Here is a 144,179-nt window from a genome sequence, read left to right as displayed (position 1 = left end):
CTCGAGACCCAAGACATGACGGCAGCAAAAGGCACAGCTATCGCCTTGGCTCTCACTCAACCAGGGGTTCGTAAGGTAGTCACGGATTCCCAAAAAGCATACCGGAATTACAAGTCGGGTTTGCTGTCCCGAACTGCACTGCGTGTGCTAAAATCCACTACCGAAATTTTTCCATTCAGCTCATTTGTTCAACCGCTCACGCTTCCATGGAGGGAAACGAATACGACCACCAAGCCTCCGCTTTTACCAGCCGTGCTATGATGCTGCACGAGTACAGCCACCCGCTTGTCTCGTTCACGGACATAACCCAGCATTATCGCCTTCTGAGACAAACTCTACTTTCACCTTACCCAGACTATTCCACAGAACAACAAACTACCCTACGGCTCATACAATTCGGCTCCTTCCCACACTCGACGCTTCTTCACTTAATGCACCAGAATCGCTACGACGACTAATGTAAATTTTGCTCAGAAGTAGGAACACTCTGCCACATGCGACTTTAGCCCTGAGCACCCTCCTCTCTTTCCGTCAAATAACGAACAAGACCAATGGGAGATGCTGCTGTCCAGCCCCTCTCTGCCTACCCAGCTTCAGCTTGTGGACACAGCACATGAGACACTATGAGCCGTTCAGAAATCTGAATAGAAGTATTTTCTTCTCCTGCTCCTGCTGCGCCTCCTCCGGTTCCGCCCGCGTCTCTGTCACCAATCCCATCGCCTCCGTCCGCGACGACAGAGACGGTGAAGTGAGATTGTCTAGTACGGGTTTAAGCTTATTTTGTTAAAAAACGAGTTTCTACTTATGCGCTAGACCAATACATCTCAAGCAAGCAGCGTTAATGCATTATGGTATAATTTAACCTTCCCAAGAATATCTCTTTAAGTAATAGAGGGTGTGGTTAAGAGCATTTCACTTCTGTCTGGTTTCACTATTTTTAGAGCGATGTGAGTAAATTGAAGTGATGTCGCATGGGCAATCGTTGTGGGTGCCGTTTACAGCTTTTCTTTCCAACCACATTCACAGGGTGGATTGGCGCTAACTTTTTTGCCTTCTTGATGACCAGGTAATGTAACTGGAGCAGTACATCGTCGGTGCTCAGATCTCTTCATAAACCTTACATAGTCGAAGCGTTATCTTGACGGCTTTGGATTCTCTTGTATATGATGCGCGCCGCCACCTTCCCTGCACATGACGTAAGGGAGACGGGCTTCAGGTTGTCCATTTGTGGTGGTTTCTCTGGCTTGGGAATGAATCGGACATTTGCCTCCTTCAACTCTTGTGGTAGCCCGCCTTCCTTCATGCCTCATCACCTAGCATCAATTGTTTAATTCAGTCTTTCTGGTTGAGGCTTCTCAGAACCTTGGCTAAGATGTCTTCTCCCGACGCGCTGCTTTGATTGCTTTCATCGATGGCAGCAGGTGCATAATCTTTGGGAGTAGGTACAGCAACCAATCATGGGCTGAACGTTATGACGGTTGGTCGTGTTTTTGTGAAGTTACGATTGCCGTCAAAATTTCTACTTAAAAATTGGTTTGACTACATTTTTTGGGAGGAGTTAAGCAAATATGCGAACTATATGCAGCGCTAATCTTAACCTGGTGTGTACGGATACGGCAGGTAGTGCCACTTGTCGCGGCTATGCTCAAGGGTAGAATAGTCCTCCGCGCCTAGTGCGTACAACAAACTGTCGACTAGTCAAATAAAAAATTCTACGTCAATTTACAGTAATGTTCGTATGTGTAAGTGAATGAGCTACTCCGTTCTGTGAAGGCAAAAGACCAGTGAAGCAGAAAGCCCTAGCGTACTTATCGTCCCAGTTATGGCGACAGAAGAGAAGTGACATAACAATAAAAAACGGAAGCTTCTGCACATCTGAACCGCCAATACGAGGAGCCGGGAGTAACTAGACAGATGACTACTTAAATGATTGACGAGGAGTGTGACGGGCAAGAACGTAGACATGGTTGTCGTTGGCGGCATACTTTCATCCTGACCCCTTGTTTAAGGCATGCAGCGACCGTGAAACACACACAGAAACGACCATTTCCCCCTCGGGCCTCGGATGAAGTTAGTGATTCTCTCGCCCGCCAGCCTTTATGTGTGTAGAAACGAGTACTTTTGCTATTACCACACGGTCGAAACTTCTTCGCCTGCATAAAAAATACTCGTAAGATTACCTATACCCACGCTTTATATATATATATATATATATGTATATATATATGTATATATATATATATATATATATATATATATATATATATATATATATATATATATATATATATGTATATATATATGTATATATATATGTATATATATATATATCAAGGTTGCAGTCGTCATTGCCAGTGCTATTCGGCTGTTTTCGAAATATTTAATAGGGTCGAATGACGTGTGCTTGTCACGTTTCTTTGATACATTGATAAATAAGCGAAAATATAGGTCGACAAAAAATCCGCCGTTTTTCCGGGAGCGGGACACGAACCCACACCTCCGCATAACCGGTGCGGTGCGTTCGCCATTACGCTATCCCGCAGCGGCTTCTCTCTCGACTTTAAAGCGGGGGTTTATATTTACAAGAGCTCTGAGGCCGGTCGACTAGCGCCGCCCCTCGACTACCGCGGGAGACGTAGAACGCCTTCTTTCCCAGCGGCCGCCACGTAGACCGTGGTCGGAGGTCGGGGTTAGCAATTGGCATATCCCAACTGCTGGAGCCAGTGCCTCGTAATGCATGTAGCAGAACAGAAAGGTACGGGACGAGGGACTCGGTAAAGATACATATCAAGGTTGCAGTCGTCATTGCCAGTGCTATTCGGCTTTTTTTGAAATATTTAACAGGGCCGAATGACGTGTGCTTGTCACGTTTCTTTGATACATTGATAAATAAGCGAAAATATAAGTCGAGAAAAAATCCGCCGTTTTTCCGGGAGCGGGAAAAACGGCGGATTTTTTCTCGACTGGGTTCGGATCCCACCTGGCGGGCATTTTTTCTCCACTGTCTTATTTTCCAAATTCTTTATCTTGAGGTACTACATCCTCACCTTTGCTTTCCGAGGTTGTCTTGACTGCCAATTCCTATTTTCTGCCTTATTTGAACAAGCCCTTCATTTCCTATTCTGATTCGCTACATGAATAGCGAGGGCCTCTGTTCTGGCAGTCTTGGTGCCATAGGGAGCTTAAGAGGGTTCAACGCTGGTCGACCACTCTCGACATGTCGTAGACACTCGAGTCACGGCCCGTGGTTAAAAAGAAGGTCCCCTTCACCCCGAGTAGTCAGAGTGGCACTGGCTACCACCCCAGAACGCAGGAAACAAAAACACCTGAACATAAATACCCCAGAAAGTGGAGGCTAAAGTAGCCCCGCCAGTAGCGTAGTGGTTATCGCACCAGACCGGTATTCTGGAGGTCGTGGGTTCGGATTCCACCTGGCAGGCATTTTTTCTCGACTTTCTTATTTTCCAAATTCTTTTCCAAATTCCAATTCCTATTTTCTGCCTTATTTCAACGAGCCCCTCATTTTCTATTCTGATTCGATATATATATATATATATATATATATATTGTAGCGAAGAACCTGAACATTAGCAGATGGACACTTTTCCAGTGGCTATGTCCTGTCATGTCCTGTTGGTGGACAATCTTCCGATAAGGTTATGTGCATGCAGCGCTTTTGGAAGGAGACGAAGTGTGTCCTCGCACAGCTCGAACCTCAGCCCCGAGTTCCTACGTCCGCTCGAACTCTGCCTGACTTGACGACGTGACCGTTCCCAGGTGTCAATAAACTTCACCACATTTTTGGTGGAGCTTGCCGCATCGCGATCCCCGCAAGGCCTGACAGCCTGGAATTGCGAAGTAGAAGACGCCCGGTCAGCGACGACATGCCGCCTATACCCCAGCAGCCCATCGTCTGCTCCGGTACGCTCCGGCAACGAGACCCGCCTTTCTTTAACGGCACCGATGACCGTGATGCGGAAGACTGGCTTTCAATCTTCGAATGGGTGAGCACCTATAATAAATGGGATGACACGATAAAGCTCAATAACGTCGGATTTTATTTTACGGTGCTGGCTGAGACGTGGTTTAACAACAACGGATCTACCTTCACTACTTGGCCAGAGTTCAAAGCTGAATTTACGAAAGTTTTCGGCCGACCGGCACTTCGCAAACTCCAGGCCGAGCAGCAGCTGCGTGAGCGAGCGCAACAGGCCGGTGAAACATTTACGAGCTACATAGGGGACGTCGTCGACCTCTGCAGGCGTGCAAATCCAGCTATGGCCGAAAGCGATAAGATCAAACACATTCTTAAGGGCATTGAGGACGATGCGTTTTAAATGCTGCTGAACAAAAACCCGCAGACTATTAGCGACGTCGTGAACTGGTGTCAGAGCTATGACGAGCTCCGCAAGCAGCGCATTTTCACCCGCCAACGCCCTTCGCGGGAAGAACCGCAACGTGGGTCGCTGTCGGCATTGGCTGCTTCTCCTGACCTCTCGGCTCTTCTACCTCATATCGAGCAGTTCGTGCGAGAGGAGGTTTCGCGTCAGCTGTCCCTGCTGCCCTGCGCTCCACAGCCCTCTTCCACGTTGCCTCACTCGGTCCAACGGGTGATCCGAGAGCGTGTTGCCGAGACGATCCCTTCCGTACGCCAGCCGTCACTTGCGCCGGCATCCACCCTTTCACCAGTGGCCGCGTCGGTCGCACCTCCTGTTGTGTCGTCTATTGAACAATACGTCGAAGCACCGCTCACCTACGCTTCCGTCACCACAAGACCGCCGCTGGCACCATTCCCTTCCTTTGTATGTCCCGCGGAGCAGTCAGCAGCGCCGTATCCTCGAATGGTGCCTCGGGCCCCGAATCCTTGGCTCACCCCCGACAACCGCCCAATCTGTTTCGCTTGTCGACTTCCGGGACATGTGGCACGTTTATGTCGCCGTCGACCCCAATCTCCCGTTGACGCCTACCAGTTCCCAGCCTATGGATTTCCTCCACTTTTCGGTCCCGCTACTTCTAGCGCAACTTCACCTTCGTACTCAGTTGACCAGTCGACCTCGACGCCTTCAAGCCGCCGTTCCTTTTCTCCGCGTCGCCGCTCCGTTTCCCCGATGCGCCCACGTGCCAACCCCACAGCTGAGGGAAACTAGCGGCCGCAGTTCCGGAGGAAACAACTTCGCCCACGTCGAACTACTCAAGTCCTCCGTTTTCGCCTAACAATGTGATTGACGTTACCGTAGAAGGTGTTTTCGCTTGCGCTCTTATCGATACTGGTGCCGCTGTGTTGTAATACGTGAAAGTCTTTGTCGTTCCTTGAGGAAAGTCACCACTCCGCTTTCTGGCCTCACCCTCCGGACCGCGAATGCTCAAGATGTGAAACCATTGGCCACGTGCACCGCCCGAGTTACAATCCAGCAAAATATCTTTATCATTCAGTTCATCGTTTTGGCCTCCTGTTCGCACGATATCATCCTCGGTTGGGACTTTTTGTCACAGCATCACGCGATCATTCGGCGTGCTCGCGCTGAGGTTGAACTTTTCCCGTTTGACGACATCGCTATCCCCGAACGTCCCGCCAAATTGATTGCCGCCGATGATATCGATATTCCTCCCGGCACCTCAGTGCTTGTTTCCGTGTCTTGTGACTGTCTGTCGGACACCACCGTTTTCTTTACGCCTTCGCCACTCTTCAGCGCCCGGAAATGTTTGCCGCTACCTTTCGCGGTCCTTGAAATTCGCTCTGGTCTCGGTACAATCCTCGTTTCAAACCCGTCGTCATGCCCCGCCACATTGGTTCGCAGTGAATGTCTTGGCCACGTCGAGCCAGTTGACGATCATCTCATCGTCGACGCATCCGAGAACGCTGCATCACTGCACCTCGCCGCGCTTGGGCCCAGTGTGAACTGTGACTCCGATGTCTTTTTACGTTCCCTCGACGACGCTTTATCTCCGGTGCAACGAGACGAGCTTCTGGCCCTTCTGCATCGTTTCCGAGACTGTTTCGATGCCCAACGCGTCGAATTGGGCCGGGCATCCAGTGTTTCGCACCATATTGACACCGGTTCCCACGCACCCCTCAGACAGCGGCCATACCGTGTGTCGCCCAATGAGCGCCGAGTCATTGATGAGCACGTCGCGGACATGCTCAAGCGCGACGTTGTACGCCCTTCGATAAGCCCCTGGGCCTCTCCCGTAGTACTTGTGACGAAAAAAGATGGCTCAATTCGCTTCTGCGTGGACTACCGGCGCCTAAACAAGATCACGCGGAAAGACGTCTATCCGCTTCCTCGCATAGATGACGCCCTCGATTGCTTGCGAGGAGCCGAGTTCTTCTCTTCTCTGGATTTACGGTCCGGCTATTGGCAAGTTCCTATGGCAGAAGCGGATCGTCTCAAAACAGCCTTTGTCACACCTGACGGGCTGTACGAATTCAACGTCATGCCCTTCGGGCTTTGCGATGCGCCAGCCACCTTTGAAAGGATGATGGACAACATATTGCGCGGCCTGAAGTGGAAAACATGCTTGTGTTACTTAGATGACATAGTCGTGTTTTCCCCTGATTTTGCGACGCATCTTACCCGCCTCGAACAAGTGTTAACATGCCTTGCCACAGCCGGCCTGCAGTTAAACTTGAAGAAATGCCGCTTTGCAGCTCGAAAACTTACTATTATAGGCCACGTGGTGTCAAAAGATGGTGTCCTTCCTGACCCAGCAAAACTTCGCGCCGTGGCGAAATTTCCCAAACCGACGACAATGAAACAACTTCGCAGCTTTATAGGACTTTGCTCATACTTCCGGCGCTTTGTTCGCAATTTCGCCACCATCATTGCGCCTTTGACGAAGCTCCTTGGTGGTAACAACGAGATCGGCGATTGGTCACCCGCCTGCGAGGACGCCTTCAATATGTTGCGCCGCCTTCTTGTTTCCCCACCGGTACTTCGACATTTTGATCCCAGCGCTCCCACGGAAATCCATACCGATGCCAGCGGTGTGGGCCTGGGCGCAGTACTCGCACAACGCAAGACCGGATTCGAGGAGTACGTCGTCGCTTACGCCAGCCGTACCCTTACAAAAGCCGAAGTCAACTACTCCGTGACCGAAAAGGAATGCTTAGCGATCGTTTGGGCTATTACGAAATTTCGCCCGTACCTCTACGGGCGCCCATTCGACGTGGTGACGGACCACCACGCCCTTTGTTGGCTCTCGTCGCTAAAGGATCTGTCTGGCCGCATCGGTCGATGGGCCCTCCGGCTGCAAGAGCATGACATACGAGTGGTATACCGGTCCGGCCGCAAGCACACAGACGCAGATGCCCTTTCTAGGTCTCCTCTACCATCCGGCGCTGAAGATTTATCTTCTGTGGAGTGCACTCTGGCCCCCCTTGATATCACCGACATGGCTGCTGAACAGCGAAAGGATCCGTGGTTCGCTTCCATTGTGGAATTTTTGTCCCGTCCATCGTCAGCAGCCGCACCCCGCTCTCTCCGTCGCCAAGCTGCCCATTTTTCTGTGCGTGACCAACTCCTTTACCGCCGAAACTATTCGTCCGAAGGTCGCAAATGGTTCCTGGTCATCCCTCGTCATTTACGCGTGCACATCTGTTCTTCGTTCCACGGTGACGCGCAGTGTGCCCACGGAGGTGTCCTGAAGACATACCGAAGACTTCGCCTTCGCTTTTACTGGCGAGGCATGTACACCTTCGTCACAAAATATGTTCGTTCCTGCACAGACTGCCAGCGCCGTAAGTCTCCCCCGCGATCAAGAAGGAGCGAACTCCAGCCTCTGCCGTGCCCTGCCCGTCCCTTCGATAGAGTGGGCATCGACCTCTACGGGCCGTTGCCGTGCACCTCCAGAGAGCACCGCTGGATTATCGTTGCGGTAGATCATCTCACGCGATACGCTGACACAGCAGCCCTTCCAGCAGCCACAGCCCGGGACGTGGCGTCCTTCCTCCTCTGTCGCCTCATCCTTCGACACGGAGCGCCCCGAGAGTTGCGAAGTGACAGAGGTCGGGTATTTTTATCGGACGTTATCAAAGCACTCTTGGCCGAGTGTAACATCGTTCACCGCACTACCACAGCGTACCATCCGCAAACCAACGGCCTAACCGAACGATTCAACCGCACTCTGGGAGACATGCTGTCTATGTATATTTCATCAGACCATTCAAACTGGCATCAGGTCCTTCCGTTCATCACGTACGCGTACAATACCGCGACGCAGTCGACTACCGGATTTTCACCATTCTTCCTCCTCTACGGACGGGAGCCGACCTGCACGCTGGACACGGTACTTCCATACCGCCCTGATCACTCCGAGTGTACACCGATTTCCCAGATTTCGCAGTTTGCTGAAGAATGCCGCCAGCTCGCTCGTTCATTCACTTCTGAACACCAGCAGGTACAGAAGCCATGACGCGTCCAGTGCACCACGGGATTTCTCTCCCGGCTCCCTTGTTTGGCTTTGGGTGCCATGTTCCACTCCAGGTCTCTCTCCGAAGCTTACATCGAAATACCACGGTCCTTACCGTGTTATCACAAGCACTTCGCCAGTGAATTATATCGTCGAACCAGTTATGCCCTCATCGGATCTTCGGCGGCGCGGCCGTGAGACTGTGCATGTTCAGCGACTCAAGCCCTACTATGATCCGCTGGTTCCGTCGTCACCATGAGTCGCCAGGATGGCTCCCTCTTCTCGCCGGGGGTGATTGTAGCGAAGAACCTGAACATTAGCAGATGGACACTTTTCCAGTGGCTATGTCTTGTCATGTCCTGTTGGTGGACAATCTTCCGATAAGGTTATGTGCCATGCAGCGCTTTTGGAAGGAGACGAAGTGTGTCCTCGCACAGCTCGAACCTCAGCCCCGGTTTCCTACGTCCGCTCGAACTCTGCCTGACTTGACGACGTGACCATTCCCAGGTGTCAATAAACTTCATCACAATATATATATATATATATATATATATATATATATATATATATATATATATATATATATATATATATATATATATATATATATATATATATATATATATATATATACATATATATATATATATATGCGTGTGTGTGTGCAATGCAGGACGCAGGAGACATAGCATGCGTTGGACCAACACTTGCATTGTCTACTTCTTCCTCGTCCATCAGTATCGCACCGCACGTCTCTTGGTGGCTAATGTCCCACACTAGCCAACTCCACTGCACCATTTCTCTGCGGGCCGTCACACGCTTCTCTCCCCCCGAGATACGTGTCAGTTTAGAGGCGGATGTTCTTAGTCTTCCCACATGAACAATGTCAGTCTGAGGAGTGAGTGAAGCCACGCTGCTGCTGATCTGGTAGTTTAGTGGAAAGATCTTGCGTTGGGCAGTATACAGCCCTTTCATTATAGCACAGAGTTTGCCGTGGTTGGGTTCCTAGAGCTTCGTATATAACAGACAGGTTCCCACTTGGCGGTCTCACGGCAGAAACGTCTTGCTGTATTTAAGCTTATTGTTCTCGTGGTACGCCCAGGAATTGCCGACTCCGTTTGTGCGAGCTGCTTACAGGGTTTCGGTAGTGTTGGAGAGGAGGCAGAGGTATGGTGGCATGTCGTACATTAAAAACATGGTGGGTAGCTGGTGACCTCATTAGGTGTCTTGTTGCACTCGTCGATAACTTCAGGAAGGGGGCCTTTTCATGACTTTCGCGGTTCCCATTCATTTTGCAGGGGAGGCGAACAACTAAGGACTGATTAGTTCTCTCGTTCAGCCAATTACGTTGGGGACGTTGTGAACTTGTGAAAAGCAGATAAATGGTGTTGTTCTTAACGAACTGCTTGAATTTGCCTGCGGTAAATTCTGTGCCGTAGTCGGACGGAGCATTCCAAGGCTTTGCAGCAGTGCAGGTGCTATTCAGGCTGTAAATGGACGCATCGTAGGTCTCATTTCGGTGCGCCAAAGCCAACACATAACGAGTGGCCTGATCAACAACCAAGTAAATGAATATTTTTGGAGAACCGTAGTCCGAAAACCCTCCAATGGTGTCTATGGCCAGAAGATTCAATGGTTGTTCCGCTGCTGGCAGGGAACTCCAAAGAACTGAAACAATTGGTCTTCGTCTTCTTGCAGCGCTGGAAAGTGTCACAGAGTGGTGAATGTGTTTAGAAACGTTCGTGATGTCAGGCCAATATTATTATGGAGACAGAAGTCGCAATGTCTTCTTGACTCCTACGTGACCAAAAGCATCATGACCCTTCCGAAGAAGAGAAGATTACAGAGCACGAGGAACGTAGACTTTTTGAATCCCTCTGCGCGTCACTGTTGCCATTCCGTTCTTAATGATGTGCTTGTAAGGCGGTTTGTCGTTGGGATATTCTTGCAGTTTCTCAGCTGATAGAAGCTTAATAGTCGGGTTTCACGTTAGTGCATCGGCTTCGATGTTGTCAGTCCCCTTTTGGTGCTTGATATTGACGTCGTACATAGAAAGCTTCAAGGACGATTGAAACAGACGGCCTGGAGGTTTTTTTATGTTTTTAATCCACTGCAGCGCATCGTGGTCAGTGACCACCGCAAGACGTTTTCCATTTAGATAGCAATGCCATTTGTCGATAGCGTCAATAATTGCCAAGCATTCCAGCGCAATGATGGCGTAAGTGACTTCATGCTTGAGGAGCTTTTGTGAGGCGAACGCCACTGGGTACTCTTGCGCTTCATCATCGAATTGATACAAAGCGGCACCGACACCTTTGTTGGACGCATCACAGTATAGCACTCAAGGCTTAGAGGCATCGTAGATGAAAAAAAACAGGCTCTTGTACTGTTAAATCTCCCGCTAGGTATACACAAGTCACTATCATCATCGCGTCGAAATTAACTGGGTAATTTATTCTTTCTTAAAAGCGATCGCTTCAACATGACCCCGATACCTTTGCTGTATGGGGGACAAGGCGAGTGAATGAGATGCAGTCGCATCTAAAAAACATTGGGGCCTTAGGACCAGCATTTAATGCCATAAATGCCATACTTGAACCGGAAGGCTGAAACAACGGGGAGTTACGGGATTCTCTACTGCAGCCATCGAGTGATCGTCCCTAAGAGTGCCCGAGCAGTAATGTTACGTGTGCTGCATGATACATGTCAAGGAATTCGCTCAATGAAGCGGCTAGGGCACTCCTTGATGTGGTATCCCCGATCGATAATGACATTGAGCACATGGTTAAGTCCTGCCCCAGTTGCATCCAAGCTGCCGTCCTTTAGATCAGCTAGGCATTCCAGACACACTTGGTAATCGTAATGCACCTAGAGGTTGGCTAGATTGCAAGCGACAGTGAATAAACTGACGGAATGGATCCGCGATGAAGCTTGCGAAGCATTCGGTTATGCATGCAACAAGGTCCTACCATAATGCGCCAGTGACGAACACCTCGGCAAGGTGCCAGCAGAAGGTCTCATCTTCAAGATAATCGGAGAAATGGCAGAGGTTATCTCGCTTGGTCCATGCAGCGGCCACAGTCTTCACCTCGAAGAGTCGGAACGACTTGTCAAAAGGAATATCGGTGCTTGCACGCGAGTACTTCGGGATGATGATAGCTTTCTTAGGTGTTGTCATGATGAGAGGTTGCACGGTACATCGTGTCGGCTAGTAGAACGCAGCAGACATGGCGGGCCTCTTACCAACACCTTTATTGGCTAAGTCTTCTTCCTTGTCCACCACTATCGCACCGCCCGTCACACACACACACACACACACACACACACACACACACACACACACACACACACACACACACACACACACACACGCGCGCGCGCGCGCGTGCACGTACGCACGCACACACAGACACACGCACACACACACACACACACGCGCGCGCGCGCGCACGTACGCGCGCACACACAGACACACGCACACACACACACACACACGCACGCAAGCGCGCACGCAAACACACACACATACACGCACACAAGCATATCTGTATACAGGGGGGAGTGGAAGGAATTAGAGAGTTAAATTAGGATCTCTTTGAAAGGAGCAAATTGGCGATAGAGACACAGGGATGTACTTCTGGATAAGTGACGGCTGGCGGCAAAAGGGCAGGGGCTGAACGAGACTATTTAAAGATCTTAGGGAAGACGAGGAATAGGTTCTGCATCTTTCGCGGTGGCGGTAGAGGGTGCTTCGTTACGGTAAATTTGCAACTCGGACCGTTTCAGTACTCCGACGTTTGTGTAAAAGAGCGTTAATGCACAAAATTTAGTTTAGCCTCGAGTTTAGACAGGGACATGTGTGCGTAGCCTACATGACACTTCCATTCACTAAAATTGTATTTCTTCATTACTAATGTTCTCGCTCGTAATTCTGTGGTGTGTTGAATGTGATACAGCATTACGAAAAAATGGGCTGTTAATTTCCGGAATATTACCCTGAATAAGTGTAAATTTCAGTTAAAGTTATAGTGAATTATCTCGTGTTGTTCTAGCGACATATTATCACCTTTGTTTGCGCGTTTAATGAATATGCAAGTTCTACCTGCTGGACCATTGACACCAACTTCGTCTGAGGGAACGCTTTTTGCCCTCGTTTACGTGGTTGCTTAGCTGTCGTAACATATTTCTGTGGTACTGATTTTGTATATGAGTATAACAGATATTTGAATAGGATTTAAATTTATCTTTACAGCAACCAGTCATAGGCCACTGTTGCCGTCACAGTATGTCACACTTGCTACATTGGCAGGCGAACTTAGTTGTTAATAGCATAGCTAGCAAATTCGTGCACAAAATATATTCACCCTTCACGGGCACTTGTTGAAACAATGGCTGTAGGCTTCATTGCTGGTTTTGTCCCAAGCAATATATCGGAGGGAAAAGCCAGCCTATCAGCTTAAGTCTAAGTGGGTATCACAAAGATACTCTGAAGTGCACAAGAATAGCAGTCGCGAAGAGGTTTAACAGTCGAGCAACTATTTTAATCAACTCAACCTGTACGTACTGCAGTCACACTTTGAGGCTCGAAGGTGCCCATAGCCATAGCATATTGCTTTTAAGTTGAATCAGCTGGATACTGCTGAATAATTCTTCGAAAGGTAGCTAGATGTTTTGCCCCATTCCCGTAGGCCAGAATAAGACCTTTAGGTGCCGTTCTCATCTCGCTTGTCATAAACATTGCCCACCAGACTCTAAGGTTGTTACTTGGATGGCATTTACTTTCCTTTTACTCACTTTTCTCCACTACGCATGCCTAGTCACCTTTTTCAGCCTTCTCCCTCTCTTGTTCATTACTGCTTTGCACTCAAAACCTTTTATTGCCTCCAGTGTTTCTCCTGGCTTTTTGTACCTGCCTTTAACTTCACTTTTCTTTTCTTTGGAAAATGAGTCGCCCCACTACCCGCGAATTTTTTGCTTTTTTTATGTGCAAATACTGTGTTGTTTTGTCTTACTCGCAGTTTTAGTTACCTTGCAAGAACGCGAAGGCCTCTCCCTTACAACCCGCCTCCCAGATGGCTTTCCCGGAGGCCTCGCTTGAGGTCACGTGGCGTCGCTACAGAACGTCTACTCACCCCTCTACTGCCGTTTATCTTAAAAGTATGTCTTGTTTGAATGGGATGAAATCATGCTCGTAATACACAAAATCGATACAACGAACCATTTGTTGCATCTAAGTTCACTGCAACAATCAGCTTCTGTGTTTCGTGTAGCTGCGCAGTCATGTGCGCTGAGCTGTTGCTCAAAAAAATAAATTAACCGCGGTCTACCCCCGTAAAGTTTACGGCCAGGGTTTCTTGTGTGAACCATGACCCAGGCGCAAACGAACGCAAAAGACGGCCGCCGACTCTCCAGATAAATATAATTTGCTTATACCCATCCCCAAAATTCGGCGCCACCGCTTTGCCGGCATTTACAGTGTGGAATGGCTCCTAACTCTGTACTTACATCTCGAAAATACGTATGTTGAAAATTCTTCTTACCAAAAGAAATAACAGAGGAAAAAGGCCAGGTTGCTTCATTTTCTGTTCTGAAAGCTGCAAAGAACAATATATCACCTAAACTCATCAAATCAAGGTATGTTTATAGTAAAGTTTACAGAGATGGGTCTTGTGCGAGAGGATGCAGTACATAGCAGCTGTACAAAGCGACGGCACGTACATTTTACAGCAACTAGCGACACACGTTTTTGGTGCTAACACAATGTATTTTAAAAGAGCGTTTACAGAAACAAATGTAGAATGCAACTCTGAAGAACGATGGTAATATTTCCCGATGAATAATGTTTCATCATACCTTGCAAACACATGTGAACATATATCAAACGCAAACATTTTAGGCCAAGAATGGAGCACCTCAATATATAGGCTTGCGGGTATATTAAAAAAATAAGATGTTATGTAAAGAAAACGAGAATTACACACAGAATAATTGGCGTTTGTGTAATACAACATAAGAAGTGAGGTTCACTAATTGAATACGGCAATAAAATCAACCAATAAAGCAATTTCCCAAGTTTTGCCTACGCAGGCACCACACATATGCTTAGGCTATATATTGGCCTCGAGGACATACCGTGGCGCCACCTACGAGTGACGTCACTTGTAGGACGCCGAATCGTGTTGTCGTCTGCTACAACACATTTCCCCTGCGTATGCGGAAGCGTGTTTTTTTGTTGCGGCCACCGTCTCGTCCGCTCCTAGTGGATTTGATGCAAATTACCAAAAAAGTTGTCTGTAAACCAAATAATTCGGACAAGCAATCAGCGACTCGCTTGTTCCCGGCGACACCGCCGCGTTTAGGTACTAGTTGCTACCAACGCGACCCACAGCTCTTACATACGCAGCTAGCTAAAGCCAAGGACGATGCAACTGATGTCGAGAAAAGTACGCTGTAAATTCATTACGAAATACTTTTGACGGGACATGTGTGTGCAAGCAAACACCTTGTAACAGCGACGGAAACGCGTCGCTCACTTATGATCTCACCGCGCGAACTGCTCGAATCGCCTCGTAAATGAATGACGCGAGAACGGTGATCAGATTGCTTCGCCGCACATGCTTAAAAGTATTGTTATGGTCTGCAGTTTGGCTTAATCAGTGCCTATTTCCCCTACGATGTTTTTATAGTCATGCTCGGATTTGATTAACGATCACTGCCGTAGCCTGTACTCTGCACGGCTGATGTTTACTTTTCGCGACTTGTCCGCAATGTATGAACGGTATGAACGCGAGTTTTTAACGCCTTCGAGCGGGTTCGGACAAGGTTATATTTAGTTTTCATTAGGTGCTCGGCGTGGTAATTTATAATTGCAGCGTGTTGTGTATGATTACAGTAAGCCGGCATTTCTCAAACATCAATTTCGAAACTCACGACTTCTCACAGAAGGCGAGGCTGCGTACGAGGCGAAACACGTCGTTAATGATCTCGGGTAATGGGGATATTTAGAATAGGAGAACCGAGCGTTGGGGGCCCACAAGAAGTTAGAGGAACCCAAACGCAACACGCGCGTGCGTGACGGGAGGGCCTTCGCCAAGAACTCGCAGCCGGCTTCGGATGCACGTAATCGGATGTTGGGAACTTTTGGCTTGGCGTCGCAGCAGATATTTCATTGCCGTTAGAGTTGCGAGTGACAGTCCCTAACAGAACGTTTCACCGCGCTCGGAACTCTGTAAGCGCGGTGATTTCTGTTGAAGCGATCGACGATCAAGATACCTGCACGGCCTCGGCCGATTCTTGCGCGCAAGCATAGCCATCTTTCGGCCGCTCGCCGCACCGTGCGTGAACGGGCCGGCGCTGCCGGGACCGACCTCCGCGGCCGGTCGGCGTAAATCGCGGCAGATATTTGAGCATCGCTTTGAAAACCACAGCTGATGACACTGCCTATCAGAATTTTTATCACACTAACATCCACTTTCACCAATCTGGAACTTCTTTTCTACGACTTGTGTGATTTTAAAAAGCGGCGACAAGTTGTTGCTGCCGCGACCTGCGTCGGTTCGAGCCGCACCGTCGGCTGTGCGGGCAGGCACGGCGGGTGCGTATGCTTGTGCGAGCAGTTAACGCTTCACGATTTCCTGCTTTATACATTTCTTGCAAACAGGGGAAATCTAGAAACTTCACTCGGCGATCGTCGTAGTCCACATTGTTGATCGGGGAAACAGGCCGCTGCTTACGCTTCGGTCGCATGCGTAATACACCACCACGCTCATGGTGTTTGCGGATAATCTACCACAGTTGATACGGTTATACAGTCACTATTAGGTCGAACTGCGCTTGACGCACTGAGAATTAACTTCAAACGAAGGCAAATAACATGAAAATACTTTTAGAACGCGCTTCCTAAGCGAAGTGTCCCGCGCTGCAAGCCAACTACGCAGCAAGATAGGAACGGTGATCCTACGAGTGACGTCAAAACGATCGCAGCGCCGGCCTCTCCAGTGGTGGGCCTCGCGGCCAATAGTATTTTTGAAAAAGTTGGAAAGGTTCATCGTCCCTCTGGAAACCTCATTTTCTTTACAAGTAGGAGTGCATTAAGGAAATGGGTCCTCTATAGGCTGGTGTTTTTTCTTAATTACGATTGCTCAGAATTATATCGGTTAATGCTTTTTACCCCGTTTTTATATGTTTCTGGGAAGCTAAATTCGCAAAAGTGATTACTCTCAATTACTGTGGTCAAGCACCTGTTTTGTGAAGAGAAAACAAGGAAATTATGACATATCTTTCGGGTTTATTTTGCACATAAGAAGTTTCGTTGAAAAGGTTTTCCCATTGTATAGAAAACTACTTCAGAAAACGTTGCATGGGGAAGACTGGGAGTAATAAGCTTTTATAGAGCATTCGAAGTTGCATGATTGACAGCAAGGCGTGAACTTAGTCCCGCAAGGCCTTGGTCTCGGTGGCCTCTCTCGTGGTCCACTAGAGGCAAGCGATCCGGCTTAGATCTGGTCATCAAAACGTCTCACTCTTCAAATGAAAGGTTTAGATTTTGGGCAAGTGTCTGTGTCCGATGGTGCTCCCACACCATGTGGTAGGAAGTGCATGGTTCCATACATAATCTACAATTGGTTATGTATAATGTCGACTCTAACGAGCGCAGTAATGTATTATGTGGATAGGTGTTTGTGTGGAGTTGTCGGCAGATGACCATGTCTTTGCGGGAGATGGTGGGATGTGAAGGTGTGGAGGATAAAAATAAATAAATGTTAACCGCTTTTACCCTGAGGTAACATAGGGTGGTTTATATACACTAGAAATTTTTCTGTACAGTTCTTTGGTAAGTACGTTGATATGCACGTCTTTGGTTAGGTTACTAAAAAACTGGACTCCTACCACTTACATATTCTCAGCTGTACCACTCGGTTCTTTGTCAGGTATTATTGCGAGTTTACGTGAACATAATTTTTATGCCGGCAACGCATGCCTTTTGCGTTGTTAGCATTCGTAAAATACAATTGTTATTCGTCCAATTTTTGTTCAATAAAAAAATAGTATCAGTTCTTGACACATTCTCTTAATAAGGCTGTGCTACTTCCTGACATTTAAAAGTAGTATGAGCAGCCTAGTATAACAAGAAAGCTCCCGAACACATAGAAATGCGGCCAAATATTTCACAGTAAAGTAACTCACTAGGTGGACTAATATGCTCCCTCGGGGCATCCCCTAATTAGCGCGTCTTATGTTCGGATACAAGTTACCAAAGGATGTGTATCATATCCGGATCATTGTACTGAAAAGTTTACGTTTACAAAATTAGAAAATAGCATACTTGGAATACTTGTTCTCCCGAAATATCCACGAACGGAAGTCATGCTAGGAAGGTTCGAAAAAATTCGGACATTGGAATTATGGCAGATTTTTCGAAATACAACCAGAAGCATACAAATAGCTTCTGCATAGTGAGGTGGTCGTAGCTCAAGCTTCTCTTCTGCGGTGACGTACAGGGATACGTTTGGCCGGTGTTTCGGTGAACAGAACAATTTTGCGCTGGTATAAAGCACGTCTTTTGGCACCGCTTCTAAAATTGTCCGAACTCAGCAGGAAACTTAGCTAATTTAGAAAGAGAGACTACGATACCAAGATTCTTTTGTAAGTGATTATCACTTGCAGTGTTTCTGCATGGCATCGACTTATACACGTGATTTTAAGAACATCAATGCAGTTTGTAAGCTATCTGATTAGTAAGTTACCATCATCTTATTAGTGCGACGTGCATTGTTATACAAAGCGCAGAACACGACCTCGAGGAATGCAATATTTCACAAGTAGCACAGTGCGCCTGGTTAAGGTGAAATACTGCCGACAGTACATAAAATTCGCCACTTTTTTAGAGAATATAGGAATAACAAATTCACAAAGGCGTTTCAAAAGGGACGTTTTATAAGTGACGAACGAAATCGCCACTCCTAATAATACCTTGATTATTGTTTGTTCTTGGTGCACAATGTACTGTTATATAGTAAAGATGACTAAAACTCCATCAATTTGATTCTCTGGTTTTTACAATGGCTGTATGCTACGGCATTATATTATATTTTAAACTAATGTCACGTACAGTAAAGGCGAACTTGTTACAAAGGTCTCCACCGATTCATAATCTTATCCTGACTGCTGAGACTCCTATTTTGAATTGCAGAACAGCGAGAAAAACTTTAGATGGCACAGTGATATTTCTGAACTATATTACTCTTTGTGTGTTGAAAAAAATATCAGAACATTTTCGGTTGCTTCTGGCCGCAGAGCTAGCGGCACACAGGGTTTACTTTTGACGCCAACGGGCTCGGCCATGTCGGGGTGACCTCCCTTGCCACCTCATCCACATAACTTTCAAAACTTGTATCTAATTACGTTTATAACCAAATTTTTATTAAGAATATTTATTACACATTTGACACAAATAATCAGGTTTTCGCCGGATGCATTTTATTAAACATTGCATAAAAATGCAAGTCTTGGTATGTAAAGCAATCTAGAAGCTGCACTGCATTTTGCATGCCCAAAGTGTATATTTGCTCCCCTTGGAATTTACGTTTATGTTTTTACGTATATAGTGCTGCAAACCAATATAAACAGTGTAAGCATCACCTTTTTTGCATGTTCCATATCTTATCTGGCAGCAATATAAATTTTAGAAACCGCATGCATTAAAACTAGCAGTAGATACTCACATTGCCGGTGATTCCAAGTAAGCATTTACAGGTGTGCTGCGAGTAGTTGAGAAGATTGACGTCCCAGCTTTTTTTATACAAAATGTCGACCTCATAGAATCGTGGACGGCATTTTGACTTTCAAACACGCACGTTTTATAAATAATAAAATAAATTTACCGGCGCGAAAAAATGTTATGCTTGTTGTCCTCTTTTGTTCTGTAAACTTTGATATTAAACCCTATCTCTAACAGCTTGATTCCACTGTTTTCGGCATTTGCAGTTTACTATCATAATGATCTACATGGAAACATTTGGGCGAGCTAGTAGCATGGGCACTTATATATGAAAACAGAAATAACACTACTGCGACAAATTGCTCTGTGACTCCTTTGTATTTTGGAAAGTGTAGAATGCAGTCACAGTCTAGACTTTGACTGGCTCAACCGAAAATCATTGTCCCCAAAATTCCTGTAGGAGCGCGTGTCACCTACCTTTATCCGTAGATATATTGTGGGCTACAACTCTGCGCGTCCACAAGATAGGCCGACCACTAAGCTCTATGCGTAGGCTAAACCTGTAAATACACCGTAACATTATTTCGGGAAGGCTTAAAAGCAATAGCAGTAAAATGTTGTTACAAGGCATTTTATTGCACTTACCAAATTAGGATTTATTCGGATTGTCAGTTCTTTGCATGCGTCCAGAAGTGCTAACCGAAATACATGAATTTTACACCGTCTTTGTCGAGCGTGTCGGTAGCTTCTTTCACTGAGAACGAAGCAGGACGATGCCGAGGAGCATTCATGGGGGCGCTCAGAGCAGGATGGCGACCATCCGCCCCACTAAATGAGTGCCTCCGCTCTTTGTTCCATACACGCGACGCCTTTGGCCCATACCAACATTTTCCACACTAACAGAGCCACGGTCATTTCGCCATTCACTACCAGAAACGACCCCCAGTTCGCCGGCCCTTCTACGGATGCTAAAATAGTATGCTTATTCCTGGGGAACCCCGCAGACGAGGAATTGATATACAAAACAGCGTCTTGAAATACACTGGGTGGCAGAAATGCCGCAGAGACTACGTCTGTTTCACAACAAAGTCGAGTGCATGGATGGGCACACCGGCGTTATGTTGGGCCTGCACGAATCTGAGCAAACACTACTTGCGCTCGCACCCGCACCCGCCCCACACATGCTCCACTGCCGCTTTCGTACTTAAAAAAAATCTCTGCAGAAATTCAGAGAATTAGCCACTAATGCGTAGCATTCTTACGCCGCCCGTCTTCAGTATGAGTTTTTTTCAGCCAAACTTCATGTTTTTTTCTAAATCTTGCCCCAATTTTTATCTGCAATTACGCTATCATAACGTATATAGCGGCAACTTCCGCAATATCTACATTTTTGTGGAAAGGGGTGGCGTTATGCGGTTCACGATTTTCCGTAATTCTTTTATTTTTTACTGATTTTTTATTGTTTCACAATTTTGTTTCACCAATCATGTCCATTTACCTATTACCTATTTACCTGACAGCGTCAAGGAATTCAGTAACTCGCGCAGCAATACGTTGGAAGCTAACTAATCAGATATCCCATCAGATGGCCGCACGTGGCAGGTTCCTAAGCATTCCACCTCATGTAACACGCGTCCCCGGCCCATAACATTTGTAGATATGAACATCGCATTTACGAACGGACGAAGCCTAATACCGAAGCGCGACGAAATTCACAGTGTTATAACTGATGTCAGTGCTGACATAGTCGTACTAACCGAAACATGGTTGCATGAAGGCATTAGAGATACAGAGGTGTTCCCTGATATCTCGAATTTCACAATTTTCCGCCGCGACCGCCAACGCAAGAGAGGCGGTGGTGTGCTTATAACCATTAGAAATACCTTATCATCCTCACTCGTTCTGATTGACAACAACATATAATTAATCTGGACATGCATATCTACCGGAGCCCTTACATTCGTTTTTGGCGCCCGTTATAGACCACCCGATAGCCAGCCAGATTTCTGGGACCTACTCCATCTATCCCTCACTGCAGTAACAAATAAATATCCCAAGGCGCCCATATTCCTATTCGGAGACTTCGATTATCAATTATTCAGCTGGCCGTTGCTCTCCGTATCCAGTGGGTCCTCATCTAACGAACAAAATATTTGAACACTTTACCCGACTGTGATCTTCACCAGACCATAATGTGCCCTACCAGGGGCAACAATACCCTTGACCTTCTACTAACCTCGTGCCCGGAGAACATAAAAACCCTTAATATCCTTCTAGGTAATAGTAATCATAACCTAATCCATATTTGCATAGCCTCTCCACTGAAAAAAAATCACCTACACAGACGATAATCACGGACTACAAGAGAGGAAATTTCGATGCCCTTAATGCCGACCTAACCAATTTCCTAGATAACTTTAGAAACCCGTACCTACATCGCAGTGTCAACGCTAACAGGGAACTCCTTAAAACAACGATGCTGAACCTTAAAAACAGATACATCCCTACTATTCTTATCAAATCAGATACTAACTGCCAATGATTTAACAAACAACTAAAATTACTCGGTAATCGAAAAAAACGCTCCTACAAAAAGGCTCACCTAAGCCAATACCCCGCTGCGTGGGAACGCTACCGTTCATGCGCTAAACATTACTTAAATGAACTTAAAGCAGCTAAAACCAAATTATTTTTCAATGACCTGCTATCAGTTCTTCAAACTAATGCTAACAAATTCTGGCGCATGCTCTCCCCTACACATCGATCTAATCAAAAAGATCTTGTTAACACCCATGGAGACCCAATCGATTCCTCCCACTGTGCTTCTACTTTAAATAATCACTTTTCGGCTGTATTTTCCGCTGCTAACAACAATGACACCGAATCATTGCCCAATCATACCTCTGTAACAATGCCAGAAATTGAAATCAGGGCAGACATGGTATATAAAACTATCAATGACCTCAAATTTTCATCGTAAGGCGGCTGCGAAAAAATAATTAGTAAATTGCTAAAGAAGACCGCATTAGTCTCAGGCCGAATATTGCACTTGATCTTTACCCAATCACTACAAACAGGAGACGTCCCTGACGACTGGAAGAAGGCTCAGATAATACCAATTTTCAAATCAGGCAATCGCGCTTCGCCAGCAAACTACAGCCCTATTTCCTTAACCTGCATCGCATCGAAACTGCTCGAACACATCATTGCGTCAAGTGTAATGACCCATCTGGAATCCATCAATTTTTTCTATCATCACCAACACGGCTTCCGGAAACTACTGTCGTGCGAAACGCAGCTGGCTGAATTCACGAACGATATACAAAACTTCATGGAAGAAAACATTCAACCAGATGCCATATTTTTAGATTTTTCAGAAGCATTCGACCGTGTCCCCCATAACCAATTAATTCTTAAGTTGTATAACCTTGGAATCCCTCTCAACATTCTTTCTTGGATCAAAAACTTCTTAAAAAACTGCAAGCAATACACTAGCGCAAATAACTGCGACTCTCCTCTCTCTGATGTAACGTCGGGCGTCCCCCAGGGTGCCTGTCTCTTCCCTCTGCTGTTTGTAATTTACATGAATGAAATGATTTGCCTACTAACATATCATCAAGGTTAAGACTTTTTGCAGATGACTGCGTGCCATACTCCCCCATCCGTAATCCAGACGACATCGCTGCTCTTCATAAAGATCTCCAAATGATTGCAACCTGGTGTAACAAATCACTCATGCCGTTAAGCCTAACAAAATGTAAAGCAATGTCGTTAGCCCGCAAACACAGCACACCTCATTACGCCTACAGCATTGATTCAGTTCCGATTAGCTCTACATCTTCGTACAAATACCTCGGATTCCAATTGTCATCGTCACTTTCATGGGCAATTCATATACAAACTGTATGTTCCGAAGTCTCACTGCAAACTAGGATACTTGCGCCCTAACCTGAAATTAGCCTCGCCAGATATTAAAATGTTAGCTTACCAAACTTTTGTGAGACCGAAACTCGAGTATGCCTGTTGAATGTGGCACCCCTGGCAATCATATCTTACTAACGATCTAGAAAGAATCCAAAACCGCGCCGCCCGTTTTATTTGATCGCAGTATTCTAACAATATCAGCGTGACCGCATTAAAAGAATCATTGAACCTGCCATCACTTGAACCTCGTCGAATTGTTTGTCGGCTCAGCCTGATCCACGCTTTCTTCTATCGCCCACAATCACGGCACGCCCTCTTGCAACCATCACACAGAACTTCATCCCGCATTAACCACAGCCAAGCTATAGCACCGATCAACGGCCGCACCTTAGCCATAAACAACTCCTTTTTCCCCAATGGAATTACCCTATGGAACAACCTGCCTGATAACATTGGCACGTGTAGCAACCAGCAAACCTTCCGAAATAAACTTAACAGTCACATGTCACAATCTGAGTGAATGCAGCTAACATATGCCCTGGTAGATTACTTTTTGGAGCCATGCGTTTTGCCTTTATATCTATTGGAACACTTTTTGTGCCACTCTGTTTTTCGTTTTTCTTTTTCCTGCTGTTTGTGTTCATGGTTGAGCAGAAAATCCTACCTTGTCGCCCCCCGTTATGTAATACCTTCGGGCCTTTAAGGTGGAAATAAATGAAATGAAATGAAATAACGATTAGAGGTGAGACTTCGGCGAAATCTGCATTTTTGTGGAAATCGCATGCGGTATCCGTTTTGACATTTTTCAAAATTTGTTAATATTTGTCTTAATTTTTCGTTTTTCAAAATTTTGACCGACCAATAATGTCCATTTACGTTACTCTTACGACATTTGGAACTTACGCAAAATATGCATTTTCTTACAATGATGGGCGTTTTACTGTTCGACATTTTCGTAACTATTTTACACTTTGCTTACTTTTTTCATGTTTCAAAATTGCTTGCAGCCAGTTATACCCGTTTACGTCATTATAGCGATCCCGGATGAAACTTCCGCGATATCTGCATTTTTGCTGAAATACAGGCCGATACACGGTCCTGTTTGTGGGGGTACTCGGCAAAGAATGCGACGCCTAAAAGGGTTTTGTAACTTACTGTACTCTACAATTCCCAAAGCTCACTTCCGGTGACCTTACTGAGCTTATAAGAGGCAATTGTGTATACTAAATACCCGCTTGCTGCAGGTTTTTTGCCATAGCGTGTACTTCGTTACAACTAGGGGTAACTGTATTTAAGGTGGCAATTCATGCCCACGCTAAAGTTATTGTAGTATATAAAGAAAATTGCGCGCCGTGCACTGGCGGGGCAAGGTTGGAGAAGCCTAATAGCTGGCTGCCACTCTCCCGTTGTCGAAGACCCGGTTTTCGCAGCACACATGGATCTCCGAACATTCCCTTGGAATTTATTTACAGCTCCAGGCCTCGATCGATATGTACGCAGGCTTCTCCCGAAGTGGACAGCGTTCTCAATCGCTACAACCAACGGCAACCGGCTTCGCGTATTCGCCGTCTGCAGGGCGACCTGTTCTGTCCTTTGTGCTTCCACTTCTGCAAACTCACGTGACCTGCCGAGACGAAGATGACGCCACGAACGCTGGGTTGAGTGTTCTTGCAGATCTATCTGGACGACGCCGAGCGCTCGTGACAGGGCGCGCGCTCCTGTGTGCTCGGGGTTTTTTTTGGCGAGCTCCTCATGTAGCGAAAGCATACGCGTAAACCTGGAAGATGAGCGGCGCTCCTTACAAGGCGCACGCTCTGCTGCGCTGGGAATTTCGCTTGGTATTTTTTGCAAAGGCGACGGGACCAAGCTCACGCTTAAACAGCTCGGCCGATAAAACACACACACGCACTCACTCACACACACACACACACGCACACACACACACACACACACACACACACACACACACACACACACACACACACACACACACACACACACACACACACACACACACACACACACACAGAAGTACGCACGCACGCACACACCACATACACGCTCGCACACAGACACACACACACACACGCGCCCACACGCACACATACGCACACACGCACACGCACGCGCACGCACACAAACACGCACACACACGCACGCACGCACACGCACGCACTCACACACACAGTTCAACACACGCACGCACGCGCACACGCACGCAAACACAGACACACACGTTTAATAGGGGGTATCAAGTCAGTATGGTCCCGGACCAAATAGTCCAGGACACTGGGGTCCCGGAACATGTGGTCCCTTTCAAAATGGTCCAGAACAATATGGCCGAATTTGAAACCCGGGACTGAATTTTCTAAAACGACGGGGCGTCGCTTTGAAGCGACGGGTTAGCGCCATTGTAGTGCGTGGGTTGGGGCCGTCGCTTTGCGGTGCTCCTCATGAGGAGTGACCCTGACAAAAGTACTGTGTCAAGGGCGCGGAGTGACAAGTGAAACGATGGGGGGCAGTGGGTGTCGCTTCGCGCCCTTGCCACACTACTTTTCTCAGGGTCACTCCTCATGAGGAGCAACGCAAAGCGACGGCCCTAAACCATGCACTACAACGGCGATAACCCGTCGCTTCAAAGCGACACCCCGCCATTTTAGAGAATTCGGCCCCCGGATGAAATAATCGTGAGCCTTCTCCGATCAAGGCATTTGGTGCAAAGTATCGTGGGGAGTAATTTCTCCCAAGTTAGTTGTAAAGTCACGGCAAATTACCTTGTATCTACTTTATATATATATGGTTTTTTTAAATCGGAGCCCCACTATCCGGATACAGCCCCTCCACCACATGGTGTTTTGGCAAAGACTAATTGTGTACAGGCCGGTTTGTTCTCGGAAAACATTCGTCATTAAATAACTTGTCACCGGCGCGTTCGTCGCAAAGACACCAGGTGGTTTGATCTCTTGTGTTCGTTGCAGTGGAAATCGGTTGGGATTCTTAGCTTCATTTGAAGGGAAGAACAAATCTGTATTTACCAAGAGAGGGAAGCCGAGATGGTGCTCTTGGATCCAAGATAGTGCTTGGGTAGAAGAGGGGTGCGGTTAACTACCCCGGTCTCTTAATCTGATGGTTACCGGTCGGCTGGGCTGTCCATTAAAAATATTGCCGCAAACCATGTAGGGTTTGTTTATTTATTGTTTGTTTTTGCTGTCCGACCCCGCCCGGCTCTGCTATCTGCGTCCCAAGAGAAGCGCGTGTTTCATTCTTTATTTTTATGTTGCACGGCTACCTCCTTCAGATACGGAGACTGTTTCGCCCTAACTTTTTATGTTGCACGGCTACCTCCTTCATATACGGAGACTGTTTCGCCCTAACTTTACTAACCGGGAATAATATCCTTTGATCTAAAATTTTCTGGATGTAAATCGACGGTTCGAGAACCACGCGCGGCGAAAGATAAAAAGCCCTCAGAGCAGACGCCGCGGTATTCGACTCGCCGACGCTCTCTCGCGCAAGTCACTTTGTTAACTGCTCCTTCGCCTCCTTTATATTTTTTGAGTTGTTAGGGCATCACAAGTTCCCTCCAGTTAACTTGTTTTGCTTCAAGACAACTGCGTCGTCTTTGACTTCGTCACATCTGGTAGAGGTGCGGGGTACATGCACCCAAAACCCTCTGAAAGTCGCCAAGCCAGCCCCACACGTAGCAGCCGCCGACAGCAAGGCCCCCCACCAAATCTCGGTCTACTACTGGAGAAAGTTAGGAAGGAAGACGTTGCAACAAGCACCCTGCTCAACGCAGCCTATCCTTCCGTTGTTCTGCAGCACCCTCGGGAGCCCCCATCATTGCGGGGATCCCCTGGGGCATACCCGAAAGAGTGTCTACAGAAGATGGAGCGCGTCCGAAGTTTCAACCGATGGGATGATGAAGAAACCCTCAGGCAAGTGTTTTTCTACCTTGAAGACTCGGCCCAGGTCAGGTTGGACAATCACGAGAGCTCGCTAACATCATGGAGCATGTTCAAAGGGGAAGTTTTTTTAAAACGTTCACAACTATCGTGCGGAAACAACAAGCTGAGCTGTTGTTTCAGACGCAAATCCAACACCCCAAAAAAGGTGTTGTAGTGTTCGTTGAGAGATGAAGATGCTGTTCCGACGAACGGACCCCGAAATGGCAGAAGAGAAGGAGGTGCAAGTTCGCATGTGGGAAGTTAAACAAGAGCTCTTTGCTTGACTCCACAAGTGAACTGAGACGGGGTAGTTGGTGCATGATGCCACTTAGAAAAAACAGCACCACAAAAACGATACGACAGGGAGTAAAGACAAACACTGTGCTAAACTGCCAACTGAGGTTTATTTAGCAGAACAATGAATCTATACTAGAATCAAATACAAGGAGGAGAGAAGGAAATCCTTAATACAAACACACAAAAATGGCAGTTGATTGTGGAAATCTTATCAGCCACGTGTAATGCGTTGATCATGATCCTGGGTATCTTATCTCCCTGTCGTACAACTCGACAGACGGTGTGCTCACGCACCTATCTCCCAATGTGTAGATGACGAAAGCCTCGTGAATCTCCCTCTAGCGTTGCTCGGATTACCGCTTTAGGATGACGGTGCGGTCAAATGCTGGTGGGGACATCTTGCATTGCTGGCACGTTGCACAGTGCGCAGCTAGATTGCTGCCAGTGCCTGTCCATATCGTGTTTGCGTGCTCCATGAGCCGGTCATTATTGCAGCGGCCAGTTTTCCCGACATAGCTTTTGCCACACGAGAGCTCAATCTTGTACACCACACCTTCTATACACTCCCTGAAGCGATTGGCGTGTTTACACCCTGTCGTATCGTTTTTTTTGGGGGGGGGGGGGGCTGTTCGTTCTAAGTAGCTTGACTCGTTCGAAATCCCCCCAAAACCGTCGCTCAGTTCGTGACCGTGGCTTCGACGATCGAGAGGACCATGGACATGCGTTAGAGGACATGAGCCATGACGTTCCCTCAGCCCGACGACCCGATTTATTTCTGACGTGACTCCCGAACAGAGCGACAGCAAAACGGCGCGGTGCGTACACGACCTGACCGAACCTGCCGCTGAGAGTACGAGAAAGACGATGACGCCAAGTGCGCGACCGTCAACACGTACAATCAGATATACGGCGCCACGACACACCCAGAACTCGAGCAAGGCGGCGTCCGACGTTCAGCTGTCCATCGACGGTTTTGATGTCCTCGTCCACGTGGTTCGCCTCAAACCTTACTGCGCAAGATGACGGACTTTCTATGTTATTGTTTTGTTGTTGCTATTTGTTCAGACTGTCGTTTTATTTTAGCATCGGGTCGATGCACTCCTAGAGGGGGTGTAATGCCATGAACCATGCATGGATTTGCTTATTTATTGTTTGTTTTTACTGCCCGGCCATGCTCAGGTCTGTTATGTGTTTCCAAAGCGAAGCCCGTGTTCTATTCTTTATATTTATGCCGAATGGGCTATCTCATTCAGGTAAGGAGACTGTTTCGCCCTAACGTCACTAGTCTAGAATAATCTTTGCTGATCTAAAACGTTATGTGTGTAAATCGACGGTTCGAGAACCACGCGCGCTGAAAGATAAAAAAAACCTGTAGAGAAGATGCGCAGAGTTTGACTCGCCGAAGCTCGCTTGCGCACTCTGTGTATTCTTTGAGTTCATAATAAAATTGCGGTCCCTCACCAAGTCAAAAGAATAAAATTGACGTTTCGTATCCCCTACGGAATCCTTGTTCACAGTGAACAAGGATGGATTCCCTAGGGGATCCGAAACGTCAATTTTATTCTTTTGACTTGGTCAGTGACCACAATTTTATTATGAACTTATCACCTGACCAGACGGACTTCCGTCGAACCGTACACTACGTATTCGTTGAGTTGTTAGGGGAGCGCAAGTTCGCCCCAATAAACGTGTTTTTCTTGAAGATAACTGCGTCGTCTTTGACTTCGTGACAATATGGTTAAAGCCAGTCAACACTTTCTGCTAATCTTCTGTTTGGCGCTCTTTGCCCGTGTCGGCCTTGCGCCAATAAAATCAAACCATCATCATCATCACTTTCTGCTAATCAGAAAAACAAGAGGGTTACGTTTTTCTAGCTTAAATCATTTCCCTTTTTTACTTTGGGCTGTGCATACAAGGCATTTAGCAGTGAATGTTAATCAGCAGGAACAAAGATGCAAGGATTGAAGCTTCAAATTCTTTCTTGGTTGCCAAGACGAAGGAATAGACCTTTCTACAGCAGCGATCATGGCATGCGCGCGCTGTCATTCTACTGTTCCCGGAAGTCGCCTCGGGCAACATAAACGAACGGGCGCATCGTGGCGGCACCCTCAGCTTGTTGCTGGAGAGAGATTACGCGTTATAGCGCTGCATGTTTATATTCCGTGCGTTTATTTCCTGTTAGGACAGCATAGCTAGTGTAATCGACAGCGGAATATTGTGTCTCTCAGACCATGTTCTGTCTCCTCAAAACAAAAAGTAATCAAAGGTTTGTTAGGAACCCTATGGCGAAGTGTTCTTTGTGACGCACTGTCCTGTGACAAATGATCTGAATAAACGACCTATTAAAACCTGCTGTATGTCATTTTAAAACGTACAAACAATGAAAACATGCTGTATGTGCATTTATTCCTTGTCCTATTGCTGCTGCTTCATTTAAACTCTTGAAGCTTCAAAGCTTAAGTAAATATTTCGAGAGATTTTTTATTTGCATCGCTCACCTAAAAGAAATAGCTACATATATCGACAACTTTTTATAGGGTAGAGTGAATGACTTAGGACCACTTTGCCCGCGGTATATCTTGGAACCTTTTTGTGTGAGGCGGTTTTGCCCAAGACAATGTTGTGTAGAACACACACCTAAAACAGTTTTGTTAAGGAGACAGGCTTAACCCTCCAATGTGTTCACAAGAGGGGTCTCTTCATAAAAATAGCAACGCTCTTCCTTAGCATGAATTACATAATGTATAGGACCAGTTGGAGAGAGAAAGGGATGTTCGCGAGAGTGAAGCAAAGTCTTTAAGGGGTATTTGGACACTGGAGATTTTCTAGACCGCGCACTTCTGGTACAGGACGCTGGTTGTAAAATGAAGCTTCCGGAAAACAGGAAAAGTTTAGAGGATGTTTTTTTACATCGAGCGAACAGGGCACGTTATTGGCATGTGCAGGGTTCTGAATGACCTGTGATACGGCTTAACGAATGTCATAACAACTGTATGTGCAAGGGGGTTATGCAACGATTTTACGCAGTGCCCAGCTACTGCGAAAAAACCTCCAAAAAAAGGACTGAGGTTAGGCGTCGAACTTGCGGAAAATGGCCTTTCTCGCATTTCGCTCGCTTACCCGGCCATTCGTCGTTTGCGTTCTGTCTCAGAGCAGTGGTTACGTTTCCTCCCTTTAGCATCAACATAGCCCCCCTGTAAATTTTTCTGTCTTCATAAGTATAAGCACTTCCTCGGCATTATTTCTATTTCTCGCCAGCCTTCACCAATGCACCACGCTGTTCACTCGCTGCTCACTAGATTTTATAGTGCCACAATACGATGACGGACGTGTCGGGAAACGTGACGGCAGGCACGTCAAGCGGAAGGTACAGGTGGGAGCCCGAGTCCCCTTGATGTTCCCTGAGCAACCTGTTTGGCAATGGGGAGAGCGCGGTGCCCCCGTAGCCAGTGTCATTGCCGGCTGGATTGCGATGGCCCATCTCCGCACGCTCTCCTTCTTTCATGGTACTGCTGCTGCTCTCTGTGCAGGGATTTGCCGACACATATTTTTGTTGAAACGACCCACCTAGTTCTCACGAAAGAAAAAAAAAAACAGATCACGCAATCTCAGTTGCAAATGCGAAAACGTTTTCGGGAGGACCATTGCGAGCAGTTGGTGGGGTTCCTCTATCTCCACCCCAACAGGGCACCCCCAATTCACTGGAGAACCGAAGCAAAAATGCTAGGGAATATTCGACGCACTCGCGGCAGCCTGCCACCACTAAACTGGTTCATCTCCACCTAGAAAACTACACGTTTGTGGTTACATTAAACGTTTGACCCCTCTTTAAACTTCCTTCGCCTCATCTTCCGCCCCCCCCCCCCTCCCCCAACTCTAATTTTCTGGGTGTGTACCGCTCCCCGCACGGATTGCCATACCATATGGTTTGGGCTTCCCTGTGCATACTAGAATGTCCCTTTCCTCGAACCCATCATTTCATAAGTGGAGACCTGGCCACCCCGGACCCGGATACCCAGATGACCCTTTTTACCCGATTAAAGACAGCCAGTCGAAGCAAAGGAATCCCGGTCACGTTATGACTTCCTTGGCATAAGACCCAAGACAACAGCCTCACCTAGAAATATTTTTGTAAGCGCTTTTTCTATGCGCCAATAGTAGAAGACTATCTTCGGGGACAACTGGGTCGCTGCATTCTCATTTGTAATCGCAGCTCCTCAAAATATTAAAGTTATGAAGACACAGCATTCTCTCTTCTTAGTCAAGGAGATCGACCATATCTTCGAGAAATTGTTCCTGCTACTGTTAAGAGGGAAGTTGGTTACGCGCAGCACATCCAAAACAGGTGCCTTAGTGCAGCGAGTGGCCACAGAGTTATATTGTCATGAATGAAGAGGATACAGATGAATGCAGCAGACCTAAATAACTGTGTTAATTAGGCAAACTTGTGCTGACAGAACTAGAGACGCGAAACGGGAACCGGCGTCTAGGCAGCACTGTGCTGCACTAAGAACGCGTTGCTCGTCGAGTCCGCCCTCGTGCCTCCATGTTATTTGCACTGGTCGCCACACGGCACACTTGCACGTGCTACCTATGCGTAGAAGCTGCTCGAAGGTGATCGAATGACACGGTGCTGTTCTGGTGACCGCTAGCACTCCCAGGTCTCAATAACATGGAATGCTGCATCTGAACTTGTGGCAATACCGGCGAAGGCGGGCACCCTCCCGTCTCACTAAAATGTAACGCTGTGTGGGAGCGTGTGGCATCTTTCCCTCCCCTCTCATAAAAGGTGCATCATCAAAACACTGCGGCGAAAAAAATGTAACAAAAGGTTCAATTCATCCAGTAAACTTGCAATAGTCGTACGGATTCAGCCGCACAACGTGCACCACCCCTGCATGCAGCGAGCGCTGCATGTTCAACGCTTCAATCTCATCGGGTAATATGTCGTAGGTCAAATCACCGTCGCGACGGGTTATGTTGTTCGACAAAAGTAGCATTTCAAAAATTTTTGGATGTTGCCATGACGTCGTACTGGTGTTCACATCCATACTTTGTCAGAAGGAATGAACTGCACCTCTCGACGGCGGAGATTATTTGGAAGGGTGTCGGTGCGCTTCTAGTCGTGTTTACGAGTTCTGGATAGCTGACGGGCCTCTCCGGGGCGCTGCCACACAACTTTGGAATCAATGTCGGAGGTCTCACCCGCTTGGGGATGCGGCATGCCATCGAGCATGGTAGTTACCTTCCTCGGTGCAGGAGTTCAAATGGCGACGCCGCGGTATTTTATTCATGGGCGCGGGGTATGGGTAGGTAACATAGGAAATTATCTCATTCCACCTTTTCTGTTTCACGACTACGCACGTAGCGACCATGTTGGAAATTGCCTTATATATCCGGTAGGGTAGCCCACTTGTTTGCGAGTGGCACGCCGTTGTTTTTTCCTGGAAAGTGCATCGTGACCGTTATTACATATATTCTTTGTTCATATAAAGAAATGTCAGTTGGTTGTTCAGCACAGTGTTTCTCTTTAATTCCGATCGTGAAATTCTTGGCGCTGTTTTTGTAAGCATCATGCACCAACTAGCCGTCTCAGGTCATCGTTCCGTCTGACCGTGAGATTTCTTGCCCGAGTACTGCCGTGAATGTGCATCCTCTGTCAGTAGAGTGTACCCCGGCAGCGCGATGCCGTAATACAATAAATTCGAGAAAGACCTTCGCCACTTTCGTCGCTGTTCTTGCCCGTAGTGCTTTCGCTCGCCGCAGGGACCGAGGTAATCAGTCGCAACAATGATCCCCCGATTTCCCCACGCTGACTTAGGAAATGGGCTTAATAAGTTCATTCCAATTTATTGGAACGGTTCCTTCCGCGGGGTAATCGGGGGCAGAAAGCCTGCATGGCCTCAGAGAGTTGTTTTTCGTCTTTTACACACAAGGCAAGCCTTATTGTAATGACGTATAGTATTCGCGAGTCGCGGCTAGTAGTACCTCACGCTTACTTTCCAAGGTGGGCGAGTATTGCCGAGTTTTTCCGTGATGGGGTCGTCATGGCAGGCTTTCATTTTTTTCTCGCAGTTCATCAGGCGCCAGAAGAAGCCATGATCTTCCACCAGGTTAGACGTTTTCTTCATTTGACGCCGTGCTGAATGCTTAGGGAGTTTAAACCGTGAATTAAATCAAATGTGGGCCACGCTTTCATTTCCTTCAAAGTCTTACATCACGCGCCGTAGCTTCCTCGCAGCGAGTGACAGTTTCATTTGGATCTTGGACTGTTTTCTGAAGGCATGCTGTCGTCGTTAAGGGTTTGCGAACACCAGATTTAGGTCATCCGAAGATTTGTCATGGTGAAAGCGAAGCCTCACGGTTTTCCTACCAATAATGCGCAGTCCCTTCTACTAACAAGTAGAGCTTTTGCAGGCAAGAGTCGGAATTCGGGTGGTTGACTAGGAAGACGTCGGCTTACACGTGACTTGCCCTCATCCAGCAAGGCACAACACCCGGGGGTAAGTATTGGGCTTGCTGTACAGTAAGTCGGAGGGGTACGCTGCACGGGATGCTTAAGCCCATCCCATTTGCACCAACAGTTGCACCAATGACACTGAAACAACTGTTAATTAAGCAACAGTGTGCCCACACAACTGAAGATACGAGAATAGTGGAACCAGCGTCGACATGAGAGAGAGAGAGAGAGAGAGAGAGAGAGAGAAAGAGAGCTGTGCTGCACTGCCAATCTGTTTCTCGCCGAGTCCGCTACCGTTCCTCCGCATGCTGTACGCTGGTCGCCACACGATACACTTGCGTGAGCTACTCCCGCGCAGAATCTTCTGGAAGGCGATCGGATGACGTGGCGGTGTTCCAGCTGTCACTGGTACTCCCAGGCCTAAAAAAAGTGGGCGGCTGTATGCTTTGATCATTTTCTACCGCGAGATACCTAGCTGAACTTGAGTCAATGCAGGAACTGTCGTCTGGTGCCTGGTACTAGGCAGGCCAGCAGCAAAAACTTTGATTAGTAGGCAATCCAAAATCAGCACTGTATGTTTTACCTGTAGGTCACTTTAAATTTGTCTTTGTAAGAAGCCGTAACTTCCCTATTATTAAAATAAACTTCCTCTATTTTTCTTACGTTTGCCTACCTGACGAGGTAAACTATGCAGCGAACTTGTTTTTTTATGTTACTATTATACCATCGCTTACCATGCCTACGATATGCGATATGCGTTCCGTTAAATATTGCTCTACGTCTAATACGGCGCAGGTCAGAATAATATTTGTTACTGGCGAATTAGTTTTTTGGAAAGGCTGAAACTACCTAGGAACACCTTGGAACGATATGAAAGGAATTGAGCCGCGTTAACACCATTAGCCATGTATCTATTCCAAGTAGCATTTCATTCACCATGTTTTCTGGCCAGAGCTCTTACTTTGTGTAAAAACTTATAGTTGCGTGCTAAGTCATGGTCCCGAAGCATTCTCCATTTTTCATCCTATATACATACCAAAAACAGCTGGTGGAATCCCAGCCTTGCAGAGCAACACGCCCAGCAAGAGTGGTGGCATCGTTAGGTAATATGAATACAGAGTGATATGTTTAGGGAACCCCGAAGTACATCATAGAAGAGAATTCCACGAGTTCTATATGAAACGCAACTTCACTATGTTAGACCTGTATTGCTGCCGAGGGTTGCTAATGTTACAATTTCTCTTCAAGGGTTGATTTGACTCGTTAAAACTGCAAATAGCCTTTCTTCACGCCCAGGTGTTCCACAAAGAGCCATACCACCGGCAGCATATACATATATATATATATATATATATATATATATATATATATATATATATATATATATATATATATATATATATATATATATGATAGAGCCCTAAGTATTTTATTTATTTACTTATCTATTTACAATGTTTTCAGGACCGAGAGGTACTACAGAAAGGAGGGGGGCGTACCGAGCTATGACAGCCAACAGGCGTAGAACATAAGTGGGAGCACATCGTATTACTACGCCCTTTAATATATGAGGCTTTGTAGGGCACTGGAAGTGTTCTGAGATGGGAGCCGTTCAGACGGGAATGTAGTTCCAGTCAGCTCTGCTTATTGGAATGAAATATACATTATATAGGTTAGTTCTACAAGAAGGAACACCAACACTGTTTCTAAGGCCTGTGCGGGAAGGAATATATGTAGGCGGAAGCATCACCTGTTGATTCAGGAGAGTGATGTGGAAAAAAATCTGGAAATGGCCAAAACGCTGATATTTGCAAAGAGCCGACAAGACAGGTATGCCAAGAAAAGCTTTAATTGAGGCGACGCTTGCATTACGGCTATAGTTCGATAAGATGAAACAACTGGCGTGAGTCTGGATGGCTTTAATGAACTGGGCGAGAGTGGTATTTCCGGGGTCCCAGATGGTGCAGGCGTGGAGTAATTTTGAACGAACAAGTAACTTACAATCTGTTAATTTAACAGGCGATTGCACGAAGTAGATCTTCTGTTGCTAATATCAAAGAAAGCCGTTGGAACTGTTAGTTTTGTCTGCTACACACATGTTCCAAGACAGATGGATTGTGATATCAAGCCCGAGGTATGTGTACGATTTAACGGAAGAGGGTATATTATTCATATCATATGAAGGCGGGTTATTATGTCGCCTAGATAACCGCATGGTTTGGAATTTATGATATATAATTTTACAAGGCATTTCTCGCACCAACTAAAAACGCTGCTAAGGTGACGCTGAAGTTTATGCAAATCATTGTGGCAATTAATTGTTAATATAAAACACGATTACCTTCAAAGCTTTAATTAAATGAGTGAGCGACGCAGCTGGGAAGGTCCTTAATGTAAACGACAATGAGACAGAGAATTGGCACCAGGACTGACCCTTGTGGCACACCGGAAAAGGCCGGAGATGATGCGGCTGAAAAACCATTAGCAATTATAGCAGTGAAATATTCCGTGTGGTTAGGAAGGAAACTTCTGATCAAAAAAATACATTGTCATCTATGTTTAGCAAGCTCACTTTGAGAGTAGGTAAATCATGCCAGACAGAGTCACATGCCTTCGCGAAGTCGAGGAAGCCACAGCCAGTATCACAAACATTATCTATATAATGAATGATCACTAAGTTTTACTACCTAAAGGTAAAAAAAACATGCGAACCAGCATTACAAACATAGAGGAGTCATTTTTGTCTTGAAATAATGAGCTAAATAGGTTCTGACTCCAGCGCTGCATTCCAATCATGGCTGAACTTTTTAAATGCCGGCACACTCGGTGTCATTAGCTTGAAGCAACGGCCATATCCCAGGAAAAACACCTCGGTGGCTGCTGGCAGAATTTCGTAGAGGGTGCAAATTCGTGCGTTCTTTTTGTGAAAGCGGCAAAGTATGCGGCGTGTTCAGAGGAAACATCGTAATGGGTGCTGCAGAAAAAGCCAGGCTGTCATGTTGCCAACGAAAGGTTAAGAAAACAGTGTACGGTGAGGCGGTGAAACATGAAAGATGTTTTTAGGGGCGAGGATCAGGGGCTCGGGTTCACGGTGTCTCATGCGGTCAAGGTATTAAAGCACCGGTACATTCCTGCTCCAACGCCTCCCGCTGGAACGTTTCATCTCCACAGGCCTAAACGCCACTAAAACACTCCGGGGAACTCGTTTTCATTCCCCTCGCGGTAGCACGCTTCATGATTCAGTAAAACGATTCTTTTGCAGCAAATCTGTATACGTCATCCTCCAACGGTTTCATCTCGGCAGCAAAAACGCCAAGGCACCAAGGCCTAAGACGCCGCTCTCACATACGTATTACCCTTTTTCGCTCTTTGCCTTTTTCGCTATTATCTTTTTTCGCTATTACCTTATTACTTTTTTCGCTATTACCTTTTTCGCTCTCAACATACTTATTACATCAGTTTTTTGGACATAAGGAAAAAGTCATCTTCCGTCAGTCCGAAAGATCCAGAATCCATCCCTTATAATTATCTGATTGAGTCTGTACCTTGCCCAGAGAAAGCCGCTACTAGAAACTTACTACGTTTTGACTTTTGCGGATCTCGTCAGTTATAATCTTTGTATCTTCCTCTATCGTGCTATATAATAACTTACTTCTTCTGGTTGATTTTTTGGCTGCATTCATTCTGGCTGCATCCCAACCTCACAGGAGTTTCGGCAAATGTAATTTCATTCCCCATTAACATCGAAATAATTACGGGAATCAAACGGTGAGTTTCTTGCATTTACCATTTGGAATGGACTTCCTAAGAAAAATAAAGAACTGGATGCAGTGCACTCTTTCAAAACTGCTTTTAAATCCCCTCTGCAGAAACAGAATTCATAGCCTTTTGTAATGTTTATTGTATTGGTAGGCATATATACAGCACTGAGGGCAAAAATAGTTTTTTTTATTTATACATTATGCTCAATGGTCATTTTTAATGCAAATTTATAATATAATTAGTACTAATCGATACTTGTTGTTTTATTGTTTATTTTTCTAGATATTTGTAGTTGCGGGTTTTTTAGTTACATTTCCGCAACATTCTCATTTTATGGAACAAAACATCTACAATATTACTAATACGAGTGCAAAAATTACGTATTTATGCAAAAAACACATTTTTCATTGAATCTCCTGTTTGCTGCATTTTGTGAAATTATGTATATCAATTTTTTCAGGGAAGGTCCCGTTTTTTGTACTGAACCTTTTTTTACAATAAAATTTATGACTTCACTACACTTGGTGTGCATAAGATCGAATGTGCTCAAAGAATGGCATGATAGCGTGTGTGTCCGAGGATTGATGGCCGATATTGAAACGGAGTGGCTAGCAATCAGCTGAGCTGTGGCGCCGACTTCAACCGTATTTGGCGATAGGTAGGCCGAAGGGAGCTGCGCGAAACACCATTTGGCATAGAAATAATACTAATAATTCAAGGGTAGGGGGCACAGCTCGGGACGTCATGCCCGTCTCTTGCCGCTGGCGTACGCAGTACCGCATGACAGCAATGCTATGCCGACCACGCTCCAGTATTAGTGTCACAACAAACTCTCGTTTTTTTGTAGATGTGTTTAAAGACTGGGCTTGAATTTCAGATAGGGTTGTCACACTCATGAACGGTTCCAACCAGGTTTATTGTGCAGCTATGAACACCCAAATATAAGGTCTGCTGCTCTACCAACGTCCTCCCCCGTTGTACTGGATGTACCCTGTTTACGCCGAGTCATTTACTTCACGTTTGAAATAATATCCAACGCTGCACAACCCCACAGGACCACCCTTGCTTGCAGTAGAAAGTTCTTAGAGAGCTTCTCTACACACCTAATTATAGTACAAAAACGAAATATTTGAGCTTCCACTGTACGTACGCCAATGAAATGAAACCTTTGAACAATGCCGTCAACGACTGAAAATAAACGCACTCGGATATCACTGAGGACCCATGTCGACGTCCACCGAGGACGCTCTAGAGGGAAGTGGCTGTAGGTCTTCGTCGGGCGCAGAATCTGCAGCGTTTCCCACTAGAACGGTTTCCATCGTTAACCCTAACTTATACGATACCCTACACTTCCCATCATGCGGTGCAGGAGTCACGACTTAACATATCCTGCAAAGTTGCCATTCTTTTAAACCGGTCTGGGAAAGAGTACTTCAGTCTGGCCTAGAGATGTGAGCAGTTGAAAAAAACAAAAAAGCATTAGGAAAAAAACATGTTTTTTTCGTTTTTTTCAACTAAGGTAAAATTGAAAAAAACACAGTACCCCCCCCCCCCTCCTCCTAGCTCCTTCACTGAAGACGAAAAGTCTCACATATTGCGTGGGCTCAGGGGGCGTGAAGAGTTTTGTTTGCGACCCATTCACATTCTGCTAATTTCCTGGATCCAAGGTATCGCGGCAAGAACCTAGCTGACGCGCAAATTGTGGTCACGTTTGACTGGATTTCCCAACATGCAAAAAAGCTCTCGCTAGACGTCGGGAAAATTTGATCTAACGTCGCACAATACCGGACTCTCAAAGGAATTTGGTCCAGTGAAGGAGTTTGGGAGTCTGCGAAACATCTAGACCCATCCACGTGGTGGGAAGGACGTTGCTTTAATGAACCCTTAAATCCCATCGCCGGTCAAATACTGCAAATTCCCCCTTCTTCTGCGGCTTGCGAAAGGAACTGGCGGAATTCGGAAACGTGCACACCAAGCTATGCAACCGGCGTTCAGGCGATCGCGTGCAGAAGCTCGTGTACGTGCACTCGAACCTGAATGTCCGGAAGGCTTCGTCGGCTTCACAGCAAAGAATCGACGTGGCAAGCGGAACCGAATCAGACACGGATTGACGACTGTTCGCACTTTTTGATCGGAACTTTAGGAATTGACGTGAAATCACTCCATTGATTTTGAAACTGAAAGCTCTGCTGGAATTTTTGTGTGCATTAATGAAACAATTATATTCTGGAAAGTGCTACTAAATAAATGTGTCGGGTTTTTAAAACAGTGTGCGCACAAGTCTTTTTTTCCAAGTTTTCGTAATTTTCTGAAAAAAACTAGAAAAAAACCTGTTTTTTTCAAGCACCTCAAATTTTCATGAAAACTTGCAGCTCTAGTCTGGCCTCGTACCTTGAAAAGGTGAATCGATGCGCAATCGCACACCGGGCCAACGGCCGTCGCTTTGCCGTGCTTTTCATCTGCACATTAAGGAAGAACTACCTGTCCGTTTATTCGCAGAGGGAGTACCTTATCCCGAAGAAGTCGAAATCGGATCCCTTTTCTTACCGAGACAAAGAACCCAGAATATGCCGAAATTGTTGCAATCTGGTACATGCACAAACAAAGAAGCAAAAAACGGGAAAAAAATCTGCGAATAGGGTCCCTCGCAAAATGCAGACCTTTATTTTATGATTCAAGGCTCTCAGCCATGCCCTCCACGTATACATACTTCTTGTGTATATATTCCTTTAATAGTGTAGCCCAAAGTACTTTCACCTTTTTGAACCAACCCGTCCTGTTGGCCTCCAAGATTTCCGACCCCTATGGGTGTGTATGTTGAATTTTCATCTCCGGCATAGTGAACCACAAACCAGCCTTCATAGGATACCGTGGCAGTAAAGTTGCACGACTGAAAAAGAAAATAATTTATTGCATATATCACAAAAACAAATAAATGAAAAGCTAGTGCACTTCAGTAAATATGATCTGGCATATTTTTTTCGCTTTCGTATATCATCCAAGAAATACGCACTTTATAAGGCGAATTTTTCACCAGCAGGCTATACCTTTCTTTTCAAATGGGCTTTTTTGTTCGACAGTTCGATACACATTAAAGTTAGGGGCGTTTCTATGCGCTTAAGGGCGATTGCGTGCGTGAAAACCAAGGTTCGTGGATTGCTCTTTTCTTCGAGTAGCTTTGTACGATCCCTGGAATCGCAGTCATGGCTCGCTCTTTATTAGCAATACACCTTTCATTCCTTCAGCAGAAATCAATTTTCCAAAACAGCAAACATTCCTGTGCCTTCCTGATAGTACGCTGCAGTCTTAATCACCTTCATTGCTGCTCGACCTCGTATAAAATAAAGGAAACTGTAAACCTGCTCCACAACTTGCCATTACATTGGTGAAATCTTGGAAAAGACATGGTATAAAATTTTGTTAGACTAATTAAATAGGCGTATTTACACTTTGTGATTCAAAATATAATTCATTCTCATCACTTGTTTCTTAGCGAAAATTACCCCAATGTATAGGCATTATTATTATGTTTATTTTTTAAGTTGTGTGCACATCTTCACGGTCTTTTAAGCAGCAATAAGAACACCCAAAGAACGACACCGCTTTCCCAGCAGCACAGAATCATAAGTCTGTCACCGTCAATGCTCAGGATGAACAACAGGTGTATAAGAAGCGTTAGAACAATGTTGCATACACTGCTACCTGGCGACAATGCCAAAAATTCAGATTAACCAGAACCTCAGAACATCACTTCGGTGTAGAAAAATTACCAATAAACAGAAATTTCATTGTTACTCCAGAGTCAGAATTGTTAGATTAGGAGTTTCCATTGATTTCACAGGCGCATTCTTGTATATAGACTATCTCCCGAGAGTGACGCGTTTACTTTACTTGTGGTGTTACTCCTCGCCTGTGCCATACCTTAACCTAAGAGGCAGCACACAACTGGGCAGTTTAGCACAAACTGCACCCCTACGTCGAACAAGCTTTTCTTCACCGTTCTATGGCTGAGCCTGATATGCAGAGCTGTGACCTGTGCAACGGCCTTTGTGTTATCTCAATGGCCCATGTATAGGTATTTTAAAAGCGTCTACTAAAACGAAAAAACAAACAGAAAAAATAGCTACGAATTTCCCTTGTACTGGAAGCGCCATGGGAATGGCATGCGCTCTTTTACATGAAAACAATTACATCCAAGTGGGAAGTAGCAATCAAGATTGTCAAATTTAAAGTAATATTTTCACTAATCTTTTGCACGCAGGAACAGAAGCAGGTAGAAAATTTCATACAGCTGTTTGCCAAAACTCTCTCGATAAGACGATAAAGTTGAACTGTATGTATGTATTTATTGTACTTAGGAAAAGGAAAAGCCACCAACAGGCGTAATTTGTCTCGCCTAGGGGGCGGACACCGGAACGCCTGCTGGTGTAGGGGGGGAGGGGGAGGATAGGGAGAAAAGAATACATAGGAATAGGAGGATAGGGGAGAAGGTTGACATTACAATGCATGTAACTCGCGCAAGGGTAAATATAAAACAGAAAAGAAAAAAAGGGAAAAAGGGGAATAAGGGTAAATATAAAACACAGAAAATAAAAAAAGGGTTACACACTGGGAAAATTAACATTACAGAGAAACACTACAGATATAGACAACACGTGAATATACAAAGGACACAGCACACTTGTAAAAGGGGTCACACACGCACACACACAAGTACAGAAGCTGCTTCAGCAGCAGCACTCCTCCACAATCTGGGCAGCTAGGCAGAGTTGTAGTGGAGTGCGCTGTGCAGCCCCGAGGCCCGCAGGTATGTACCCAGGGCCTCGAGCACTTTGTCTCGCTCCCTAGCACTGCCCGGGGGCCAAAGCAGATCCTCGAGTGGCCGCGCTCCGTGAAGCACGACCAGAAGCTCTGCCCGCCCTGCCGCAAACTTGGGGCACTCGTATAGCACGTGCGGCAGGGACTGCACGGGCGCTCGGCAGTGGGTGCAGGAGGGGCTGGTCGCCCGCCCCAGACGGTGCTTCCGCTCCGCCGTCCACACGTCCCCCACTCGGAGGCGCAGGATGGCCGAGCGCAGTCGTCGAGGCTGGCGTGAGGCCCACACAGGCGGTAGGCACCCTCCGACACGCAGCCGCGGGTCCGGATGCTTGGTCCGGATGTGTCGCTGGATGAGCAGGCGGGCGTCGTCCGCTGCCGCCTGAGCCACCATGTCCGACGGAGGCAGCGCGTGTGCCCTGGCGACCAGCTCGTCCGCCCGCTCGTTGCCATCCAGACCAATGTGGGCGGGGACCCACTGCAGGCACAGTTCAGTGCCCCGGTCCGCCAGCTGTGCTGCCTTCTCCCGGATGCCACGCACCAACAGGGAGTGCGAGTCTCCGTCCTGAAGACGCCCCAGGGCCACTCGCGAGTCGCACAGCAGGGCGCAGCGCTCGGGCAAGGGCTCCATTTCCAGCAGCAGGTCCAGGCCCAGTCCGACCCCCACCACCTCAGCCGTGGCCGAGGAAGAGGCATAGGACAGCCGCGCCTGTCGGGTGGCCTCTCCCAGCACGGCGGCCGCTGCGGCTGACCCCTGCTGCTCCCGCACCGAGCCATCTGTGTATACTAGGGCGTGGCCGTCTAGGTCGCCCCAGACGACACCCCGGGCCAGCTGCAGTTGCCCGCAGTGGGGTGTCCGCCGCTTGCTGTGCAGCCCCGGAAGGTCCAGCCGCACGTCAGCTGCCAGAGCAGGAGCGGGGCCACGAGGTCCCGCGTCCACGGGGCCCACCACCTCCTCGTAGAGCATCAGCATGCGCCCCATGCGCGAGTGGTGGTGGCTCTTCAGCCGCCGCAGCAGCGGACCGCCCCCCTCTGCGCGTCTCAGCTGGTCAATCTGGCCAAGTGCCCGCAAGTCAGCTGTCATCACTAGGGTCCACGCCCCCGCCTCGGCCAGCGTCTTCTCGCACGGCGAGCTCTGGGGCAGGCCGAGGCAAGCGCGGACCCCCTTGCGGTGGTCTCCCTCCAGCTGCCGCCAGGTGGGTTTCCGCAGGGTCACCAGTGGGAGCGCGTACATAAGGAGACCCACCGCCGAGGCACTGTACAGCCGGAGGGCCGTCCGCTGCGAGCAGCCGCTGTCCCGGGCCACCATCTTGCGCACTGCCGTGGTGGCCAGCTGCGCCCTGGCTCGGAGCTCCTTGGCCGCCTGCCGGAAGTTCAGTCGGTGGTCCAGGGTGAGCCCCAGGTACCGCACCCTGGTCCTCCACTGGAGCTCCTCGCCATCGATTGTCAGGCGCCGGGTCCATCCACGGGCGGCGGCATCCGGATATACCAGCATGGCGTCGGTCTTTGTCGCCGACAGCTGTAGGCCGACGCCTGCCAGCTTGGCACGAACTGCCTCCATGGCCGCCTGCAGTTGCTGTACAATGGCTCGGCCCTGACCCTTCGGCCCCAGCTCCCACAGGGCGATGTCGTCGGCGTACACCGAAATGTACACTCGGTGGCCCCCTCCTCTGGGCAGGCCGCCTGGCAGGGCTGCCATCACCAGGTTGAAGAGGAAGGGGCTGATGACGGATCCCTGTGGGGTGCCCACGTTCACTGGCCGGGGAGCCGAGAGGGCGTCCCCCACCTGCACCTGCGCTGTGCGGCCCGTCAGGAACGCCTCGACGAAGCCCCGCAGCTTGCCCGCAATGCCAGCCTCCTCCATGGCCAGGGAGATGGCATGACGCTGCAGGTTGTCGAAGGCGCCCTTCACGTCCAGCAGCACCAGGGCCACCACCTGCTTGGTGGCCCTGGCGTCTTCAAGGGCCGCCACGACGTCGGCGATGGAGTCGGTGGCTGCTCGGTGCCTCCGGAAGCCCGTCAGCTGCTCGGGGATGGCCTCTTCCTCCGCAGCGATGGCCTCCATCCTCCGCACTGCCACCCGTTCGAGCAGCTTGCAGCCGCAGGATGTGAGGGCCACAGGCCGGTACGCCGTGACTGCCACACGGCCCTTGCCTGGCTTTGGTATGGGCCGCAAGATGGCCAGCAGCCACTCAGATGGCAGTTGGCCCGTGTCCCATATGACGTTGTAGGCGGCCAGGAGTCGGCCGAACCCCACCTCATCCAGATTGCGCATCATCTGGTAGGTGAGGCCGTCTGCTCCTGGAGCCGACTTACGCTTGCAGCTGCGGAGGGCACTGCAGAGCTCAGTCTCTGTGATGGGGGCGTTGTTGAGGGGGTGGTGCACCTCCCCCGTCCCAGCAACAGCAGCAGCGGGCCCTGATTCCGCCTGGTGTGGCGGCAGGAATTGTGCAGCGAAGAGGTCAGCCAACTCCGCAAAACTGGCCTGCTTGCGGATGGCCATGGCAGCCAGGAGGTTGCGGTTTCTCTGGGGTTTCAGGATGGAGTTGAAGATGCCCCAGAGGCGGTGGCAGCGTGGGTCGGCCTCCGAGCTGACGCAAAGCTCGGCCCAGCGCTGCCGGCTCAGGCGATTGGCGTGACGGCGGCACGCCGCATCCACTCGCCGGTATGCCGTCCAGTCCGCCCGCTCCCCCGAGCGCTGAGCCTTCTTTTCCGCGCGGTTGCGCACCGCCCGCAGCTGCAGCAGCTTCAGGTCCGGCGTGGTGGCCCCCTCGGCTACTGTGCAGCTCTGTGTGGATTGCCTGGCGCAGCAAACCAGGCCCCGGAACAGCTCGGCTCCTTCCCCCAGGTCCTGCTCGGCGAGGCGGCGCCGGAACCGGTCCCAGTGGGTGACGTGGTGCAGTGCGGCTCGCTTGGTTGTCCTGTCGGGTGGTGCGATGTGCAGTGGGTAGTGGTCGGAGCCCCACGTGCTGGGCTCCCTCCTCCAGGTGGCCTCAACCCCGGCTGACACTAGGGTGACATCAATGGCGGTGGCTGCAGAATTGCCACGCCGGAAGGTGCTCTCACCAGTGTTTAGCGCAGACAGGTTGAGGCGCAGCATGGCGTCCAACAGATGCTCACCGCGAGCGTCCATCCTGCCATCTCCCCACGCAGTGTGGTGTGCGTTGAAGTCACCACAGAGGAGATGGCGGGGTGCGCACAGGGACACCAGCCGATCCAGGAGGCACGCGTCCCAGCGCTGACCAGGGCGCACGTACACACTGCACACTATAATGTCTGCACCACCCGCACTCAGCTTTAACGTCACTGCCACGCACTCCTGCACAACTGTCGTCACCGCACTGGTATCCAGCTCTGCGTGCTGCACATCGTTCCTTACAAACAATGAGGCACGCGAGGTTCCTGGGGGGTGGGACGGGTCGCCACACACCACCGCCGAAGAGTTGAAATTTGTGGCGACACTTATGGTGAGAAGCCAGTGAAAAACGTCAATAAAACTCTGCATTTATTATGCTTTCTCTCGTGTTACCACATTGTACCTTTTTAAATATTGCATAGATATAGGACGATCCCAGAAATGGCAACTCAAAACTTGTTAATGTCCCTGTCCGCATTGCAAATTGTACGACCTATTTTTTTGCTATGTATGCCATGCACATTCTCGATTTGGTGACATCTATTACACTTTAGACAAAGACTTCAATTAGTACACTGGCAAACTGTTCAAAAGCATGCGAAATTTACTTCTGTTCATTAAAAACATACCACCCCAGAGAACAAAAACAAGCTTTCCCTAGGGAAAAGAAACGTATACCTTGCAATAAAAAAAAACTCTCCCAAGGCAAGATATTTAAAACCCTGAAAAATGTTCTAACTTTCGATTTTAGGGGCAGCGGTAGTAACACGTCAGGGTGTGTCTTGTAAGAAAAAGGAGTCGGAGCCGTAACAGCGCAAAGGTTATGTCGTATGCTGCTTTAGAGTGTACCGTTTTTGTTCAAACATGAATGGCAGTGTTATTATTACCTAAGCTAGCATAACCCGTCGAGGTGGCTCAGTCTCTCAGCCGTTTGGCCGCTGAGCCAAGGGACGCTTATTCTATGGAGCCGCGTTTTTCATAGAGACATAAACTGAAACCTCCCATGTGTTCGAGATTTCAGCGTGTGTAAAGATATCCAGGTGGTCAGAATTAATCCGGAGCGCTGCAGAACGGTACGCCTCATTGCGTGTGTAGTGTCGGTGCATTAAACCGCATAATCAATCAATCCACCTAAGCTAGCATAGGAATGTTTAATAGTACAAAATATTATTAGTGGTGGTTGTAAGGCGTTGAGTAAGCCATGAGCATGAAAACTCTTTCCTTGCATCCGCAAGGGCAATGTGTGCCCGTTGAGTACAAGGAAACCTGAAGGATCACCCTCGTTTTCCAGTGGTTCGGAGGTTTGACGGAATGTTGCGGGTGAAGTCCGCAAGGTTCAACCAAACTATGCGAAGAAAATGTTTCGCATTCAACTGAAATGCATCCTTATGGTAGAAGAACTGAAAAAGCTCTGCAATTATCTCAGCAACGTTACCGTTCAAACAACGTCCCTCTTAAGCAGGGAATTTTTTTTCATTTATTACAAACCATCTGCGGAGTGAGGAGGATGGATAGATTTCCTCAATAGGCCCAGTAATAGAAGTGACGTAATTGCTAAGTTTTCCCTTGGCAATTTAACGTTTTGTACATTGCAAGTTTTAAAGAACGTACTTAACAAGTACCTTTTCGGGAGGATTTTTTGCATTGTATGCATAGGTCGGCGTACTCACTCGTGAGTACACTCATTTGTACTCATTTGTACTCAAACTCACGAGTGAGTACGATGATGAGTGATCACACACCCAGAAAAAAACAGTGAGTACGATGACGAGTGAGTACAGGGGTAAGTCCACTACTCGTGAGTACAGTACTCATGAGTACACTACTCATGAGTATGAGTACTCATGAGTACAGTATTCATGAGTATGAGCACTCATGAGTTTGAGTACTCATGAGTATGAGTACTCATGAGTATGAGTACTCATGAGTACACAGTACTCATGAGTACACAGTACTCATGAGTACACAGCACTCATGAGTACAATACTCATAAATACTGTTTTTGCGAGTGCTTGCACTCTTGAGTATATGCACTCTTGAGTATAGTAGTGCAAACAAGAAAACGGACGACAAAAGCTGTCACCCAAAGACACGCAGAAAAACGCAGTTTACGGCCACGGCTGCACCATTAAGCCCCGAGCTCCCCTGAGCCCGACCCGGCCTGAGAACAAGAGGAGACGCCAGACGCAACGCGAGTGCTTACGTTCCGTTTCGCTTTCTCACATGTACTTGCCTTCGCGCAGTAAGTTCCCCAACGACAGTGCACCGCGTCAGACGTTTTCTTCCTCGGCCCTGATTTATATGTAACCTGTGTTTTTCTAATCAATTAAACAATTTATTTTTCTACTTAGTTTTTCATTCGAGCTACGACCTAGCTAACAGTGCAGATAAGTTGATTATTCGTAATACAAATTGAGTACTCATGAGTACAGATTGAGTACTCATGAGTGCAGAATGAGTAGTACTCATGGGTGCAGAATGAGTAGTACTCATGAGTGCAGAATGAGTAGTACTCATGAGTACAGATTGAATACCCATGAGTACAGATTCAGTACTCATGAGTAGATTGAGTACGAATACTCGTGAGGACCAATGAGTTTGAGTACAAGTGAGTACGATTACAAATGAGTATTTGATGAGTGAGTACGAGTGATTTTGTGAACAGACGAACTTTTTGAGTCTGAGTTTGATTGAGTACAGCGTGAATGAAAAAAATTGTGATTGAGTTTGAGTGAGTTCTTTCTGTTTTGCCGACCTATGATTGTATGTTAAGAATGATAAAGTACGCCACGCTTTATTCTTGCATTCTTTCAACTCAGCCATAAGGGTCAATGTGTGCGTAACGAATGATTATTTTTCAAAAAGTCATAAATGAAGCTATGTAGCCAGTAGGCCTATTTAAATAAACACTAATGCGTTTTCTCACTTCCTTCTACCTATTAAAATTTCATTCCAACATCTTACGTTTTTATGTTTCGCGTAAGATTGAAAATGCGTTCTGAGGTATACAGCATCGCCCAGAAAAGTTCAAGTTGCGTGAGCCGGCGAGCTTGACATGGCCAGAGCGAGCATAAGTCCTTGCTTGCGCAACGAAAGAGTAACAGCCGAGTGGAAAGAGGGTCTGATGAGGGATCTCTGAAAGGACGACGCAGCGACGACAAGGAAAAAACATTTGCCGCAAATGAGAGCGGTCCGCTGCCTCGTAGAGTGAAGGTACCTACAGGGGCTTCTAAAAATGGTTAGCCCGCGAGAGGCGCTTTGGAGGGTGCTGTGTAGGGAGCAGGTCAAGTGGTTACGAACGTTGCGGGAAATAGAGTGGAAAGGTTAACATAATATCAGCATATAGCTCCTGGAGATAGCGAGCAATGCTGACGTTTTCAATTAAGGGATTCGGCAACACTTCCTATAAACGTTTATACCTTTTCATTCACACCCGCTAACACTACAAACAATATCGTTATCACCATCACTGCGTCACACCGCGTGATTTTGGCGTCGCAGAAAATCCGCCTTCCGTTCCTACTTGCTTTTCGTGGCCTTTTGTGAAATTGGCTGTGAAATGTTGGAACTGTTGCTGAAACTGAAATGAAGCCGACAAATAGCCGCTGTGCTTCTGTAATAACGCAAGTGAAGTGCTCAGTGAATTCCACGACTGAGAAAGGGAGAAATCTCTTCTGAGGAAGTTTCACAGTTATCTGCTGGGCACAGAGGAAAAAGTTTTGGCTGAAGTACGTGTGTTACGGGGGACCGTAGCACCTGGATGGAGAGTCTGACCGCGACGGATAGTTGCTTTACGACACAACGTAGCAGTACGACAGGCGCTTTGCTGAATCAGAATGGCTGAATGCGAACGTTGCCGTAGAGTATCAACATGGCTGAACTCCCTTGCCCGAAAAGGTAAGCAATGCTGAACAATTTGCAATATTCACGTGTAGGAGCACCTACGTGTTACCTGCAAGCCCCAAATAGTCGCAGACTATTAAGGTGTCGAAGTCGAAGACTATTAAGTCGAAGTTCTTGTTAAGGTGTTTTACCAAAATGGAATCACAATGTGCTCTACTGCTGCCTACACTCATATTTGGTTTCCTGTAAGGGAGGAAACATCTTCCTTGAGAACCAGCCCCGCAATTTCTTGCGATCCGACACTTGCAGGAAAGCCCGTACAGAATTTGTGTGCTTGCAATAGTCATCCGCCAAGGACTTTCAAAAGAAGGATACAAGTGAGTTTCAAGTGGCAATCGTTAATTTGCTGAGAGTGCTCAGTTACTCAAACATGGGGCAGAACTTTCTTGTTTACCAAAGAGTAGCAAAGTGTTATCTAATCATGTCAAACTTTCTTTGGCTCTAAAATTTAAAATACTTTTTTTACCCCAGCTTTAGGGACACAAACATGGTTTTGGATTTTTATAGGTCACTAAAGAGCATTTTAATAACAAATAGGCATAAAAGTCCATCAATATATGCCACGTCAATCAAAAAACATCAATACAAATGTAAGACCGTGCCACGATTATTGCCAATCAAAATGCGCTTGAACATGCGTTCACAAGCTCAAAACGTTGGTTTCTGGAAAATATTTTGCCGAATTTTACGTGACATTCGCCTCAAAATTTTTATGACTGTTGTGCACAGTACGAAACGGCCACAAAACAACTTAAAATGCCGTAATGCAGTTTGCTAGCCCCAATCATATTGCCATAAATCTCATGCCTTTTTATGAGTGCTCTAAATGAAGTTATGAACAAAGATCGGTTCGGCCGGCTGGTTGCAGTACCCATTCTGCAAATTCTTCACTTTTTTCTAATTGTTACGGTAAAAGTGCCACCCTTCTTCGCGCTGTCTCTTCATAACCTTGCAGAGATAACTAAGAGGCGAACCCACCAAATGAAGAGAATTGGGTGGAACAGTGATCGGTTTCTGCCGCACAGCGCGGTACCCCGATCGCCTCCGCTCCATTTGCCATTTTGCCTAGACCGAAGCGTGCGGCACCTGCCTCCACCGGCTGTGCCATGAGACCCTCCTGCGGATCTACCATGCGCGACAGGCGCGAAAATGCGTGACGTCGATGAAGCTCCAGAGGACTCTGCCAGTTCTCCTGATGACATGGTTGAAATGGACTAGGTACCGTTCACTCCTGTCACGTACAAAAAAAAACGGACCGCCGCAATTCCGATTGTGTTTGAACTGACAGCAGCAGGATTTTCATCTTGCAAAGTCAACCCAAACATCTTGGCCTCAGAGGTCGTTGCAACCGCACAGGAAAAAGTCCAAACGCAATGGTTGAAAAAGCACGGCAGTCTTATGGTCACCGTAATAGCTCTTGTGAAACTTGTGTACCTCACTCCTACATGACGACCTACAAAAGAACCCAAGGTGTGCCCCTGGAGTACACGTACGAGGACCTTGGACACTAGCGCAGCAGTCAAGGTGCGATGTCTATTTGCAGGCAAGTTTCATATGCCCGTAATGATGACAGCGTTGTGACTGAATCGCCGCGATATTCTGCGATCTTAGAGTTTAAATCTGACTCACAACTGCAAGAACGAGTGTTTCTTGGATTTCGCACTTTCCCGGTAAGAAAATACATGTGATCAGCAACGCAATGTTATAAATGTCAGTGACATGAACATTACGCCAAGAATTGCCGAGGGACAGTGCTTTGTAAGAGATGCCCTGGAGCTCACTGGCATAAGGATCGCACCTCTAGACCCAATCTCACTGCGCGAACTGCGAGGGCGCGCATCCCGCGACTCTTGGAGCTTGTCCCAAGAAGAAGGCTGCTCCTCCGTCGCGCTGTCGAGCAACCCGCCCCCCAAGGTGAGCTGGGCAGAAATGGCCTCCCAGTCCACACAGCACGTACATACGGTAGACCAGGTACAGCAAGAATTAGTTAAGCTCAGGCAAATGATTGAACTCCTAGTGGAAGAGAACACTCAGTTACGTACACAACTCGCCCGACCGGCGGCAGGACAGCTCTCGTCCCAGGAGAACATGGACACCTCTACTACAATTCCTTCCGAGTCAGCCCGGCACACCCCATCTGAAATTGCACGCAGTGAGCTCCCCAGTGACATACCCACACCCGCCGACTCGGAGCCCGACATCGCCTCTATACAGTCTTCCAAACGTCGTAAGGTACTTGATGCTAAACCCAAGGATGCTCAGTATACAACTGAGCAAGTCGTGGACTCTAAACTACAGTAATTCGAACAAAAAACCGAACGCGCAATGAACGACCGCCTGGAGGAGCTCAAGCGCATGATCACGGATCTCACCAATACTATCGCAAAAGAATTCTCTGCCATGAAAGCCCGAATCTCGGTTCTAGAAAACACGCAGAGCCAGCCGGTCTCCGGGGCGGCGGCCCAATTAAGCGCAAGCCGTACACGCGTCCCACCCCTGAGCCCAACACAAGCACATTCCTAGATCATATTGCATTACCTAAGAATACTCTCGGGGATTAACCTGGGACAAGATAACCGACGACCCTATAGCAGCATAATTATCTGGAATTGGAACTGCAGAAGCTACCGAAAGAAGCGCGACGTCCTTCAACAGCACCTAAATGCAGTGGGGAACGACGCTGTACCAGATGTTATTGCATTACAAGAGCCATATGGCACCTCCAAACTCGCAGGGTACCGTTCCTTTGCCCCGTTAGATACTGTCCCTGCCAGCCGCCCCACCACCTGGTCACCACGCTGGTCCGTCGCAATATCCCAGTTATACAACATGCCATTGGAGTCGAGGGGGCCGATCACGTTCTGGTGGAACTGGTTTTCACCACGGGCCAGCGCAAGAGCAGCGTCTTTATACCTAATACGTACAGCAGCCCCCGGCAGGCTCACCGTTTTTCTAAACTTTTTCGACATGCGGCCGATTTGGCAGGGCATCATTCCCCGCTCCTTGTCCTGGGCGACTTCAATGTCCCACACACAGCATGGAGCTACGGTCGGAACACAGCGAAGGGCACCCGCTTATGGCTTGATGCACAACAAGAGCGTCTTACGCTCTTGACCACTCCGATGCAACCCACAAGGCGGGGTACGAGTACCACACAGGACACCACCCCCGACCTCACCTTTATTCGATATCATCGCCGTTCCGTTACATGGACCAACACTAGGGTCGACCTGGGTAGTGATCACTACATCCTGAGCATTCACTTGGAGACGCCGCTATGCAGACGTCGTGCTGGCGTTACTCAGCAAGTCGTTGACTGGCCGGAGTTCCGCAAGGCGCGACTGCAGGGCACCGAACACGCTCAGCCCATAGAGAATATCTCGGAATGCGTGGCCCAGCCGCGGCAGGACGTTCAACACAATTCCCGCACAATACCACAGGAAGCTCAGATCCAACAGGCGGACTCCCGTCTGCTACGGTTGTGGGAAGCCAAATCTAGCCTCCAGCGACGGTACCGTGCCCGACCGGGTAGCAGGGTGCTCCGCCGTAGAATTGTACAACTTCAATGCGAGATAGAGAAACACGCCGCTCACGTAACGGCACAGCAATGGTACTCATTCTGCCAACATCTGGGAACTAATATGAGTGCCTCACGCACTTGGCGTATACTCCGTCATCTCATTGTCGACACCAAGAGCAGAACATCCCAACGACAGGAACTTCTCAAACTCCTGCACCAATATCCAGACGAGCCCCAGCAACTACTTTCAGCGCTCCGAGCCCGCTACATTAGTCTAGCGCCCCCGTCGGTTGCACGCATATATCACGGCACAGCCAATCCGACGCTTGATGCACCGTACACAGAGTCTGACACCCGCAGAGCCATGGCCCAACTACGTATGCAATCGGCACCTGGATCCGACGGGATCATCAATAAGAAACTTCGGAACTTGGACGACGCCTCTGTAACGGCACTCACAGCCTATTTTAACAAATGCTGGACAGAAGGGGTGGTCCCGGAGGACTGGAAAAGTGCGATCACTGTATTCATCCCAAAACCAGGAAAGCCCCTGAAAATCGAGAACCTTCGTCCCATCTCGCTAACATCATGCTTACGGAAGTTGTTCGAGCACATGGTTCTCCACCGTCTCACTGCATATGTGGAAACACGCCAATTACTCCCCGAAACAATGTACGGGTTCCGCCAGGGATGCTCCTCGCAGGACGTATAGATACAGCTACACCATGACATCATACTGGGCACCGGAACCTCGCCACGGGACACGCCGGCCGTCCTTAGTTTGGATCTCAAGAGTGCCTTTGATAATGTAGCCCATGACGCCATCCTACGCGGCCTCACGAACATGAACGTCGGCCCATGAGCCTACAACTACGTACAGGATTTTCTATCTCACCGTACGGCACGCCTTGCAATCGGGAACCTCAAAACCGATTCCATCCTGCTGGGCGATGTGGGGACTCCCCAAGGATCAGTGCACTCGCCTTTCCTATTTAACGTGGCGATGCGGGATCTCCCGCCAGCCCTAGCCCAGATACCTAATCTCCGACACAGCTTATACGCGGACGATATTACTGTATGGATAGCCGCGGGCAGAGATGGCGACATCCAGGACGCCCTTCAAGCCGGCATCCGGACAGTGGAATGCTACGCCAACAGCAAGGGGCTACAGTGGTCTCCACAAAAATCTGAATTGTTAGTTATCTACCCAGGCCGTCACACCCCTCCACCCCACCAGAGCATTCAGTTATACTCTAGCAGAGGAACACCCATACCTCAGGTTCCCGTTATTCGGATATTGGGGATGCACATTCAAGCAAACGGTCTCAACTCAAACCATCCACCGCCTCGATGTTCATGCCACCCAGGTCGGGCGCATGCTCACTCGGGTAGCTGATTAGCTACCCGAGGCAGGGAATTTCCGAACACACTCTATTTCGCCTCGTGCAAGCCTTCATACGCTCCAGATAACTTATGCCACCCCCTATCTCCTGCTGACTCCACTTGAAACAGAAAAGCTCAGTATAATTCTACGCCGTACCTACAAGCAGGTGCTAGGAATTCCTGGAACGGCCCCTACCCACCGCCTTCTGGAGCTTGGCATCCATAATACAGCTGATGAGCTCATCGAGGCTCAGCGCATTTCTCACATGCACCGCTTCGCACTGACGCCTGCGGGCAGAAAAATCCTACAACGGCTAGGCCGCACGGTCCCATTTGAACACCCTTCTGCGCAACCCGTGCCTGCCTTTTTACAAGCGGTGATAGAAGCGCCCCCTCTTCCCAAGAACATGCAAGCGGGCTCGCAGGACGGTCGGCGCCGGGCACGAACGAGGTACCTCAACCACCTCCTCAAGACCCATTCACAAGTGTGGTATACGGACGCCTCCCCATATAAAGGACACCCTGCCCTTTGCGCTGCCACATCTAACTTTCCCAATAACCAGGAAGCCGCATGCACCTTGCCCCATGGCGACATCACAGACGCAGAAGAGGCAGCCATCGCCCTTGCGGTTGTACAAATCGCTCGCAAAGCCTCTCCTGGAATCATCGTAACTGACTCTCAGACCGCCCTGCGAAACATTACGAACGGCAAGTGCAGTCCCCAAGCTGCTCGCATACTACGCACCATCCCCGAGACCCCGCACTTACCTCCCATGCTTCACCTTTGGACCCCCGCCCACTCGGGCCTGGAGGGGAATGAGGTGGCTCATGAGCTGGCCCGCGAGCTCACCAACCAGGCGTCAGATCATCCGGCCACTACTCTGCTCTCAGCACCCCTCCTTAGCTTTCAAGATGTCCTAACTTACTACAAGGACGCTACACGCATTTACCGACACCCGCACGCCTCACTCACTCGATACGAAGCGACCACACTACGTCAAATCCAGACGAACACCGTTCCTTCCCGAGCACTGTACAGCAGAATACACCCTAGTTTATACAGCCCGTTTTGTCCATCCTGCGGAGTCTGGGCCAACATGCAACACATGTTATGGTAGTGCCCCACTATGCAGACCGACAATTTTATTCACAACGAATCAGACTGGGAGGCCGCGCTGCTCAGCCCCAATAAGGACATCCAGAAGGCGCTTGTGGCTCTGGCGATCCGTGCGGGACCTCCAGTGCTTCAGCGAGATCCGCCACAGCAACCACCTCCATGAACGGCCCGGCCACAGGGGGCCACCGTCGGGTCCAAGCTGGGCTCAACCGCTGACCCTCTGAACAGTATCGGGCCACTAAATAAAGTTTTCTCTCTCTCTCTCTCTCTCTTCAAAGAAGAGCTCTCGCCAAGGCGAACCTCCGCCAAACCGAGAGGTTGCGTTTACTACGGTAACGTTCTTATCAAATGACCCACCGCTTCACAGTTTACTACCGGACAAGTCCTATGCCAGAGCCGTCCACGAACGGACACCATCCACAACTTCGCAAAACACGACAGATGCTCCTAGCGGAACAAACTCTTCGCCACAGCGACGTCCTTGTGGGAAAAATAAGACGCCAAACCAGTCAACCCATTCATATATTCTCAGTTTTGTCATTCATATGTTCTTGGCGGATATCAAAGCACTGCTTCGGACCAACCCCTCCTTTAAATGTTATCTTGAAGTCAAGGCCATCTTGGCTTTAGAGCTCCTGGTATCATCTTCCTTCAAGGCATCGCTGCGTGGTTGTGAGGTACAACAATGATGACTAAATCGGCGTCCCCGCTCCAACAGTGTCTTTAACCTCAAATCACAAGGACTGCACAACATTTCTATGAAACGCCTTCGCCTTACGCCTGAAACTTGCTGATTTTACCCAACTCATATAGACATGGCAATTCCAGTTCATCGTAATCTCTGAGCCCAGCGTTGGAGACTACATTCCGCCAAAAAAATATATTTTTCTTTATTCGGACAGCCTGACTTGAGTCAGTCAGCTAGTGATTGGATTTCTCAAACATATAGAGGCTGCAGCGGTTCCCGTTCCTCCCCAGGATAATAAGGACTGTCTGTGTGCGAATACTGTGATTGGGACTCAATGGTTCACGTTGATTGCTACCTATCTGGTACCAAGAGCTACTTCGATGTTGCCAGGCTTGAAAATGTTATCGCAGGCACATTACCACTTCACATAATCTGCGGAGACTTCTACGCACAAAACGAAATTTGGGGAAGTGCACACACCACTTATCGCAGCGCAACGCTTCCCAAGCTACTCATAAAACATGGTATTGAACCCTTTATTGACGGCCACAATACTTACCTGAAAAATCCTGCAAAATTAGGGAGCAATATATGATACATTCCTATTTCACCCTTAGGGGAGAAACTACCGCACCCTTTTTTCTTAGAATGAACGGCGGCGGGAGTTGTGTCGCGGATATGGCGAGTCATAAAGGGCCTGCGTAACGACAACCAGTAGCTCAATCAATTCGGGGCGCCGTCATTAGAAGACGGAATCTCCCAAAAGTAAGCCGCTCAAGAGTATTGTAGGCTCCCGTCTTCGCTTTCGATGCTTCAAGTGTCCTCTCTAGGGGTTTCTGACAATGTGCAACGAAACAAGCCTCCGTACCTGCCTTGACCTCCCATTTTTGACAAGCGAGCTGAATGCGGCAATCTCAAACGTCAAAGAACGCTCTTCTCCTGGTTGCGACGGCATAACATATCAGGTTATGTCCCACCCAGAGCTCCCTAACAAAGTTCACTGCACCGGGCGAGGCTAGGGCCCTCCAACAGCGGCGCCTCGCCCAAACCGCCCACGGTAGACGTGCCCCAAATTCAAGGCGCCGCCGAGTCGCCTCTCCTCCTTTCTGAACGGCTGGGCCGAATCATGCCTCGGACAAACGGGCCGCGTCAGACACACCGCTACATGCCTGGGACAGCGGTTTTGGCTGACGTCACCGCTTCACCTCCAGTCGTCGGATTCAAACTTCGGCCAGCGAGAGTCCTGATTGGAGCAATTCAAACTGCTCCCGGCATCAACGAACTACCGGGGGTGTACAACCCACCCGGAAACACAGCGAGCGCGGCACTTTTCAGATGCACCGAGTGGAGACGTTCGGTCTCCTATGTGCGAGCCATGTAACGCTTTTGTTACCCTTGTACATACTGTATATAAATGTTGCATCAGCATTTCCGCGGCTCGAGAACTTCATTGCTCTGCTCTGCACCGCGTCGATAGGGGACGGCGCAAGGCAACGTAGCAGCGCCGGTGACAGTGGGATGTCCCAGTCCCAACAGTGCTGACAGCGTCGATATGGCTGATTCCCAACAGTGGTGGCAGCGGTGGGATGGCTCCATCCTAACAGTGGTGACAGCGCTGGACGGCGAGTCCCAACAGTAGACGGTAGCTACATGGTCTACCGGCAACTACCTAGTTTGGCAAGTGCTCAATATTCTCTCTCAGTTCACCCCACTTCTCTACCATAGGTTATGCCGGTTTAGAGAAGGGCTGTGTAGAGTAGTGCGAACAGCTTTGATTGTTTCAAGCGTAGAGACGGTGTTTTGAAACCAGAGCTAGGGCCGAGAGTGTAAACAAAGTACAGTAGGGAAAACTTGCAGGCACCTTACTAGTAGCTCGATAGTATAGCAACGGCATTGGTATTCTAATGTGGGAAACCAGTAAGAGGCTAGTGCAAACGATGGAGGACCCTAAAGTGAAGGAACTGATCGAAATTTGCGAGGAGCTCGGCCTTGACTAAGACCGTGCAAACTGAAGCATGCGATTCTTGAGGTCATTGGAAACATAGCGGCTGATGAAATCGATGAAGACAGGGTTGATATCGAAGAGAGCCGTGACCGCGAAGAGGAGGAATGTCAGGCGCGGGGGCAGGAATCCGAAAGGCAGAAGCCTAGGCAGGAAGCTGAAAAGCAGAAACGTAGACAGCAAGCCTAAAGGTAGGAGTGGTTCCAGTTGATGAGGATAGAGCTGAAGCTCCGGCAGTGCTCATCTGCGTCCAGCGTGGCTTGTTCCATGGCTCAGGCAAGCGGTCCGAGAATTCGGGGCCACCTGCGGTCGTTCTTACTGAGAGGTCAAAGCCGAAAGATGGAGCATCCCAGGACAAACTCTACGCGACCCTAATTGTATTCGTGCACAGTAAAACGAGCCAGGACAACGAGAAGGGTGCAGAGCCGGAGAACAAAGAAAGATTTCGAAACGCGTACACAGTCCACGAGTACTGGCCGGTGCATGGCAGCTACGAGATCACAAGCGGTAAAGCTCTCGCAGAAACACAACTCTTCAACAGCGAGCGGGACACGAACGGACGCCAAGCATCGTAGCCAGAACTACGTGAGACCGAAAACTCTAGCGGCCGAAGCGGGTTTCGTCTAACGCTTCGGTGGAGAAACACTGCGGACGCAGCCTGGCGAGACGAACAGTACCTTGTCCCCATTGTCCAATGAGCGGTTGCGGGAAAAGTAGTGCAAGGTCGAAGGGCTGCCGAGAAAGCAACATAGTGTGCTTGTAGCGAATGACGCTAACAAGGAACGTACCGCTATCTCGGAGGGGAAGGAGGTACCAAACCAGATAACGTGCCAGCTTAGGCTTCCGAGAGGGGGCGTACGAGTCTGTTGATCGCGTCCAAGTGTGGGCTTCGGTTTTAGCGATTTCGGCAGAATGCACGCCTTCACGGGAGGCCTTCGAGACGGCTTCCAACCGGGCGCGCACAGTACGCGAGATAACGAGGTTTTGTGAAAGAGTGTGAAATGTGAGGCCAGCCAGCCGAAGCCGCACAAGCCCCTGGAAACAGAGAGGGGTTCCTTCGGGTGCGAGCTCTAATTGGGGTGATGTTGTGGCAAAGCCAGTGAGCGGGACTTAAAATACGCGCGAGCAACGAAGCCTGAGCGGTGAGCCGAATGAAAGATATGGCCGTAGCTTAGTGGAGTCGCGAATGGCCGAAGCGGGTTACGTAATCCACATCGGCGGGGAAGGACAGCTAGACCCGCTGTGCGAGGCGAACTCGACTTCGTCCCAAGACCTCAATAGCTGGCATGCAATCAAGGTAGTGCACAGTTTAACCTTCAACCGCATTCTCACCCAGTGAAGCGAAGGCACTCAGTGCCAAAACGAAAGTTACGAGTTATCTGCTTTGATCGAAAACGCGATTGGCAGGCATGTGTACCTGCCCTATCTTGGCCATGAAGACAGCACCGGAGAAGATTACGGGTGTCAGCCCTGCGAAGCTTCTATAAGACCCGGGGGAATCGCACGCGCTTCAAATGACGATATGATGTAGTGGCGAAGCGCTAGTACTAACCCTGCCTTCGTTTTCCTGTTCGAAACATCCGTCCAAAAACGAGCCGTATTGCTTCTAGAAACTAATAAAGTGTGTGTTTCTGGCCTGTATGAGTAAGCGCTCCCTTACCTCAACGATGTCGCCATCTTTACTAACCCATGCTAAGAGCATGTAGAACACTTACATTCGTTCTGTGGAGGCTCAAAGAAGCGGGCATAACAGCCAAACCGTCGAAGTGTCACATAGGATGCGCCGAAGGAAGGTACCTAGCCCATGTGGTGGTAGCGCGGCCGTCGAACACCGCCAAAAATCAATGTAGCGGCGGTGGTGAACTATAGCCGACCAACCACGAAGTCCGACAAAAGGGCGCTTTTGGGTTGAGCTGGATATTACAAGCATTACATGATAGACTACTCCACACTTGCTAGTCCTTCGACTTACGCTCCTATGAAGACGGGGCCAGTAAAGATGGAGTGGGACACAAAGACTGAGGATGCGTTTCAAACGCATAAACGAACACTGAGCGAGGAGCCAGTTCTAATAGTCCCACAATTTTAAAGGGTTTTGTTATTCCGTGCGATGCGAGAGATCGTGGCATGGGAGCTGTACTATGCCAAGAGAATGTGAACGGTCGGGAACGACCAGTTTGGTACATAAGGTGCCAGCTAACTTGCAGAGAAGAGGCGTACAGGACATCCGAAAAGGAATGTGGCTGCCTCGTGTGGGCAGTGCAGAAGTTGGCGTGCTATGCAGCTGGTTCCCAGCTTGTTGTATAAACTGATCATGGCCCGGTAACCTGGCTAATAACATGTCTAAAAGTGGTCGTCTGCTAAGATGGAGTAGGATACCCCAGAAGCAAATTTCTTGTCATTTGCTATAAGAAAGGAAAGTTGAACGCTAACGCAAACGCACGAGGCCGTGCGTTCTGAATAATGCTGCCATCGTCCACCTCGTTACTTCTATTTCGTTTCTTCGTGAACAGCTTTTAGCTTGTCCCGTATATAAGAGCAAAATTATTACCTTCATTCGGCTCTTCGGTCAATTACTTCCACATCACGTGATTTCATGTAATCAATCATTTCATGTCCTGTGTTATCTTTGACGCATATTTTGAGTTGTCATTTAGGTCTTGCGTCCCGCATGGGCCTCTTGGTGTAGAGGGTCCGCGTTGGGGATGGAGGCTTAGCTAGCAGAGGTTATCACGTTTTTTTTTAGAGTCTGATTTTCTTGTTATGAAGGAATGGACCTGTTCGTGCGGGGAGATGTGATCCGTGCTACTGCATCCACGTGAACACACGGGTTATAATCAAAAAACAATCCAGCGGTCAGAAACGGGAAGCGGGGAAACAGTATTTACGAGTCTCGGAGAAGACCAACGAGGACCTGGTCCACTTCTGTCCGCTGGTGCTCTTCAGACCACAGCGGAGACGGGCTGGTGGATTCGGCGAGTCGAAGGCATGTGACAGTCGGTCCGGAGAGCTGATGGGATGTGTGCGCCGAGAAGCTCCAAATCGGTGTTATGGTTCCACGGCGAAGGACGTGGCGGTGCCGATGACTACTAGCGGGAGGAGAGAGCTTATTCTTGAAACGAGGCATCGCTTCCCGCGCTCCGCGTCACCGCCGCAAAGTTCACTTGTGGCCCGGACGTCGGCTTCACCCGGCGGCGTAGACGGCTGTCGCCAGGCCTACACCGCGACGGATGGTAACATTGACGGCAGCTCCGGCGACAGACCTCCGGCGTCCACCGCGAGGGTGCAATCCTGCTGTCGTCTTGGCCGACCGCTTGTTGTTTTGGTTTTTTGTTGCGCCTTTACATATGGCAACAACCAAATCAGGGGATCGGCTAATCAACAGGGAGCGCCTAAAATATGTGAAATTCGTATCTGATTAAGGGACGCTTAGAAAAGATAATTTAACCCGGTTGGAGAGAGTTTTGGTTCCAATAATGACGGAAAAAAATCTACAAAATCAAGGCGGGGGTGACTATTTGTATCATAAGGAGAATCTATTGGAATTTTCAAGGAATCGCTGAAGGGCAGAGCATGCAGTCCGGCGGCAGAACCCCATTTTGGATGCCCTGAATGATAGTATATCCGGCACTTTTAGGGATATCCCCAAACTGCAGAGCGACACCTCCATGGTCTGATGTCTGAGACGTGAAAAACGTCGGCATGTCAAGAGATAGTGTTCCACAGACTCGTCTTAGAATAGCAGCACACAGCTGTTGGTACCAGACGAGACCTGTGTAAGTACCTATTTAGCTGGGGTACTCTACAACGTAGGGCTGCCATATTCACCTCTAAATTGAACGAAGGACACCATTCAGGTTTCCATGAGAATTTCAGATTTTTAAAATCACTTAATGCAATAAAACTGGTTCTTGCGGTTCTTGGTGTTTCAGCATCCTACGGTACATAGCGGTGGTTATTAAAAGTGTCGGCTCAACAACGTATGCAACAGGCACAGAAAGTGCGATCCTTGCTAGAGGGTCGGCGGTCTCGTTGAGTGTCATCCCCGCGTGACTAGGAACCCAAAGAAGGTACATTTCAGTGAGTTGTGGTGGCATTAGTTACCGAAACGTCCGCAGAAGGGGAGTGTCTTTAGCGGAAGGAAGGGACAAACCTACAGTCAAATAATCTGAAATTATGCTTGGAGACGTAATTGATGCATCCAGCTTTTGTAGTGCCAGAGAAATTGCCTCAAATTCAGAGAAGAATATGGTGATAAAATCAACTAGACGACCTTAAAACGACCAGTTGAGGGAAAAGGAAAGTATACGTATACCGGATTTTTCTTCTCGTTGAGAGGCATCTGTATATATAATAGCACCTGGCTGCATGGAAGTCAAATAATCTTCCAGAAGACGATTAAGTAGTCAGGCTGGTAACAGTTCAGCACTTCTGAGAAAAATGTTCCGGAATTGACAAAAAGAAGAGAACTTCTGTCAAGACACGGAATAACCTGATTTATTGCTACACCCAATGGACAAAGAAAGCTCTGTACCAAAGCGCTTTGCGGACATAAGGATCTGGGCTATTGGTGCACCAGAAACGAAGCTGGTTCAGCAATAAAGATAAACTGCTCCTTGTTCACCCCAGAGCTATAAGCTCTCAGAAAAGTTTCCACCGTAAGTATCTGAAAACGTTTATGCAGAGGAGGAACGCGCGCTTCCAAATAAACTACTCCATTAGCTGCATTTTTAGGTAATCCTAAGCAGCAGCGAAGAGGCTGGCATTACAGAAGAACCAGACGATTTAGCTTATGCACCGCGAACCCAGCTAATAGCACACACCCAAACTTTAAAATAAGGCGAACGTACATACTGTATACCAAAAGGAGAGTCTCTCTGCACATACCCTTCTTTCTATGACCGAGACGCCTCAACATCCAATTAACACGTGTATCTTTGGCATCTATGAGGGCTGTATGTGGGGTCCAGTCAAGCTCAATTGTGTATATTATCCCAAGATACTTTAGAAAAGGAACCCGAGGAAGCATGCAATGTCGGTAACTGAGAGTAATGTTAACAGGGGTTGAGATCTAAAACACCAATAAGGAACACTTTTTGACATTCATAGAAAGACAAATACTGTCCAAGCAGGAGGCAATAATGTTCGGATATGACTGCATTAAAGCGTATAGTGCTTGAATGTCAGGTCCTGATGGAAAAAACGCAATATCGTCCTCGTAGAAATATGCAGAGACACCCCAAACCGCCGGAATAGCGCTTACAAGGATGTTAAAAGAACAGGGGAAACGACAGCCCCTTGCGGTACACCCCTAGACTGGCAGCTGTGAGGAATTAACATTAAATGTTACACAACTGAACTGCCTGTCTCTCAGAAATTCGCCAATCCAAGCTATAATGTACTTTGGGATGTTTAAGACTTGTAACTGGGACAACAACAGAAGGTATTCCCTGCTATCAAAAGCTTGGGCTACATGTAGGATCACTAGAGTTGCAAACTGGTTAGTGCGACGGGCTAGTTTATTCTGATTTTCAAGGTCCATATGCGCACTCCAAATCGAACACACAGGGCGGAAACCAATTTATCTCTGGCTAAAGGTTTTAGAACTGGACGCCAATGGCACTATGCGCTGCTCCAAGATCAGCTCGTGAATTTAACCACGTTCAATGTCCAAGCGATAGGCCTGACATTTCGAATGAAGAGGCCTTGACCAGCACTCTTAAGTGCAGGAAGTATTTTGGCAAGACGCAAGAAATCGGAGATCTATGCATGTCTAATCGAATAATGAGTCATGGTAAGTAAATGATTGGGAGCCTCATCAACTAATTGTTTCACCATTTCAGTAGTGATGCCATCTGGCCCAGGAGCTGATGCCATCTAGAGCAGAAGCTGCAGCAGTCAATTTAGTCTTGATGTCAGCGAGCTCTGAGAGCATTACCTATATGAAGTCATCTACAACGTCTGGCGGAGTAAAGGACATCGATAAAGAAGATGAAAAGGAGTTTTAAGCCCATCACCAATCGACACTAGGGGCTCTGAAAGTTCACCTGCAGATAGCACCACAGAGTCTATATTATCTGGATAGGGTACTGTTTTCCGCGATCTGAGAAATCGAAATATCGCAAGCGTATTCCTAGGCTTCGAAAGACACAAAGGTCGATCTGTGTCATAAGTCTGTTTAGCATTGGAAACATGGCTTTAAATACCACTGAAGAATATTTGCTAGGATAGGTTCTGGCAGAGTTTCTTCAATGCCGCCTTCCTACGTCTAAAGCTGCGCGAACATTCTTCATCCGACCATGGACTAGGCGATACTGACTTCTTCGACATTACTTCAAATAGTGACGACTGATCTGAAGTGGAAAGGGTGGAACGAAGACCTGTCGCATATTTAGCTTTGTTTTGTGCGACCAGAGAGGACAGGGACTCCTCCAGAGAGATTTGAAAGCTTTTATAGTAACAAAACTTCGGCTCTGGCGATTAATTAAATGAATCCGACACCCGCTGTCAAAAACTTTGTATATAGTCTGGCATGTGGACACTACTAGACCCGCCCTCAACGGTCGACCAAGAAGACACTGTAAAACCTCGAGAAGATATTGTCAAATCCAGAACAGAATGCGTTTGTCCCTTAAGGTTTGGTTGAAGAATCCTAATTTATGTATGTAAGTTGTTATCTGTAATTCAATGAAACAAGCGAATGCTGCAACAATCCGCCCGGAAGCGCCACGTAACGTGGTTTGAAGTAAAGTCTCCCCCAAAGATAATGCCAGGTACAGCCGAGGCAATAGCCAAATCAAGTGGGTCAGAATCAACGACACTACTACGGAAGTAAACTTCGCCCAATTAGAAGGGAAGGCAACCAGGTAGTTTTATTTTCAGCACTAAAATTTCACAGTCTCGGCGTTCAAGTTGGAAGGACACTTTCGCCTTGTGCGCAAGCGTTGTTGATATCAAGCTTAACAGACCGCCACCTCGAGTCTTGTCCAAAGGCGCGGTAATTATGCAGACAAAATACTTGGTTTGTACTAAGCCAGGTTTCCTGTAGCAAAATTACGTCTGGGGAAAATTGGGAGCACCAACAAAGTAAAACAGCAAGCCAGCTGGAACAGAGCGACAATTTTACTGTAGAACCTTTAGAACCCCTATGATTTAGAGTGACCCGCTCCAGCAACTGCAGCCTCTAATATCTGTTCCTCGGGCTTTGAAACAGATTTACCTTCCTTAGATTTTGCTTTTGGCTGCACTTCCACGGGCTTCAGTACTAGGTGATCCGGAACGTTTACTAGTCTGATGTACAGAATCGATGGGCCAAGCCTGCAGCTCCATGTCCGAATCTGAAGAGGGCGAAAAGGAGCAAATGTTGTGTGTCGACCATAGGAACACAAACAGACGAAGTACCAGCCTGAGTGCAAGTGAGACGTTCCGATCCACGCACATAAGTAGTGAGAGTAGGCGAGACTCTACCAGAATTCGACGCAGGATTTAGTGCTGAGAGCAGCGCCCTGTCAGGGGTGCTGGAAACTTGTGGAATCACTTATGGAGAAGAGGTACACAAAAACGGAGCGGGTTGCAAATATGGCGCTAGCTGTTCTCACCGCTGTGCGAGACGCGCACTCGATTATGCTGGAAGTTGACTAGATGATTGCTGAAAAGACACCCTTCTCAACAGCCGCTGCAACAGCGGAAGCAAAGCTGGGTCAGCGAGAGAAGGCTGTTGGAACTTGGCAACGCCTTTTTCCAGCGCTGCAACAATGGCACTCACTACGGCTGGATCAGTGAGTGACGGAGGGTGCTTGGCCGTATCTCTAGCGTAACCATTTGTCTTTTCTTTCACAATAGTAACAGCGTCCCCACGCGAGCATCGACGCTTACCCATGGCGCCAACAACGTGAATATCTTGAGCTCTAGCAGGGTAATTTGAATAGTCAGCTGAGTGTGCCGCTCCACACAAACAACCTTTGGCAGTTTGGGCAGCGCATAGGTGCACAGAATGGCTCCCAACGCATGCACGACACCGGGGAGACGATTTAAATGCCTTGAATGTGTGGCCAAAACGCCAACGTCTGTGGCAGTGAAGGGGCCGGCGATGAGAGTTTCCACACGGTAAATGAGTGGCCAAACTTTAATATCTGATGTACATGTGGTTGTAACAAATGTAGCAATGACAGATTCTGTTGGCACCCTGTTTTTCTCTGCAACACGGCTGCAACGGTAAACGGAGGTGACTGCCGTTACCGAAAACTGCTCAAGTACCTCCTGAGGTGCCATCTGAACATCAACACCTCGAACGATGCCCTTCACGCAAGCGAGGTGAGGGGGATAAATGCGCTCACCTGAAGAGAAGCAAAAATTGTGCATTTCAAGAAGTCAGTGAGACAGATATCGCCTGACGATCGGCACAAGACGCCACCGTCGCCAAATGGGCGAACCTCCTTAATGTGCTGGAAATTCTCAGTAGCCGCTCGAAGTGCCGCCTGTACAGCCTGTGAGTTGTTCAGCCGGATGAATCCGCCATTCACAGGCACCAGGGCCACGGGGATGCTGCCCACCACACTGCTCTATAAGGTTTCCAATTGCACGTCCTGCGGACGAATAATGGCTGCCCAGGGGAACTCCCCCGGCCAGGCGACTCAAAAGAAATCCAAACGCAGAAACCAGCAACCTGGCAGAAAAGAAATAACCAAAAGAATGACGGGAAACAACCGCTAAACTACCTGAAGGTTGGCCGATCACCTGGACCAGGAAAGCGAAAAACCAAGCAGCTTAGAAGCAAGCGACCACGCTGACAAACACGTCAGCTTGCTGCTAATACGGGCCTCTACTCTTCTTCTCTTGCGAACTCCTTCTTCTGTCTCTTCGTATTTCTTGCTGGAGCTTTCGCTTCTGCATGCGCACTGCCGTCTGTTCAACGGATTGGCCACGACACTGCACCAGGCCCTCCACTACAGTACTGACGGAGGACAGAGCGTGCTTGCTTGCGCTGGATGTTGCCAGTTGTCGGTTTGTTGACTGCAAGCTGCCGAACGATGAGCTTCCGGGGCTGAGAAAAAAGACCTGAACAGCCGGGCGAAGCTGTTTGAGATACCTGTGAATTACAGCGATGTACCTGTAATGCGAAGCAAGTAGGTATTACCTGTTTGTTGAAAGAGGAGTGGAGCAGCCCTATTCCTGGAGCACTGGAGGTGAACCTGGATGAGTCTGTAGAACGAGCGCGGCCGGCATCCGAGCCACGAGGGAGCAGCTGGTCCCCTGGCGCATTGCCTGGCGTTGGGGGTGCTGTTATGCCAGAGCGGCCAGCCTAAATTCGCTGCCCCGACAGCGGGGCCGATTCGCGCCTCGCCCAAACCACCCGCGGCAGATATGCCCAAACTAGAAAGTGCCGCAGATTTTCTTCCCCTTTTCCCTTCTCAACGGCTGGGCCAAATTATGGCTCGGACGAAAGGCCATTGGCAGAAACGCCGCTACATGCCTGGGGGCGGTGGCTTTGGCTGACGACATCGCTTCGCCTCCATTTGTTGGACTGAAACTTTCAAACGATTTAAAAACTAGCGGCTGTAATAGACTCCCAAGGGTATGAAACCCGGCGGAAGCACAGCGAGTGCGGCTCTTTTCGGATGCACCGAGTGGAGACGTGCGGTTACCTAAGTGCCAGCCATCTAACGGTTTTGTTATCGTTCTACATACTGCTAATAAATGTTGTTTCAACTTTTCGTAAGCTCGAGAACTTGATCGCTCTGCTCTGCGCCGCGTCGATAGCGGGCGGAGCAAGGCAACGTCGCAGCAGAGGTGACGGTGGGATGGCCCAGTCCCTACAGGAGTGACAGTGTCGGGATGGCTGATTCCCGGCACCATGCGTTGCGCTACTGAAACAGTGGTCATGGCTTATGCCGCCCCGACTCATTGTGATCTAGTAAACGTTACAACTATACCTTTCTCTCAAAATGCCTGTCGCCTCTGCAAACCCGGGCCACCACCATTCCAAATTCTACGCATCCAACAACAAGAAAAATATCGTTAGTACTCGAAATTTACCATTAGGGTAATCTAAGGCCCCTAAGGCCCGGTCGGAAAGAAGGGAGCACATGCCACACTCGAATTTTGCATACGAGAATTCTGAAAATATTGACAACACACTCGGAGTAACGCGTATTCTACAGCCGGCAATCCAGCACCCTTCGATCCAATAGGCAAGTACATCACTATACAGGCATCATGCGTATCCTCATCGACAACACTCACTATCAAATTATTAAGTTCGCCTACTCCGAAGACTGCTCACACACACATTAGGAATTACGCAATTCCCTTACGCAGTTCGCAATTACGCAATTCCCGTAGGAATTACGCAGGGCAACACAGCGCGTTGCCCTGAGCGGCACGTCATTTCATATACTCCTGCATCCATAACGTTAGCCACACTAATAACTTGTCGTTTGAGAAGTGGGCTTTTACGGCCACCAGCTCGGCATGCAAACTTCATGAAGCCCTGGATGAATATTCGCCGGAGGCGAGGCAGGCTCACAGCCCTCTGGTTAGAGCAGGTTTGCCACACCGCGTCACGAGAGCCTTTATGCTCAACACAAGACTTATCCTCTCTTCCTGTAGCAAAAAGGAAGTAACGAGCTCCCACCAACAAGTCACTGATGGCAACCTAGTCACCCGATGGTGTATTTTCCAAGTCACTGAGAGAGAGGAAGGTATGAAAACGCATGTACACCGAACCAGCGCGTTGTTGCCGTTGACCTGGTATGTGGCAATATAGCAGCTATAAACTTAAAATATTTAGGACGAGTCAATCTGAAATGCCGAATCTTGGCTGATTGTTGATTCCATACTTTGGGAAGTTTTGACTATGACTTTGTGTAAGTTTGAAATTATTTTAAAATAAATTGATTTTATTTTAATTTTGGTTCAACAGAAACCTGTTTTCAAAATTGTATTTGTCACTTCCTAAGGCATATTTGCGATGAATAATTGAAATGGTTTTAATTGGCAATTTTGGCCACACTATTTCTGAAGAATACACCACGTATCATTGTGAAATGCCTACCTTCAAATTCCACCGAGCGGGAATGATTATATGATTCCCACAAGCATGCCCGCATAATATGGCAACGCTCGCAGACTGCCCCAAATAATGCACTCAAGCACTTACCTGAACAAACTTGTACCAACGCTGTTGTGTAGTGTTGTTTTGTCCGCCAGTTATTTCGAAGATGATCTCAGTTTTATTGTTAAAATTTCTGCGCACTGTCCTGTTGCGATTTTGTCCTTTCCCATATTGTTCAATCATCGGAACAGTGATGTTGGCCACAAGAGGAAATGGTCCGGCTATCCCATTCATAATTGTCCAATTGAACTTGCTTTTGCACTCTGGATTGTAAACGCCGGTAGAGCCGGATTTTGGATTGTTATTGTCTGTGCACTTTACTTCGTGAACTGTACCTTTAATTGGGTGGCTGCCAGAAGAAGTATAACAATGGCTAAATTAATCGGTGCGCTTGAGAAGTATGATCGTCCACAGTTGCCTATAAATTTGTAGATCTGCGGCCATTACCACTCTAGGAACTTGAACATTGATTTTAAAGTTGTTTCTAAATGCCCATTGTGTCGTTTCGCAAACAACGCACACCATGTCTGCAGTATTACAACTAAAACATGCGAACTGTCTCTATATAGGCAAAGGTTTTCCTCGCAAAAATTGAGCTAGTTGTCCGCACGCCCCGAAACGACGAAGCTTGCAGTTTATTACACTGTAGACAACTCCGGGCCTGTAACAAGCTACAAACAAACCAAAAGATAACTTTCAGCAGATTGACATGGTTGAAATGACGCAGCAGTTGAAATGGTTATTTGTTCTCAAAAGTTTTTTTACCGGCCTTTTTTACAAACCTAAATCAGACGTGATGCGGACATTTAAGAATGTTTTGTACTCTCCCACTGCGGAAGGCTGATTAGAGCAATGGCGCACAGTGCAACAAGTTCAAAAAATGAACACGTGCTCTCTACTTTCCAATTTTTAGCAGAGAGGAATTGGACCTTCACGGTAATCACCTAACAAAACATGGGTGGAGTAGAGTTTTTTTTTTATTGCACAAACATGGGGATGTTCGTTTTACCCGACGGTAATGCTACATTATTTATAACTTCACTGCTAACTACGCAATTGTAAAACGTAGATGGAGCTAAACTTCAAGTTTGACTCTTCTTAGCGACTGATCATTATACAGTCCGTTTTATGATAGTCCTGTTAAAACAAGCGTTGTACGTGTTTTCTGTAGCCATACGCCCTGCGTAGGAGGTCTTGTATTGACAGCTGCCGGAAATTTTTTACGTTTAAAACTACACTGTGAACTGACTAATTATAAGAAACAACTAAAACTCTGCGTCATGTTAGAATTCTCTTCGCGCACAACCTAAGTAAGATTTTTGTGGAGATACCTGCACATTATGTTATGTGCTACCCAAGAATCACAAGAAATCTGGCTTTATCCCACGAATTGGTGTTGTCTAAGCGATTTGTTCGCACTGTGCCGACGCAAGTAGTTTTGTTCAGATCGTGACGTAATACAAAAAATTGGAAGTGTTTCCCACCGACGGTACGCTATGCCTGTGGGTCGTCCTTAGTAGAGGACACTCGAATCGTTTGAACCCCTACTTATATCTGACGTGCGCCGATATGCTGACGCAAAAGGTGTTTTTGTTTTTTGCCTACAGGCCACAATCACGGGCATCTAATACTGTTTCGGTAAGCTCTGCTGCAGAAAAAGTTAGTGATTTAGCCACTGGGGCATATACGGCGCGTACACTCACTGTACCTCGGCTCTTTTGTGACCAGCTTTCTAATAAGAAGCCTTCCATAACCTATCCCACTCTGCAAACGCCTGCACAGCTGCACACAATCTAACCTCAGCGAGGCTCCGTTCCACCTGACTGGATGTGTTATGGCCTTACGCGGTATCTACAAACCGGTCCGTGTGACCTACCAGGCAAATATACCTGCTGAGTATATTTATTCATGAAGTCCGCCAGGAATATTATAGTGTCTCCCCGTTAAAAAGTTTCACGTTTATTGTTCCTTGCTGTACGAACATTCAAGAAACTGGTTAGCCAGATGAATGATCAGACCTCAGTGAAACAAGCCTAGACATTCCGTAGGATAAATGTGCTTACATATTTGTGGTTCAATAAAAAACCTGAAATCCAGTCCACAAAGAAAGATCCTCAACCTCTAGATAGGCGCTAAAAAGCGGGCCTATCACGTAGAATGCATTGGCCTTTACCGCATTATCGTGATGAGCCTTCGTGAACATTTATTCATATTGGGTTGGTACACTATAAACTATGCGTGCAGCAATTCAATCTTTTAGGCGTACCGGATACCTCAGCCTCATACAGTCTCGAATAATTTTTTCCCGCACATCTGTCCCAGATGATTTTCCGCCCTTCACAGTCCACCCTTCGATAGAGAAGCGATGGATCATTGTCAAAACCTTGGAGCAAATAATATTAGTAACATCTGCGCTAACTTGGCACAGGCAGGCTCTGGAGGGTAGCAGCAGTATACTACTAGTATAGCAGTGTACTACTATACTACTCCTATATGTACATAGGAAATGAGGGGCTCGTTTAAAATAAGAGAGAAATAAGGGTTGGCAGTAAAAAAAACCTCGGAAAGCAAAGGGGAGGAAATGGTAGGTCATAGAAACAGATAAAGAATTTAGAAAGAAAGAAAGTGGAGAAAAAATGCCCGCCAGGTGGGATCCGAACCCACGACCTCCCGAATACCGTTCTGGAGAGATAACCACTACGCTACCGGCGGGGCTATTTTCCCCCTCCACTTTCTGGGGTATTTATGTCAATGTAATTTTTTCCTGTCCTTGGGGGTGGTAGCCAGCGCCACTCCGACTTCTGGGGGTGAAGGAGACCTTCTTTTTAACGCTTGGGCCGTGACTCGAGTGTGTACGACATGTCGAGAGTGGTCGACCAGCCTTGAACCCTCTTAAGCTCCATATGGCACCAAGACTGCCAATACAGAGGCCCTCTCTATGCATGTAGCGAATCAGAATAGGAAATGAGGGGCTGGTTGAAAATAATACAGAAATAAGGGTTGGCAGTCAAGAAAACCTCGGAAAGCAAAGGGGAGGATATGGTAGGTCATAGAAACAGATAAAGAATTTAGAAAGTGGACAAAAAATGCCCGCCAGATGGGATCCGAACCCACGACATCCAGAATAGCGGTTTGGTGCGATAACCACTAAGCTACCGGCGGGGCTATTTTTCCCCTCCATCTTCTGAGGTTTTTATGTCAATGTAATTTTTTCCTGTGCTTGGGGGTGGTTGCCAGCGCAACTCCAACTTCTCGGGGTGAAGGGGACCTTCTTTTTAACCCCTGGGCCGTGACTGGAGTGTCTACGACATGTCGAGAGTGGTCGACCCGCGTTGAACCCTCTTAAGCTCCATATAACACCAAGACCGCAAGAACAGAGGCCCTCGCTATGGATGTAGCGAATCAGAATAGAAAATGACGGGCTCGTTGAAAATAAGACAGAAATAAGGGTTGGCAGTCATGAAAACCTCGGAAAGCAAAGGGGAGGATATGGTAGGTCATAGAAACAGATAAAGAATTTGGAAAGAAAGAAAGTGGAGCAAAAACGCCCGGCAGGTGGGATCCGAACCCACGACCTCCAGAATACCGGTCTGGAGGTCGTGTGTTCGGAGGTCGTGGGTTCGGATCCCACCTGGCGGGCATTTTTTCTCCACTTTCTTTCCTCCTAAATTCTTGATCTGTTTCTATGACCTACCATATCGTTGGCCCCCTTTTGCGAGCACGTATTCAAAAGTTCAGCCCTTCAGTCTATTCCTAGCCCTGTGCGGTATAATTGCTGTAGTATGATTTAATTATTATAAAACCTAAAAATTGCGTTTACTACATTTCATCCGGTGGTGCCAAGCAGGAGCGCAACCGAAACCCGAGCACGCTGGCGAGCGGTGGCCGACCCAGTATTTTTCTTAATCTCCGATGGCGGAGCTGGGTGTCGCGGCTCAGTGTCGCCCTCTGTTCTCTGCACGCCGCCTATCAGGAAACCTGTAGTTCCAAATTTCTCGCGGCCCTACAAATACTTGTTGTTATAGTGTTGTTAGTATGCACTTCCCTGTATTCTCTTGTACCAGCTAATTTATATGCGTGCAAGTTTCCTGCCAAATATTCTTCATAATTACGTGGAGGGTTATTCATGACTCATAAATAAATTTACTTGTTCGCGACGACAAAAGCTTGCGACGCGCTGTTATCAGGGCCTCCAGCCCAATAAGACCGCAAGGTTTCGAAACAACCCAATAAATAAAGTTCTCTAAACCCCACCAAATTTTGTAGCGGTTATGTCGAAGAATTCATTATTTGGCAACAAATACTACAAATTTCAACGAACAAAATGAGCTCATACACTTCGCACAGATGCGTACAACGCAAAACTTTAACGTGCGTCCCGTTAGTTCACATGCGTTACTGCTTTAATAGTTCAATAAAATTTTTCTCAGTAAGCATTGCGTGTTTGCGGTATCTTAGACATTTTCCGGTGTTTCTACTGGCATTGTTGGTGTTAACCTCAAGCTCGTCACATGTGCCCATGGCTCTTGGCGTTTTCATTTCGGAGTAACGTATGCTCGGTGTTCGCGGTTCCCGCTTTGACGCTGCTCAGCTAAAACCACCGGACGCCCCTTTCTGTCGTTGTCGCTGGTTATGTGTTTCACGCAGCAGCGATCTGCGCGCCCACTCAGGTATGAGAAAGAGTGTTCCAGCCACCACCTCTCCGACTACTTGCAAATCCCCTTCAACGTGATCACTTCCCGCGTGATTATCGTTTTGCGAACGAACAATGCTCTGCGTATAGAGGACCGCTTTAGCATAGCTATAAAAACTTTGCTTTATAATATTCCACCAAAGATTGCCGAGAACTCGCGAGTGCATTATGATCGGATAGAAAATCAAAGTCTCGAGGGAAGTTTATGAGCTCAATTGGGCAACAGAATAAATAAAGCAGCTACGTTAGGTACGCCCGTGACCACATGTATCACCGACGGGGGCAGATTCCGTAAAGAAGCCACACACGTGAAGTTATTAGTGCGAAAATGTCACACAGGCAATAGGAAGCTTGGCACTCCTCACAGGTTTTTTTTTTCATTTCTCAATCAATAGCATCCATACCGCTATAGCCAGAACAGCGATCATATTGTCACACCAATAACATTGTTGCCAAATATATTGTTATCAATGACCAGAAAATTTATTGCCAGTTACGTCAGTGGAGGCTTTTCGAGTGGGGTCGTTTTACGGCATCATTTATAGGAGATGCTTCTTCTAGTTCTCTTGGTTCTTCTGCGGGGCACGTACGTAATATATACTCGGAAACGGGCAACACGCAGAATTGCACTGGCGGCGTACAAGCAATGGTGAATCACCTCAACATTCATAGACAAGAGCGCCCTTATCATGGCGCTCGGGCCGATCCTGATATGCTAAAAGTGTGTCATAAGCCGTAGAACGAGTGCTTTTTCGGAGGGGAGAGAGTAGGCAGCCAAAAATTAAAAACAATATGTGAACCCACCTTCGATGCATGCGTTGCTGTTATCTTAACTTCATCCCTCGGCATTGTGGCCGTTCGTATATTGTATAACGTGACGCTATAGGCTCCGGACAGCGAAGTTTGCCGCGCGAGCGCAGCGCCAGCCGCGACAGACACGCGCAACTCTGAGTCGGTCCCGCCGCGCCGACCGCCTTCAGCGCCAGTGAACGCAACTTAGCAAAAACGTTTGTTATTACGTTATTTGCGCGTATATGTACTACATAGTGCAACAAAGTCATGCAAAATGTTATACAGTCGGGGCAAGCCTCCAAATAAAACGGGGTACTGATAAAATGCTGTGGCCTCGCTTTCGAGCCGTAGGTTAGCAAAACTGGGAAGCATGTGTTCAAGGCTTTGCATTCTCCCGCGGATTCTTCTTCTCTATTTTTTTTTCGCAGATACCGAGCATGGTTACTGAATTTTGAAAGGCCCACATTAAGCGAGCGGATTACATGCTGCCTTGGTGAACGAGCAGCTTGCTAGTAGGGTGGCTAGCAGGCGGTAAATACACACAAGTGCGCATTAAATTTGGTAACAAAGAGGGCCCCCGAACACAAGTATAGCAGAGTAGTTTATCACCCAGCGATTCTATTTTGCTTCATCTAATATTCCACGTGCTTATACCGCCGAAGTAAATACATATAACCACATACGGGGCGCGGACACGTTAATATTCCCAAATGTTTCGCCAGCATTGGGATGCATAAAATCACCGCCTCTTCTCGCAAAAGAAACAATGAAATTGTTGTCTAAGCCACTCAAAAGCAAAGAAAAATAGAGCTAAGACGGGCCGCAATCAAAGTTGGAACAATATGTACATAGGAAAAAAAATTTCGCGTTCGGGGAGTAGGAGCAGGAGGACAAACTTTATTTATCCCATCCGTTGTGATTGCGGTCACTCCGGACCAGTGAGGAGTGTACTCTGGGAACTAAATTTTTTCTCCCGTGACTTTTGTTGCAAAAGTGTTGACGGTAATAAAAGCGCTACTACTCCTTCCTAAGGGAGGCCTCCTGCTGAGCCCGTTGGCGTGGAGAGAAAAAAAAAAAAACACCCGAATATGAATATTGCGTAATTTATTCCGATACGCTTATTAGATGTTCTGCTTACCCCTCCCCCATCCCATCCCTGTCCAAAGGAATTTCTTGTGATAGCCTTCTCGTGATGAGTTTCTTTTTTGGCGGCGTGTTTACATATATGCAACTAACGTACTTGGCTACAACTGGAAGCCCAAAGGTTTCTCGGCGAAGCGGGCACTTATTAACCTTGCACTCTCGCTATACCCCAACAAACGTGAATTTCACACTGTTACATGTATGCAGAATCACATTCGGATCAAAGACCTATATGTAAGTCCCGTGTGGTCCAGAGTCGCATGCAAGTGCACTCACATGGATGGAATACCCCGCGCGGAAACATCGCGCAACGTCTGATATATTTGCAGACAAAGCCTCCCCTTTCGTGGAGTGAACAATATAAATTACGGTTTCTTGTGAAGCAAAAATTTCCCCGCATTTCCCCGAGGGGAAGAATGTGAAAGTGCTAATGCAGTAGTTGAATTTGCGCGGTTCGGTAATGTGTCACTACTCCTTTAAGCGGGTGCATTAGCCCTTCTCACGCCCGATTCCTGGCCAATCCCCCACGTGGGTATGTGCAATGCACAGATACCTATTTGTGTTGTCGTTGTACTTGATTGCTAGAGCGGATCTCAGCTTTGAAATTTCGTGTCAGTACTCCTTTAAGCGGGTGCATTAGCCCTTCTCACGCCCGATTCCTGGCCAATCCCCCACGTGGGTATGTGCCATGTCAGCGGCCAGGCAGCGCGCGCCCATCTCCCCCCGTTGCCAAGGAAGACGAGGAGATTCCTGGCCAATCCCCCACGTGAGTATGTGCCATGTCAGCGGCCAGGCAGCGCGCGCCCATCTCCCCCCGTTGCCAAGGAAGACTAGGAGCGCGCGCACCCGCAGCTGTTGCTATGTGGACGGACGGCGGTCAACGGAATTCAGGGTCGCTTATAAAGTGCATTCGCACTTAAAACATGCTGATCTTGAGAAAGGTTTGCCCCGCAGTCAGGCTGTACAATCGTTTCTCTTCTGGGTATCACGCCTAAGCGGCATTTATAAGTCTTGTCATACGCGAGTTCAACCGAATAAATCCTTCTCCATTAACATGCACTATGTGGCAGGATTACTTTACAATCTCTTACTCCGTTTAAAGCTGAAAAGGGGCGACTAATATGCTTAATCCGCGCTGCAAAAAGAAGAGTGCCCCCGAGCCGGCAGCGTACCGGCTTGCGGGGACCGACCCAGTGTTGCGCACACTGCCGAAGGGGGCGCTGGGTGTCGCGGGCTCCGTGTCGCCCTCTGGGCGCTGTCCGGAGCCTATATTGTTCCATTGGGTGACGCCAAAGGGAACACTGAAATTTTACTCCGCTGCTTAGGAATCACACTGGTTACTGACTCACGCTCACAATTTCTTCGTGCACCTTAACTTAATATTGAATAGCCACTGGGCGGACGGGTTCCAACTGGGTTATAGACATCTGGCATTATTCGTTCGAGCTCATGGAGCATATATTTGGGAAAGTTGTCTGCTAAATTAGACAAGTTATCTGGAAGTATGGGATGCTGCTTTAGCAGGTCTTAGCAGGGGAAGTAGTGCCTTTGTTTGGGAGCATTGTGAAATAATCTTTATTGCGACTGCTGTTTGGGACTTCCAAACTTCGATACTCGGCAACAATGCATAAAACCAGGAACACAGTAAAATCTGGATGTGTGAGATAGAATCAATCACGGGTTATAGTACGGGCATTTCATTCTATCATTTTCTTGTGAATCTAGTTCAGCGATAATTTCAGTCTTACAGGCAAACGAAATTCATTTAGTGGCATTTCGACACCAGTACGTAGAGAGAGGCAATAATTTTGTACAACGAACAAAACTATTTTGAATGCTTTTTAATGTTCAACATCACACCAGAGCTAATAGTTGGCATTTAAAGCTAGAAAAATATAGTGTCGGGGTATAACGTATTAGTGTCCCTGTGTTGTATATTTGCGGAATTACACTCACCATACCAGCTCTGGTTGCAAGGACTCTTTAAGTAGTTTGCAGCGTTAAGTTTTGCTTACAAGGTTCGAGCGTTTATGTTGGCAGCGGATACCCAACAGTGCCGATTTCCTTACAATGTTAGAACATTTATGTAAGCAGATGTAACAGAAACTGTGGATTTTGTTCTTCAAAACTTAAGCTCATAGTAGCCCACTAAAAACTACGTACACTTACGCCCACCCGGTAGTAATCAGAGACATCAGGGATCATGTTCAATTTTCTAAACTTACCACTACGAACTTCTAATCACTGATCGCATGTGTAACAGCAGAGAGTGGTTGGACGTTATAACATCTAAACCTTCTTCTTGTCTCTGACACGCCATATTTGGTAATATTTTAAGCTTTCAGGTTTTTACACCAAAGTGTTTTGTGCTCGGCTACACCAATATATAAGTGACGTCATACCCGTCATGGAAGTGACGTGGTGAGAAAGAGTGCCATTGACGCGGTGGCGCACAGATTCCAGCATAGGAACTCTGTCGCATCATGCCAACGCGGAAGGTGCGTGGCGCTCTGCCGACTGCGCTATGAACTGAGACGTGAGCAGCTCTAAAAATGCGCCTTATGTTCTTCCCGATCACTCATTCAGGTCGGTCTGCCGTCTAGAAGAGGCTTAGTGATATATCACATCGTGACGCTAATGAGCGCTGAAAGATGGCTCGTGGATGCCAGCCTTTTCGTGTACGAGGGCGCGCATGAATTGAGGCACCCTCTGCTGTCGCGCTGTTCTCATGACTGCCCTGTGTTTCGAGCTGCTGTTTCTGTGCGTGTCATTTTTTGTTTTGTTCGCCCGGAATAAACCGCAGTTATTTTTTCTTGCTTGTTGGCCTCATTTCGTCTGGCGGGCTCAGGCTCGCAAACTCTTCTTACCTGAACGAGATTCTCTTAACATTCAACTTCTCCTGTGAAGGCCTCTTTCACTTTTGTGCTACACCGATTCCTATGAAACAGGGATCACCACATTTTTTTTCTGTTCGGGTAATACTATATACATGTATACATTATACATAGTATGCATACTACATACGGTACCGTGGTGTTTGATATAAAACAATAAAGTATAACAAAACATGCTTACACGGAATCGTTGTGAGGGCATTTCCAATATTCCGAGTCATTTTTTAAGCTCCATTTGTCAATAGTTCTACCACAGCTTTGGTGTTGCTGGATATACTTCCTGGCTTCTTGCTTAAGTTTGACCATTTTTGTCATACCTGCGTTAAAAAAAACAGGACTGGTAGCATTTCTCCTTTTACAAAACTGTTCTTATCGTTGTTAAGAGCTTTGTTCACTGTGTTTACTATTATTATAGGGACTGTTTGTTTTGGAGATGGGTCTATGTATTTACGGACAGCCTGCGAAATAGAAAATGTCTGCATCTTCTATACAATATCGCCCCTTAAGCTTATAATCATCTTTATTGTGCGGCATTCATATTGGGAACATCTAACAACAAACTTGAGTAATTTTGGCGCCATTTTATGAGTCTTGTGGCTTTTCGTGTCAGTCAGAAACATCTGTGGTTGAAGTAATGCGAAGTAGCACGATGTGAAGTAGCCATGCTGTGTATCGGAGGGTCCACTGCTTGTCTGACGTTCTCGGTGCATTTCTAACTGAAACATTCATCCTATACCTGATTTGTGGCAGCAAGTCCTTACTCAGAAAGTGCTAAATGACGTTTTTATGAGTTTTTTGTGTGATTTTGAAAGTTATTTCTTTAGACAAGTGTTCTCTGGTGAGTGGGCTATAGGCACACTGACTCTGCATGGCTGACGCCCGTTAACCCGTACGTCAGCATTGCTAACACCGATAGTGGCACACATAAACAAAGCACAGAATGCAAGAAAACACTATCAACACCAAATAACTTCAAAGAAAAAAATTCGACCAGTGAAATTTACAGGAGTGCAAAACAACAATCATTGAGCGTGTACAACAATGAGGGGAGAGAAAAAAGAGAGAGAGAAAGCTCTTTATTAGAGGAAAGCAGAGAGGTCTGCGGAATGTTAACACCTACATGCTACTCTGCGGGGAGAGCAGGAGGAAATTATGTTGCAATAGGAAGTAAGGCGGAAGGGAGAGAACAAAGAAGGAAATAAAAGAAGTAAGAAAAAGAGCTAGAGCGAGTGTTGGGTACCGTCAGTACGACACGTGAAAAGTCTATAGAGCGTTGCACAGTGCAAGGATGTTGTGGTCTTACATCATCTCAGGTATTCAAATAAAGCGGTTAGCACTTTACGCTGAAACGACGGAGATAGCAATGGTCCCAGAAGTTGTTTTAAACTTAGAGAGTTGTGGTTGAGCCTCTTGATCTTCTACGCGAGGTTGTTTCTTGCTTGACCGTATGTATGGCACTCCAGAAGAGTATGCTCGGCTGTTTGCGGTGAACCGCCATTGTCGCAATATGGGTTCTAGGTTAGGCCAAGACGATACCGGCAGGTATTTGTGAGTGCTACGTTGAACCGTAATCGATAGACCAACGTCTCTAGCCGACGTAGAAATCGCTCCAGTAACATCAGTTCCAAAGTAGGATCAACCTGATGTAAGAATGGGTGCTCGTTTTCCGGGAGACACCACAGTTTATTCCATAGGACGAGTAAGAAGGCTCAAGACATGCCTTCAACATCACGTTTGAAATCATGTATTGAAAGGGAATTATGCACCATTTTCTGAATTTGACGATTTTTGTTGAGGACACAGGGTAATAAATACCCAAATGTTTGGGTCCCATAATTTGTCTTAATCATTGAGGTTCGGTATAGTTCGTCTCTACACGTGTAATATACGTCGGGTGTTACTCTCTGTAAAAGGCGGATTCATTGGGCTTGATTTCGTTAAAAAAGCATACTGAAAGCTCAAATTGACACGATCTTTTAGGAACATCAAATGTTCAGTCTCGCTCTGCTTATCAGAATAATGATTAGCAAAGATTTAGGAACGTTTAAAGTGACGAGCGCTGACTGATGGGATACTTGGTACTCCTAAAGAGTACAGGCACGCCGCAATGAAACAGCGATTCCCTCGTGTCCTTCCTTTGCGTCCTGTTCGTTTAACGCTGTTCCGGAAGAATGCTCTTTGCGAACTTTGAAACCGAACACAGGGCCCTATGATTTCCGCGTATGTTTAGCATTTGAAAACGATACTAGGCAACAGACAGATAAGGCGCGAGGTTCTATGTATGATGGAGACAAGGCAGCCGTCAATACGATTCAAAGATAGAAACGTGTAACACAAACTTAGTGTACCTTCAGGTCGCTGGTTGTGATCTATTACGCATCATTCTGGAAGTATAGGCTAGTATTACGTCTGCTAGTGCCTCAAGAGAACATGCGGACAATAAAGTGTTCACTAGCCGTCATACTTTATGCTTACAAGGGAAACGGGAAAGGATAGAGTTTAGGGAAGATTCCTAATCAGCATATAGAATTTATGTGAGGTAGAGTAATTCTACAGCACTGATAAGTTCAGAGAGTTGAAGCCTTTGTGATAGAGCTAAATAGGACGTAAAAATCAGAAGTAGTACTGGCTCATGTGCAAGAAGTTCTGTAACTGTTGACTTTGTTAAACAAGGGACATAATCCCTCACATTTGGCCTGGAAGTCTGATTATGTAATTTCTGGGTGTGCAATAATGTCGAAAAACAAATAAATGTGAAATTCGCACATGCAACGTGTTGCTCACTCAATCCGGTCTGAAGGTTGGTAACATCGCTTCACAATTATTATAAAAAGGTGTCGTCCCAGGATAAAAACGAAATATAAGTCTGGGGTAATTGATGGAACGTGAGCTGACAAATATGGGTAACGAAATACTTGAAATTCTGAGCAGTGGTCTCTGCTTTGCCGAATATTTAGATCTGTTCACACTTATAGAAGCATTTTAAACACAAAAAGCATGAGAAAAGCCGAATTTTTAAAGAGACGTTGTTTACCTCTACCACCCAAGAGACGTTGTTTACCTCTACCACCCAAGGGTTCTGTCGCGACCTTTGGTGTCAACAGAACACTCCGGCGAACAAATAAAAGAAGTTACTGAAACCGAACCGAACTTGGAACGAATAGAGAAACGAGGCGTGAGCCCGTTGTCTTACCGATTGAACTACGAGACCAGGCGAAGAGAAGATTTCTGTGCTCTCAGCGAACCCATCTGCGAGTTGCCCCCTGCGTTCTCGCTAAATGCCACGTGATAGCGACACGCGATCTCTCGCGCTTATGTGCACTCCGGCAAGGCAAGTTTAGGGGCCTTGTTCGCGTTTTGCGTAGACGCTTGACGTTAGAAAAATGAAGAAGCTCACAACAACACATGCCATAGAACTTCTACTCCGTGATTATACCGCCGATCTCGTCACCTCCTTCGACCGGTGCAGAGGCGGAGAAGTCAGATCGTCTAACACCGGATTTGCAGTTTGATTTATTAAACAAAACTGTGGGCTATTCCCCTGTCAGGGGAATTGGTAAAGCACGAAAGTGAAATGTGTAGGGAAATCTGCAGCGAAAAGTCAATGAATGGCGGGACGGTGGCGGTCTTGTCGGTGTGCTTGGCGAGTGACGTCCTGCTATTGGGTAGCTTCAGGAGAGGTGCCACCACTTCGTTCCTGCTCCCGTGCCGTATACGGCAGACAGTTGCGTTGCGGAGAGCTCATCTTGAGAAACTGCTTGTCGATCTGCTTGTACACTGAATACACCGGATAGGTCGCATGGGGCAGTTGACGCACATGTTCAGGCCTCCCGTTAGCACAACGGACATGCCATCGGTGAGGGCAAGAAACCGAAATCACTGGCACGTTTGCATCCCAACCAGTGCACGCACACACGGATTACCGGTCACGTGACCCTGCGTAGAAGTGAAAGGCAAAGTCGAACATTTTCCTCTCCCGGGCTTTCTAAAGAACGAGAAATACTAGCTGAGGCCAGAGTTCCAAGAACGGAAGGTGCTGTTCCTGTTGGGGGGACTCGCAGCTATTAAACGAACAATACGCTTTGGTTGATACGCTTTGGTTGATATTATACGCTTTGGTTGAAGTGTTGTTTCAAAATTGGAATACATTATCATTTTCATTTCTTTTCTATATGCGATTGTGTAAGCATATTTGCGCCTCCGCCTATGTGTGTTGTACGCTTTAAAATTACGTCAAGCAACACTGATGTATTGTCGAGTTGTATGTTCAATTTATGCCGATGTATTTCTTTGTCTTCACTCCTGCATGAGCCCGTGTCTTCACTCCTGAAGGGCGTGCAGTATCTGTAAATAATAATAATAATAATAAAACGCGCGCCAGCAAGGGTGGTGGCCCCGGGTTTCAGATGTTATCGTGCTCATTCGCCTTTTTTTCGTCACATAGTGAGTTGACATCTGCAAGACTTCTAGCTTTGTGTTAGTGGAAAAACATTGGGATGCCCATTTCTCTCAGCCTTCGTAGGCATCGCACTGTTTTTGTAGCACTGCCACCTTAATTTAAACGACTCCATTGGGTAAGAGAGCTGACAGCCGTGAGGCTTTCACGTTTAAATCCCCCGCCAGCACAACATTCATGTCAACGGTAGCTGCATGAATCTAACTGCGCTTGCACGCCCCTCCCCCTCCCCACCCAACCTATGCACGGATTGCCCGGACGCCCGTGATTAACCAGACACCGGTGCTCAGACGTGAAATACAGAGGCAAAAATGCCGCGAGGGAAGTCTTTCAAGCTCAAGAAGAATTATGACCTCACGTCGATTTTCCAAGCTGACAAGTTGCTCTTTATCCGGGTGTGACTCGCAGCTATCCGATGAGGTGGAATTTGACGCGGGGAAGGGCGACAGCTACATTTTCCGCGGAAGAACTTTTCCTCTCCTTTGATTTTCTCCGACCATACAATGACGGCGCTACCGCCGATATCAGCCGATTGTGAAACTTGTGAGAGAGGCGTAGGTGGTGGGAAGGTGAATAACAGGTGTGAAAGGTAGTTGGCCTGGCGGGGAGTAGGACTGCACAGGCGTCGAGTTAAGCAGGTCCACTGGTATGAAAACTGTGGGCAGGGGGTTCAGAAATATACTACACCACAGTAAAACGTCCACACAGAATATCGGGGACGGTCGGTTTTGCAGGTATCTGTGGCTGAATACGTCCCGGTGAAGACACAGCTAAGTGTGACGCTTCATTCTGCTCACATGAAATACTGGGTAAGGTGACCCTACACGGGATGAGTTTGGTGTTTTTCAGGAACAGCTTGATAGTTTCCGCCGCCTACTTTGTGTACCGCATTGAGGGGCCCAAAGTAGGGGCGTCAATGTGTTTTATACCGTACCGGGAGAAGTACAAAGCCCCACACCCTGCTCTGGATGCTTGGTTTGAACGTTTCCTCTTTAGGCAGTAAGTTGTCGTTGTCAGCATCGGTCGTTTCTTTGCAACAAATACGTTGTCGAGCAAGCTGCCAGGCAGAGTTTGTGCAGTGAGCGTACTTCCTGGCACCTGAAGTGGACACGTAATATCGTCTGGAAGCAATTGTGCACGAAACATTTGCCGTGGACAAACCGCCGTAAGAAGTGAGACATGTTTCTTGGACTGCCGTGTTGTAAGCGAACCTCAGGTACGGCAGCATGTAAGTCAGCCCGGTTATTGTCATCAATGCAAAAGTATATAGAAATCAAATCAGCGGTTGCTGTGTTCAAGCGTTTTTGTGGCCCAGTTTGTATGGCTGTGTTACGCTGTTCTCTTTATAGATCGGCATAACATACTCTGATTAATTGTACATTTAGTGCGGCGGAAACATAGTGCCTCTGTCGGTTATGGTGACTGGTGGGGCCGCCTCATAGTTTATGATGGGAACAAAGAAGTTTGAAATTGCATAGGATGAATATTGGTGTAATATCTTTTCCTCACAATAATGGGTAAGTTATTCACTACTTACTGCAATATCTTATTTCCAGCATGGGGCGCTGGAAAGGGCCTTTGTATATCTACGCCAAGCTTTTTAAATGGGATGCTCGGAAAATCAACATAAAAGGTAATAACTCCCGTTGTTTTTGTTTTCAGGGAAAGTCTAGCAAACGCATCACGTCCAATACAGCATTCAGGTGTTTGAGTGAATGAGTGCCATTTTAGACAAGAACATAGAGTGCCCGTCATTCTTTGAAAGACACAGGGCAGAGTGGATATGAAAAGGTAGCACCTCCCTCAGTAGTTATTATGGAGCAATAACTTTTCTTTTTGGCGGGCGGGCGCGTTTCTCGCTCCGATGTTCCCTGAGGCGCTGTTTAAGCCCATGGAAGATAACTACTTCTAATGACGCAAATCGTCTAAGAGATTGTCTGTTAGACGAAGCAGTCAAACGTCTTTCTCCGTGATTTTGTTGAGCGTCCTGTAGTAGACGAAAAGATGAAAAGGGGAATGTTTTTCTGCGAGAACAATGGGGACGCTCACTGGCTTGTAGATTTTTGTATATCACCCTGCGCCTTTCCTTGCATCCGGCAACGTTTAACTCCTGCTTTTTTGTAGACAGCCGCTGAGGATGCTCCTGATGACTCACATGATGACCCCAGTCACACTGCCGTGCGTTGTGACAGCTCTGCATGAACCTTAAGAAAAAGTGCCACTAAAAGAAGCGTTGATGCTCTGAAGTCGATGTTTTTGGGCTGGTGGTTACCTAATCCAAAATGGTCATGTGGGAAGCTGCTGGAGAGGTGTACTTCTAACCATTTGATTATATCTCAAACAATAACACAACATGTGCGCGAGAGTGGTCGGCTTAGTCCACGAGGGCGATGAAAGCCTTGTTGGCTGAGCGTTGTGGAGCTCGTTGAAGCTCGTTGTCAGATGTTCAGTACCATGGTTCCGCTGCTCAAGGAGCCATCTAGCTTAACTGACTTGCCCGTATCCTCCTTCGCCCCCCCCCTCCCCGCAAAAAAATTGTGGGCTTAGAGAATCGGCCACTTACAACTTACAAGTAACATTGTAAGAACGCTCGTCTGCATCATGAGTTTATGGTTTCCAGATGTATAGCTCCATCTACGATATTTTAACCATTTTAGTGTTACCTCCTCCAATTATGACAACTTGTTCAAATGTCATGACTACACCGGTTTTCACAAATACTATATTTGTGGTTTCATTGCTTCACCCCACGAATTTTTCCTCTTCATTTCATCGGCCAGGTTTGGTAATGTACATCTTCTGTTCATTGTTTTACTTTTGCGTTGTTTTTATTTCAAATGTGTCACTTTTTAAAATTCCGTTCGATGAATTATCGACCTTTGAACTATTCTGAGTAATAAATTTGGTAAATCCAGCAATTATATGTGTGTCCAGAATGAAAGGGGCTATATTTTTGATCCTGATTCTTGAATTGTTTCTTCTCTGTAAATATTTCTTGGCCATTTTTTTTTCTCACCAACTTGCACGGAAGGCGTTTGAAAGATGTTTTTGAGCCATAAAGCGCGCAAAAAAGCCAGACGACACCATATCAAACATGCGAACACTAGATATAATTTAAAGGTCGTTTTCTTGGTATTCGACAATAAATTTCAGTTGTCTTAAGGTAGCAAATTGAGCGAATTGGTTAAGTTCATTTGATAGTAAGCGGTGTGCTCATGTGCTCGTCTGTTGCCCTCTTTTTTCGCACTATTTCTTGCTTAGATTTGTACTAACTGGCCCCCTTAAATCAGTGTTATGTATTTTTGATTTTGTACTTTTATGCACTCCTGCGCACGAGCAAGCGGGTTCGATTCCCGGCCGTGGCGACCGCTTTTCTGATCGAGGTGGAAAGAGAACGTCCATGTGTACAAGATATCGACGTACGTTAAAGATTCCCAAATCGTCAAAACTAATCCGGAGCCCTCCACTACGGCATACCTCATTACCTGCGTTGCGTCGGTGCGTTAAACCCTCCAATCAATCAATTTTGTGCTATCACTTTTAAAATGTATGGAGTTTTTTTAATTTACGACAGTTAACATTCTGTTGAACCAATTATATATAGTGTAATTATTGTAAGGATGAAATGTGTGAAATTTGATCATTTTTTTATTTTTCCGCAAACGCAGGCCGTTTATCATTGGCCCATTTGTGCAATTTTGATTTCTGTTTTTGTGGTGTTCCTCCGAGATTTTATTTTCGCCTTTGTCTCGGGTGAGATGCATGAGTTAGAAATTTTGTTTTAGTGCGCGGACTTTTACATTTCTTAATTTAGTGTTTTTTGTGGTAAAATGGTTTCGACCAATTATCTCTGTTGAGTTACACGGTAGATCATTCTTCCCGAATTCTTTATTATTAATTTTGGGCAATTTTTAGTTCGCTTTTGTTTTGTAATGTATAATTTATTTCGTAACTCCCGGTAGAGTTTTAATTTTTATCCTGCTTGTATTTTTTTGGTGTTAAATTTGTTGCGCCCTATGGTATTAGTTTACACTATTGTAAATGTTAGGTGTGTAGCTCTTGTAATTATGCCGTTTTGTGCAAACACATGGCGTTACACGGTGGGGGCTTGGGGGTACTTCACGAAGAATGATACCCTGTAAAGTGTAATGGGGTTGCAGGAAAGAGGCGACACGAGTGATGGCAGATGGCGCCGCGCATTATTTACAGGGCACGCAATTCTTATGCTAGCGCCCATAACAGCTCGACCAATTGTTCGTGCGTTGTACTGCTTTTATTTCATTGCTGAAGGATGCCTCTGGCACTACCAGCCAGTTTCCATATTTTCTGATTGCCGTAACGATGCCTCATCTTAGAAGGCGGCCGTCCCCTCGAGGACACAGGAGGCGCTGAGGATGATGAGGAAATGATCAAAAGTGAAATCCTTGCAGTCGCGGATGGTGATGAAGAACATGGTGAAGAATTGGTCCGGGTCAGTTGCAGGGCAAAGTTTGCCCTGCGCGTCTGGCGCACGGTCGAATACTGCGTTCATGGCGAAACAAAGCAAAGTCTTAGATAAGGATTGGGGGATGACACAGTATTGGGAGATGACCCTGGACGACGAAACATGCTACGCGGCGGCAGGAAAATAGGGACACAAACAAAAAAAATGCTAAATCTATATATTTACAAGGCGATACGATCATTGTACTAGCGCCTTTGAGAGCTCAAAAATGCCTCCGTGCCATTTCCTTCTTGTTCGTCGGGTAAGGATCGATGCCCCTTTCGCTGCACGCCGATTCCCCCATTTTGTTCTTGTTAGAAACTAGAAATTATGCCTCTTCGTTGAAAAAAAGATATTTAAAATGGTCAACTTTCTCACGTGCAACCAAAGCCAGAGTCCAAGGTCAATATCCAGTCTGTTTCGAGTATCGGAATGGCGCAATCGGGTTGACGTCGGCTTAGTAACGCGAGTAACTACGGTTGCATTCCGACCACCAGAAGCGTTTCTTTATTGAGGCGCTCAATGAGCATTTGCTTATCGTCATCATCGTTTTTTTTAAATACATTTTACACAGTAGCTTTCCTGCAGCGCGTTTTAACCGCACAAACGACCCCATCCGTGAGGCATTGAAAGCTTCGCTTTGGTAACCTTCCTATTAATCTACCAAATTTCCCGCACACAGTAGTTAACATTTTCTCAGCCACGCCTGGATACTCTCGTGTTGCAGGAAGGAAGTTTTCAGGAAGTGCGTAGGTAATCGTTTCTATCCAGCAACTTTCCAGTAACCAGCATTTATCCAGCAACTTTCGAATATGCACAACACTTGCATTGAAAACCAGCTGGTTATTTCTTTCTTAAGAGCCGGAAATGATTCAGAAGTTATAATCACTGCTTCTACGCAAATACACCTTACTACCCACCAGAAAGTTTGAAAAAAATATATGAACTCCTCAGGCAAACGACGACGATTGCTCAATTCGAAGCTTAGTCTGGAGCGGTCCGTTGGTTGTCGTCTTAATTTACACTTCGATTCACAGATGGTTTTGACTTTGACTGCTTGAGCTTTGACTGTGTCTTGCACGGCTTCGTCTTTTGAACGGAGCGGCTCGGACTTTGACCCTTCGCCATTGGAGTTTGCATGAAGAATGTGTCATCTTCAGCAATCGTCGGAAGAGGGAGAGGTGCATGATTTTTTCTCTTTTGTATTCCCTTAACGTCCGGGCTTTTTGTAGGTTAGTTGTTTTTTATGCACGTCTACGCACCATTCTTCAAATCCAAGTTGCTTCGACCATGTAGGAATGGCAAAATAAGATAGACGTCGACTTCGTTATGCGCGTGACGCGGATTTGATGCCGACGAGGGCAGGCGTATTTTTCTTTCACTCCACTCACAGTTATCAGCATCGTCTAGGAAAGTTGGATGTTCTCCGGTGAGTTTTTGAGGCGACAAACGCCACCAGTAAGAAACCGAAAGCTCTGCTTTAATAAACTTTCCAAACCATATTTTTTTCACCTTGAGTAAACGTGTCTGTGAAATCACGCCTGCATGCACGAGAAAAATTTCAAGGTTTGTCCGGTACTTCTGAGAGTATCCTCAAATAAGTAGCCGTAAACCCCGTCTCCCCCCTCCCTGCATCGTCAACAGATTACTAACACAAGTTCCACAACAGAACCGCATAAAAAGATCACGACTTAGTAAAAAACAAATAGGCGCAGATTACCAGCCACACACACCTTGTTTGACAATATCGCATCCACTGCATGGATCAATTGATTGCTCGTGGTATCCCCCTTGTAACGGGGTACTGACGCGTGACCTTACCAACAAAACTATAATATCTATGTTTTACACTCTTCGTTTATTACATGCACTCATTTAAGAGCAATCATTAAATACTTTTTTCTTGTTACAGGTGGGAGCTGTCCTAGACAAAATTCTGATCTCTCGTTTTGGTCCTCCGGCATACTAATCTTTTCTTCGGCTCGAAAGCCTTAAGGTAACTCCCCCTGTGATACCTTTAAAACCTAGGGCTTCTCGATGCCAAATATTTCTCTCATGTAGATTGGGATGGATACACCCGTATTGCAGCAGTATGTGCCGCATAGATTCTGTTTATTTTCCGCAGACCACGCATAGCACATCGTTTTATGTATATTTAAACCACAAAGCTTTTATTCCTCAAGCAACCTTTTCTAGCCTCAAAATGCGAAGTACTTCCTTGGAATTAGCGCAGAAGTTGTGCTTTCTAATCTCCGCCTTCTCTGGCCTGTGCATCTCTAACAATGTTTTACATATCTTACGACGCCTGAAATTTTTTCGCTCCATTTATTTGTTTTTATATGTCTTGCTTCTTTTTGGTTGCCTTGGCTGTCTTTGGTTATCCGGTCGTCTTTATGTATTTGATCGTTAATCTTCTGGACTACCATATCCACTGCGTGTGCACGCGTTTCCTGTATAGGTACCTAAAAACTTAAGCTGTCCACCTACGTTGATTCATTGCTCTCAACCTCCCCTCAAAACATATTTCATTCTGTGCTTCTCAAATTTCAAACAAAACTCAGCCCACATCCCCAAGCACTGCTTCATTACTTTTTGTACTATGTGCTGCTGAGGCCAAGCGGCCTACCGTTGTTTGGCTCAGTTCATGGAATGATCTAGCGTCTGGGTCTAAGCAGAGTATTGCATTGGCAAATGTGAAGCCGGAACAATTCTTTCTTTCCACATTCCTCTCACTACCTTATATTTGTTATACCCACACACAGCTATATGCTTCCTTATAGATGCGTTTCGCTTTCCTTTAGTCGTACGTTTTTCCTTCTGACTTAAGTGGTGTTCTCCGTCGTTTATCTACACTCCCAAATACTTATTTTACTTGTCTCTCTTTTATTCACAATGCTGAATTTATACTGTGTCAGCGATAGTGTCACTGGAAACCATTATTTCCGATTTTACAGTGCTGAAAGTTAAGCGGAGATATGTGACTCTCTGGCACTAATATTTCTAAGCCTTTGCATACTGCCGCCGTATCAGGTGAAAGAACAATGTCGTCTGCTTACAACATTCTCTGAATATGCTGTTGCACCACTTCACTTTCTCCCATACGCGTTAGGTTGTACCCTAATTGAGTTTCTTCTAGTTTCGTTTTTACCCCAAAAGAATAATAAGTATTGGGCTCGAAGGGCATGCCTGTTTCAGTCCTCGGTGGGTAACGACGTGCTGGGCCCATTTCTGCCCTTGCCATAACAGGTGCACTCTTTATTTTTATAGAGTGCGATAAGGAACTGCATTAATTCGTCTTCTAAGCTCTAGAGTTTCAGCACCCTCCCCAGCAGTGCTCTGTTTACGTTGTCACATGCCCTTTGATGTCCACTAACATAATCGATAATGGTCTATTCTGAGCTTTCGCAATTTCAATGCACTGTGTTATCACGAAGAAATTCTCATCCAAACGCCGGTATTGGTTTTGTCTGAATCCATTGTACAGCTTTCGAAGGATTTGATTTTTTCTATACATGTTTGTATTTCAAATTTCATCGCCTAAACTACGCATCTATACACCACTGACGTTACTGTGAGTGGTTTGTATGAATCAGTACTGAATTCGTTGTCTCCGACTTTATAAATTACCTTCATCCTGCTTTTTAGTCAAATCGGTGGAATTTTCTTGGTTTTTTCACCTTATCTATTACCTTCATAAATTATGCCTTGCTTTTTCACCCAATGGAGTTAATCAGCTGCATCGGTATTCCGTCCGAACCCACTGCGCGTTTGGGGGAACCTTTTTTGTACGCTTTTTCAAATCAAGGTTGCTGAAATTTACTTGCTGTTCCGCAGTCTTCTGTGGTGCCGTTGTTATGCGCGCTTGCTTTCCTTCCTTTATTTACCTAAACATCTCACTATTGACTCCATGAATATTCGCCAACGCCTGGTGTACTTCGAAACGTTTGCGCTCCTCGTCAACCAAGAATTTTTCATGGATATCGTTTTTTGAGCTTAGTGATATTTCACGTGTCCAAAACTTATGGAATGGACTTTTTTGTTCTTTCAGATTCATGTGATTCATTGTTATCTTTTTTTTCTTGATCTTTGCTCGTACCATTTTCTGCACCCTTGTTTTTCTCCCCCGGTAGCTATCCCATTTTTATTCACTACGCCCGGCTTTATATCACATGGTTGCAATTGTTTTTTCCGCTGTGTGTTCTCTTGACGCCCTTTGCGATGGTCAATAGCCCGTTTATTTCCTGATTCAACCTGGTGCTTGGATGTATCTTCCCTTTGATCGGTTTCGTTGCTTAGCATCCCCAATACTACGCTTTATGAAATCGATCTTTTTTTTCGTAATCCCAAGTTTCGTCTGCGTACTTATTGATTCCACCTTTCGTCTTATCAGTGGCGATATGTACCTCTTCATTGTTAAAATTAGTGCCTCCGGCTCTACCGATTTCTAAATTTGTCCAGGTTGCATCTCCAACGTTGAAGGTATGCCGTTTGTTGTTCCTTTTTAAGGTGTCTGGTCCACTTCCATGTATCCTCATTACCGGCACCCTTTCCTGTGCTGTGTGAGAGTGTAGACTAATCTATGCTGTAACTCTCTGTTACCGCTTTCCTACGTCATTTCTCTATCACAATTGTTTTCTGTGTTTACTATTCTAGCCGGTTTTCCTGACATAGATCTATCACTAGAGAACCACAGTGATCTTTGTATCAGCCCTATGTGGGCATTCCTATCTTAAACTAAAATTATTTCTCCATAATCTTTCAACTGGTTGATATCTCTTCTCGGTTCGTTTTGTCTCTTTATGTTCTCTGACCGCCATTTGTCCCGCTGGTGGCCCGAAGGTACACAACTTCTAGCCATGTAATTCTTCCGCTCTCCTGCCTTTAACCTATAGATGCTCTATAGAAATTCCGTGCCTTCTCTGCCAGTCGGCAACTTGTTTATTGTGCCAACGCCTCTTCCTCTTTTTATTCCTTCGATTCTATTGCACCCTTCGAAGACCTAATTATCCATGACAGGTTGGGCTTGTAGGTCTCGGAGGTGAGTCTCGTCTAAGGCGTACACGTTTGTTTCTCCCATTTTCAAGGTAGTTCGGAATTTCCACGCACCTATTAGGCGTTCTTTCTCCAAGAATATTTATGCATCAGAATAAATATATATTGCGTTTGCTTTCCCCTTTCGCATTCCACCTACGGGGTTAATATACGTGTCTCACTGAATTTTTTACTTAATAAATTGTAGAAGATATCGCAGTTCCAATAAAAAAAAAGAATTAGACTTGGGATGTCCATGTAGTGAGACAAACCATTAACTAGGCAACAGAGCGGATACCAAGAGAGGGGTAAAGAAGAAGGGGAAGGAAGGCCTTTAACCCGATGAAGAGATCAAATAGAAAAATTCGTGGGTAAAGCGTGGACTGGAGCCGCGCAGGGCCAGAATTTTTGTAGGTCAATCGGAGAGGTTTCAGTCATGCAGTGAACGTGAGTAGGCGGATGATGATTATGAGGATGATTATGAAATTGTTCGTTTTATTGGTTTTACTTAACTAACCTTTGTATACATTCGACGCTATATCTATAGGTTCTTCGGTCATCTCTAGTCTTTCTGGCCTCCCAGCGTTGAATGCGCATACCTCAGTCGTTTCCCATGTGTCACCTAGCTTGTCGTTCGTAGCTTTGCGGAGCCCCCTAAAAAGCTATCGCTCTCACACCTAAGCGCCATTCTACCTTATTCCCTGTCCTCGGGCTGAAGTGAATCCTGTCCCATTGAAAAGATTCTATATGACCCACATTCATTGGCTGTGTGAGTGCCAACACGACTCCATGCACCATCACAGTTAACAGGCCTCAGCGGTTCAAGAAACTCTGAAAGCACGGGCTGTTGAGGTTACCGAAGCCATGTGGGCCATATTCCTGTTGTAAAATAAAGTGGTTCTCTTTTATTTCTCCCTCTCCCTTTCTCTATCTATGTATCAAATGCTGCCCACTACTTGTTTACGTCTTTCATTTCAAGCCCAAGTTCCCTGTGGTGCCTCTCTCTCTCGTCTTACCAGGAAGTACTGCGAGTTCGGTGTACACGCCCTGCTTTATTACGTCCAGCACGGTGCAGACCGCAATCACCACAATTGGGGTCATCGCCCGCAGGTAGTTTACTCCCGTCGCTATCTCCTGGTCATGTTTAACCCACCTCTCCCTTAAGAACATCGCTAAGCCCGGTGGCAATGAACACAAGGTTTCTGCAACGTCTGACCAGGGAAGCACCCGGCCTTGACACGCTTATACCTCTTTACCCATTCTATTACGCAGCTCTGCTACGCTACTCTTCATGTTCGGATGAGCCGCGAGCTTCTCTTCAATGTCACGCTGCTTTCCCACTGGTTAGGCAAGCCGACGTCTCTGCACGTGGGAATATCTTTGCCTTGTCTACCTTCCGCCCCATGTGTCACCTTGGTGCTGGGTTCCCAGGTCTGGCGAGTTGTGGCCTAACTGGCGACGTTTCGAGACTTGTGGAAATGGAAATTTTAGTGTGGAGACCTGGCTTCTTTGAGCATGGAACTTTCATGTAGTTCCGAGCCCTCCCGATGCACCACATTCCACACGAGGGCCTTATTTGGTATTGAACCGCATTTTAGCTGTTCATAAACAAAATAAACAGAGCAGAACAAACTTTTAGGCATATCATGGTTATCTGGAAATGTCTAGAATTGGCCTCGAAAATTCAGTCACTCAACTACACCACTGTGCAGCGCTACCTAACGAAAGAAGTCAAAATTTTCTTTGCACTTTTTCATATCGTGCATATTAGTGTCAAAGCGTCATCCATAGCGTCAAAACCTTCATGCTGAGTCATTGGTTGAAACTATAAGGCTTCAGTAGTTCACAGGAGCTTGAGATGTAATGCAGAGTGGGGCAAGTGTACATGACCTGGCATAATAGGCACGGGAATTTAAAGGGTGGTGGCAAATTGATAAAACACAGTCTGTACGAAACGCCACTTTCTAGCAATTCTAATTATTAGAATGCTTTACTAAACCTGGATATTTTAATTTTTTTAGACAGTAGTCAACCGCTGTCGCTTTCCCGCATCACGGCAGAAGAATACTATTTGTAATGCAGTTTTCTGGAGAATATGGTGTTGTTGTTGATGATGATGATTATGATTATGATGATGATGGTGGTGGTGGTGGTGTTGGTAGCGTCGTTGAGGATTTCTACTTCTACAAAATTGTTCATCTTTTCTGACAAGGTAATGAAAAATTTGGCAGCCATCCCGCCCTGCGAAAGTGCATGCCCAGGATAGCTGTTATATACCACTGCGAATGATGATAGAGGAGGGTATGAAGTGTTTCTTATTGTGCGTGGGTTCTTGCGCGAAGTGGTGGATGCTTTTAGGATTTGAAGGGTTAGGTTTTCCTCGGAGTATTTGAGTAGTCCACCGCGCAAACGTTTGTACAAAGATATGATTGATGTGTGTCTGCCTGTTCCGGTTTATCGTCAGTTATATGCAGTGGGTTCAGGAAAAGATGTTCTAAAAAGAGTGAAACGAATGCCAGTACGTTCATCTGTTAAATCTTTCTTCTTTAAACTTCATAGCGGCACGCTTCCGGTAAAAGCCTGGCTGCAGGAAAAAGGACTATATGTACACCCATGGACACTTAACTGTAGACTATGCCAAAAGCTGGAAACAATTGAGCACATCTTTCTGGACTGTTGGGATGCGGTGTTTTACTGGGACATCCTTCGACGAACCATGGAAAAAGACTTACCATTAACGCCTTATGGCATTCGCTTTTTGCCCGTAAACAATGATGGAGGCGTGCCCTATGATATGTTCATGGCACTCAGTCTGCATTCTATGTGGAAAACTCGCATGGCGGTTCAAAACGCCGAAGAGGATGCTCGCACAGTGCGAGAGTACTTCATTGAAAGCGTTGCTTATATAAGAGAAGTTTATCGAGTGATGCCGGAAGAGCCTGAGTGGTTACCCATTCTGGATGTTCTAGCGCAATTTAAGATGTTTTAAGCCACTCACTTTAGCCCATTGCTGGCTGGAGCTAGTAATTTGTGTACTGAACAGTGCGTGTTGTGTTGCCGCCAAGCAGGCATTAAAGAAAAAAAAAGTTTCGACGGGCTTGTCACTTGCGCTCGTCTAGTCTCAATATTACGGTTTAAGAGTATCGGCACTCTTTACTTCTATTGCTCGCTGCCGCCATCATGATCATTGGTCAGTTTGTGCTACGTGATGTTTGTTTACGTGATTAACCTGGCGCATGCCGTCGGCATCTTAGGCCGTGGCGCCTCGGCGTTATCGCCCACGGGGATAAAACCGTTAGAAAGAGAGGTATACAGCTTTGCTGTAAAAGTACACACTAGCATCGCATTGTTGAAAATGACACCTTTTCTGTCTTCTTTAAAAACATTTAATCTAAGGTGGGGACTTTTTTTTCTGCTGTCGGCATTTTCCGGCAAATTTTCAGTATGAGGGCCTTGCAACCCGGCATCAGTGCATGCCACCGCTCCGCTGCTTTGGCCGAGGTGTTCCTTAATTTTTGTGGAAAGAACGATACTTTCTAGCTCCCTCTGCGCTGCTTTTAACTTTCCCTCAACTGCCATGCATTCGTCCCGTTCGTTACCAGCGCTGCCTCCAGTTCTGCAACCCGCTTAGCTAGCGCCGAGTTGTCCGCTTTTACACGTTCTAGCTGCAAAATCCCGAAACGTAAACGACAAGCAGCTGTCTCTTCGTCTGCCTCTCCGCCATCCCGCTAAAACGCCTCTGCATCTATGTGCCGCGGAAAGATACCACAGTGTACCAGCTTTCTACGCATGTTCGTCATTTCGGCTGCAAATCTGACACAACAAAAAAGAACCACTCTGGTAAATACTCAGCTTCGGCTGTCCTCTACTGTCTCTTTCGTTGCACTGGCCTTGCCTGCACTGCACGCTGTTTTCGACGCATAAAGAACACGGGACCGCACAGGTGGACGGCGGTGATGAAGCCGTGGGGACAACTGTAAAGCAACACTACCGGAATCCGGTGGCCTCGTGTCACGTCCACAAAGAAATATTCTCAGATAACCGCAAGCACTGCGCGTCTGCGCTCATCCTCGCGCATTACGTGCCGATTCAACTAACACCACCTAACAGACGTGTTATACTCGGGTGGTTATCAAAACACATCGAGCATTGGGACGGCTTTCTGGGCAACTCTGATGCTCTGCTCCAACTATGCTTCGTTGAGAATGGCGAGGAAGCTGCGAGAACCTCAAAACTCCTGGCTGACTAACGTGGCATGGGATGCGTTTACACACTCGGCTACCGCAAAAATAAAATTCTTATTCGTTGTGAAGGATATTAGGCCCGATGACCAGTATCGAGGTCCAGATTACATCGCCTAGTTCTGCGAGTAAAACTCGGCAAAGAAATTGTCGCTATCGTATTGACCGCGTACAACCAACAGTTCCCAAAGAAGCATGTACACGGAATTCACAGACAGATTTTTTCTCGCAATGTCGATGGGTGACTTTAAAAATCGGATTGAGGAAACAAACTAAACAAAAGATTAAAGAAAAACTTACCTTCGCCTTCGGCAACCTGGAATCGCAAAAATGGTCGATCAGCTATATATCATTGCCGCATTGAACGTACCTTTATATTAAATATCAATAAACTTTGTTCTCGTAATACCTTTTATTTACAATCTAGTGCTCTCGTTAACGCTTATGCTGTTTTGGTGCCTTTAGATATATCATATGAAGAAACGAGACCTTCAGGCACACCACGATTTCACATTGCATTAAACCATCCTAAAACTTCTTTGCTATCTTCCGACCATCGTTTCTTTCATTAAATATAAATCAGTAATAATAAAGGTGAAATGAGTAAAATAAATATGAATTGCAGAAACAATTATTTTGTGTTGGAAGTTTTTAAGCTATAAATCAGTTCAAATTTGACTCCTTTCTTCATCACAACCACCCATCGCAGTTTAACGACCGAGTAAATCGCATTATAAGCAGGACCTACAAAATGTAACGGCGCCTTACATCTCTCTATACCATCGCCACGAAATTCCCACCTATTGGCTATAGCAGTTACGTTGTAATAAAAAGGGAGTCAAATGTCACCCATTCGTTGGAACAGCACATAAAATCCTGTAAAGTACTTCATTAAGCGCTAGAGATGTGAGGTTGTTGGGAGACAGTTTTCATCAAAGTCCAGAAAAGTACGTGCTTGTCGTGTTGCCTAGCCCATAAGTTTAGTACTGGCGTTTATTAGGCAATAAAGGGTGGAGAAATGGAAAGGGTTATCGAAGAATTACGATAGCGGAGATCTAAATAGACCATTCGTGTAAATCCAAGATGTGTAATGAGGGAGTCAGTCAGTCAGCCAGTGAGAACTTTATTATACACCAGTAACAGAACCGTACCGACAAAACTTACCTTTGAACCTATAGGTAATTGGAATCCACCTAAAACGATTCGAAGTCAAAAGGCAATGCAGGACTTGGTACACCTCAAACTTCCAAAAACAACAAATGCACAAATCACCAAAACAGCAAACGTATAAAATACCAAAGCTGCTTAGTTCGAAGAGGGCGCGTTACCTAGCGACCTGGAACATACAAACCCACATATGCACCATCTCGAAAAAACAAGCACCTTAAAATAGCGAACACTAAAATTCCAGAAATAAAGAACCATTTGTCGCAGACGGTGGGACACGTAGGCGTGGGACACGCAGACGCTGGGTAGAACACGTAGGCGGGGCCGGCAGCAGCGACTTCTTCGACAATGTCTACGCTGGAAGACAACAATTACAACAACCAATGCGTAATCCATACGACTTGCAGGCGCGCCCCCCGCGGAAATGCTCTGCATTTGATCGTGCCCCTCGCGAGGGGGATGTTTTTTGGCTACTTCTGGGATCTTATACCAGCGTTCTGGTATTTTGTGGCCCATCCTGCTGCCCAGCAGTCTGCTGTTGCGACGCGTTTTCCACATCTATGAGATTATATGAAGTGTTAACTGCGCCTAAACTAAGAATGTTGGCCATCGACGTCTTCAGGGGAAGACGTGGCCCACATTTGATTCCCTCTCTTATTCCTGCGTCCCACGTATTCTTCTCGGGTATTGTGAGCTTCATTTAGGTGGTGACCAAAATGACGTTCGACTCCGAAGGACTGAAGGAAGTTTGCTCCTTCATCCCCCACTGGTTTGTTTGAGGTGCATTTCTCCTTCTGCAAAAACGTGACACCGGCTTTTCAAGTCGACATAGAATCTCCATGTTTCTGGCGGTGTCCTGGACGTAAAGACCCAGTATTCTGATGTTTTCAGTCGCGGGTATTAGCCGTCCTCGTGGACGTAAAGACCCAGTATTCTGATGTTCTCAGTCGCGGGGATTTGCCGTCCTCCTACTTTATGTTGTTGCTGTTCCTGAAACTTTCCGCTGGTAATCGGTGACGAGGAACAGTGCCTCGGATGTTTTGGCTGAACACCTGAGTCCAAGCTAGGTAGTTTTTAAAGTCTATAAGACTTTGTTCAGTGTCTTCAATGGGCCCGTCGCTATCACGATTGATCCACAGAGGGAGATCTCTTAGTAGAGGCCATATCTCAGGTCTTCTATCTCATCGAGTCTCTCAGAAGTCCATTCATTGCTGCGTAAATACTAGGATGAGCTAGGGTAAATGCCTCAATGAAAGGGAGGAGATCCAACCAATCCAAGTATTTCCGTTGCTCATTGCTATTTAGAACACAGTGTAAACTTTCTGGACGTTACAATTACTACTTTCCAAGGCAGGCTTCAAACTAAACTGTATACAACACCAACACACAAGCGGCAGTATTTGCACTTCCAAAGTGGACATGTCAGAACCTACAAGACAGCAACACCTTACAGTCAATCCCACCCTTTTGGGAGAATTTTCACAAACCAAGCCAACTTTGACTCAAACTGTTGAGAAGTTGTTTGCGCCCTCTTGAATAAATAAGCAGATTTCTGCCGTTAGACGGCTTTTCTCACATTTCCGGCGAAGAAAACGTCGACTGCCCAGAGTCGCCGGGTTTCGGTGGCCCCTTTGGTTGATAAGCGTTTATTGCAGTGCGCTTACACGCTATTGTGTTCGTGCATATTTTTATTGCTTTTCCATTGCGCTTCTCGTTAAGCCGCGCTCACTCTAGGCCGACACGACGTCGGCACGACGGTGACTCCGCCTTCCGAGTTGGCAGACGGCGTGGTCACACTACTTTAACGCCGACACAAACACGTCCGTCGCTCGAAAGTTGGCGTAACTGACTGGCCATTTAAAAAAACATTAGCTCAAAAAACATCCCCCTCGCGAGGGGCACGATCAAATGCAGAGTATTTCCGCGGGGGGCGCGCCTGCAAATCGTATGGATTACGTATTGGTTGTTGTTGTAATTGTTGTCTTCCAGCGTAGACATTGTCGATGAAGTCGCTGGTGAAACGTGAAACGTGCCGTGAACCCCCTGCCGTGGCTATGACGCAACGTGGCGCGGCTATGATGCTACACAATCCAACACAATCCACTTTAATCCAATCCAATACAAATCCAAACCAATCCAATCCAACCCAAGCCAAGCCAATCCCATCCAAGCCAATCCAATCGAATTCAATTCAATGCCCCTCGCGAGAAAGTGTTATCGCGCCAAAATCACGCCATCACACGAACGCGTGATGTTGACGTCACGATCACGCCACAGATGTTAGCGACCGGAGCACGCGCGAACGACATATGTGGTTTAAGCGCGAACCGACCGCGGCGAGAGAGCGCGATGCGAGCGCCCCCACCTGTTCTTGCGCGGGAACCGACTGTTGATCAGCGCGAAACCAACGCGGCGAGAGAGGGTGTTGCGCACTTCCCCATCTGTTGTGCGGCCGAACCGAACGCGGCGAGAGCGGGCGTTGCGAGCGGAGAGAAGGCGAGGAGGACGCGGGGGAGAGGGCGCACCTGGGGCCGACGGTTGAATGAGTCAAGGATATAAGGCGTGTTCGTAACCTTCCATTCTGTGTCGGCTTTGTGGTGCAGTGGGTAGAGTACTATGTACCTTGCGCTCCGCCCGCAGAGTCAGTATTATTTTTTTATATAGTGTAGGAGGAGTGATGCGGACTACGGACGCCAACGCGGGTGACATCGTGAGTTACTGAAATGCTCTGCATTTAAAATACCCGGAACAAGTTATCGATGACCCTATAATGCTAGCCAAACAATGAGACCACAACGAAATCTTCAAGAAAAATGCCCCGAACATTACCCCGGAAACAAACTTAGCTTAACCCACTCAGCCTCCGCTCCAAGAGCGTCAACCCTCCTAAGAAAGTACCAGAATATTCTAAATCAAAGTGAATGCTTAAAAAGCATATTCCCCGAACCAACACGCGTCGTATACAGGCGTAGTAAGAGTTTAGGCGAGTTACTTACTAACTCTCGTATTAACCGACCGGAAAATACAGGTTGCATGGCCTGTAATAAACCTCCATGTAAAGTACGCCCACACATGACCACTACACACCTTGCCAAAAGCACGGCTTCAGACTACAACATAAATATAAAAGTTAACTTTAACTGTGACTCCGCTAATGTCGCATACCTTCTAGAGTGCACTGTTTGCAGGCAACAATATATCAGCCAAAGCGAAACGCCCTTCCGAAGAGAGTTCCGCAATACCCGCTATGGTGCAAAAACGTCGTCCTTTTTTTCCCCCGTCAAGACATGTGAACGGTCCCAGCAAGGCATTTCAACGTCTTAAAGCAAGAATGTTAGAATCCGCTTTCAAAATCTACCATGACCTAGCGATTCGTGAATCTTATATCATTTAAAGGTTTGGGTCAGCGACGCTTGGTATTAAAGAAAGCTAGGGAAAACTAACGTGCTTATCCCTCGAATAAATTTTCCAACCTCATAATTTTTATGACATTGTTAGTAATCCTAACCTTGAGTTTCCCATCAGAATTCGCAGAAACTCTCCAAAGATAGCAGCTTTATTAGCCTAATGCGGCTCAACAATGCGATTTGTCCTTGGGAAGGAGGCAGCGTTCCCACCACCACCTAGAAACGTTTAATCCTGTGCGATCTGCAGACCCTACCTATTTTCTGCTCCATTGCTAGATCACTGAGCAATGCTCTTTCGTGCACTGTATCTATTCTTTCCATCCGCGGGGGGCACACCCAAAATACAATCTTCGTCCATGCCTGTATGACTCCCTCCGAACCACTCTTCCCAACCACTGAATACCTTATTGTATACTTTTCTCTTGTTTCTGAAACCGTGACTGTCCGGGCTTCCGCATTATCTAGCAGCCTACGCCACGTACGTTGCCCTCTCGTGGTGTCATCTAGAGAGCTGCCTTGTTTATCTTCATTATCCCCTTCATTATCTTTCTCCTCCTCCTCTCTCTCTTCTTTTTTTGTCGTTTTTGTTTTGTACCCTGGGCATAGCCCGACTACATGCGTACTCTCTGTTTCCGAAACTTCTTCCACTGCTTCGGACAGTTTCTGGCCAAGCTACATAAGAAATATGTTCCAAATGTTTGTGCCAGCAATATCATGTAAGTTTACTTTGATGAAGGCAATTCACGTCGGCATTATTTTAGTATACTGTAGTGATGTGCTGTGCCGGAACGTGGTTGTGTGGGGTTAACCAGGCGAAGGAGGACAAGATATGGGCCTCTATGGTGGAAGAGGAAGAGGAAGGCGGAGTGCGCTCGGGTTTTTGCTGGGGGATGGAATCTCGTCAAGGCGGGTTTTGCTGCGTGGTGTGGCGGGCTCCTGGACTCTGACAGCCAGAGCTTCACCTCTCCCGGGCCCGTTCTGTTGGCTCCATTCGAGGTGACCGGGAAGCCCTGGCCATCCCGTCCATCGTCTCCAGTGCGTTCGCGGAGTAGGCCCGATCGGAGACCTGAGTCCGCGCCAAGCTCCCGAGGCCCGACGTAGGGCGTTTGCACCCCGACAAGTGCACCAGGCCGCACGTCGTCAAGCGACCGCCGCACAGCGCCCACGGGTCATCGGTCTCTCCTCGCGGCGTAGGCCCGAGGTGCCACAACAAGCACAAGCGCTCTCCGCGAGTCGTCTCAGCTCCCATCACCGACGTAGGTGGATAGTGGGACTGACGCCGGACTCCGAACGGGGTAAGGCTACACATGCTTTGACTTTGATGTATACTAGTTCGCCCTATTTCAATCTCGCGTGAAAGTGTACGCTGTTAACGTCTCGGGTACCTCCTCCCTTCGTGTTCACTTTGTGTATATTCTCGTTTTGATTCGCTACTAAATATGTCTCTCTGTATTCCAAACCTTATGTTTTCGCTCCGTCCGAAGGTCTAGCGCGAAGTGCTCGCGGGGGCCTTCATCACAAAAATTAGCGAGCCTGCCAGGTTTCCCGTTAACACACTGACCCACGGTCCGCTACCTTGTCCAGAAAGCCTCGCGTAATGGAACTCGAGAAATGAACCGCGCTCGGGGTACAGTACGGATTATCCGGGCCTGAGCTGGGAGCTTGGGTCGAGAAAGAACGCGCCGAACAGCGCGAAGCACGAGCTGCGAACAGAGAGGCGCGTCGCGAGGACGACGACAGGCAGAAGGCCGCGGAAGAGAGGCGGGAGGCCGAGGATGAGAGGCAGAAGGCCATGGAAGAGAGGCGGGAGGCCGAGGACGAAAGGCAGAAGGCCGTGGATGAGCAGAAGAAGGAGCTTCTTCTGTTAGAGATCCGACTCCGGGAGATGCCACCAAGAAAATCTTTACCAGGAGAATGGCGTCGGAGCGAATGGGTCGTCAGCCCCCGCGGCAACGGTTAACCCCCAAAAACTTCTCCCCATCTTCGATGAGTGGCGGGACGACTTGCACGCGTATTTACAACGCTTTGAGCGGGGTGCGGCCGCCCAGGAATGGCCGCAGGAGAAGTGGGCCACGGCCATTAGCATGTGTCTGTCCGGGCAGGCCCTGACTGTGATAGACCGCATGACGGCCGAAGAAGCGCTGGATTATCAGGCAGTGAAAAAAGCCCTGTTGCAGCGCTTCCGGTTTACCTCCCAGGGCTACCAAGACCAGTTTAGGGGAGCACGAGCCATGGATGGCGAGACCGGGCGACAGCTCGCTGCCCGACGTTCAGGTTACTTCGTCCACTGGATCGAGATGGCGGGCGTACCGAAAACATTCGAGGGACTTAGGGACCATGTCGTCTCTGAGCAGTTCGTTCGGTGCTGCCACTCCAAGCATGTGGTCTTCTTGAAAGAACGGGACAGCAAGACGCTGAGCGCTTTGGCTGACCATGCTTATCGATTCTTGGAGGCGCAAAGCATCGATAACCTTGGGAAGATTCCTGGTGACGAGGCCGTAGAAGGTGGCCGCAGCAATCCAAAGACGTCGCCACCAAAATGATTCCTGTGTAACCGTATCGGACACAGCGCACGCGACTGCCGCATAACAAGAATTCCGCGTGAGTGTGCTACGTGCGGCAAGGCGGGAGACAACTGCGGACATTGCAGGACCTGCCCCTTCGATGACAAACACGTGGCGTCATGCGTTTTTGCCTTACCTGCCGAACCCAGCACGAGCCCCACTACATCAGCGGCCTTTGCTGGAATGAAGATACCGGCAAGTTGGGTCCGTCAAGCGGACTAAAACGGGCCTATGTCCCTGGCCGAGAACGTACCAGAAGTTGAAGGATGTGTCCTAGGGAGACCCATACGTGTCTTGAGGGACACAGGCAGACACACTGTCATCGTTCGGCGTGACCTAGTGGCCGATGACCTCCTCAACGGACCAATTAGGAAAATTGTGCTGCTGGATGGGTCGGTCAAGCATCCTCCAGAGGCAAATATTCAGGTGGACGCGCTATACTTCGTCGGGGAAGTCACTCCTTTATGCGTGAATAACCCCACCTACCACCTCGTTCTTGGCAATCTCCCTGGCGTCCGAGCACCGCATGACCCAGATCCATCCTGGGTACGCACAAACCGAAAGCACGGGGAAGTGAATGGCTGGCTGAGTGAGATAAGGCAACAAGACGTCACGCTGCGCATATCTGCCGTCGCCAAAGCCGTGAATGAAAACGGCGTCCTTTTGAATGTGCCACCGGTGATTGGTTCCCTTGTTTCAACGAACTGTCCCAACAACACAAGCATGGCCGTACGCTGAAGACTACATATCGGAAAATCGGGAACCGACTGTGTTCTAGAAAAGGACGCCTGTACATCTTCACAGAAGAAGATGGCCTCCTGAACCGCCATTCCCACTTACGGGATGGCAGAACGTCCCGTCAAATCGTCATGCCGAAGTCGCTCCGCACAGCGATATTGCGCCGATTTTATGAAGCTACGGCCAGCCATCTTGGACGACGACAAATCACCAACCTAATCCTGAACGAATTTTACTGGCCACGCATCCACGTCGACGTAGGGCGTTTCATAAAGTCATGCCACACCTGTCAGCGGAGAAGCTCACAGACGGAAGGCCCCCAGGCACCGGATGAACCTCTACACCATGCTTAGATACATTAGGAACAGCCCGTTTTACTTCTAAGTGCTTTCTCCTGTGGTTTACATGTAGAGGTTGTGTGCGCATTTTTCCTAAGTATTGTCTGTAATTTTTCACATTTGCGGTTTGGGTACGCATGCCTTCGCGTCGCAGACACTTCTACGAGACTGGAATAGTTGTGGGACAACTTTCTGAAAAGGGGGGAGATTGCAGTGATGTGCTGTTCCGAAACTTGGTTGTGTGGGGTTGACCAGGCGAAGAAGGACAAGATATGGGTCTATACGGAGGAAGAGGAAGAGGAAGATGGAGTGCGCTCGGGTTTTTGCTGGGGGATGGAATCTCGTCAAGGCGGGTTTTGCTGCGTGGTGTGCCGGGCTCCTGGATTCTGACGGCCAGAGCTTGTCTCCAGTGCGTTCCCGGCGTAGGCCCGATCGGAGACCTGGGTCCGCGCCAAGCTCCCGAGGCCTGACGTAGGGCGTGTGCCCCCCGACCAGTGCACCAGGCCGCACGTCGTCAAGCGACCCCCGCACAACGCCCACGGGTCATCGGTCTCTCCTCGCGGCGTAGGCTCGAGGCGCCACAGCAAGCACAAGCGCTCTCCGCGAGTCGTCTCAGCTCCCATCACCGACGTAGATGGATAGTGGGACTGACGCCGGACTCCGAACTGGGTGAGGCTACATATGCATTGACTGTGCTGTAAACTGGTTCCCCCTATTTCAGTCTCGCCTGAAAGTGTACGCTGTTAACGTCTCGGGTGCCTCCTCCCTTCGTGTTCACTGTGTGTATATTCTCGTTTTGATTCCACTACTAAACTATGTCTCTCTGTGTTCCACACCTGATGTTTTAGATGCAGAGCATCTCATTCACTCGCCTTGTCCCTCCGGCGTCGTCGTCGTCGTCGTCGTCGGCGTTGTCCGCACCTCCCCCATTCTCCTCGCCGCGCCAGCTGCGCTCTTCGCCGCTCACCCCCCCTCTTCTCCGATAGCGAACACTCTCTCGCGAGGGGCATTGGATTGGATTCGATTGGATTGGCTATTGATGGATTGGCTTGGATTGAATTGGATTTGAATTGGATTGGAATAAAGTGGATTGTGTTGAATTGTGTTGCGTCATAGCCGCGGCCCGTTGCGTCATAGCCGCGGCAGACGCGCTGGGGCCGGCGCGTGTGCAGTACTCTCTCTTCCGCGGTTTCCTATCTTTCGGGCGCGCTGCGCATATAACCGGTGTGCCGTTCTCCGACGAAGCAACATCCACGCTTGGCTCAAACACCTAGAGTCCACGCCGCTTTACAAGTACGCCAACGTCGTCATCGACTGCTACCGGCTTACCCAGTCTCCTCAACGCTATCGGCGCTATAAAACGCGGTCCCTTCGCCGCTCCGCGTTTGCGTCGCATCTACACAGGGGTTTCCGCGAGGGGAGGTGGGAGTTTTTCGCTCCGTGCGAAGGTCTAGCGCGAGGTGCTAGCAGGGCCTGCGTCACATAAACCTTCTTTTTTATAGGTATTGCAGTGTATCCGACTCTTCAGCTATACTATTTCTGCGCACTTTCTGAGTTTTATCTTTCTCTAAATATAAATATATATAAATGCATTCATATCTATATATTTATGTATATATACGAGCAAAGAAAACTTCCAACAAAGTAGAAGCCACCACGGGCATTTTTTCGCCACTTTTTTTCGTTCTTTGCAAATTCTTTATCTGTTTTGATGACCTACCACATCCTTCCTTTACATTCCGAGGTTTTTCTTGTTTTCCGAGGTTTTTTTGTTTGCCAAATTCTTATTTGGCAAACAAAATAACATGCATAGTGAGGGCCTCTGTTCTGGTAGTCTTGGTGGCATAGGACGCTTAAAGGAGTACTGACACGAAATTTCTAGCTTTCAGTTTTTATGCCGTAAAGAATACCTATTGTCCCAGTAATTACGATAATCGAACCGAAAGCCGTCAGCCGCCTACACAGAGTTAATTATAGCACGTTTATCGCAACCAGTTTCAAATTTGGTCGCGGCGCAGGAAAATGGCCGTTCGAAGCCCAGCCTGCAAGCGGGCCAGCCTTACGTCACGGTCTCACCCGCGACGTCAGGGACGTTTTTCTTTCCTCCATGCGTTCGCCGCATCGTCTGCTACGATTGCACTTGGTCCGCACTCGCCCGCGCAGTCGACATGTCGTCTGAATTGTCAGACTCGGATGAGTCTCTGCCACCCGACAAACAGAACAACTTTATTTGGCCAGGCGATTAGGCCAGCGATGTCTTCGCCGTCGTCCGTTTTTTAATATCACTGCGGCTCGAACCGGCGCACACCATGATAGGAACAGCTTGTCGCCACTCTTCTAATCAATCTGATTGCGAAAAAGAAGTTTCACATGCGAGAAAGTAGATGTTATTGTGTTGAAAAATTGTGCTAGGGGTTGTTATCAGCGCTGAATTTAAAAGTGCCGTTCAGATATTTGCCCCGATGGTAAGCCTACGCTGACCGGCAGCGGAGGTTCGGCGTTCCGACCCAGCACTGCCGGCACCACGGTGAGGCGAGGTGCCAAAAGATGGCGCCGCGTGCGCGCTAGAATCAAAACAGGCCGCGGCAGATGTCTTGGTCACCGATCGCTGAAACGAAAATTATTGCCAAAATAAAGGTCCATATGTGAAAAAGGGGACGATAGTGTGGTGAAAAGTCGTGTAAGGGATGGTCATTCGCAGTTGTACAGATACCAGCAATCAAATAGTCGCCACAATACTAAGCCTAAAGTTCTCAACACCCAAGGTGACCCGTGCAACCCCGAGCCCTCTGGCTTGGGCGACAGTTCTTGCGGCCTCCGCCACGCACGAACTCAGTCCACGCTTAGCGCTGCATGTCGTCGCGTGAAATATAATGCATCTTGGCGTCGTCGTCGATTTGATCGGACAGGCTTCCACGAGCAGCACTTCGCATACCGCGAGCTTGCCATAGCACAACTTCGGCGAGCTCGGCGACGCGCACCGCCGCGTCGCCGCGGTGGCTGTCGACATCGCGCATCGCGCGGTGCCGGCACCGCGCAGTTTTCGGCATTAGTGCAAGGGAACACCATACGCCGGCCACGAACTGAAGAGCAAAGACGTCGAACACGCAACGTTTACAAGCATTGCTCACGCAGCTACGTCCACGTCTCCTGTCCAATCGTATACCACCGACAACAGCAGCGCAGGATATCGTTTCCGTTCCGAAAACGACTATATAACGTCACCCTGAACCGGCCAGACACGCAGGCCGATGTTTCGTCCCGTTGAAAGCAATTTCGCTAGTGCTGCCGATTTGTAAAAGCTCGCGGCCTGGACAATCAAAATCGATTTTAGATGTGATTCCGGCCTCGGATTGCTGCAAAAATTTTTGTGGGGCATCTCTACAAACTACTGAAGCCAATTACATAATTTTTTAGTCGTCAAAATTTGGTGTCAGTACTCCTTTAAGAGGGTTCAACGCTGGTTGACCACTCTGTTCTTGGCGTAGACACTCGAGTCACGGCCCGGGGGTTTAAAAAAAGGTCCCCTTTACCGCGATTAGTCCGAGTGGCGCTGGCTGCCACCCCCAAGCACAGGAAACAAAAATACCCGAATATTAATACCCTAGAAAGTGGAGGGGAAAATCGCCCCGCTGGTAGTGTAGTGGTTATCGCACCAGACCGGTATTCTGGAGGTCGTGGGTTCGGATCCCACCTGGCGGCCATTTTTTCTCGAGTTTCTTTCTTTCTTTCCAAATTCTTTATCTCTTACAATGGCCTACCACATCCTCCCCTTTGCTTTTGGAGGTTTTTTTGAACGCCAAACTCTTATTTCTGTGTTATTTTCAACGAGCCCCTCATTTCATATTCTGATTCGCTATATCCATAGCGAGGGCCTCTGTTCTGGCAGTCTTGGTGCTATAGGAAGCGTAGGAGGGTTCAACGTTGGTTGACCACTCTGGACAGGTCGTCGACACTCGAGTCACGGCCCGGGGGTTAAAAAGAAGGTCCCGTTCACCCCGAGTAGTCCGAGTAGCGCCGGCTACCACCCCCAAGCACACGAAACAAAAAAAAGATAAGCATAAATACCCTAGAAAGTGGAGGGAAAAATCATCCCGCCGGTAGCGTAGTGGTTATCGCACCAGACCGGTATTCTGGAGGTCGTGGGTTCGGATCCCACCGGGCGGGCATTTTTTGGCCAGTTTCTTTCTTTCCAAATCCTTTATCTTTTTTAAAGACTTACCACGTCCCCCCCCCCTTTGCTTTCCGAGGTTTTCTTGTCTGCCGAACTCTTATTTCTGTGTTATTTTGAATGAGCCCCTCATTTCCTATTCTGATTTGCTATATATATATATATATATATATATATGTATATATTTATATTTATATATATGTGTGTGTGTGTGAGTGTGTGTTAGTCTGAGTGCCGCTGGCTACCACCCCCAAATACAGGGTACAACAAATGCGTTAACATAAATACCCGATGAAGTGGTGGGGAAACAGCCTCGCAGGTAGGGTAGTGGTCATCGAACCCGACCGGTATTCTGGAGGTCGTGGGTTCGGATCCCACCCGGCAGGCATTTTGTCATCCCTTTGTTTCTTTCTCCAAAAACTCTGCATCTGTTTCTATGACCTACCGCATTCCCCCCTTTTGCTTTGTGAGGTTTTCTTGACTGCCAACCCTTATTCTGTCTTAATTCACCGAACCACCATTTCCCATTTCTGATTCGCTACATGCACAGGGAGGGCCTCTGTTTTGCCAGTTTTGGTGCCAAAGGTAGCTTAAGAGGCTTCAACGCAGGTCGACCACTCTCGACATGTCGTAGACAATCGAGTCACGTCCCGTGGGTAAAAAAGAAGGCCCCCTTCACCCCGACTAGACCGAGTGGCGCTGGCTACCACACCCGAGTTCAGGAAACAAAAAATGCCTTAGCATAAACACCCGAGAAAGTGGTGGGCAACCAGCCCCTCCGGTAGCGCAGTGGTCATCCCACCAGACCAGTATTCTGGAAGCCGTGTGTTCGGATCCCAACCGGCGGGAATTTCTTCACCACCTTCTTTCTGACTCAAAAAAATTCTTCATCTGTTTCTGTGACCTGCCGCATTCCCCGTTTGCTTTCCGAGGTTTTCTTGACTGCAACCCTTTTTCTGTCCTAACTCACCGAACCCCTAATGTACCGTTTCTAATTCGCTACACGTATAGCGAGGGCCTTTGTTGGTAGTGCCGTGTATCCGACTCTTTAGTTAAGCTATTTCTGCGCACTTGGTGAGTTTTATCTTTGTCTAAATATTTATATATAAATATATATATATATATATATATATATATATATATATATATATATATATATATATATATATATATATATATATATATATATATATATATATATATATATATATATATATATACAGAAAGAAATTCCGGCAGAGTACAACGCCAAGGAAGCCATAGGGGAATGATTAGACTATTTTTTACTGTTAGTGCCATTACATTATTATTTTTCATTACTAATTATTACGTGAGAAAGAAAGAAAAACACGCGCCCAGAGTGGGGACCGAAAAATAATAATGTAATGGCACTAACAGTAAAAAAATAGTCTAAACATTCCCCTATGCCTTCCTTGGCGTTGTAGACTGCTGGCATTTCTTTCTGTATTTCCTAACGAGCCCCTCATTTCCAAACCCGTTTATCGTGCCAAACCTTAGCGAGGGCCTCGGTTCTGGCAGCCTTGATGCCAAGGTAGCATAAGAGGGTTTACCGCCAGTTACCCGCCTATGACAGGCTGTAGACGTTCGCGTCACGCCCCGGGGGTTGAAAAGAAGGTCCTCTTCTCCCCGTGTAGTCTGAGTGGCGCTGGCTACCACCCTCAAGCGTCAGGTACAGTTGTAGTAAATATAAATACCTCAGATAGCGAAGGAGAACACAGTCGCCCAGATAGCCGAATTGGTAAGGCATTCGAGATCTAATCGAAAGGCATGGGTTCTAATGAAAAATAATAATGTAATGGCACTAACAGTAAAAAAATAGTCTAATCATTCCCCTATGCCTTCTTTGGCGTTGTAGACTGCCGGCATTTCTTTCTGTATTTCCTAACGAGCCCCTCATTTCCAAACCCCTATATATATATATATATATATATATATATATATATATATATATATATATATATATATGTGTAGTATAAGGAAAGAGTCGGATACACAGCAAGCAAGAACAATAACAACCAATGTTTACTTACGTGGCGGCAACGGGACTTGCCTTCATCAGAGTAAAGTTACATGATTTTGCTGTCGCAAACATTTCGAACACATTTCTTATATAGGTTTGCATGAAACTGTGAGGAGGAGCGGAAAATGTTTCGGAAATGAATAGTTTGCATACAGTCGGGCTACGCCTATTTTACAACAACAAACAAAAAAGAAAAAAAAGGGGGGGGGGAGCGAGAGAGAAAAAAAGGGGTCGTGTTAACAACGCAGCGTTCAAGGTTGCACCATGACGGGTCAAGGTATGCCGCGCGGGCTGCAAGTTCAGACAATGGGGAAAACTGGACAACCGCTGTTTGAAAAGAAAGGGAAGAGTGTACAGTAAGGTATTCAGTGGCTGAGGAGACTGGTTCGGGCAGAAGCGAAGATGGGTGTGCCCCCCGCGGTAGAAGAGAATAAATAGGGGGCACAAAAGAGCATTTCAGAGATGCTAGCAACTGAACAGGAAATAGGTAGGGTCACAAAAGGTTGAACATAAATAGATCACAAAGAGTTAAACATTGTTAAGTGGTGGTGGGAACGAGGCCTCCTTCCCCAGGACAAATGGCATTGTTGAGCAGCATTAGGGTAATAAAGCTGCTGTATTAGGAGAGTTTCTGCGAATTCTGATGGCAAACTCGAGGGTAGGAATAATGAACATAGTTATAAAAATTATGAAGCCGCTAATTTTAATCGAGGGATAAGCACGTTAGCTTTCCGTAACTCATTAATTCCAAGTGTGGCTGACCCAAACTTATAAATGAGATAAGATTCCTGAACCTCGCGGTCGTGGTACATTTCAGAGTTTCTTCAGAGTTCAGAGTTTCTTTATTTGACCACAAAGCAGCGCGTGCTCATACAAAGAAAATTACAAACAGAAATATCAACAGCGCAATGTGGTGTGGAAAATGGGGAGAAAGCTGCGCACATGCAGCTTGACAAAGCCCCAGCTTCCAGAAAAAACAACAACAACAACAAAAAACAAGAAAGCGCACAAAAAAAACGAAAAGAAAAGAAGAAGGAAGACAGCAGGCAAACTATGCAATAATTTCTTAGCAAATAAGGCTTCCGCGATTTGTATCAAATGCATATATTTTTGCATATAACAACACATTCAAAGCACTAATTTCTTATGACCGCAGACTAAATTTGTAGAACAATTTTTCTAACGTAATACACTTATTTTACAAAAACAAATGTCAGACAGACAAAATGATAATATTATATGTGTGTGACAGACACAGGTCTCCTATGGTCCGTGGTTGTGTAAGACTACGACTGAAGAAGAAATAGGTTGCTGCCCACAACTGAGTAGAGTAAAGACAGCGCTTGCAGAAAGTGAGTGCAATTGTTCCAGAGTAAGCCTATATTTATTTAGCACATGCGGAATGGCAAATTTCAGCATTTGAAAGCCGTAATTTGTTCTCGGTGTAGGGATGTGCCAGAGTTCGCTGTGCCGATTACAGCGAGCTGAAACGTTTAACTGCAGGTGAGCTAGGCTTTTCAGGGTAGTACTATTAGTGCGAATTTCGGATTTTAAAGACATTAAAAGCCGATATTCATAAACCGAGTTAAACCTTAGGACACTAAATTTAGCGAATAAATGAGATTTATGGGCATTGTAACAGAGATTCCCAATAGCACGCATAGCATTTTTTTGGAGTGTGTATATCTTGTTTTTGGAGGACTCAGTTCCGGATGCCCATATCAATTGGCAATAATGTAAATGTGAAGCCAAAAGTGTATAAAAAAGGAGAAGTTTAAGGCGAGTTGGTAGAAGCGACTGGCACCTTCTAAGCATACCCAGAGACTTACTTAATTTGCAGCACACAGCTTCGGTTTGAGAGTCCCATAGCATATATTCATGAAAAACAACTCCTAAAGTCTTAGCAGTTTGGGACAGCTGAATTTTTGTTTTTCGCACGAAAAAGGACCGCCTTGGTTTTTGTGCTGTTTATAAGTAGAGAATTTTGGTGGGACCATTTGTGTAGTTCGCCTAATGTTTGGTTCGCTTTCTGTATCAGTCCATTGCTATCAACGCCCGTAAAAAATATACTAGTGTCGTCAGCATAGATAATATATTTTGCCGATTGATCTATATTTATGATATCATTTATGTAGGCATGAAATAGCAGAGGACCTAGGATGCTGCCCTGAGGTACTCCGCATTTAATTTTGTAGGGTGAAGAAAGTTCCCTTTGTATACACACACACTGATGTCGATGCGTTAAATAGCTTTTAATTAAATCGTAAGCAATTCCCCTGATACCGTAATAAGATAATTTTAGCAGCACAGTATCATGATTAATCCTGTCAAATGCTTTAGTAAAATCTACAAATATTCCCAGAGTTAGCTTTTTTTTTCAGTATTACCTAGTATAAACTCGTTTTGGTTTAACAAAGCGGTCTCAGTCGATAGACCCGGCCTAAAACCATACCGAGAGGCATTTATTATGGAGTGTGAGTCAAAGAATTTAGATAGCCTAACAAAAATAATTTTCTCAAGGGGCTTCGAAAATATGGGCAACACAGATATGGGCCTATAATTATTCATAATATTGTTATCCCCGTTTTTATGAATAACAACTACCTTAGCATTTTTCATTCGTTTAGGTAAAACTCCTGTGCCTAAGACAAGGTTATATATGTGAGTTAACGATGGCAGTAGCATATCAAAGACGAAGGCAACCGGCTCCATTTTTATGCCATCGATGTCCTCCCTTTTGCCGTTTTTTAGTTTCATAAAAGTACTAGCAACCTCAGATTCATCAGTGGGGCCGAGGAAAATTGTAGTAGCTAGAGGTGCGGGCAAGTAGCCTATAACACTGGTGTCGTGGGTGCTTTTTAATGAATAGGTAAAGTGATCATTAAATTTGTTTGATAGCGCTGTACCTTTGTAGACGGAATGTCCAATAGTCATTTCGCATATGTTTGATGTAGGTTTGCGAAAAAAGAAAAATGAATTAAGTTTTTTCCAGATGTACTTAACATCTGTGATGCCCTGAAACATACTAAAATAGTAGGCATTCTTCGCTTGTCTTAGGATTTTAGTTAAGCTGTTTCTATACGTCTTAAAACGTTTAAATACATTTGGATCGCGGTTTTTCAAGAAAGATCGGTATATATTGTTTTTAATTTTAATCATCTTTATGTGGGTTGACGTAATCCATGGCTTACGAGCCCGTTTTGGTTTTTAAGCTTCTCTGTAGGGAAAACATCGTTTGTAAACTGAGGAGAACTTTTTGATGAAACGGTCATAAGCCGTATCTGCCGAGGTACATGCAAACACATCATCCCAACTAATGCATTCGAGTTCGTTGCGAAATCTGGAAAGGGTATCCGCCGTTATGGCTTGAAAAGTAGGCTTTATATTCGGTTCTTTTGGGCAGTAGTGGCGGTCGGAAACTAAAAATATGGGCAGGTGATCGCTAAGTGATACGTCAACAGTACCGGAAACAATGCTATCCAAAGGCAGGTTGGTGACGAAAAGGTCAATAAGTGTTGAGCTATGGGAAGTGATGCGGGTGGGTACTGTTACGACATTGAATAATAAATGAGAATCAATGAGGGTAGATAATTCTGCCTGTCTGGAAGATTTCCGCAGCATATCAATGTTTAGGTCACCACCGAGAACTAATGTGTATTGGTGTGCGTTTACGAACACAAAAATGGCATCCAAACATGAGAAAAAATTTTCCACGTCACCATTTGGGGGTCTGTAAACCACGAAAAAAATGAACTTTCCGCAGTGTATACTTATTGCTTCAATATCGGCAGTAGACCAGGAGAGTTCATTAATTTGTTTGTAGCTAAGACCTAATTGAGTGAAAATGCAAACACCACCACCTCTCTGCGATTGTCTGTGGGAACAAACAACGTCATAGCCATTTAAACATATGTCATGGTCAGTGAACCAAGTTTCAGTCATCATGATAACAGAGAAAGAAAAGCCAAACTCGTCGAGAATGATACAAAATTCGTCGTATTTCCTGCGAGCGGATTGCATGTTTAAATGCAAAAACGTTAGAACGATACATAATTTTCTACAATCGTTTGCCCAAGCGTACGTGGACTAACACATGATTTATTCGTGTTTGAGTTTTTCAGTGCGGCCATGATAACGAGAGCACATGTGAGGCCGTGCATGCAATATAGTGAAAAATCAAAAATACCCAGTGCAAGTAACATAGATGCATATTACAAGTTCAAAGTTTCGAAATCTTGTGGGCTGTTTGCGATAGAAGGTACTGCCGCAGTTTGCAAAAACAGGTGCAGAGAAAGCAGACATAATTGACCACCAGTAGAACCCCAAGGGGGCGTGTAAAATGCTGTCAGGAATCAAGGCACACTTCGAAGACATAACAGCAACGCGAAGTGTCAAAAAATATACAGAAAGAAAACAAAAAGTACGGATAACGACCGCGGCATAAAATAGATAGTTGATGCGAATCAGCGGGGGCAAAATCGTTGAAGGCGGATTCTAAAATCGTTGCTTTAAGATGTTCAAATGCGTGCCCGGGACTGTTGACATGTATTGCCAGGGGCAAATAAGGGCAGCTTTTTGCATGAGAGCGGTGATTATTGAACCGTATTCGGAAGGGCGTTCCAGTTTGGCCGATATATTGTTGCCTACAAACAGTGCACTCTAGAAGATATACGACATTAGCGGAGTCACAGTTAAAGTTACCTTTTATATTTACGTAGTAGTCTGAAGCCGTGCTGGTGGCGCGCTGTGTAGTGGTCATGTGTGGGCATACTTTACATCGGGGTTTATTGCAGGGCATGCAGCCAGTAGTTGCCGGTCGGTTGATACGAGCGTTAGTAAGACAGTCACCTAAATTCTTATTACGCTGGTAGACAACACGTGGTGGTTCAGGGAATATGCTTTTTAAGCGGTCACTTTGCATTAGGATATTGTGATGTTTTTTTAGCACGGTTGACGCTCCTGGAGCGGAGGATGAGTGGGTTAAAACTAAGTTAGTTTGCGGGTTTCCGTTCGGGGATTTTTTCTTACAGATTTCGTTACGGTCTAATTGGTTGGCTCGCACAATAGCGTCGTCGATAACTTTTTCCGGGTATTTTTTATTGAGGAGGGCGGTCTTGAGTTCTCGACAGTTTGAGTCAAAGTCGGCTTGGTTTGAGCACATTCTCCGAAATCGGTGGGCTTGGCTGCAACGTATTGCTGTCTTGCAGTGTCTGACATGGCTACTTCGGAAGTGCAAATACTGCCGCGTGTCTGTCGGTTTTCTATACAGTTTATTTTGAAGCCGACCTTGGAAGGTAGTAACGGTGACGTCCAGAAAGTTTACACTGCGTTCCGAATTGGAAAGAGCAAGGGAATACTAGGATGGGCTAGGTTAAACGCCTCAATGAAGGTGAGGAGCTCCGCCTGACCGTGTTGCCAAATCATGAATATGTCATCAATATACCTTTTATAGTACATTAGCTTTAAATTTTCGGTGTCAAGAAAGTTTGATTCCAGGTGAGCCATAAATATATTAGCGTAGTTAGGTCCGATTCGAGTTCCCATTGACGTTCCGCTGACTTGCACGTAATGAACTCCGTCGAACTCATAATTGTTAAGTTCAAGAATAAGCCTAAGGAATCTTTGGAGAGCAAAAGAATCGATAGGTTTGTCGCGCGATGACTGCTCATACGCAAGGGATACAGCGGCGATGCCATCTTCATGGGGGATGTTAGTTTACAGTGACGCAACATCAAGGGTGACTAGTAGGCAGTTAACAGGAATTTCACTTTTTGAGATGTCTGAGAGAAAGTCACTGGTATCCTTAATGAAGGAGGGAAAGCTGGGCGGAATGTCACAAATGAGATTATCCACACAGCGCGAGAGGTTTTCGGTAACAGTGCCAGTGCCCGAAACAATGGGGCGCCCTGGGTTGTTCACCTTGTGAATCTTTGGGAGAAGATAGAATTTACCGGCTACTGGGCTTAAGGGGATAAGGGAACGAGCCGTGGTTTCATTTATTGTTTTATTTTTGCACCCGTCATGGTGCAACCTTGAACGCTGCATTGTTAACACGACCCCTTTTTCTCTCTCGCGCTCCTCCCCCCCCCTTTTTTTTTTGTTTGTTGTTGTTATAACATAGGCATAGCCTGACTGTATGCACACTCTCCATTTCCGAAACATTTTCCGCTCCTTCTCACAGTTTCATGCAAACCTATATAAGAAATGTGTTCGAAATGTTTGCGACAGCAAAATCATGTAACCTTACTCTGATGAAGGCAAGTCCCGTTGCCGCTACGTAGATAAACATTGTTTGTTATTGTTCTTGCTGTGTATCCGACTCTTTACTTATACTCTTTCTGCGCGCTTTGTGAGTTTATCTTTCTCTAGATTTGTTTCTACCATGAGCGTGACAGGACCACAGCAAGGAGCATCATCTGGAAATTTCCGCAGACCGAAACCACAACAGTTTGTGATCGGTGACTCCCAGACCAAGTATCTGTATCATCACTTCGATCCCCTCTGCTCTGAAACCCCCGCTTTTGTTTCTCAGCCTGGCGCATGCATTGCTGACGCACGCTCACTGATCGGCTTTGTCCCTGCCTCTGCCACTACAGTTTTTCTGCATGTTGGTACTAATGATCTCAGCTCTACTTGCGCTGAACATGCTTTCTCTGACTACCGCTCACTGACTGACCTCATTCTGGAATCTCGACCGAACATTTCCACTATTAAAGCCAGTCTCATTCTTCCCCGCTCCGCTAACCGCCGCCGCGATTACCGCATCTCTCACTTCGCTCGCTGCTGCAACAAAAAGGCACGCCGTTTCAACTCACTTCTCCGCGAATTTTGCCGCCACTCACGCTTTGTCCGCTTCGTCGATCATGGCTTTGAGAACCTTCCAGCCTGCCGAGTACTCGCTGCGGACGGCTTACACCCGAGCTTCGAGGGTGTGGCTTTGCTGGCCGGCCACATTCGTGCACTCTGCTTCATGCAACAGCGCTGCAATCCTCTGGGCTGGCGCGACTTCGCATGAACCGCCGACCATGTTGCAGCCCCGGCTATATTGCCAAATGACAGCGACTTTCCACCACTGCCTCCAATTCTATCCAGTGAAAGGACCCTGGAGCAGAGTCGTGCCAGCAGCCCACCGCCACCGCCCCCCAGATCCACCGCAACCACGGCGCCCCGGGCGAGCGCCAGCGCCCCAACACCGAAGTCCACGGACGAGCGTCGCGCCAGTGACATTCCAACCCCTACTGGCAAACCTCCAGCGGCCACAACGACCCGAGGGAACGCTCGCGGCGACACTAAGAAGCTCCCTGACCGGCGCGGCACCAACATCATGCCACGCTCAACCTCCGCATCTTCAGCGACCACCGAGCCCACGAAAACCAACAGCAGCACATCCGCCGGACCTTCCGGGATCCAAATTCCAGCCCTCCGTGCCACATGCCCTTACAACCTTCGAAAGAATCGGCATAGCAGCAACTGACTACAACACAAAAAAACAGGTAACGCGGGCTCCTTCCCCGTTTAAAGACAGTTTTTAAAGCTAAAAAAATTCACCGAAAAGCGCATACGTTTCGAATTGCACGTTTCCGCTCTTGCACAGTACTTGACTGCTGCGGTCGCTCCCAAGGGTCTTAGGATTAGAATAAAACCTGCTACTACCGAACTCTCCCCGTCCAACATGAATAGTGGAAACAGGTACTCGATAAAGCATCTTTACAAATAACTGAAATAATCCTCAATCACTACGAAACTCCGGCCTAGGCTCTCCGAAAGAAAGAGGTACTACTTAGTCACGAGCTAAGCAAAAGAGAGTTGAACCTTTTAAGCAACTACGAATCTAAGACGGCCTCCGCCATATCCCGAACAAAATACCGAAATTTAACCGAGATAAGATTTCTAACACTGGCCGCATGCGTAAGAACCTAACAAGCTCCGGCACTAGTAACTGCCCCAACTCTGACAATACGGCCGATAATGTCACTACGACATAATTAAATGCTTCGACTACTGCACCCCAAACAGTTCAGTTAAACCCCTGTACTAATATTTTTCCCCCGCCTCCCGTCACAAAAAAAACCTTACCGGGAGTGTAATGAACCTTTCAAGTATAACACTCTCCCAAGCTCAGATGAACGTCTTGTCAAAGGGCCTAAACTTTTGCCCGGCTACTGGTGGTTTTGATGAATTTCAACTTTTTAAGGACTTAGATAACTTCGCCAGAAACATGAGGCTACGAGAATACTTCTACGATCACCCCGCAACGGAAGAAGCCCGCAGAACCCTACCTAGCTATAAGCACTGGACCCCTCCCACACAGCGTGATAGTTGCCTCGACATGTACATCAAAGCTGTCCTACACGATGTGCGAATAGCATACCAAACACAAATTTCTTTCCACCACAACATGACTACCAACGAAAAGAAAGCCCTAGAGGAACTCGCAAGCTGTCCCGATATAAATATTAACCTGCCGACAAGTGAGGCGCAATTGTAATCCTTGACAAAACCGACTATGTTAACGATTCCAATAAGCAACTATCAGTATCGACGTTTTTAAAGCACTACCCAATGATCCCACTCAAGATTATAAGCAAATTGTCAAAGATAAACTTGCTGAGTGTGTTAAAAATGAAACAATAAATGAAGCCACGGCTGGTACCCTGATCCCCTTAAGCCCAGTAGCCGGTAAATTCTATCTTCTCCCAAAGATTCACAAGGTGAACAACCCAGGGCAGCCCATTGTTTCTGGCATTGGCACTGTTACCGAAAACCTCTCGCGCTATGTGGATAATCTCATTTGCGACATTCCGCCCAGCTTTCCCTCCTTCATTAAGGATACCAGTGGCTTTCTCTCAGACATCGCAAAAATTGAAATTCCTGATAACTGCCTTCTAGTCACCTTTGATGTTGCATCACTGTATACTAACATCCCCCATGAAGATGGCATCGCCGCTGTATCCCTTGCGTATAAGCAGTCATCGTGCGACAAACCTATCGATTTTTCTGCTCTCCAAACATTCCTTCGGCTTAGTCTTGAACTTAACAATTTTGAGTTCGACGGAGTTCATTACGTGCGAGTCAGCGGAACGTCAATGGGAACTCGAATCGGACCTAACTACGCTAATATCTTTATGGCTCACCTCGAATCAAACTTTCTTGACACCCAAAATTTAAAGCTAATGTACTACAAAAGGTATATTGATGACATATTCATGATCTGGCAACACGATGAGGCGGAGCTCCTCACCTTCATTGAGGCATTTAACCTAGCCCATCCTAGTATTTCCTTTGCTCATTCCTATTCGGAACACAGTGTAAACTTTCTGGACGTCACCGTTACTACCTTCCAAGGTCGGCTTCAAACTAAACTGTATAGAAAACCGACAGACACGCGGCAGTACTGGGACTTCCGAAGTAGCCATGTGAGACACTGCAAGACAGCAATACCTTACAGCTAAGCCCACCGATTTAGGAGAATTTGATCAAGCCAAGCCAACTTTGACTCAATTGTTAAGAACTCAAGACCGCCCTCCTGAAAAAAAAAATACCCGGAAAAAGTTATCGACGATGCTATTGCGCTAGCCAACCAATTGGACCGTAACGAAATCTGCAAGAAAAAAGCCCCGAACGGGAACCCGCAAACTAACTTAGTTTTAACCCACTCATCCTCCGCTCAAAGAGTGTCAACCGTGCTAAAAAAACATCACAATATCCTAATGCAATGTGACTGCTTAAAAAGCATATTCCCCGAACCACCACGCGTTGTCTACCGGCGTAATAAGAGTTTAGGTGACTTTCTTACTAACTCTCGTATCAACCGACCGGCAACTACTGGCTGCATGCCCTGCAATAAACCCCGATGTAAAGTATGCCCACACATGACCACTACACAGCGCGCCACCAGCACGGCTTCAGGCTACTACGTAAATATTAAAGGTAACTTTAACTGTGACTCCGCTAATGTCGTATATTTTCTAGAGTGCACTGTTTGTAGGCAACAATATATCGGCCGAACTGAAACGCCCTTCCGAATACGGTTCAATAATCACCGCTCTCATGCAAAAAGCTGCCCTTATTACCCCTGTCAAGACATGTCAACAGTCCCGGGCATGCATTTGAACATCTTAAAGCAACGATTTTAGCATCCGCCTTCAAAACGCACCAGGACCGCGAGGTTCGGGAATCTTATCGCATTTATAAGTTTGGGTCAGCCACACTTGGAATGAATGAAAGTTACGGAAAACTAACGTGCTTATCCCTCGTTTAAAATTAGCGGCTTCATAATTTTTATAACTATGTTCATTATTCCTACCCTCGAGTTTGCCATCAGAATTCGCAGAAACTCTCCCAATACAGCAGCTTTATTAGCCTATTGTGGCTCAACAATGCCATTTGTCCTGGGAAAGGAGGCCTCGTCCCACCACCACTTAAGAATGTTTAACTCTTTGTGATCTATTCATGTTTAACCTTTTGTGACCCTACCTATTTCCTGTTCAGTTGCTAGCTTCTGTGAAATGCTCTTTTGTGCCCCCTATCTATTCTCTTCATCCGCGGGGGCACACCCATATTCGCTTCTGCCCGAACCAGTCTCCCCAGCTACTGAATACCTGACTGTATACTCTTCCCTTTCTTTTCAAACCGCGGTTGTCCAGTTTCCCCCATTGTCTGAAATTGCAGCCCGCGCGGCATACGTTGACCGGTCATGGTGCAACCTTGAACGCTGCATTGTTAACACGACCCCTTTTTCTCTCTCTGTCTCCCCCCCCTTTTTTTTGTTTGTTTGTTGTTGTTATAACATAGGCATAGCCTGACTGTATGCACACTCTCCATTTCCGAAACATTTTCCGCTCCTTCTTACAGTTTCATGCAAACTAATATAAGAAATGTGTTCGAAATGTTTGCGACAGCAAAATCATGTAACTTTACTCTGATGAAGGCAAGTCCCGTTGCCGCTACGTAAGTAAACATTGTTTGTCATTGTTCTTGCTGTGTATCCGACTCTTTGCTTATACTATTTCTGCGCGCTTTGTGAGTTTATCTTTCTCTAGATTTATATATATATATATATATATATATATATATATATATATATATATATATATGTATATATATATATATATATATATAGATATATATATATATATATATATTTGTGTGTGTGTGTACCAGCAAAGAAAACTTCGAACAAAATAAAAGCCACAGCGGGCACTTTTTCTAGACTTTTTTACTTGCTTTCCAAATTCCATATCTGTTTCAATGACCTACCACATACTTCCTTTACTTTCAGAGGTTTTTGTTGACTGCCAACGCTAATTCCTGTCTTTTTTCAACGAGCCCCACATTTCCTATTCTGATTCGCTACAAGATGCATAGCGAGGCCATCTGTTCTGACAGTCGTAGTCCCATGGGAGCTTGAGTTCAACGCTGGTCGACCACTCTCGACATTTCGTAGAAACTCGAGTCACGGCCCGAGTTTCTACGACTTTCTTTTTTTCCAAATTCTTTACGTGTTTCAATGACCTACCACATGCTCCCCGTTGCTTTCCGAGGCTTTTCTTGACTGCCAACCCTTATATATTTATATATATATAGATATATACATTTAGCGAATCAGAATACGAAATGAGGGGCTCGTTGAAAGTAAGACAGAAATAAGAATTGGCAATCAAGAAGACCTCGGAAAGCAAAGGGGAGGATGTAGTTGGTATACAAAGGGGAGGATATATATATATATGTTTATATATATAGTAAGGAAAATGAGGGGCTCGTTGAGGAAATACAGAAATATAGGTCGGCAGTCTACAAATGCCAAAGGAGGCATAGGGGTGTGGTTAGGCTCTTTTCTTTTTCACTACGGTTAATTAAGTAAACATTTTTTTTAATACACAGAAGAAAGAAAGAAAGAAAAACACGCGCCCAGAGTGGGGACCGAACCCACGCCTTTCGATTACATGTCGAATGCCTTACCAATTCGGCTATCTGGCGGACTGTGTTCTCCTTCACTTTCTGGGCTATTCATATTTACTAGAAGTGTATCTGACGCTTGAGGGTGGTAGCCAGCGCCACTCTGACTACACGGGGAGAAGGGGACCTTCTTTTCAACCCCCGGGGCGTGACTCGAACGTCTACAGCCTGTCATGAGTAGGTTACTGGTGGGAAGCCCTCTTATGCTACCTAGGCATCAAGGCTGCCAGAACCGAGACCCTCGCTAGGCTTTCGCAGAATAATATAGTAAGGAAAATGAGGGGCTCGTTGAGGAAATACAGAAATATAGGTCGGCAGTCTACAAATGCCAAAGGAGGCATAGGGGTGTGGTTAGGCTCTTTCTTTTTCACTACGGTTAATTAAGTAAACATTTTTTTAATATACAGAAGAAAGAAAGAAAGAAAAACACGCGCCCAGAGTGGGGACCGAACCCACGCATTTCGATTACATGATAAGGCATTCGACATGTAATCGAAAGGCGTGGGTTCGGTCCCCACTCTGGGCGCGTGTTTTTCTTTCTTTCTTTCTTCTGTATATTAAAAAAATGTTTACTTAATTAACCGTAGTGAAAAAGAAAAGAGCCTAACCACACCCCTATGCCTCCTTTGGCATTTGTAGACTGCCGACCTATATTTCTGTATATATATATATATATATATATATATTTATGTGTGTGTGTGTGTGTGTGTGTGTGTGTGTGTGTTAGTCCGATTGCTGCTGGCTACCACCCCAAAATGTAGGATACAACAAATACGTTACCATAACTACCCGATAAAGTGGTGGAGAAACAGCCCGCCGGTAGGGTAGTAGTCATCGCACCAGACCGGTAGTTTGGAGGTCGGGGGTTCGGATTCCACCCGGCGGGCATTTTGTCACCCCTCTCCTTCTTACTCAAAAAATTCTTCATCTGTTTCTATGACCTAACGCATTCCCCCTTTTGCTTCCCGAGGATTTCTTGACTGCCAACCCTTATTCTGCCCTAATTCACTGAGACCCCATCGCATTTCTGATTCGCTGCATGCGTAGTGAGCGTCTCTGTCCTGGCTGTCTTGGTGCCAAAGGTAGCTTAAGAGAGTTCAACGCTGGTCGACCCCTCTCGACATGTCGTAGACACTCAAGTCACGGCCCGGGGGTTAAAAAGAGTCACCCTTACCCCGATCAGTCCGCGTGGCTCTGGCTACCACCCCTAAGTGCAGGAAACAAAAGATACCTTAATACAAATACCCGAGAAAGTGGTGGGGAAACAGCCCTGCTGGTAGCGTAGTGGTCATTGCACCAGACCGGTATTGTGGAGGTCGTCCACGGGTTCGGATCCCACCCGGCGCGCATTTTTTCACCACTTTGTTTCTCACTCAAAAATTTTTTTATCTGTTTCTCCTACCTACCGCCTTGCCCCCTTTGCTTTCCAAGTATTCTTTACTGTCAATCCTTACTCCGTCTTAATTCACTTAGCCCATCATTTCCCCTTTCTGATTCGCTATACAGTCTAGTCCACATATAACAATGTCAAAGAGCCAAGGAAATCCCATCGTTATAAGCTACAATTGCTATAACCGTTTTGTAAATTAAAGAATACAACAGAGCTCAAAATATTTTATTCGCATGCCAGCGAGGCCAAACGACTACTACTTTGCGGAAAAAAAGCAAGAGCCGGTCACCTTTGTTTGCCGCGTGTTGAGCTAGCGCAAATCTTTTCCAAGAGCATCTATACGTGCGTCACCTAGCTGAGGTTAATTTCCTTGGCGGAAACACAGTCTCCGAGGGACTATTGTCACGCATTGTGCCTCCTACGAAGAGCCCACCTGAGTAGGCCGCACATCCGTGTCATTACAGTCCTCACTTTTGCACTTTTGGTGCACAATATAACGGGATTCAATCGTTATATCCGATGTATTGTTATAAACGGTATCGTTAAAAGTGTACTCAACAATATATATATATATATATATATATATATATATATGTGTATATATATATTTACATATATATATATAGAAATATATATATATATATATTTATATATATATATAGTATAAGTAAAGTGTCGGATACACAGCAAGAACAATAACAAACAAGGTTTACTTACGTAGCGGCAACGGGTCTTGCCTTCATCAGAGTAAAGTTACATGATTTTGCTGTCGCAAACATTTCGAACACATTTCTTATATAGGTTTGCAGAAAACTGTGAGAAGGAGCCGAAAATGTTTCGGAAATGCAGAGTGTGCATACAGTCTGGCTACGCCTATTTTACAACAAAAACAAACAAAAAAGAAAAAAGGGGGGGGGGCGGGGAGCGAGAAAGAGAAAAAGGGGTCGTGTTAACAACGCAGCGTTCAAGGTTGCACCATGACGGGTCAACGTATGCCGCGTGGGCTGCAAGTTCAGACAATACGGGAAACTGGACAACCGAGGTTTGAAAAGAAAGGGAAGAGTATACAGTAAGGTATTCAGTGGCTGGGGAAACTGGTTGAGGCGGAAGCGAAGATGGGTGTGCCCCCCCCCCCCCGCGGATGAAGAGAATGATAGGGGGCACAAAAGAGCATTTCACAGAAGCCAGCAACTGAACAGAAAATAGGTAGGGTCACAAAAGGTTAAACATGAATAGATCACAAAGAGTTCAACATTCTTAAGTGTTGGTGGGAACGATGCCTCCTTCCCCAGGACAAATGGCATAGTTGAGCCACATTAGGCTAATAAAGCTGCTGTATTAGGAGAGTTTCTGCGAATTCTGATGGGAAACTCGAGGGTAGGAATAATGAACATAGTTATTAAAATTATGAAGCCGCTAATTTTAATCGAGGGATAAGCACATTAGTTTTCCGTAACTTTCATTAATTCCAAGTGCTGCTGACCCAAAGTTATAAATGAGATAAGATTCCCGAACCTCGCGGTCGTGGTGCGTTTTGAAGGCGGATTCTAAAATTGTTGCTTTGAGATGTTCAAATGCATGCCCGGGACTGTTGACATGTCTTAACAGGGGCAAATAAGGGCAGCTTTTTGCATGAGAGCGGTGAATATTGAACCGTATTCGGAAGGGCGTTTCAGTTTGGCCGATATATTGTTGCCTACAAACAGTGCACTATAGAAGATATACGACATTAGCGGAGTCACAGTTAAAGTTACCTTTTATATTTACGTAGTAGTCTGAAGCCGTGCTGGTGGTGCGCTGTGTAGTGGTCATGTGAGGGCATACTTTACAAAGGGGTTTATTGCAGGGCATGCAGCCAGTAGTTGCCGGTCGGTTGATACGAGAGTTAGTAAGAAAGTTACCTAAATTCTTATTCCGCAGGTAGACAACGCGTCGGGGTTCTGGGAATATGCTTTTTAAGCTTTGAGATCCTTCCAGTCTGCCGAGTACTCGCTGCGGACGGCTTACACCTGAGCTTGGAGGGTGTGGCCTTGCTGGCCGGCCACATTCGTGCACTCTGCTTCATGCAACAGCGCTGCAATCCTCTGGGCTGGGGCGAATTCGCTTGCAACGCCGACCAAGTTGCAGCACCGGCTATATTGCCAAATGACAGCGACTTTCCACCACTGCCTCCAATTCTATCCAGTGTAAGGACCCCAGAGCAGTGTCGTGCCAGCAGCCCAACGGCACCGCCCCCCAGATCCACCGCAACCACGGCGCCCCGTGCGAGCGCCAGCACCCCAACCCGTAGGTCCACGGACGAGCATCGCGCCATCGACATGCCAACCCCTACTGGCAAACCTGCAGCGGCCACAACGCCCCGAGGGAACGCTCGCGGCAACACTAAGAAGCTCCCTGACCGGCGCCACACCAATAGCATGCCACGCCCAACCTCCGCATCTTCAGCGACCGCCGAGCCCACGAAAACCAACAGCAGCGCGTCCTCCGGACCTTCCGGGGTCCAAAATCCAGCCCTCCGTGCCACATGCCCTTATAACCTTCGAAAGAATCGGCATAGCAGCAACTGACTACAACACAAAAAAACAGGTAACGCGGGCTCCTTCCCCGTTTCAAGACAGTTTTTAAAACTAAGAAAAATCACCGAAAAGCGCATACGTTCCGAATTGCACGTTTCCGCTCTTGCACAGTACTTGACTGCCGCGGTCGCTCCCAGGGGTCTTATGATTAGAATAAAACCTGCTACTACCGAACTCTCCCCGTCCAACATGAATAAGTGCAAACCGGTACTCCATAAAGCATCTTTACAATTAACTGAAATAATCCTCAATCACTACGAAACTACGGCCCATTCGCTACGAAAAAAAGAGGAACTACTTAGTCAGGAACTAAGCAAAAGAGAGTTGAACCTTTTAAGCAACTACGAATCTAAGACGGCCTCCGCCATATCCCGAACAAAAGAACGAAAGTTTAACCGAGATAAGATTTCTAACACTGGCAACATGCGTAAGAACCTAACAAGCTCCGGCACTAGTAACTGCCCCAAGTCGGACAATACGGCCGATAATGTCCCTACGACTGTAATAAATGCTTCGACTACTGCACCCCAAACAGTTCAGTTGAACCCCTGTACTAATATTTTCCCCTCGCCTGCCGTCACAAAAGAAAACCTTTCTTGAATGTAATGAACCTTTCAAGTATAACCCTCTCCCCAGCTCAGATGAACGTCTTGTCAAAGGGCCTAAACTTTTGCCCGGCTACTGGTGGTTTTGATGAATTTCAACTTTTTAAGGACTTCGATAACTTCGCCAGAAACATGAGGCTACGAAAATACTTCTACGATCACCCCGCGACGGAAGAAGCCCGCAGAACCCTACCTAGCTATAAGCACTGGACCCCTACCACACAGCGTGATAGTTGCCTCGACATGTACATGTCGACATGTTGCCTCGACATGTACACCAAAACTGTCAAACACGATGTGCGAAAAGCATACCAAACACAAATTTCTTTCCACCACAACATGACTACCAAAGAAACGAAATTCATAGAGAAACTCGCAAGCTGTCCCGACATAATTATAAATCTGCCGACAAGGGAGGCGCAATCGTAATCCTTGACAAAACCGACTATGTTAACGAGGCCAATAAGCAACTATCAGTATCGACTTTCTATAAAGCACTACCCAATGATCCCACTCAAGATTATAAGCAAATTGTCAAAGATAAACTTGCTGAGCTTGTTAAAAATAAAACAATAAATGAAACCACGGCTCGTTCTCTGATCCCCTTAAGCCCAGTAGCCGGTAAATTCTATCTTCTCCCAAAGATTCACAAGGTGAACAACCCAGGGCGGCGCCTTGTTTCTGGCATTGGCACAGTTACCGAAAACCTCTCGTGCTATGTGGATAATCTTATTTGCGACATTTCGCCCAGCTTTTCCTCCTTCATTAAGGATACCAGTGACTTTCTCTCAGACATCTCAAAAAGTGAAATTCCTGATAACTGCCTTCTAGTCACCCTTGATGTTGCGTCACTGTAAACTAACATCCCCAATGAAGATGGCATCGCCGCTGTATCCCTTGCGTATGAGCAGTCATCGCGTGACAAACCTATCGATTCTTTTGCTCTCCAAAGATTCCTTAGGCTTATTCTTGAACTGAACAATTATGAGTTCGACGGAGTTCATTGCGTGCAAGTCAGCGGAACGTCAATGGGAACTCAAATCGGACCTAACTACGCTAATATATTTATGGCTCACCTGGAATCAAACTTTCTTGACACCGAAAATTTAAAGCTAATGTACTATAAAAGGTATATTGATGACATATTTATGATCTGGCAACACGGTGAGGTGGAGCTCCTCACCTTCATTGAGGCATTTAACCTAGCCCATCATAGTATTTCCCTTGCTCATTCCTATTCGAAACGCAGTGTAAACTTTCTGGACGTCACCGTTACTACCTTCTAAGGTCGGCTTCAAACTAAACTGTATAGAAAACCGACAGTTACGCGGCAGTATTTGCACTTCTGAAGTAGCCATGTCAGACACTGCAAGACAGCAATACCTTACAGCCAAGCCCACCGATTTAGGAGAATTTGCTCAAACCAAGCGAACTTTGACTCAATTGTCGAGAACTCAAGACCGCCCTCCTGAAAAAAAAAATACCCGGAAAAAGTTATCGACGACGCTATTGTGCGAGCCAACCAATTAGACCGTAACGAAATCTGTAAGAAAAAATCCCCGAACGGAAACCCGCAAACTAACTTAGTTTTAACCCACTCATCCTCCGCTCCAGGAGCGTCAACCGTGCTAAAAAAACATCCCAATATCCTAATGCAAAGTGACCGCTTAAAAAGCATATTCCCTGAACCACCATGCGTTGTCTACCAGCGTATTAACTTAGGTGACTTTCTTACTAACTCTCGTATCAACCCACCTGCACTACTGGCTGCATGCCCTGCAATAAACCCCGATGTAAAGTATGCCCACACATGACCACTACACAGCGCGCCACCAGCACGGCTTCAGACTACTACGTAAATATGAAAGGTAACTTTAACTGTGACTCCGCTAATGTCGTATATCTTCTAGAGTGCACTGTTTGTAGGCAACAAGATATCGGCCAAACTGAAACGCCCTTCCGTATACGGTTCAATAATCACCGCTCTCATGCAAAAAGCTGCCCTTATTTGCCCCTGTCAAGACATGTCAACAGTCCCGGGCATGCATTTGAACATCTTAAAGCAACGATTATAGAATCCGCCTTCAAAACGCACCACGAGCGCGAGGTTCGGGAATCTTACCTCATTTATAAGTTTGGGTCAGCCACACTTGAAATTAATGAAAGTTACGGAAAACTAACGTGCTCATCCCTCGATTAAATTAGCGGCTTCATAATTTTTATAACTATGTTCAGTATTCCTACCCTCGAGTTTGCCATCAGAATTCGCCGAAACTCTCCTAATACAACAACTTTATTAGCCTAATGCTGCTCAACAATGCCATTTGTCCTGGGGAAGGAGGCCTCGCTCCCACCACCACTTAAGAATGTTTAACTCTTTGTGATCTATTGATGTTTACCCTTTTGTGACCCTACCTATTTCCTGTTCAGTTGCTAGCTTCTGTGAAATGCTCTTTTGTGCCCCCTATCTATTTTCTTCATCCGCGGGGGCACACCCATCTTCGCTTCTGCCCGAACCAGTCTCCCAAGCTACTGAATACCTTACTCTATACTCTTCCCTTTCTTTTCAAACCGCGGTTGTCCAGTTTCCCCCATTGTCTGTACTTGCAGCCCGCGCGGCATACGTTGACCCGTCATGGTGCAACCTTGAACGCTGCATTGTTAACACGACCCCTTTTTCTCTCTCTCCCCCCCTTTTTCTTGTTTGTTTTCTTGTTGTTATAACATAGGCATAGCCTGACTGTATGCACACTCTCCATTTCCGAAACATTTTCCGCTCCTTCTCACAGTTTCATGCAAACCTACATAAGAAATGTGTTCGAAATGTTTGCGACAGCAAAATCACCTAACTTTACTCTGATGAAGGCAAGTTCTGTTGCCGCTACGTAAGTAAACATTGTTTGTTATTGTTCTTGCTGTGTATCCGACTCTTTACTAATACTATTTCTGCGCGCTTTGTGAGTTTATCTTTCTCTAGATTTATATATATATATATATATATATAGCGAGTGAGGGAGCACTAAAGTTGGAAGCTGTTTGGCCACACAGGATACGAAAAGTGGCGACATCTCCATTCTGTTGATGAGGCCGAGGGTTCAGAGGGCGGGGACTCAAAATGACAGCCACGTTTCACCCCTAGTGACATCCGATTTGCTCCGCGATCGTCATTCGATTTCAGCCCTGATTTGTACTTGTATTATTCCCTAAATAAAACAAAAATTCATGGCTCACATCTTATATCGCTTGTTTTTCGCTGTATAGTGGTGTGTGCACAGATGGACGCGGACTGACATTGGGAGGTTTTTAGGTACTCACCTCTGTTCCAGTCGAGGGAATAAGAGGTTTGACTTTCGTGTACTTACTCACGGTCGTATCCCAATGGGTAAGACGGCTGACACTAGCTCTGTCTGCTCTCCCAGACGCAGGCTCGAATCGTGCCTCGGGCTGTGTGACTTTTTGCGATTGTTGTATATGCTATGCACTCGTACGCGGACGGACATTGTGTGGTCTTAAGGTACCCGTACCTAAAATCTTCAAACAATGTAGCGACCACTATTGTCGCCAACGTTTGAACAAGAGGCTTGCCTTCGTCGAGGCAAACACTCGCCTATCTGGCATGCTTTAAATAGGAGTAGTTTCCCAGAAAATGAAGGAAATAAGAGAGAGGTAATGGGAGTGTAGTAGCAGGATTAGTTTGAGAGTGGGAGAGGGGAGATTTCAGAGAGGAAGAACAGGTGCACAATTTTAGCTGCGCGTATAATATGCTGGAAGGGAGGTGTGGTCAATTCATGGAAAGAGAGGGTGAGAAGGTGTTTGTTGCCCCGCCACGCGGCATATATCACGGCTCGCGGAACCGCTGGAAGCGAAAAAGGTGGTAGGCGTAGTTGTTTTCAGAAGGTGTCTGTAACTGGAGGTAAAAAAAATATGGCAACTGGGTCAAGGAAAACACAGCCAACTGAAATTGCACGTGTAACAAGCAGCAACATTCTTGGACAGAGCCTTTGCTGAAACTAAGAAAACCACATTATAAAAACAAAAAATTCTCCTCACCAAGAGAATGAGCACAGCAAGCACGAAAAATCGCTTCATGTTGGTTTCTGCAGAAGCCTGAAAAGAAAATGAAAAAAGAACAAAGTGCAGATTATTGATGAGTAGAACATTTCAACAGTTCAGGTGGTTAGTTCTGAAAATTTAATGCTGAAAGCCCAGAAGAGGAAGTACCAAAAAACTGCCGGGGCTGCGGTTAAGAAAAAAATATCTGTGGTGATTCCTGTGTCATAGGAATCAGTCGAACACGAAAGTGTCATATGCCCCGAAATCTGCAGCTGAGCATAATTTGCGGGTCGGTGGCTTTTTTGTGGGTGTGCTTGGCGAGCTACGTCCTGCTGGCGGATCGCTTCGGTAAAGGTGTACTTGCGTCATTTCCGTGATTGATATGACTTCAGTTAAACCTTCGGCTGTCGCGTCATAAAACACGTTCATGTTATAATGTAAAATCCCAAAACTAACAACCACAAGTATAACATACTCTTTAGTACTAATGTTCCCCGCGAGGAGACCCTGTGTGCAGGGATGCACCCTCTTACAGGCCGCTTCCTTTGTTGTGGGCTATTTATTAAAAAGCAAAGCTGCGAACCACCCCAATGTTATTACGGTCCCTTCTTGAGTATTAAATGACTCCGGATTCCTAGGCGAATTGGTGTTTCATATATTGCTTGAGACTTCCACGTAAAATTCGTTTTATTCTTATATTCTTATTAAAGCTATTAATTAAACGTTGCGTGAACCACTTCACAAACATAGGCAAATATACAGATTCTTTACCTCAATATTTGCACGGATGTATGCAAAGTATTTCGAATTGTTTGATAATGCCATTGAACCATTTCAGACGAATTTTAATTTGAGCTAAATTGATGAGATGGTTCTCAGAGGTGCACTTTCCAAGTCCAGCGTAATTGTCATGGTTCTGCACTGAAAAAACGCCGAATGTGGGAAATTATTAACAAAATTTATTAAACATTCACCGTTTCATACAGAGAAGGGTTTATGGCTATGTTCGCTACATTATCTATGTCACTAAGAGTCAAATATTACACTCGGAATTCACTCGTCTTTACGAATCCATCTTTACACTTCCCTCTTAGGTTCGTCTTTACAGTTCCACCCGAGTTCTGATTCCCACGCCTAGTTATCTTTTTTTATGCAGTACTAACAAGTTTCTAGGCCAATTGCAATCAGTTTTTAAGGACAAACTTTCAATGGGATCTATAATTTCCTGCATGAAGGAAGGCACTTAGAAAAATTCAAAGAGATAAGCTTCGCAATTTATGTAGTACACAAGGCACAAATTCAGGGCACGCTGAAGATTTCCCGAGGTCATCTGAAAAACTTGTTCCCTGCTGCCGAAGATAGAGGTATATATGTGAGGGGCCGTCACTTGGATTTCCTCGCCTTGAAGAGCCATCTTCAGAACATTTAGGAAAAACAACAAAATCCAGTCAACCATAAGCCCTTCACACCAAACCACAGGCTTGTGATGAAATTAATGATGAACAAATGATGAAGAGAATAAAAATGATGAAGAGAATGAAATGAAAAGCCACACCAGAGATGGAGTGATTTATGGTCTTTCACATAATTTCAAATCATTTGAGTAATTGTTACAGACAGTAATTTGGCGGCATTGTTTAGAACAAGCGAACCCCTTGTAGTCATACCGGCCAACCCTCCCGAATTTTAATCGTGCCACGTTCCAGTTTATCTTGCGCAATGTTTCCGCATGCTCACCCATAACAAGCAGGAACGTTGGGTTCGGGGTAAACTGGGGTGCCGAACACACATTTGCAAAAGGGAAAATAAAAACACTTCCGCGCCTTCATGTGGAATCACTAACACATGCCACACAGCGAACGTCGCAATAAACCCCGGAAACGTGCTTTCACGATGCTGAAACCATGTGCGTCACATTTTTGGCCGTTCTTAAACATCCCCCTCTCCCTCTCGTACTGGTAGTTTCATTTTTAAGAAGGATCCCATGTGGAAGCCTAAACATTTTTTTATTTCAGTAAAGTGTTCTCATCGGTGGTTTCTTGCTCGGCTGTTAGCAAAAAGAAATCGCGAACTTCCACTTTTTCTTCGTCCAGATGTGCTGTGAGAGTGCATCCATCTAGAACTTGCACCGATCTTCAAGTGGCATTTCCAGGAGGTCTGTACTTTTAATGACTCGAAGGGTTATTTGGATTAAAATTCAATAGGCTTTACAGCTCGGCAGTTGGTATACATTCATAACGAAAAAACGCCGCAAACTTGACAAAACGACAAAAAGAACACAGAAAAAGCACTCCCTAACAACTGGAGCTTTCTTAAAGAGCTGTGTGTGGTTATAAGAGCTCTTTTCGAAAAATTCATGACGTACTTGTAGAAACGAACTGATAGAAAGAGTCACTGAACATGCGGTAAAATAAGATACAAAATATAACATCATAGCACTTGAAGAAAGGCTTCGAATTTTTACTAGTGAATCACACCTTTGTCTGTGCAGGCCTTGTTGCCATCTTGACAAAGAATACTTGAATAATGTGTTTTAGTCATTGCATTTTCATACCGTTGTTTCCACAGAAATCAGACTTGATTTCAACTTGTCTCATACGCAGGGGAGTCCTGGTTGCCAGCTCAACGAACACTGCCTGCAAGAAAAACAGTAATGCTGATATGTCATAGCATAGGTAGTGAGTTGCGACCACACTTTTCGAACAGCCAGAAACCGGGGAGGGGGCAGCACCCAGTTTTACACCTGCAGCTGTCTCTGTGTAACTTGGTCAGCCCACCCTGTAACCAAATTTGTCACAATTTCTCTATCATCAAAAAACAACAATCAAGCAGCCTGCATGCTGGCTCATACATACCACAATTCTGCAATGTCGCTTTACTGCATTACACTAGGATCACGCGAAACAATAATTTCCAAGCAATGTCGTGCGAATAAGTAAACGACTGATATGTGCAAATGAGAATAATAAACCCACTGAACGTGGTGAAAATGGCCCGCTGTCTCAACATGGCTAACACCAAATTTACCCACTTTGTCATTTCTTTTTGTCATTTTTGTCATTTTTTGTCAATTTTGTCAATTTTTGTAATTTCTTTCCTTTGAAAGAAATGACAAAAATGAAGAGTTGTACATATGAAAACTTTTTATTACGCCGTACGGCAATCTTTCGCCAAAAACGAGGCTTGTAGCTGGACAAAAGTGAGTTTAAAAATTTCAGGCAGCATTTATTGAACTACTTTTCTGCAGCACACACCTTGTGTTTAACCGGATATGTTCATAAAAGACCAATAAACTAGACACCATTAAGAATATATGCAGCAAGAAAAATTACCATTCCCCGACGGCTGAAACAAAATGATATTACCCAGAGAACAGCACGATAATATACGTTTAAGGAGAAAAAATCAATTATTCAAACAGAGCTACCTGACATATACATGGGCCAATAACTCGTCAAGTGCGCCCGATGCAGCCAACAGCGTAAACAAAACGTTCGACACATAACGAAGGCGCGCAGACAGAGCAGAAAGCAGGTCACGAGCGCCGTTATCTGTTACAATGTACGGCCTTTCCCGACCGTCCGCTCTAATCTGACGCAACGAACGCACGTCCGTGATTTCATTTAATTGCCGTCGCAGACAACAGAATACGTCCAGCGAAGTAACCAGATGGTAACAAATATCTTTCTCGAATGCTGCAATTTCGAATTGAAAAGCCCCCAGCAAAAAGACACCTCCATTGAAAACATGGATACCATTACGGAAATATACTCACCGAGTTCGCTTTCACTGGCCCCGGAGCATTGGTCCAACATGCGAACATGATGCTAGTCGTAGAAGAACGGGCCGTGTAGCGCTGCCAGTCAAAAAACGGCTATCCGCAGCCTCCGCAACTCACGCCAATAAATAAGTCTTGTAGCAGCAATCCTTGCTTCATCGTAGGGGTATCACAGCGGCAAAAAGGCTCGAGTGGCGCGAAAACGCCGCCACCGGGCCTGCGGGCACCGCCATTTCTCTATATACCGTCATGCAACCGAGAAATCAACGGCTGCCTAGACAGAAGGCTCGACTATCATCTCTTATAGGTTACAGGGCGGTTTATAGGTTACAACGTAAAGTTTACATGACAAATTTTGTTGAAGTAACCTATAAATCGCGGAAGCAGCCCTTACACCGCTTTTAAATTCACGCCTGTAACCCTTAAAATAAACTGGAATAAAGAAAATAAAAAATTAGCTCTATTGTAACCTTTATGCTATAGGTTATTTCCGTTTAGAAGTTACATTATGGGTTACCAGGATTAGCTGTCTAAGCTCCAGCCAAGGACTCCGGCCTTCACTTGGACAATGATATCGCAGGTCGCACACGTCCGGGCTTATATACTTCCGAAATTGAGTCGACCCGAGACCTCCCTCTGTGCTTCATGTGGGGTTGTCCGCTCTTGGACCGTGTAGGATATTACATGAGAGAGCGACCATTTTACCATTCTAATACAACTGACAAGAAAGCGATTTCGAAACAAACGCACACACTAAGTTATTGATTCGACTAGATCTAGGGGAAACTCCTGAGGTGGCTTAAGTTCCTGTGAAGGAAAGTTTGACATCCACCTGAATCCAGCCAAACGGCTATAAAGGAAATATATACAGCTTTCTCAGAAACGTTGGAGTTGAAGAAAAATTCGCCCTGGTCCAGGATCCAAACCCAGGACGACCGCTTAACCGGGGCAGTCGCTCTACCAACTGAGCTAACCAGCTGGCTAGAAGTTTGCAGCACAATAGCGAATTGATCAACAACTCGAAGTGATCGACAGATGTGAATCGACTATATTTAGGGGAAATACCCAAGGTGTAGTAAGTTTCTGTGAAAGAAAGGAAATGAATCCTGGACTAGGACGAATTTTTCTTAAGCTGCGAAGTTTATGAGAAAGCTGTAGAGAGCTTTCTTTTGCAGCCGTGTGGCTGCATTCAGGTGGATGTCAAACGTTCCTTCACAGAAACTTACTCCACCTTGGGGATTTCCCCTAAATCGAGTCGATTCACACCTATCCATAACTTCGAGTTGTTGATCAATTCGCTCTCGCGCTGCAAAATGCTAGCCACCTGCTTAGCTCAGTTGTTAGGGTGACTGCTCCGGTTAAGCTGTGGTCCCGGGCTCGAATCCAGGACTAGGACGGATGTTCTGTAAATTGACAAGTTTCTGAGAAAGCTGTATCGCTTTCCGTTGTAGCCGGTTCGCTGCATTCAGGTGGATGTCAAACTTTCGTTCTGAGAAAATTATAGATTGGAAGTGTTCGCGGAAGGGCGTACAAGTCAGCTGCACCACTAAAATGGAGGAATTCGTTTCTCCATTGCAACAGGCAGCGCTGCCAGACAGGGAAGATGTCTAATGTGACGACAGCTCACCTGCCCGGACAAACATTCAGCCACATTATGGTGCAAGGCGGCCACTCGTAAAACGCTACATTCCAAACGAAGAAATGGTGAAGTATTTTGCTGAGTCTGGCAACACTACAAAATTTTACGGGCCTATGAACAGTGAGCTGTGGTAGTTTCTAATGAGCAGGGGCACAGATTCTGCTCTCAGCGTGTCCAGGCAAACTATGGGGACTTTACCACAACTTGATAGGAAAACGCAAATGTAATACCAGGCTCTTCGATACCCTTATTCTCACAGCCCCATCAGATCGGGTAGAGGAAGACATCACAAAGACGTTCTTCCCTTTTGAATCCCTTACGCCCCCATGCTTGCTGCCATCTATCTTGCTGCCCAGTATGCACGAGGAGCTGGACGCCCCGTTCACATTGGGAGAATACCCAGGCAGTCCTTGGTCACGGCTCGTCTAAGTCTCCTTAAAGGCACCGAGACATTACTTGGCAGCATCTGCGCAATTAGTCACAAATGTACAATGGGAACGCTGAGAGGTTCCTTCGAATCTCAAACTCAGGTACATCACTCCCATAGCAAAACCCAATAAAGATTCATCAACGCTCTCCAATCTAAGGCCTATTTCATTGACGCCCACACTACGCAAGCTTATAGACCGCATGATTTGCAATTGAATGCGGCATCACTTGAAATATATCCAACCCTTGTTCCATCCCTCACACACAAGCTTTAGACCTCATCTTCGAATACATATTTCCTTGTGGCAACTAAGACGTGTTATCAAGCGTGAAGAGCACGAGCCCTCCCCAATTGCCTACTTGCGATTCATATGCGAAAGGCCTCTGATAATGTTAATCATCAAGCATTACCAGAAGCGTTGGCTCAGGCTTACGACAGCCCGCGTGCTCAAAATTTGGTTCGGAGCTTCCCAAGACGAGTAAAACTCGCTTCTCCGGCACCGGGATGGATCAACAGGACCTATGTATTCGAAAAGGGCGTGCCCTAGGCGTCTATCCTCGGAGCAATGCTGTTGAATTTGGCCATGACTAGAGTAACGCGATCGCTGAGAAGGGCACGGCGGCTAGGTTTGCAACCATTGCCGAAGATATAAGTATTTGAACGGAAGTGCAAGCCTTGTCTGCGTGACATCCATGGTCACGGAACTCCAAGCAGCTGTCCACAGCCTAACCGATCCTTTTCCCTCCCTAGGGCTCGCCTTAGCGCCAGACAAAACAGAATTTCTTATCCATTAGAGCAAGAGGTTAGAGCAAGAGGTTAACTCCGCAGTTCCATCAGGTGGTATACGTATAGGAAATTATTATTGCATCTGAAACCAGTAGGGTGGGGCTTCTGGCATCGCCCCTAGCCAACAGCAGCACCACATACAATAGATAAATCAGCTAAAGTGAAGCTAGAAACCGATGCTACACTTATGGTCGCGTATGGAGAATACGTATGGGGGTGCATCTTAAACAGCAACACCTGCACTCGCAAGGACAGTGTCAGTGGGCCGAATATGTTATAGGCGTCCTGTGTACAACCTTACCGCCTCCAACATGAATCATCTCGACATTCTATATCGAACGGTTCACCGCACTATAACTGGCCTACCTGAACAGACTCGTATAGCGGCGCTTGAAGATTCTGTGGTTCTTCCACCGCTGCCCGCAGAAATCGAAGCGACCATCGCCCAGAATGCGGCGAGATGCGATCTCACAAGCCAAGGCCTGACTCTTGTGGCCTGGAAAAACAGAAGCCTACTCGTTCCTGCCACGTTGCCGCTGCAACCTCGCCGCTCTGGGAACGCACAACTCAGGTCATCATGCATCAGAAGGCCAACATACCCAGAAGAGACCCCCAAACGCAACAACAGGGGCAACCATGGCTCTATATGAGCAAACTCCCTGGGGAAATGATTTCTACACTGACGCTAGTATTTCTGACGCAGGTAACGGTGTAGCATGAGGATCGCAAGAGGCGTACACCTGTATGGTGCGGCAGCTCTCGAGATGAACACCTCTTCACCCCTTAAAGCGGAGCTACGAAGCGTACTGGCCATACTGGACCCTTTAACGTACTTTATGAATGCACCTCTAATGACACGCATATTAACCGATTCCCAGATGGTCATGCAAAAACTCCGGAAACTATATTCACACCACCATACAGCCAACAGCATACAGCCATACAGCCAACAGCCAACAGGGAGCATTACGTGCTCCCTGCAACATCTTTTGCAAAAGGGTGTAACTCAATGCCTGGTGTGGACAACAGGTTACACAGATTTCCGGTCGGGGAATCAAGCAGCACATGATGCTGCCAGGAAGAGCACTTCTTTACCTCCCTTCCCTTCTTCCGTTGTGCCTCGAACGGACCCACGCGTGGAACTGGGTGCTCGGCGTGTTCAACAAAAAGTTACCCTATTAGGCCAAACTCAAAAAGTATATCTTCCACAGAGCCTTCATATACCTAGGGTTGCCGGTATATTCATTAGCAAACACATCGCCAACAGTGCCTAAACGCCCTATGTTACCAGGAAATTGTACCAACTGAAGGCGCAGCAATCCCCGTATGCCATTATTGCCAAAAAAGGTATCGTACGTGCAATCATTTCCCGCTCCAAATACACGACTTGTTCCGTCACATACCTCCATACACGGATACTCTACACTATTGAAATTACAATAACGATTTTTGCAAGTACTAGGCAAATATGGCACGCAGAGGGACCTGGCGAGAGTAGTGTAGCCTGGGGGGACTGCCCTTGCTCAAAAGAGCCTTATTAACATCATGAACGAAAAATTAGGGCTCAAAGAAGGGACATTCAATTGTGTGATGAAGACCGTTGCTACCGGCCATCCCTTTACTCCCATTCCCCGATGTACGGCCTCCGGGCCTACTCTTTCCTCCAATAAAGGTTTGAATAAATGAGTCATTCAATTACCTACGCAAACGCGACGTGCAGCGAGAAACAGTGATGCGCGGTACAACACAATGTTGTCTGTCATTAAGCATAGCCCACACACGCCACTAGTCCTATCCTTTATCTCAGTTTCATGAAATAGGAACGAGGCTCTCACCTTTTGCTAGCAGCGCTAAAACTGACTTCTTGTTGCGATTCATTCTGATATACTTGGGGTCGCTTTTGCGGCACCACAATGTCCGAGGGAGGACACATAAGAAATCTCGCAATTAAAAAAACTCGCGTCAGCCTCGGCATGCGGCAACGACAGCAGCAGTAACCGGTTTCGAGCTTGCGCTCCTTCAGCCGAGCCCGGTAGAATTGGAGAAAAGAAAATCAGACTAGGAGTGTTTCTCGAGGCCTACTACATTTGGGGGCGCAATAATAAAAAGAAAACTTGAAAAAGTAACATTGACCTTACCTATCTACACCAGATGTAAAAATAAAATTGGTTAAGTGCTGATGGTGAGTATGATGACGAGGCACTTGTTTTTCCTGCCAGAAGCGGTTTCTGAATAAAGAACAAAACGGCCGATTGTACGGAAAGGTTATGATCGGTAGCGTGGTTCTATGAACTTTTTTTGATAAAGATCAATAAGAACTCCAACCGCGTGATCCTGAAGTGTATCGCCCTGGATCTATCTTACAGCCAAAAATTTCTCATGAATTGATATCGCCTAGACCGAAAGCCTTGAAGTCTACGTGATGCTATAGAGCACAATAAGCTCATGTCCAGCGAAGTCGCCGTCAGTGACGTTCTCACGCAAAAATCCTGATCGTTCCTTGGGACCATAAGGATTGCCTTTTGAGGTCTTATCTGTCTGTGAACGAGACAGGTGGTGCTCACGAGAATGTGTGATTGTCATCGTTCTGAACCGAAAGGGAGAACACTAAATATACCGTGGGGCCACCCACAATGCGGCCACTGGGTATGAACATGCCTTCACTTTTAGGGGTCGTCTGTATTAAGGAGTGAAACGTCTGTATGCTTTCCCTAGCTTGCCTAATGCCTCTGCTTTGGTGAGGTTACTGTGCGGTAGCAGGAAGGAAGGCTCATCGAGGGACAACCGCTAGAATTGAACGTGCTGCGGACTTGCCCAGGTAGCAATTTTGAGTCCTATCTTTTAAAGCGAAGATCAAGATTTCCCGAAATTTTTACGCATTATAGATTCATAAGGGCCACGATGACGACATGTTTTCTAATAATACAGGTGAACACATTAGAAAGGTGTGGACCGGATGCACGTATTAAAGCTTGGTTTTTGACACTTTTATGTTGCATCGCACCCTAAATAAAGCGTTGTTTGATTACGTATTCAAAAGCGTTCTGAAATCTATTGGTCTCTGTGCGCCGCGCAGGATGCATACTTTGAATTTTAGGATTGCAAATGGTGGAACAAAACTCAAATTTATTGCCGAAATGCCTCTTCGCGAACTGCAAATTTTCTTTAAAACTGTGCGAAAGGAACGTCAAGATCGAACTGCCCTGAAGCGTTCAGGTTGGAGTGTTCGGAAAGCACCAAAAAACATCTGCAACACGCTTGTATTTGCAATGTAGCAAGCTGTTTTTTCCCCTTTATGCTTCGCCATGAAAAAATCATGTGTAGAAACTCTTGCTGTAGTCGAGGTACTTGCGGCGTCTTAAAAATTATCAGAACATTCTCGGCTGTTTCTTGCCGCCTCGCGAGACACGGAGTTCGGTTCTGGACCCATTATCCCATCCAAGTGTAGGAAAACTTTTATATCTTCCCTTTGACTTAATTTTGAGATACTATACATAATTCCATTTGTTACTCTGGTTCATACGAAAAATCCCGCCATCTCCACGAAGTGAATGATGATAATAGGGGCGGAGCCGAAATGCTTATCGGTAAAACCGCAAAAAATTCGCTCACACATCATTTAAAGACTCGACACGTCAAGCTTTCCACTGCTCCGTTGAAAAGGCCGTCGACGACGTCGATGTTTGTGGTGATTATGTAGGGCAAGATCGACTTTTGCTAATTTTTGCTTTTGCGCCCACGGTTTTATACACAGAGTTCCACACATAAATACAAAACCATAAATGGCCCCTTTTTTGCAGGCTTTATACTGATACGGCAGCACTGTGTGCTTCATGAACCCCTCCGCAATAAAAACTCCAGTTTGTACTCACGTTCCTTATGCTTGCATGTTAGGTTTTGTAGATGCACTGCTAACATATCAGCAGAGTGACCTCGCAGCGTTTATATGCGAAAGGCGGGCCTTATAGCTTTGAGGTCAGCGTTTTGCCCTTTGAAGACCGGCAGTTCACGAGCAAGCAACTAAATTTATCCTACCAGAAAACATATGCTATTTTCTTTACTACTTAAAGACTGATATTAAAGATTACCATAAACTCTAACTGCTTGAGTCAAGCATTTTTAGCATTTTCAGGGTCCTATAAAAACATGTCGAAGTGAAGACTTCTAGACGTGGGTGAAAATTCGGCAGCTAGTATATAGAAAGCCAAAATGGCAGTATTTGGCAATTTTTTTTATCCTTGTTTATTTATTTCATACTGAGAATTAGGTATGTCCAGTTTCTACAGTTTTGTTTACTCAACCAAGAATTACTATGGAAATACTCATTTCCGCCAAACTATTCCAACAATTTTATATTGGCTGCGCTTCTCCGGCTACAAGATACACCAATAACTGTAAGGTATGTGTCGAATAAACCTTTAAACATGCTATAGCAACCTTACCTTCGGTTCAAAAAAACCTCGATGAGAAAAATGCAGTAAACCCTCATAACAGCGTATTTGCTTTATTTGCTTTACGGCATTTATGCAACTGGCAAGCAGTTCAAACCAAAATACTTGCAATATATACCGCATTACTGGAAGCTTGTTGAGAGTTTCATCCGCATGGAACGAACTAGGGAGCAGCGGGGGTGTGCTCCAGGCAGCTCTCAAAGAGGGCGACGAACCGTCTACGCTGCGGAAGGAGAGCCTGCGGCCTTATTACCTGTGCCTATGCTACATGCCCGGCACAACAGGCGCTCATGAACCATAAGGAGTAACCTGGCGAACGAAAATGGGCCGCCTGTTGCAGATTGGCTGCTTAATCATCTGTACGTACTCAAGGGGTCAATACTTCTCTCCACGCGCCTCTTTTTTGGCTCCTGGATGCTCTGTACATACCGAACGAGCGACAGCCTCGCCCGCATTGGCGAAGGCTGAGAGATGTTCCATTAGCTACGGATGCTGCAATTGTAGACTATGTTGTGACACCAATGAGGAAGAAGAAAATATACACGAACAGCCTCGTGAACCAAGTGTGTGGCGTAGGTGAGGGATGGCTTTGTACTTTTGGGGAACAAAGTCGAGTGCGTAGGCCGCGACACCGACCTCTTATTGTGGCTCAAAGAACTCGAGCAATCTCTGTTCGCGCCTGTCGTATAGACCAGGCACAAGCCTTACTGCTGTTTTTGTGCCCAAAAAGAGTTTTCTTTTAATGAATATTTCGCACTACCATATGTATACAGTCGTGATTGGTAATCTGGGTTGTATTTCCTATGCTTCTATTGGGCCATTGCCTGTATTGAATTACCGGTTAGATTTATTTTTTAATAGCAGAGCTTTCGTACAATCCGTAACTTCTCTGTTCTAGAAAAAAATACCAGGAAAATGCAAAGTGCTCGTGAGCGCGTACCTCATGGTGGCGGCCGAGCATGTCCGGCACGCTCGGTGGCTTTAGCAAAAAAGAATCTGACAAAAACCACGACGAGCGAGAACTTGCAAAGCGCTCCTAAGCGCGTGCCTCGCGGCAACCCGCGAGTCCCTGCTTTCGCAAAGGGGATAGCAAAAAAAACAACTCCAGCGCTGTGGTCAAGTGATATCACGCATGGATGCATATGACAATGACTACTA

The 144,179-nt window shown here is 46.7% G+C and overlaps 1 long non-coding RNA gene across 1 annotated transcript; it reads right to left on the bottom strand.

Annotated features, from left to right (window-relative positions):
- Window positions 1-78,905: 78,905 nt before the first annotated feature.
- LOC144173492 (uncharacterized) lies at window positions 78,906-142,484 on the bottom strand. The gene is made up of 4 exons (XR_013323294.1): window positions 142,443-142,484; window positions 131,935-131,991; window positions 97,230-97,245; window positions 78,906-79,035 (listed from the first exon to the last, which is right to left on the bottom strand). It is a non-coding gene; the product is annotated as an uncharacterized LOC144173492 (long non-coding RNA).
- Between the last annotated feature and the right edge of the window lie 1,695 nt (window positions 142,485-144,179).

This window comes from Haemaphysalis longicornis, unplaced genomic scaffold (assembly GCF_048455015.1).
Source record: "Haemaphysalis longicornis isolate Haplotype H1 unplaced genomic scaffold, Haemaphysalis longicornis Haplotype H1 scaffold_3, whole genome shotgun sequence".
NCBI lineage: Eukaryota > Metazoa > Arthropoda > Arachnida > Ixodida > Ixodidae > Haemaphysalis > Haemaphysalis longicornis.
The sequence above is the reverse complement of the archived record's forward strand: the minus strand, read 5'-3'. Positions and strand labels throughout refer to the sequence as shown.